Source organism: Sceloporus occidentalis, unplaced genomic scaffold (assembly GCF_023333645.1).
Source record: "Sceloporus occidentalis isolate IW3139 unplaced genomic scaffold, rSceOcc1.0.p SCAF_35, whole genome shotgun sequence".
Lineage (NCBI taxonomy): Eukaryota > Metazoa > Chordata > Lepidosauria > Squamata > Phrynosomatidae > Sceloporus > Sceloporus occidentalis.
In genome coordinates this window covers 7895475-8039653 of record NW_028317015.1, presented here as the reverse complement: position 1 = coordinate 8039653, position 144179 = coordinate 7895475, and the positions used below count along the sequence as shown (strand labels likewise).

Below are 144179 nucleotides of genomic sequence, written 5' to 3'. Positions count from 1 at the left end.
CAGGAAAGGGGAACAATGCCTAAACTGACATATGGCAAAATTGCTCCATAACTTAAGGTACCAAAAACCCCAGTGACTGATGGGCTTCATTGTTATGTTATCTAGCACCTGTAATATACTGTTGCCCATTGTACTGCATAAGACAGGGGCGTAACTAGACGCCTCAGGGCCCGGGTGCGAGAATCTGTTAAGGGCCCCACCACCCCCCCCACCCCCTCACCCCCCCCAAAAAACATGATTTTTACCCAACAATTTTTTTTCAACAAATTCAATTTACATATTGAATCATATCTGTAAAAAAATCAAAGAAAAAGGGGCGCATGTACAAAGGGCATAATCCAGGGGTGTCCAAGTTTTTTCTGCAGTGGGCCACTTCATCAGAATTGTATACGTGCGCGGGCCGCACTCATTTTTCACTGTGACAAAAAATATGGCCTTTAATAAAATATGCAGATTAAAATAAAGTAAAATGACACAAAACCTTTACTCTTCCTCTCACTGATTTCTGGGCCTTGAAAGTTTTGCAAATACAAATTCAGGATTCCCTAGATTTATTCTAGGGATGAACTAAAATGAAAATTCTGGACCAAAACATTCAGGGTTCACTTAGCCAAAACCGAAAATGACCCCCACCTTTAAAAATAATAAAAACTCACATGTTTAATAAAAGTAGGTAACACACAATTGGACAAAATTAGCAATATGACTTGGCATGATAGGGGTGTGATTGCTTTTTTAAAAAAAAAAAGATTTCGGGCGGCCCCTTGGCTTGGGCCCCCCTGCCGCTGGGGCCCGGTCGCAGTCGCGACCCCTGCGACCCCGGTAGTTCCGCCACTGGCATAAGATGATGGCACTCTATAAAACAATAAAACATTCCCAATGATGATTAAAAGTGTTCTTGATAAGCAGGTATAAACAAAGTGTCTGCACTGAATTAGCCACCTAACGGCACTGGTGGTGCAAGGAAGCTACTCGTGACCGGCAAAGGAGGTTTTTGCTGCCACAAAAAGTGGGGCAGCAACCTGGGACAGCATCTGAAAATCGTGCGGTTCCACAAAAGCAGTGGCTATTGGAATATATGTATTAAAAATAGTCCCAGACATAGGTCTGATCCAGGGCAGTGCTCCCACCCACCTCACGGCATCAACCTAAATCATAACCTAGCACCCACCTCAGAAGAATGCACATTGCCAGATATAGCATTCTATGGAGGATGTGCCGGTTCTGTCCATGGTTTTGCTCTCCACTGAGCTACCACCCTAGGCCCACACCAGTAAATGCCACTATCCACAACAGCCACCACTGTAATGACAGGTAACATAAAAAAAATACAATTTGCAGTAACCTTGAGCTGTCTCTTGTAGAGAACAGCAACAAACGGGGAATTTGGAAAGGGGACACAGAAAATAGGAACTTTTGTAAAGAAATTACTGTATTGTCGTGTGTTTGGAAGAAAATGTGAATGGTTTTATTTCAGTCAAGAAAGAACATAAAAGAAAGCATCTTTAAATCAGCAGCGGTGATCACTTTAGTTGAGATTTATGCATTTAAAGGGATCACACTCAATATCATTAAAATACATATAATGGTTGGAGTGTCTCTCTTAAAACTTCTTTATGTGAGTATTGCGCATGCATAGTAAATGCTTTACGCCGGCATTTAGACTAACAAACTACTCGCTGTTGTATTTTTGGAAAGCCTGTGCTGGATTCAGCAGGGAATTATGCTCCATCCCTGCAAAGTCCAAAAATGTATAAAGAAATATGTAAAAAAGTTCTGTATTTATGTATTTAACACTTTTCTATTATGTTTCATGTGTTAGAGGTACAAAGCATCCCATGATGCTCAGCTAGAAAATAACTGTGCCTTCAGCTTCAGTGAGCATGACAGGCATTGTAGTTCCCCCAGCAGGAGAACAGCTATTTATTTCTGCTCTAGTACTACATTTATCTACATCATTAAATAAAAAAATCAGTATATATAATCTAAAATTCCCTAAGATTAACATGCATGGTACAAGGGCATAACAGAAACACACTGCATCCCCTGTGGTTTTAGGGGACCCCAATTGGTACCATCTGTTTACTTGAGCTATAATACAATTGTACACATGAGCGTAGGAACCGGGGAATCATGAGGGGGGACTGATAATGAAGAAATCACCCCCAGGGGATCAGCAGCTGCAGCCTGCTCCCCCAATCTAAACATTGTACGGCACACAGGAGGAGGAGAGAGAGAGGGGTGCCGAGTGGTCGCTCATGAAAGAGTTTTCAGCAAATGCTCGGTGCTCCTCTGTCTCCTCCGCTCCCTGTCGCCACCCGCCTCAGCTCTGCCCTGAATGTGGTGGTGGGAGCACAAGGTGTCTGTCTCGGTGCCGGCACTTCACGCTGAGCTCCGGAATATGACGTCATTTTCCGGCGTTCAGCAATGAAGCCGCGCGTAGTTCGACAGAGCAACGAGACGGAGGACTCACGCTCCCACCACTGGACTTCAGCACGGTAAGTGAACTACAAAGGGGGGGGGGTGAGTAGATCTGGTCACCTTACCTTAAAATGCCTATTGGTTTTCCATATTTCTGTTCGTACAGAACATATGCTGACTAACTGCATAATAGAAACAAAAAAATTTAAAATACATGTTTTCCTGTTCATTTTATATAAAATACTGTTTTACCATTCCAATAATATGTATTTTTTCTTTAAAAATACATTTTTCTATAAAATAGCACCAAACTTTAAGGGTGCGGCCTATAATCGGGCCAATACTGTATATTTTCTGGTTTCTTTGATGTTTGCTAGGCTTTACAGCATTAATAGCTAAAGTAGACACTATAGATTGTACGAGACTAACACAACTAAGTATGTAAGTTACTCCGCTGCGCTAGGGAACCATAAAGGTGCTATCAGCCACCTGTCATCATTCCTAGGAAGACATATAACCCATATCTGTTTATTCATACTGGTCATTTAAATTTATTACTGTTTGACTACCTTCTGTTCTTCGTGTCCTAATCAGGTAGATAAGAGAACTGATGTGGGAAACAGAAATGAAACTCATTTCCACTTTATGGTGGATTTGTCGGTTTCCCAAATCCTACAATTTACTATCCAGTATACTTAAAGAGGAACTGTCACATCTGAGATAAAACAGGGCCAAATCGAACATTTTGCACCATATATCATTGGTGTTACAGTTTTCTTTTAATATTTCACTTCTACATTTTTCTGATTTGTATACCTCCTAATCTGCTTCCAACCCAGGGAGTGTCATGCAAATGTACGTTTATCTTTTATGATACCTTGGCACAGATGGGCTGGCATAATTAAAGGTGGCATTCCACATCCATAGTTCTGCATCATGTAGAGCAGGGATGGGGAACCTTTTTTCTGCCAAGGGCAATTTGGATATTTGTAACATAATTTGGGGGCCATACAAAATTATCAACACATTGTATATTTATCCCACAGACAGCCCTCCCTTTAGTATTGATTTATGTGATGCCCCCAGCCGTCCCACTTGTGAATTAATGCTCCATTGCCCCTCACACCCTTGTGTATTGCCCCCACACCCTTGTGTATTGCCCCAGCCAGCTCCACATTGCCCCAGCCCCCCTTTTAGTATTGATTTATGTGATCCTCCAGCCAGCACCCCCTTGTGAATTAATGCCCCCACACCCTGTGTATTGTGTATTTATACCACCCAGCCAGCCCTCCCCTTAGTATAAACCAATCCCATTCCCGGGATCAAAAAATACCCTTATTATAACCCCACCCTAAAACATGACTTTTATTAATATGTTTATTAAAAGGTATAACCAAAAAAAGATTTTTTTAAAACACTAGTGTCACCAGTCCTAGACGTGGCCCTAACCTTAAAGACATGCTTGTACATAGTCATTTTATGATTGATAAAAAAGAGAAAGGAATGTGGTTGAAATCCCAACTGGTTGGTTCACATTCATGTGGGAACTGTAGCTTTTGCAAATATCTACCTACTGTAAAAACATTTCGGAATCCCGTGGATGGCAGGAATTATGAAGTCAGACAATTCATAAATTGTAAAAGTAAGGGAATTGTATATGCTGCTAAATGTAGCTGTGATAAATTGTACATAGGGAAAACCATCCAGGAGTTCCGTAGACGTATATCCCAACATCTGAGCACAATTAGGAGGAAAGAAGAAACATCTTTGGCCCGTCATGTTAATTTTTTCCATGGTGGAGATCTAGAGTCTCTGAGGTTTTGGGGTATCTCTCAACTTAAACTTGGTCCACGAAAAGGGAATCTGGATCGATTACTATTAAAAGAGGAAGCCAAGTGGATCTATAGACTCAAAAGTTTGAGTCCTCTAGGTTTAAATGAAGGTTTCTCCTTCTCAGCCTATTTGTAGATTCTAAATAATAGGACTCTGATTTGTAATATTGATTATCTGATAATGATTTACTTACTTTATATGGAGGTATGACCATATTATGGAGACTTACATTGTGATAGGGATATCTGGGAAGGGAATTATTCAATTGTGATGCGTATAACTATGTATGGTAAATATTCCAAAATGATGTAAATTTGCACTGGTGTTTTTTGGATGTGGTGCCTTGATGGTTTTTGGTGTCCTTGGTGGTATTTGAACCCTGGACCCCAGTGCTGCAGGGAAACAGTATAGGCCACTGAGCCACTGTGCTGCCCAGCTATTTGCATTGGTGAACCGGGTGTAATGTGAATAATAAGACTTACAATGGATAGGAGATCTAGTAATAGGAGTGGTTCTGAGTGGAAAGGAACATCAATGATTGGTGAGAATAACTGTCAGTCAATTTCTTTGACTGCTCACCTTTGGGAATTGGAGAGAACCACTGCCCATCATGTATATGGAATTCTATTGGACTATGTGGGTGATGTCATGCTTAGTCACCTTTAAAGAAATTGGCTGGATCTGGCAACACATCTAATACATCGGTAACCATTGGATATCATTGTTCCCTCCCCGAATCCGTGATGTCACTAACAAAGGAGATATAAGGCCAAACAGTCTCCATTTTGGAAGCCATTAGCCCAGACCTCTGATGAAATTCTGAGGAGCGAAACATGTCAGGGGGGCTACTTGTCTGAGTTTTTAATTAGCCTCTGTCACTGGTCATAATTGAATTATTTCTGTTGTTAGGACTGCAGCCATCAACAGTATGTATGACCTAATATTAGTTTTGCACAGCTTGTTACAGTGACGTATACCTTTTATGGTAGGACTGGTGACACTGGTGTTTTTAAAAATCTTTTTTTGGTTATACCTTTTAATAAACATATTAATAAAAGTCATGTTTTAGGGTGGGTTTATAATAAGGGTATTTTTTGATCCCGAGAACGGGATTGGTTTATTTGTAGTTGTAACTTACCCTTGTCCCCGCTGTGGCATTATTTTGGAATTGTGCCCTTAGTATCATGTCACCCAGACTGGAACCATAAGATTTGCCACCTTTGCCTCCAAACAGCCTCTGTGTGGCATTTTTGCCTCAAACAACCTGCCTGTGCCATGCTTTCCCACCCACACATATCCATTCATTCACAAGTATTAATTCACTCTTTCACAAATATTAATTCCCTCATTCAGATACTCATCCATTAACTCATTCACAGATACCAAACAGTATGAAGAATCAACAGACCAGGGAAGAGAAGGGCAGATCCAGAGCTTTAGCTTCTACCCAAGGTAAAACCTTTTTTTCTGTTTTTGAGGCATGCATATTAAAATACTCAGAGTACAATAATATCCATTCTTCTTCAGTGTGGGGGCATCAGGGACAATGTCATTTATGGAATTTCAGTCTTGGAGACACTTTTGGCTTCAGCCATTCTCTCATTCACTCCACATCCACTCATACTCCTAGGTCATTTAAGACTGTCTCTCCACATATACTGGACCTACTCCTTGTGTGACATTCCCTGCCTCTTAACAGCAAACCTCACCTCTAGAAAGGGAAGAGCTTTGAGTAGCCTACCCTGGTAAGTTCATGGGAATTTCAATAACTCTATCTCTGCATTACAACCAGCGGTGTCCCTCTGAACCATCTTTTCTCCATCTTCTGCTTTGACTACTTTGTCCTTTACTGCCTATTAGATTATTATCAGACCAGATGTTGTAGATGAACAACTATTAAAAAAAATTCTTCCCAGCATTAAAATTTCTTTACATAAAAATTTGACTTACTAATTTACCGTTGCCAATGAGGTAAATTTAGATTTGCTAATGTCTCTATGCATGTTAACAAGGGTAACTTCTCTAGTAGCTTTTTAGTGTAAATGAATATGAAAAATTGCATGAAGGTCAGTCTTAAAGTAAGGGCTTTGTGAGATGTGGACATGGATGACACAAATGCAATGCTAAAGAGCAACACAAGATGGCACTATCACTTTTTTGACAAAAAGTTGAAATTTCGTCAAGATACGCTAATGTGGCAAAGCTGTTCTGGGCTGCTGTTGATTCAAGGAAAGAAACCACAATTGCTCCCATATGAAAAAGTATATCAATCACATAGCCTGTGTCTAATATGAGTATTAGTTCTTCTGATTAACAATATGGCTGAGCTAGACCAGGCAGTGGTATAGTTTAATGGTAATACTGAAGCACATTCATTTGTCTCTTCACATTGTGGTAGATATGACCAGTGATCAGGCCTACAAGAGAAGGTTGGGAACCTTGCTGTGAAAAGTCGGCCTCTACAAGTATTATTACTTGACCACTCGTACACTTTGGTACTAATTTTCTCATGCATATGGTGTGAAGTTAACGAAATTAGTTACAACTCTTAAGTGTTGTTTTATAACCTGATCCCGATAACAACATGGATGCTTCCACTATAGATTTCTAAACCTACAGCATAGATGTGTATATTTGATGTGTGCCAAGCACGAGTACCGCAATGTGTACTTTTTTATTTCCTGCAGGAGGATAAATAGCAAGTATGACAGGTTAGGCCTGCTAAAATCATGTATTAACTTTAGTTGGACATAAGCATACCTGGGAACACGCCTCCGGTTCAAGACCCGAATCCTCCAGGTTGTGGGAGCGGGGTTTTGACACGCCCCGCTTCCCGCTAATTTTTCCTTTAAATGGAGGTGTTTCCCGCTGACATCAGCGGGACCGCCTACCGACATCAGCGGGACCGCCTACCGACATCAGCGGGACCGCCTACCGACATCAGCGGGACCGCCTACCGACATCAGCGGGACCGCCTACCGACATCAGCGGGACCGCCTGCTGACGTCATTGGCAGTCCTGGCCGCGTCCTGCAAGGGAAGGCTCCGGCAAGCCGGAGCTCAGAAGTTCCCAGGTATGGACATAAGCCATGCTATGATGTACCAATCTGGACTTTAACTTGGATTAAAGGAGTTATCCATCCTCATTTCTTTGTTAAATGCACGCTGGAGTCCATTTTGCTAACACGACTTGCATTTTACTTCATGCTCCTTGCACAGCTTTAGTCAAAATTCCTTTCAAGTAAATGGGAGCAGCAGCAGCCACATGTTTGTTATCTGAACAAAGACATTTAGTTACCATGCTTTACTGACTTCAACGAAGTGTTACTGGGCATGAGTGATAAGTGCACATACAATGCTTCCTGGTTTTATTAAAAGTAGCCAAAGGAGGCCTTTAATAATTAAGCAATTTGCATGGAAATGCATTCGTAACGAACAGATGCAATTACACAATATTACATATGTAGAAAACCCACCTTACTTGTAGACCACTGGAAGAAGACACAGGTAGATCATTATTACCCGTCTCCTTGCCTTCACCACCACCACCTGTTGCCTCTCATTGAGGTCGTTCATCATATACATCAGCACAGGAAAATAATGTGCCAGGTCTGTCATATCAGCTCACACAAGGTAAAATAGACACCTATTAACCCAAGTATTTTCAAAACAATTATACAAACAGGGAGATTTTATAAATCAAAATAAAATAACTAAATGGTGATGGGCTTGCTGATATGGATGTTAGGGGATGTTTGATCATTACTTTCTCTTTAAGTTATGGTGGTTTCACCAACTTATTTCTTATATGTCATTTTATTTTAACTTTAGTTCTTAATCTCAGACCTTAAATTATGGTCATCATAAACATACACAAATGCATAGCTGATAATAGACTATTGAAATGCCCAAATTCATGTCAGGACATGCCTTAAAGACCCCATCACCTCTTCTGACCTCTTTTCTTCCTTAATTAATACCATCATTTGCACTTCCTGGAGTATCTCACCTCTTATCTCCTCCATGAATTGTATTTACTCCTGACAACACTTAACATATCCAAGCATCGCGTCTCCTTACTTTTAAAGTAATAGTTTCCCACCTTGAAATATTTTACACTATGCGTGACAAATGTAACTGATTTCCAGGAATGGTAGTAATAGTAATTTTAATTGTTTGTTCAAATACCCTGCTTTCCTGGCTTTTTAAGCCATAGCTTTGTTTTCAATATATATTAATACACCATTTGCATCACATTTTGTGTGTGATTATAAAGAATTTTAATAATAGACACCATTGGGTTGAGTTGGCCCATGAAATACATTTGGTGAATATGACCTTCATCTCAGGATTATTCTTCAGCCAACACAGACCTTAGTAAATACATCTCAAAATATTCCACAATATCAAAAACGAACCTCCCTTTCTGGTAAACATTTGGCTCTGATCAAGGGGAGTCTCACTTTATTTAAATGTTCTTATTCAAGTCAGGACATGTCTACAAGTCCTTCTCAGTTACATCTTGCATAGGCATTTGGAGTAATTAGCACCATTGTTGACTTGTTGTGTAATTCTGCTTGCCCGACACAAATCACACACATTTATTTTTACTGATTTTGAAGGTTTTTCACATGGAGTAGAATTATTATTTATTAATTTACATAGTGCCATCATATTTTTGAGGGTTGTACAATGGATTAACAGGACGTAACAAATACTCCATCACAATACTTTGCATTTACAGAAGCAAAGTATTAAGAAGTTTATTAAACAGAAGTTATAGAGGAGTCACATTGTATTACATAGGACTGCGTTGGGTCTGCTTTGGACATTATGGAATGAAATTCCCCTTTCCAGTGGTCCTTGGGTGAGAAATGCATATTTTACGTATAGGGTTTACAGTTGATGTAAATGTGTGTTATCAGACTGCCTCTTAGAGCTGCCTTCAATGGAATAAAAGGGGAACTTGAGCCCAAGAATAAGTTGGAGATAATATTACTTCTAAGATATGTACGGCGGCATAAAACATTTCAATGTGAATAATTTTGACATTTAGTTACTGTGTAATTTACAGCAGATAATCAACTGATCGATTGATTATCTGAGTGGATTATTATGGTGTCCTTAGGGCAATACAGTCCTTCTAATGTAGTGTTTGTTAGTACAATTAGATGGTATTTCTGATTTATTTTATTGTATATCCTTTATACAAATAAACAATTTGACTCCAAAAGGCAACTGAATTACTTAATCAGCGGCTGCTGTCAGTTTCTTAGCAGGCAACTCCGCCGGGTCATCTGTGGATGCGCCCGCAACCCTGCTGGTCTACTTATGCCCAATGCTGTTTGCAACCCTGCTACTACTAATCCATCCCAATGCCGTGCTTGCCTGCCGAACAGTTAAAAGTGACTTCAAAGACAAGCAGACAGGACCATGTGTCTCTGTAGTGTTTCACAATGAAACACTTCCCCTAACATTGCACGCCAATCTGGCACTGTTATAAAATTTAAGAGACTTCTAGAAAGGATTAGGTAGGAACGTCCTCTGTCCCTGCGCTGGGGCAAGTCCCTAATGTAATTGAAAACACCATTACAATGTACACCATAGAACCTATCATAGTGAGTCCCCTCCATTGGTCTCCACACTTTCCGGTGTGTGTGTGTGTGTGACAGTATCAAGGCACCACTCGACAACGAAACTATGTTCGGCAAGTTTGGTTCTGGCCTCCTTAAGATTGTCGAAAATGTGGACCTGGTTCTTGGCCTGGATCTTCAGTTTAGCCAGAAAAGCCTAGTCCCAAGTCGTGTAACATCTTGTAGATTGGCGAAAACTCCCTATTTGCGACTTGTTGCTTGGGAGTAGTCTTGGAAGGGAAGTGTGTTACGCTTATCATATTTCAGCTCTCCCTTGGCACTATATACGGCCAGAATCCTTATTTTTTATTGAAGAAATTGAGAACGTTCAAGATTACTGGTCTGGGTCGGATGGCCTGAACTTTCTGGTAGGAGGCCAGTCTATGCGCCCTTTCGATTAGTAAAGATTTAACGTTAGCCAATCTAAAACATAAAGCCTCCTGAAGCCATTCGTGCAACATCTTGAGCAGTTGGTGTGGTTTAACATTCTCTAGCGTGTTAAGGATTTTTAGATTGCTGCGTCAAGTTTCTGTTTTCTAGATAATCTTTTCTAATAATAATTGTGTAGTGGAGGAATAATGTGTTGTTTCTGTTTGTACCTATGCAACAGCTTCTGCCAGATCTGTGTCTGCTTTCTAGAACAGTCATTTTTGAGGTGTTAGAAGTGATTTGGTCGAAAGCAGTAACCAACTAGGATTTGTTTCAGAAAGCTTAGCCTAAAATAGGGGCCACAGGACTTTAACTGTTTCTTGGGCTGGGTCAGCCGCATGAAGGATTAGACATCTGGAGGTGTTCAGGGCCAGCTGCCGACTGTGAGGAGATGTCCAGAGAGGACAGGTTGTGAATGTTGTTGGTGGTTCCTTTTTTTGAGAGTGGTTCATATATCCATGTTGGATAATTTGACTAAATTCATACAGGGCAAAATTTCAGGTTAGACCGAGTCTGCGATCAGTTATTGTAAAAGGGGTATCTGCTGTTCAGCTAACAAAAATAAGCTGTCCTACAGTCTATAGATGGCAGTGTTGATTGAATGGATCCAGAGCTCCCCAGAAAGAAAAATTCACTGGCCATCCCAACCAGGGGAAGTACAAGGAGAATTGATGATAAACTATCGTGAAGCCCTGGACAATGATTTCTGGCGCTATTGGTAAAAGATTCTTTAATAGGCCATTTGTAGGGGGAGGAAAATGTTTGAACAACATTGTGGCCACAGATGAGTTGCAGGAAAGTCGGCCGGCTGCTGTCCCATCGATGTTGTCTGTAAACAAACCCCCAGCACTTGGGGCAAGTAACCTTTCCAAAACAAAACTCACAGAAGGTCACCTGTGGGTGGGTACTAAGGTAGGCCAAAACGCAAAGTCCGATGCGTATCTATCACAAATTCAATGATTCGCTCAATCGAGTAGTCCACCATAGGTGCATACACTGGGTGGGCTGATAACCCACTGCTTGACCCATACAGCCGGAGACCAGATTCCCAATTTTTTCCGTAGTAAGGCTGTATGGGTCTCCCGCCTACGCGTTGTCTGTTTTTAGATAGTAAGTAGTGAAAAGGACTGCGCAAGGGCTTCAGCACAACATTGCCCCAGGTGCGAGCAACACTGCAGTATGAGCCGCAGTTAAAGTTGACCGGTATCGCTGTGATGTCGTCTCACAGCCCGCATTGTGATATTTTGACAAGCGGGTTGGTCGACTTGTTCTGTGGTATAATGTTCAATATCAAGAACTTAATGTGTTAACCCTTCATCAGAAGATGTCATATAGCTGATTAACATCATCCCTTCATGCATGTTTATGATGCACACATGCTAGTTAATCATTATTTAGTTAACCAGTTCCTACCACCTGTCTATCCTAAAATGTATGCAAAGCCATCCACATGTCCTACAGTTAACCCATTCACTCCCACTCACTCCCTGGGAAGAAAACATGTTGTAAGAAGTACTAGTGAGCAGACTGCACGCTGCCTTGCCCAGGTCCCAGATGTCGGTGAGGCTCCTGAGTACAGGGAGGGCTGGGAGTGGCAGTCCTGTTCCCACCCTACTGATGACAGGAGAGGAGGAGCTGCTCCTTGTTCAGGAGCAGAGAGGGCTGGTGAGCGCTGAGTGAGGAGGGACAGCTAGGGATCTGATGAGGGATTCACACCCCGGCATATCCCCTCTCTTTATGGAATGTTGCTGGTAACTCTCTTCCTGCTGTGTTCTGTACAGAAAGGTGAGTTCAACCCCTTCCCAGGACCTCTAGGACAGTGTGACCATTCAGTCTGTGAATGCCTATGCCGTGCGTGAGGGATCACCTTAGTGCATGGGTTACCATTCAGCTTAAACTCGTGAACCCCTCTAACCTTTCAGATTGCTTGTATTGTGAGTGGCCGTTAAGCAAAGCCTACCCCTGAGTGTGTAAGGGAGTAAGAAGTGTGAGTGTCAGTGCGGATCTCTGCTGGTGGCCACACAGCGATCCCCCGTAATACCTGCGTGGGGCACCGGTGACTGCCTCCTGTGCCCACACTTTGCCGTGTGCCCCACGCACTGTCCCGTGTACATGGTCAGCACCCACTCTCCCGTCACAGATATCGGTTCTTTATTGTTTAACTTAACCGCGGATCTTCATTTAATATGCCATTTAATGAGCCCCACAGTACTTTATTAAACATGGTGTTATCCAAATGTAAATGTATGGATGCGAGACATATATATGTACTTGGCATATTTACACATATATATTGGCATTCATACACTTCAAATAACCACAGATTGACGAATTCACGAATGCACAATGAATGCTAATAGGAGCGAACCGTGTTTATTGGAGTGGATGCGAAACGAATGGCACGCAGCGCACAGACCCGAATAACCGCCCGCGATCTGCTACAACCTCAGGGTCAGCTCACGACCCGGGTGCTGCGGTGTACAGGACACGTTTACTGGCCCCTGAATGAGCTTTATTTCATAGAAACGCAGAGGAGGGGTATAGGGGTGCTCATTAACCCCTTATGATAGGGTGCATATTAACCCATTATGATGGGGTGCACATTAACCCCTTATGATGGGGTGCACATATTCTTCATGATTCACTAATGATAAGCCACTCTCTGTGGTTTAAGTGCTGGATGTTGTGAGCTACCCCTGTGTGTATTTGGAGAAAGGGGGGATAACGATGGTACAGAATTAGTAATATAAATTTATATTCAGCTTTAAGTATGTGACTATTGGGGACATCACTATAAGGTGGTACATAGAGGACCCCACAAGTATGGAGAAAGTCGAACGTCATCAGTGTGTGAGGGGGGGTTTGTATGTAGATGGCCGTGGTGAATGCAGTTGAGAGAGTATACAAGGCATCTTTTATTAAAAATAAAAATATGACATCTAGAATTTCTATAGATAGATCTATTAGAACACCTTTATTTGATTTGGCAAAGATTGTACAAGAAATATTTTGGATATACGGTAAGCCACCCAGCCATCATTATGGTATGGTACACCTAACCAAAGTTTAAAGCAAAATAAAAATAAACAAGGGATATCGTGGTATCCGCAATGAGTGATCCAGTATCTTTGTGCATTTATCCAGCCAACATCTGCTAATAGAGGCTGGGGTAAAATAACCAGCCTGTGTGTTATATTCAGTTAGGGAATCCATTAACACGCCTTTTAAAAATACAGCAGGATTAACGACGACCCACATCAGACGCCATGAGAGTGGGTTTAGTGGGTTACGCTCAGCTTTGAGACCTGTTTTTATGAGACCTGCTGACGTGTCTCTCTAAAGAGGGGCACCCTAAATCTGATTTATACAGACTTAAACTAATTCAAAACCCGGCAGAACTTCTGCGTCCCACTCAACTTCGCAGCGCTTTCTGCTCATGCTAACATTACTTTGCGGAGTAAAACATCCGCAGCATGCGTAAGATCCATTTTATGATGTGCAGAGCAATGATGCGCAGAGCCGCCTGTCTGTAATATTGCAGAGCAATTTCAAGCAATGTGATATGCTCCAATAACATGCTGATCATTCGCTGCATAAAGATGCACCCTTGTAATGTGTATAGCTGTTTGTGCCATGTACAGAACAAATCACCATGTAAATATAATGTCAAATATTTTAAGGACACCGTGGTACTAAGACTGTATAGTTTTATGTGGTTGGGATCAACTCCCCAGTAACATGTCTGGAGAACAGGGAAATGTTCAATGCAGCATGGAGTCCCTTTTTAGTTCATGGATCGGTGGTTGCTGAGCGAGTTTTCTCTGCAATTGGCATTACAGGGCAGCGGATGCAATGGCGTACGTAGCTGTATGTCCCTCCATATCATAGAGCCATAGTGACAATCTTTTTCCTTCTGAACCAGAGGACACCAAGGACAGGTCCATGAATTCTTGTCCCACTTTAGCAGCATTCCCTTAATGGTAGAGGAATATATCTAGAACAGGTTATTTCTGAGCAGTGCTGCTCTTTACTTTTCTGGATCTGTGGTAGTGGATGCTGATCGTTGTATTTTGTAGAGATGTAGTTGTGGAGTAATGTCTTTCTGTCTTTGGTGGAACAGCAATGGCAGATTCAGTGTCTTCCACATCTTCGCTTACAGTCCTATTCTTACCTGTGTTGTCTTCTGACTTTTCTCCTCTTCATTCTGCATTGCCTGCTGTTTTCACACTTCACTCACCTTCATTCTCTCCGTTACATTCTCTCACTCTCTCTTTTCTTTTTCCTATACCGTCTGTCATCTGCTTCGCTTTCAGCCTGGTATGTTACCTGCTTCCTTTGTTTTCCTTTCCTGTGTATGTTAAGGCCCTTGTTAGTTTGTTGCCAGGAGTGAGATACAAACAGCAGGTGACCCAAAAGAGAAGGGGCATTGTATCTAACCCGAGACAAGCCTGGACTTGCTCGAAAACCTCTGCTGGCATGGAGGAGGGGAACTAGGCGCTGTAAAGGTTGATCTATACCATTTACTTGCCTTCCGTTGATCCATACATGCAGTACATGGAACCGGCCTTTATGTCTCCATAACATATTAAGTATAATATCAGAATCTTATTAATACTGGATAGATGTTCATGTTCCTTTCATAATATCTGTCCTTAACAGAGGATTTAGAGGTAACCATGTCCCAAGTATTAATATTCCATTTGCAATAATGGCTCATTCCCATTTTAAAAGAGTTTATCCTTTTGAGTCCGAATTTCCTAAATTCAGTTTCCTATTATCATCATTATTTCTATATGCAAAAAATGTATATCATTTTCATCTTGTATGTAAATTTGATGGAGGGGGGATCCCTCTAGGGTTCGTCGTTTTAGAGCTTACAATCATATCCTCACCCTAGACATCTGGCGCATGATTTAAAAATATCATTACTGCAGTATACATCAAAGAAAACATGAAAGGCGTATTCACATCCTGCATGATTTAAATAAATGTTTCTATGCATACTATATATATACATGGTATTCCAGATTTTAAATGTACCCAGACCCGTGTTATTTTGTATAGGTTGTTGTGGAGAATTTGCTCTATCCTCACAATGTGTGAATTTGTAAAATAGAAAATCTGTAAAGAGCTTCTTTTTGTGCTGACTTTATCGCCATACGGATTTGTTTTTACATAAATGGTAAAGAATTCATATGTTGGTTAATTCTGTGTTCCAGTTCTGTTTTGTTGTATCACGTACATGCTTGTGTGATTATATATAGTGCACAGAAATGGCGTGCTCTGTGCCACGAAATTTCGCAATCTGTTTTTGGAATTGATATTTTTAGCTAACTAGCATTGTCCAAGGTTACAATGAGCCATTACTGGTGCCACAAAATAATTTATGCATAATAACTAACATGATCTCCATGTATCTGTGTTGTGTATATGTAAATTACTAACATGATCTCCATTATCAGTCTACATGAGAAAGAGAAAAAATGCGGCTCGCAGAAATGGGGCATTGAAGCCGCACCCAGTTGTATTTTTCCCCAAATTATCAGGAGACAGACATTCTTCCGTGTGTTTTTTGGGGCATGCCATTATTCCAGACTTCATTTCAGTTTGTAGGGCTATATATTTACATAATGGGTATTTTTAATACTGTTTTCTTAACCCATTGAGTGCAAGGGGGCTGAGTAACTCATTGCGCTTTTTCATCCCCGACACATATTGGTATATATATATATATATATATATAATTGCATACCTATATTGCAGCAGTGGACAGCTCCTTATTAATAAATAGGTGCAAATGAATGAATGCGTGTGTGCATTTTGTTGTGGGTTTTGCTATTTCACATAGAAGCCGTGGGAATTGTTTCAAAATAATTTAAGGTCTGAAACTTAACGTATATAGGCTATAGGCTGTATAATGGCTATAGAACTAGATATTTTCCGAAATGCCCCCACAAACCCTAACCCCATAAATGGGAAGAGCGTTTGCCTAGTGCGTTTCATTCTCATTTTAAACAGTCGCCTTCCTGGCTCCTTAACCTTGCCCTCTGGGATGTACACTGTGGTCCCCATTAATCAGAAGGTCATCCCACAGGAGCTCTCATAGATTCTTCATCTGTTCAAGGCTACTGACCCACCGCTCGGAACACAATTTATTGTCTGTTAATTAGCCCAATTAACCTCATCCTTTACCTTTTCGCTACCAATTCTTCCACATTTCTGTGTGCTCGGAATAAAAGATACGGTTCCAGGCATTCAAAAGTCAGTCCTGTATTATTTTTTCTTTGTTTTTTATTAGACGTGTTGTGACCGAGCTCTATACAGCTGCTAATTATGTACCTACAACTCATTAACCCTTCCAAGCCCTGAAAGGATGGGGGAAGGGTAGAATGGGGGCATTTGTCTTAATTTGCTTTGCATCGCATTTTATCATAAGAAGCCATCACAGACTTAGGAGATGCTCACGTCTGATCACATACAGATGTACTGAGGCGTGCAAGAATATCCCCTGCTCTTTCGAAAGAAAGACACATTTTAATGGAAATAATCTTCTCTTTCCTTCTGATTAAAAGATGCCGATTTCACATTTTCAATTCCATCCAAAATGATACAATTTAAATCTTCTAGCCTGCTAACTCAGAAGCGTTGCTATGAAGTTGCACACACTCAGTCTTCCATCGCAGGCTTGTCGTTATTTGGAATTTTATAATGTATTCTTTCTGTAGACTTGCAAATTACATGCTTAGAGCCGGAGAATTTCCATTTAATAGACTGAGAAGCCATTACAGGAAAAGAGAAAGAATAGCGTTGGCACTACTGCCCACCCCCACCCGTCTGATGAGGAAAGGGTTAAGCTGCCCATGGTTTTTGACCATCAAAACCATTCTAAACAGAGTTTCGTTAATGAACGTAGAATTGCATTTTTTTTTGTAGTCCCATTGCAGATTGAATTGGGATTTTTCAGGGTTCTCGCCCCTCGATTCCTCTGGAAGGGGAAGAGTTAAGCAGACAGCGAGCTAGCTCAGAGATGCAGGGGATGGCTCTTTTGCACTTCATTTGTTTATGTTAATGTTTGCGACAGAAATAAGATGCAGGCGGGAGGGGGGTGGATATTCGGGGTGGGGGACGCGGATGTGAGCCTACTGAAGTGTTGGCTTTATCTCTTATGTCTGCGCAGAGATTGCAAGAATATGATTTACTTTTATAAGGAATGATACCGTGAGGGGCCTTTAATTGTTAATAATTCTTCTGTGGGTTACTATATATACCCAATGCATAGTTAATTCCATTGGGAACATACAGTATATATATATATATATATATATATATATATATACATGGACCGAACAATTCTCAAATTCAGAAATGTAGAAGGCTCTGAATGATTTACACCCACATTTGTACACAATATATATGTGTGTGTGTGTGTGGCAGGGGTAAAACAAGAGCGAATGTCCAGGGTCTGAAATGTGCCTAGACCCTGAAAATGCCCCCCTTTGAAGGTAGCATAAGGGCCTACCTCTCGGGAAAGAGAGAATATAGAGAGTAGGGACTGAGGGGAGCAGAGCGAACGGGGGAAAAAAGAGCTAACAAAATGCCCTGAAGGCCTTTACACACGTGTGTATATATATATATACACATACATATATATATATATACACACACATATATTATATATATACACACACACACATATATATATATATGTATATAAACACACACATATATACACACACACACACACACACACATATATATATATATATATACACACACATATATTATATATATACACACACACACATATATATATATATATAAACACACACATATATATACACACACACACATATATATATATATATATATACACACACATATATATATATAAACACACACATATATATATATATACACACACATATATCTATATACACACACATATATATCTATATACATACACACATATATGTATATACACACACATATATCTATATATATACACGCATATATATATATCTATATCTATATATATATATATATATATATATATATATATATATATATATACACACACACACACACACACACACACACACCAATATGTTTTGGCTTTAAATGGTTGATAAGTAGACCCCAGTCCAGCTATATATTGCGAATGGATAGATATTTAGGGTAAAGATATAAAAGATGATAGGATAATTCTGGAGGGTGCAATGTGATATGAGTTACAGGGCTCTTCTGGGAGCTCCGGTATTGTGATGGTCTCTGGGTGACTCCGGAGGCTGCCATTTCAGCTCATATAGTAATCCTGGAGGCTTCAGTATTACACTTGGCATTAATCGAACCCCATCGTTTAGTCAGCGATCACAAAGGCCAGCTCCATACTCACCTCAGGCGTAAAAATAAATACACAATGTAATAGCTCAACGTTATATAATGCTTCAGTTTCGTCATATTCTATTATTTGCTCTATTCTTACACATACAATACATACACCTTTTTTCTGAAGACACCTACCCTTCTTTTCCTGATATCACTCTGGGGACCACTGGTGGTCAGTGGGCCAGCACCCTTTGTGCCACATTTTAGGCAGGTTTCACCTTCCTCTTGCCGCCACTAATTCCTTTCATATATACATCCTGTTTGTTTTATTCTTGATGTTTTTACATTCCATGTTTATGTTTTAGAAAAGATCTCTAACTTTCTGAATTGCTAGCGTTTATAGTTTGGGGCATAAATCTTTGTCACAGGGTTTAGAGATTCATATAATTACACTCACCAATAAATTGCCAATGCTGCTTCAGACACTACTGCACCAAAATAGGGTTACTTTTCCCCACAAATATTACACTAATTTAAATAAACACCAGGTGTAGGTGATAATACCCTTAACGTGCTCCAAAATGACCCCGTCTCATCCCTCTTTTAGTTGTTTACAGTATTATTAGCACTTAGATGTTCATGTCTTAAGGGTTTTGTATTGCATTAACCCCTTCAATCCCCTATAGACGTACCGGGACGTCCAAAAAACGCACATCCCTGCCGCTGCACGGGAGAGAAGGCTGTCGTTTGACAGCCTGGACTCCCCCCTGGCAGCAGAAGCCGGCATCGCCCCAAATGAAACATAGGTCTACTAAAGCAAAATGTGAAAATTTCACGTTTGGAATCTATAACGCGCATGGTCCCGTTTGTGCCCTGTAATGTCCTGAAAACCACAAAAAAACTAGGCATGTGGGGTATTTCCGTAATCAGGAGAGGTGGCTGAACAATTTAGGATTTCTCTGCCGTAACGCACAACCTGTATCTTTCTCTCCTTGAAAAAACAATATATAGTTTATATGGGTATACTATTCACAGGAAAAGAGAATCATCGCTGAACCGACATAGCGCAAAAATTGCAAAATTGCTCCGGGCTTTGAGGTACCAAAAACCCCTGGGATTGAAGGGGTTAATACGCATTAAAAATACATATTTGTACCTATTTCCATCAACAAAATGTATCCTTTCTCTTGGAGGTGTAGATGTTACATATTATTGCACACATATATATTCCGAGATTCTCTAGAGATGCATAAAAGCAAAATAAATAATGCAGAAAAATAGTTTTCTACAAACATGTGACATTATATCATAATAGTCGTGTAGTCTCTGACCAGAGTAATCTTTAAGTTATAGATTGGTGGGGTGTCATTCATATACAAAGAAACATAGAAAGTGGCGGCAGAGAAGAAGCATTCTGCCCAACCTCTGAATACTTAGTCCCTGGGCTGATCCTATATCTAGCTTAGTCTTATGCCTATCCCATGCATGCTTAAGCACCTTCACTGTATTAACATCTACCACTTCTGCTAGAGAGCTATTCCATGCATCCACTACCCTTTCAGTAAAGTCATATTTCCTGATGTTACTTTTAAACCTTTGCCCTTCTAGCTGAAGTCTATGTCCATTTGTTGTGGTAGTATTTCTCCTTTTGTATAAACTCTCTTCCTTTACCTTGTTGATTCCCTTTAAGTATTTAAATGCTTCTATCATATCCCCCCTGTCACATCTTTCTTCCAGGCTAGATATGTTAAGATCCTTACCTGTCCTGGTAAGGTTTATCCTGTAAACCATAAACCATTTTAGTAGCCCTTCTCTGAACTTTCTCCAACATTTCTATATCCTTCTGGAGATCCGGTCTCCAGTACTGTACACAATACTCCAAGTGAGGTCTGACCAGTGATCTGTACAACGGGATGAGCTCGTCCCTCTTTCTACTGTTAATACCTCTCGCTATATAACCAAGCATTCTGCTAGCATTACCTGCTGCTCTACTGCATTGTCTGCCTACCTTTAAATCCTCAGAAATAATTACCCCTAAATCCTCGCACGTTGAGGTTAGTACAGTACCAAATATTCTATACTCTGCCCTTGGGTTTCTATGCCCCAGATGCATTACTTTGCATCAGGGGCGTACCTAGAGTATTTGGCACCTGGGGCGGATCCTGTATGTGGCACCCCCCACACACACACACTTTAAAACTGCATAGCTTCTACCGTTGTATACCGGCGTAGACACTGAAGGTGGTACAGCATAACACTTACTGTTATTATTATATACTGCGGCAGACATTGACGGTGGTACAGCATAACACTTATCACTATATACTGAGGCAGAAATTGACGGTGGTACAGCATAACACCTATCACTATATACTGAGGCAGACATTGACGGTTGTACAGCATAACACCTACCACTATATACTGAGGCAGACAATGACGGTGGTACAACATAACACCTATCACTATATACGGAGGCACACATTGACGGTGGTACAGCGTAATCCCTATCACTATACATTGAGCCAGACATTGACAATAGTGCAGCATAACTCCTATCACTATATACTAAGACAAACATTGATGTGGCGTAGGCCTACCACTTCATTAGTAGTAGGGATGCACCGAAACGAATTCTGAAACCGAAAATGAGGCATTTACCTGGCCGAAACCGAATATGACCCCCCACACACCATAAAAAAAAAATCTAACACTTGTATTTAAAGTAACACACCAAAATAGGACAAAACATTTAAATAACAATATTAATATATATATATATGATTGTTAACAGCAATCACATTCCTATCATGCCCAGGCATACCCAGATTCCAGGCAGACTTGGCATGATAGGAGTATGATTGCCCTATCTACCCCTTCTCACTCCCTTTTGTCCTACCTACCCCTTCTCACTCCCTTCTCTCTATCTACCCCCTATCCCCCCGTCTCACTCCCTTCTCCCTATCTACCCCCTATCCCCCCGTCTCACTCCCTTCTCCCTATCTACCCCCTCCTAACTATCTACCCTCTTCCCCTTTGAAGTTCACTTACCTTTCAGGAGTCCTGCGGTGGGGGTGCAAGGCCTCTGTCTCCCAGCTCTGCCACTGTATGGAACAGTATAGAGTGATGGGAGTTATGATATACTAAAGCATAATTATATAATGAAAAATACATTGGAAATGGTACAGCATAACACCCATCACTCTCACACATTTACCAATCCACACACATACCAATCCATACACATACACCAATCCAGACATATACCAATCCAGACATATACCAATCCAGACATACCAATCCAGACAAACCAATCCACACATACCAATCCACACATACCAATCCACACATATACTAATCCACACATATACTAATCCACACATACACTAATCCACACATACACCAATCCACACATACACCAATCCACACATACACCAATCCACACATATACCAATCCACACACATACCAATCCACACACATACATCAATCCACACACATACATCAATCCACACATACCAATCCACACATACTAATCCACACATACCAATCCACACATATACCAATCCACTCTCACTCACTGAATGCTTTCCTACCTTTCCTCTTTTTTCCTTACAGCTTCTTTTCCTCCTCTTCGCTCCTCTTCTTCAGTTCTCCTGTCTTCTTCCGGTTCAGTGGGCGCGGCTTCAGTCACTCAAGGGAGCCGGAGGTCTGTTAAAGACCTCCGATATCGTTCCCTTGCGATCTGCGCGGCAACAGCTGCTGTGCGCCGGGATTTGTTGTCAGATCCCGGCGCACAGCAGCTGTTGCCGCGCGGATCGCAAGGGAGCGATATCGGAGGTCTTTAACAGACCTCCGGCTCCCTTGAGTGATTTTAAGCCGGGTTCAAGGGTTGTTAAAGACCTCCGATACCGCTCCCTTGCGAGCCTGCTCCTCCAGCGGCGGACATTACTGTCCGTCTCTGGAGGGGTGCCGGGTCCCGGCAAGTTGGCACCCCCCTGATGAGCGGCACCCGGTGCGGACCGTCCCCTCCCCCTAGGTACGGTACTGCTTTGCATTTATCCACATTAAATGCCAGTTGCCACAGCTCCGACCTTTTCTCCAGTTTAAATTTGGCTTCTCACTCCAGGAACATCGATCATGTGGCAAATGTTTGTGTCATCAGCGAACAGACATACCTTTCCATCAAGACCATCTGCAATATCACTAATAAAAATATTAAAGAGAACGGGTCCAAGTACAGATCCCTGAGGTACCCCACTGGTAACAAAACATCGCTCCCAATACTCCATTCACTATAACCCTCTGTCTGTCACTCAGCCGCTGCCTGATCCATTTAACAATATTGGAATATTGGAACCACAGTGGTTTCTTTAATTTTTTGCTCTTACTGACCAGCCTAATACAATTTTCCGTTACCCTCAATAATTCAACTTTTAAATAATCCCATTTTTCCTGGACTCCATTTAAATGGCCCCAGTCTGATGGTGACTTATTCTCATTTTCTAAAATCTGAAACTTTTGTTTTTGTGTAATATGACTCAGTCGCAGTTCGTATATTAAACCACGCAGACTGATGATCCATTGGCTAACTCAATCTGAGTTAGCGCCTCAACTGATTGTTTGAAAGATAATCCCAGTCGGGAGTTTAGAAGATCTGCACTCCGGGCACAACCAGCTAATTTAATCTTCCTGATGTGAACTGGAAAACCAAAGTCACCCATGATTATAATTTAGCCCTTCACTGTCATTTTAGCTATTTCCCCGATTAGTAGATTATCTAGTTCTTCTACTTGTCCTGGGGGTCTATAAATCACACCTACGCGAGCTACTTTACTTTTGCCAAATTGTAATGCAACCCTAACCGACTCTATGTTCTCCTCGCCAACTTGTGTTAAGTTAGATTTTATGTTGTTTTTCACATATAGGGCCACCCCTTGCTCTTTCTTGCCCTTTCTGTCATTTCTATATAAGGAGTACCCCGGTATTGATATGTCCCAGTCATTTTTCCCATTATCCCATGTCTCAGCCACTATATCCACATTCTCAGTTGCCACCACTGTTACAAGTTCGTGGATCTTATTCCCTAAACTGCGAGCATTTGTAGACATGACCTTTTGCTTGTCATTTAACACACACCCTGCAAGCACCTTCTTTCTTTGTTTTGGAGGCAACATATATGCTTCTCCCTATTATCAGTACAAACCAATATATAAAGACATACTGACTTACTAAGGACCTTTAAGAATAAGAAAGCGTATGGGAGGGAATCTTTAGCCCATATTGAGATATATTTATACATTTATTCAATATATTGCAGCTTTTTGTGACTATTGATAGGTATGTAAGGTATTTAGAAGATACGAGATAATGGAGGGTATTTACCCAGTTTACATTTTGAACACTTTCTGTTGTTTGTTTACATAGACACAGTTATTTGCATACAATGGTTTCTGCTACTCCTAAGTGTTGCCTATTTTCATTTTTTTTCTTTCCTTTTGTATTTTGTCTTCATCTGTGTGCAATCTATAACAGTCCTGGGTAAAGTACAAAAGTTATTCCAGTTTCCTGATCTATATGAAGAATGATTTTGACGCCAATCCTGTAACATGCTTATGTGTATGTATAATTTAAAAAAATGCTTTTACCAAATAATCTGGAATGTGATCTATAGATTCCTGGAAATAGGATGAATATATAGGAAATATAACTGTAGTGAACATCTTCATCATCATCATCATTATTTTTCATTTTCCTCTTCTATCATTATAAAGGAGGCTTGAAAATGGTGGATCTTGGCTGACTTGTATCTGCTTCATAATCCCTCCATTAACATAACTTGATAAAGCAACTGTTAGACGTCCCCGTGTACAGTTGTAGATCTCATTTTACAGAATTAAAATAAATAATTTATAGTACCTGGCGATTCTGGTTTTCATTAGTTGGTCCTTGGCAGCATACTCTGGTTACAAGCTTTTAGACGTGCGAGCGAGGACCTAATGTATGTGTTTGTCTTAGTCTGTAGATTCTCATTTTGTCATACCCTTTGAATGTATGGACTGTAAGAAGCGCTGCGTAAATTGTTGGCGTTATAGAATTAAAGATAACAAGTTCTTACAGAGTTTAACTGAATGCAACAGCTCTCGTCTGTCTCTGGATCCCCTACGCGTTGTGCATTTTTTTTCTAGGAGCTCAGAATGTTTGCCGTGTAAATGTACAATACGCTGTACGGAAACATCATAAAATGTTTGTTTATTCAATTCTCCAGATAAAATATATTGTTCTTCTTAATTCCTTAATTTCATAAATTAGTTAAAACGATAGTCTTAATACAGCTCCGTCGTTAGCCAGAGACGTATCTTGGCTTGCCGCTGTCCTAGGCCAGACTCAGGGCAGCTCCACCTCTTACCTCATTGGTCGCAGTCTACCATGCTGAGCGATAGGATATGATGTCATATCCTGGCACAATGTGACCCATGGAGTAAGGTCAACATGGAGGCCGTGCTGATTAGACACATTACTCCATAACGTATTTGGGCCGGTGACCTGGGAGATCTCTGGTCTCCCCAGCTAGTACAAGGATAAGCGGCGCACCGGGGGACCTGAATGCCTAATAGGGCAACCAGGCACCCGGTTATGCAGTAGAAAACTGGAAGTTCCTCTGTTGCCCAAGGCCTAGTCGGCCTAGTCGAGAAAGTGCCTCTGGTATTAGCCACACTTTTGACTCCCTTGAAACAAGTGTCCCTTTTTACAAAACCTGTTTTTTTATGGAGTCCCACCAAGTTTAACTTTTGCTGGTAAGTTCTCCTTCAAGAACCTAGATATTTATAGTAAACAAGAAATTTGGCCTTTCTAGGCTCCTCATTTTTCATCAACCTTTTTATAAATCCTTAAATCTTATTGCTCCTTGGCCTTTGTATGTTCAGGATAGCATTCTCCTCATCACACATGCTTGGGGTCTCTCAATTACCTTAACTACTTTCACTTATCCGCCACCCTCTTAGTAAAATCATTATTTGTTACACTTTATATAAACCGCCATATCTTTTCTAGTGGTTTTTTTTTGTGTAAGAATTATACTTTCCAAGTTGTTATTGCATATTTTTTTCATGTACTACTTTAATGAATAGTTTGCTTTGCAGCTTATCTGTAACTTTCTGATAGTTTCAACTAATTCCCATGATCTATCCCCTTCTCTATGGTTTGGCAAAAAAACTGGTGAGAATATATCCTAAATATTTGTAAACAAACAATATATATATAATAATATAAATTAATAATAAATAATATATATATATATATATATAGCATTTTAATGTGTAGACAAACAAAAGTTGTAATACACTTATTAACATTGGAAAGAATTGTTACAAAGATTTCAGTATTCAATACTTTCTCCAAATAGATGTAATCATTTCCTTTTTCCTTTCTTGGATTAAAATACCTTAGACATTTGACACTAGTGCACAGAGAACCCATTTGCTATAACGGTTGCTCCATGGTTTTCAAGTGAAACAGATTCTTTTTGACATAGAGTACAGTAAATGCAATTTGCTATGTTTAATATGTTTAATCACAGCTTGCTTTTGTAGGTCCGCTCACCTTTGCTGCTAGTTCGGCAGCAGATCTGGTGCTTTAATGGGCTGCAGTGGGCAAGGTACAAGCAGCCAGCGGACGAACGTACATAATTTAAACTGCCAGGGCAGCATTTTTACCCCAGTCCAGCCGTGGTCTCAGCTTCTTGGTTTCACCATACATTATGAAGACCCAACTCAAGTGAGCTTCTGTTGCAGGAAACGCTTGGTTGGTCCTTTATATCAGCGGTCCCCAACCGGTTTTGTGGAAGACAATTTTTCCACGGACCGGGAGCGGGGTGTTTTGGGTTTGATTCAAGTGCATTACATTTATTGTGCATTTTACTTCTACTATTATTATTATTAATATATTTATTATCTATTATTATTATTAATATATTCACTATTATTTATAATACTCCACAGCACTCCATACTTGGCTGTGTTTAAATATAAAACGTGTAAGGTAAAGTAAAGCTGCTCCTTCTCTGGCTGCCTGTCCTTCCGTGTGAGCCCACCCCGTTACCGGTCCGCGGCCCAGTGGTTGGGGACCCCTGCTTTATATTATATGACGAATATAATATATGATATATATTTTGTCACACCAACCCTATTGAATTATGCTGGGCCAGCTGGAGAAACTTGCCTGTGGTAGCCCTTCATAATGATTAACGTCTCTCTTCATGACCCCCCCCATATTGTACAGTAGTTTATTTGGATGTTCTGCCTGACAGAATACCACCTGAATTGTTTTGATAGTGGACACAGCTCGAGCACACTGTCATTTATGTTACATAGTAACCACACTCTAGTAATCAGCCGCCTACAGAAAGGCATGGCACTGTACATTGGATATGTGTGTCTGTTCAGATGTTCAGACTGACGTGGCTGTGTAGGGCATACAGTGAGGTGTTAATGTATGGCACAGTGCAGAGGCAATAGCACGCTGTCAGTGAGCTCCTGCAAATGGGGTAATTACTGTCAGCCTAATGAGAGGGGAGGGGGTCGGATTATAAACCCCCCCATTTCTATTATCGGTTTCACTTCCTTCAGTCTCTTGTTTCCTCAACAACGTCCCGTCAGCTGTAATAACGGCAACACAGGGTGGCTGATCCTGGAAGTATAAGAGGGGCTGTAACTTTCTCAAAGCCTAGATTACAAGCCTTTGAACCAAGCCGCAGGAGCTCTTCTGATCCTGTGTTAAATTTATAAATCCCTGGCACAGTTATTTAGTGATAGCGAGTATCCCTTTGTCATTAATATATAATTACTCTCCTGTGTAATGTCAGTCTGTGGTTAATCTGTATTTGCCCCTGTGTTTCGGACATAGCTGTCCCGTTCTGGCATGTGTACCCCAGCTCCCCCTTTATTACTGCATGGCTGCCGGGTCTCTGTTTTTTTACCCCTTTATCCCTTTTTCCTGAGTCGCAGTGATTCCCTGCCAGAGGACAGCTGAAATCCTGGGTTCTATTCTCGATCTGACAGCAGGTGGCTTGTTCCCAGATGTCCCCGGTGATTTAAAAATATTAGTCTTAGTTTGATGTTTTTTCTTTTTAATCTGTGTGATTGGGGCCTGATTTTATATGAAAAGGCAGCATTAGGATCTATCTAGCCCTGTTATATTTTCAAAGAAGATTATGCGGTTTTAAGGTCATGTGTTTGCCCCCACCATACAGTCTATACCTCAGCCCCCTCCCTTGCTCCCATTATTAAAAAAAAAAATCTATCCCCTCTATTGCCTGCACAATCCTCTGTTATAATCCAAGGGATTTATGTTCATATCTGTCCCTATTTCAATTTCAAATGCAGAGTTATTCCGATGAAGCCATAAATACCCTAACATCATAGAGCGTCCCCATTCACTTATATTTAAAAAAAAATCTGCCATGTTGTCTTCACCTTTTTATGTTTCCAGCCTCCATCCATTTCTGCATTATTCTGTTATCTTTAATACTCATATTGTTATTCTTCATACCCAATACCATGCGTTCTTCCATTAAGTAAGAGTACATTGAAATAAGGTATATATATAATATATATTTTTTGGAATGCATCATTTAAAACGCTCCAACCAGATTAGGTGCCAACTGTGAGAGTTAGTATTTGATCACAGGGATTTAAGGTTAAATACTAACTTTATTTCTAAGGTTGGTTTAGAAACCTTATGTTTCAGTCATCCCAATTGTCTTGTCAATACCTGGAAATAACACATTAATTATATGGTTATATTATGGACAGATGTGGCGCAGCCACCATGGCATCCAGTGGGATGTTCCATTTGTAGAAATGTAATTGCACTGTATACACAACGTTTCTGGTCCTGTTGCCCCCCCTTAGTGCTTTTGCAGGGCTGCGGGGAATTCTGGCCCTGCTTGGTTGCTGCGTTGAGCATATGTGTCTTTGTCTTACTGGCCTGTATCCTTACCTGCTCCTTTTATCTTCCATATGCCCCTGACCCGCTGTCTGGCACCCAGCTTGCAGGGGGGTCCATGGTGTAATTAGCCTGACCTGACCCTGCCTCCGGCTTTAAACAGTCTGTTATCCCTTATTTCAGTAAAATATATTTCATAAGCCCTTCTCTGTCTTCGCCCTCGTTGCCTCTGCAGGTTACAGTTTAAACAGGAGCTTGTCTTGCAGATAATGTTTGTTGGAATTGGCCCTTTATATTGTTGACATGAAATGTGTCGGCCCATTACAAATTGCCTTCACGCTCATAGTTGAGCTGACAACTCTATGATAAAAAGTACCAAAGGTTGACTATACCTGTAGTTACCTGAATTTACCTCCCAGGAGCATTTATGGACAATGTGTACGTCAAGCTTGCATTAAAATGATCAGTGCCCCGCAGAATGTGTCTGAGAATCCCTCATTTGAGGAAGTGTCTGTTCACCCTACCGGTTTCTGCCAAATGTGTTTTAACGTATGGTCAGAGTGTGGTTTCCTTTGTGTAAAGTACTGTGCACATCGTAGTATGTCTTGGCAGAATGCTTTGTAAATGTACGGTGGCCCTGTAATAAAAGCTATGTGCTGCATGGAAACAGATGTGTAAATCCTGGTCTGTTTCGGAGATGTTCCGGTTGCCCTTCTTGTGGCATTCTCAGTTGCAGAGGTGACGCTACCATAGCTGTTTTGGGGGCCCATTGGTCCATGGGCTCCCTCAAAAGAGGCATAGTAACATTGCCACTCTGTCCCCAGATATGCCTTATACACCCCTATATTCCACTTGGCCCCCAGCTTGCCACTCTGCCCCCAGATATGCCTTATAGCCCCCTATATGCCACTCTGCCCCCCAAAAATGCCTTATACTCCCTATTTGCCACTCTGCCCCTGTGATATGCCACTCTGCTCCCCCCCAGACAATGCATCCCCAGACTTGTCCCCCATGCTTCAGACTCCTTGGTGTCTAGTGGGGGCAGCTGGTGAACGTCCATATGATGCCCGGTACTTCCACTGGGGGTTCTATGCTGGAGCACCGGAAGGTCATGTCATGCCGGCGCTCAGTCATAGAAGCCACGTGTGTAGTTGCCAACAGTCATTTATACTGCATTGACAGGCAGCCGGTTCATGATGGCAGTTATCAGGACTATCGCAGGAAATTTGAGACGTGTATGATGGTAAAACCTGTTGGAGCTGCACTAATTATTTCTCACCACATATGATTTAACGGTGCTGGACGGTTCTTTTCTATTATTGCCAGCTGCCCTGCATGATGTATATTTCATAGCCTTTCCAGGTTAATCTAGAAGTCACCGTAATGGATTGGTCCTGTTGGATTTTGTGGGCTCTAGTGAGAACCAAATGCGCATTACATAAAGATTGCTTTTCGTTTCAACAGACATTCAAGGTTTTATGTTGGATGATACAATGATGACAATGTTCTGCTAAAACGAGGACACGGGAATTCTAGATCCAGTAGTGCGCGCACTTAATCGTGCTGCGTACCTAAGAGAGGCGCGCTGTATGCCAATACACCACTTAAACAGTGCTTTCTCTATGTTACACATCTCTTTGTATAGGTATGGCAGATAATGGCTATGAAGCCTAGCTCCCCATATTAGGAGATAATAGAATGCTCCACGTTTACAATAGGGTAGCACTTGGTACATTCCAGTGGCGGTTTACTGCATTGCCTTATCCTCAGGGTAGTAATTAACCCTGTTCTGTCCAACCACAGGCTACACTTGGTTTGTACTTTTAGCACAATGTGTGCAGACATATTTCTGATTGGATTCTGTATGTAGATAACCTCAATTAATGCAGATCACGGCTAACGATATGCAAAAGACACGCATGAATATTCAGAGGATACACAGGGTGTCCGCAAACCTCCGGGGAGACGGTTTTCCTAGTCGTTATTTAGATTGTAGGTTTCCCAGCTTAAAGGGTGCAGGCTGTCCGATACGGCCGGTAGATCCAATTATTTGCATTGTGATGGTTTATTTTAAGAGTAATATTTTGCTAGATCTGGCATGTGTAGTGGAAATGAGCCCAGCGGCCCAGCAGAACATAGCCCCAGCTTTGTGCATGAAGGTCTTGCCTCAAAAAAACCCCCAAAAAACACAGAGCATCTTATCTGCTTTGCAAACAAAAAAAAGCAGCTTTGTCATCTAAAGAGCTTGCAATCTATTAAGAAACTTCCCCGGTTTTGTACACGTGGGTGTTTGCCACCAATAATTCACCAATTATTATCAACCAATAATTGATCTGCATGCCAACTGTCCCATTGCAAACAATGTACACAAACAGGGTGTATCCTCAGGTCTGGTGTGCGGCAGCTTCCAACTGGTTCCTTATTAGTTAATGGTGAGGATCGGGCTCATTATATGATAGCAAAGCTGTAAAATGGGAATCTGTATGATTAACTCCTTAGGTGACCTGCACTTATAGTAGCTGCAGAATGCATTATAGAGCATTATAGATGCTTCATCAAGGAGTGCTTTGTTCTAACTTTGTATTATTCCCCCCCCCCTTTGATAAATATTTACTTAGTTTTGGAGATTGTGTGTTGGAATATTTTTAAGTGCAGGGCTGTCTTTCCAAGGTATTTTTTATTATGTGTGACAATGGCGTATCAGCATCCGTTGCTTTCTTTCCTGTTGCGATTTGTCTTTTACACATACCTCCCAAGTGTCCCTCTTTTAAAAGGACACTCTCTGTCTTTGGGAGCTTACGATTGTGATGGGTTTAGGCATATTCATATTCCAGGAGCCTTACTTTATGATTTACTACTCGTGTCACCAGGTCACATGCAAAATCTTGGTAAAGCCTTGGTGTCCGCTTGAATCATTATGCAAAGCGCAGCATTACGTCCTTTATGGATGTTTTTACGCAAATCTGTGGAAAACTCAATGGTTGCTGCTGATGTAACGCATTCCTTGTTCAAATGAAGTGTTCCCTAATTCTCTAACCAGCTGACACTGTGTGAAATAAATCAAATATACCCCAAAATAGAGATTCTCAGGATTAAAGTTTACACTTCCCATTTTTTCCGTTAGTGAGGATGGGCTACTTACACATAATACAAGTACACAAGTACATAGTACTTGCATAGTTTGTACTTATATTTACATAAATATTAGTTGTATTTTATTTCTAGTTGGTTTATTTTGTATTTAGAGGCATACATTTTATCATTATTATTGTTATTGTTTTATAATATATATATATATATATATATATATATACATACTGCGCCATCATATTCCACAGTGCTCTACAATAGGTGAACCGGACATAACAAGTAGTATATAACATAACAGTTTTGACAGGTAAGGAGGGCTCTGCTCCAACCAGCTTACAATTCTATTAGCAAATATAGGCAATCCTGTGTGGAAGTATTGGGGTGAAAACATTGTCTTTGTTGTGGGGCACACATTATGCACCCTGCAATATGTGGGACGTATAAACGGCCAAACTTTTTACACACTGCAGGGCTGCACTTTAGCCATGTTGGCCAGCGATCGATATGTAGACACTTGTGTCTCCTCGAAACCATGGCTGATGTGGTCACCATAGGATATCGCTGTGTAAAAGATAAAATGGTAGAATAGGTCTGTCTATCTGGAGGCCTCAGTAACTTCTATATGTCCTCTCCAACACTAATATATATATATATATATATATATATATATATATATATATAATATGTTTTTATAGAATCCAGCCCCCCATCATACAATCCCTAAACATACACAGCCCACCTCATGAAGACACAACACAAAAAACGTGTCCCACCTCTACTGTTTTATTAGAAATGTGGTAATTTGATTGCTCTTATTGACCTTATGTAACTTTGTATCGTTTGCAGCTTGCTCCGAGGATGCCGGCACCAGTCTATACTTTGTGAACACTTCCTTGCTGCAGATCACTTTTTCCAGTACTGTGGGGGTGTTCATCCCCTGCCCTGCTGCTGGATCCCCCAGTGCTGCACTCCGATGGTACCTAGGGACTGGAGATGACATTTATGACGTGCCTCACATTAGGCACGTCCACGCCAACGGCACCCTTCAACTGTACCCCTTCTCCCCCTCCGCTTTCAATAGCTTTATACATGACAATGACTATTTCTGTACAGCCGAGAACTCCGCTGGGAAAATACGGAGTCCAAACATCCGCGTCAAAGCAGGTAAGGGGATTGTGAGGATTGGGGCCGGTGTTGATGGGCTGTTGCATAAATGAAATATGAATATAGTCATGGACTCTAGTCTTAGCAGTTATATATTCTGAGCAATATCACAAATATAGAGCGGGGGGTTACTGGTCAGTGTCAGTGCTGTCTGAGGGTCTATTCACTAAAGCGAGAGTTGTCGGGAGAGTTTTATTTTAATTCTTTCACTATACATTATGAAGGGGTGAACCCAGTCGGTCTCTGTCTTTATCTTGCCTGGCTGTGGATAATGTACAGATAAGATTCTGTGAGATTTCTTCAAAGCCTCCCAACCACTCATCCTATTAGGGCAGATCAGGCGTTCTTACTAAAGGATCCTGCCATTGTTGGCCCTTCTTAATGAATAGTGACGTGAGAGAGTTTTAAACATGGTGGTGGCTTTGTGATGGTCTGGGGCTGCTTTGCTGATTCAGGACCTGGCTGAACTGTCATAATTGATGGAACCATGAAGTCTACTCTCTACCAGAACAGCCTGGAGGAGAATCTCTGGAGGAGAATGTCTGGCCATCAGTTTGTGACGTAAAGCTCAAACGCAGTTGGGTTATGGAGCCGCACAATGGTCCGAAGCCCACAAGCAAGTCCACCTCTGAATGGCTCAAAATTAACAAAATGAAGGTTTTGGAGTGACCTAATCAAAGTCTGTACTTGAATCTGATTGACATGCTGTGGCGCGACCTTAAAAAGGCAGTTCATGCGCGCAAACCCTCTAATGTGCCAAGAAATTCCTTCTCTGCAATGTAAGACCTGTTATTGTAAATGTTTGATTGCAGTTATCAGGTTTAGGGGGGGCAATTACTTTTTCTACATGGATGATATAGGTTTTGATTAACTCTTTTCCTTCAATAAGCTGCATTTTGTGTTCACTCACATTGTCTTCTATTAAAATTAGTTGCATCTCCTAAAACATAGAATAGAAGAAATCGGCAAAGGGGCAAATACTTTTTCACAGCACTGTACCCCGAGAAAAACAGTGGAAGCTATTTCTCCAGAAATGGATCTATGCGCTCACATGTCCAAATACTTTATTTAACAAACAAGCAGCATGATAACTAAAATCAAATCACTGTTTTGGACCACATCATATATATATATATATTGTCATGATTCATCATTCATATTGGTTTAAATGTTAGTACATTCTCTAATTGGCCCTTCGGCCCCTCTTGAGTGCATAGTTCCCCCACTATTTTTATGTTTATGACGTACCTGCTTCCCTGGCCCCTTTTTTTCTTTCTCCAAAAAGCAGAGGCAGATGTTTGATGCCACATGATTGATGGCTCATCTTCAGCCCCTCAAATTCTTTTAATCCATCACTGCAATTATTCTTACCTTAGTCCTCCCCGCTATTACCCCATTGCTTGGATTAAAACATTGATCAGTGAAATGACAACTTTAAATTGGTAGAACTGGATACCTTCCAGCGTTAATGTGTGTGCGTGCATTTTATCTTCAAAAACCATTCTGCCAGCGAAATCATTGGTGTCAGCCATTATAACGTAACGTGTCAGATAACTATTCTGCGTTCTCCAATTAAATTAGTTGGACAATAAAATAAAACCTATACGTGTTTTTTGTTACAACAGGGTCAGCATGAAGTAACCTTGAGTCCTTTGGGATCTTTTATGCACAACAGTATCCATCTATGCGTGGAACACTGTAGTAAAATATATCTGTAAAAAGTGACCCTTTCAATTTGTGACAGTCGATATAAATCCACTTCTGGTAGGAAATATATAAAATATATTTAAAGCTCACGTTCTGTCTTCATTATACAGAATGCTTAATTAAGAGCAATTTTGTTTACTCCTAACACATACTGAAGCTTTTTAGAACACAAGCCAGAACAGTCTGTGTCATTTCTACAGGTAGACCCTAAAAAATCTAAAGTGTCCAGAATTTGAGTTGATTAAAGGATTTGTTGTTGGTAGAGACAGGAATTACAGAGGTCGGTTGGCATTATGATTCAAACATGATATTTAGCTACACAATCTTAAAGTCTCCATCGTAGGTGGAACGCCAGTTCTAAGCATAACATTTTCATCTGCACGGTTTAATGTTTAGGAAGGCTTGTTTACTGTGACTATTGTAATTCGTTCTGCCGATCAGTTCTTCTACTAAGTTTCCATGCCGATAGGCGACAGAAGTGGGTAAATACATTGGGGATTATGTATAATGGCCAGATCTGGTACTAGTGATCAATGCGGAGCAATCAGCAGAAGCAATGCTTTGGTCCTTGGTAACAGAAGCATTATTACTGGCAGTAATAACTTAAAAAACAAAGGGGAATAGTGAATAGGTACATATACTTATAAAATTAATATAGCATTAAAGAAAAATTATATTTAATTTTATGCCCTTAATCTGTGATTAAAAAACATTTGGTGGGAGATCCACTTACTTGCATTAATTCAAAACAAGAGCAAAAACAAAAGCAAAAAATGCTTGCCTTCAAGAGGGCAGACTGTTTCTTATCATATATCATTGATATAGTTGTATAATTACTAATTTTGATATCACACCTTGCTAAAATACAGCAATACCAAACGTGAGGCTGTATATGTAGCATGATCTAGACCAGACCTGGGCAAAGCACGGCCCGCGGGCCACATCCGGCCCGCTGAATAGCTCGGACCGGCCCGCAAAGAGTGTCCTGGTGACTCACCAATGAGTCCGGTGTCCCCCCCCGCCCCGGTCACTTACCTTAAACTCCTGTGTTGGAAGCGTTTGTCTCGGGTGCCGGCGCTTTACGCTGGGCGCCGGCATATGACGTCAGACGCCGGCGATCAGCAGTGAAGCGCCGGCACCCGAGACAAACGCCTCACGCTTCCAACACAGGAGTTTAAGGTAAGTGACCGGGGCGGGGGGGGAGATCCTGAGAAGGGGGGGTTAGGGAGTTAGAGGGGAGATACTGAGAAGGGGGGTTAGGGAGGGAGGTCTTACTGTGTGTGTGTGTCTTACTGTGTTTGTGTGTGTGTGTCTTACTGTGTGTGTGTGTATCTTACTGTGTCTGTGTGTGTCTCACTGTGTCTGTGTGTGTCTTACTGTGTCTGTGTGTGTCTCACTGTGTCTGTGTGTGTCTCACTGTGTCTGTGTGTGTCTCACTGTGTCTGTGTGTGTCTCACTGTGTCTGTGTGTGTCTCACTGTGTCTGTGTGTGTCTTACTGTGTCTGTGTGTGTCTCACTGTGTCTGTGTGTGTCTTACTGTGTCTGTGTGTGTCTCACTGTGTCTGTGTGTGTCTTACTGTGTCTGTGTGTGTCTTACTGTGTCTGTGTGTGTCTCACTGTGACTGTGTGTGTCTTACTGTGTCTGTGTGTGTCTCACTGTGTCTGTGTGTGTCTTACTGCGTGTGTCTTACTGTGTTCATAGCTTATTCAGTTATTGTAATAAATATTTTAGCCCATTTTTTAGCTCAAAATATTTTTTCCTTTTTTTTCTCCTCTAAAATCTAGGTGCGTCTTATCAGCAGGTGCGTCTTATAGAGCGAAAAATACGGTATGCACTCCAAAGCCTTGTTCATTTTGTTCACTTCTGTGCTGTGCTAATAGTTATTCAGGCCTTACTTATTCAAGCACCTCTACCAATGACGTAGGCTTGAATAACTTTATTAAACAGCACATAAGTTAACAAAATGGACAAGGCTTCGGAGTTTGTAGTTTGTAGAGGTCTGGCCCTCTAAAACCATTCCAATTTCTCATGTGGCCCCATGGGAAAATTAATTGCCCACCCCTGATCTAGACCCTCTACCGAAACTACTTAAATTGTGAGAACCCACCAGTTCCCACATACTGAGGTTTCCCGTGCAACTTTTTGGGGCTTTTTTTAAAAAAACTTTACAGTTCCTTTTGTTGATAGATAAACATTTCAGTAATACTTATATGGTATGATATGAAGGTTTCTATGAGGAACTGATCCTGTAAGTATTTCCCCTAATAACCAATCCTCCCTGATGATATAACTAAACGTTTGAGGTGGCACTTTTCAGTCCACCGCCAGAGGTCAATTATCTTGGTTTTGTTTAAGAGAAATTAAGATTTAATTGGTATCATCCCTGTCCCGGTTTAAGAAGACAGGGGGTGAGCAAGTCGAGCCTGTTCAAACTTCTGTCTAAAACTATATATGCTGTAGCAAAAAACCGTGGACACCCTTTTTTTAGTTTTGTATTACCCTGGGCAAAAGGGTATTGGTGATATTGGCCACTGTGCTATTCGCATGATCTTTTAGTGTACTAATGCACGTTATGAAAGGATAATATGCCTGCTGCTTTCAGCCTCTCATTTTATCATCAATGTAATGGTAGTTTACATTTAATATTAAAGTTTATTATGCTATAATCACTCTTTAAAGGGACAATATAATGACCCACACAGTCCCACCAATGAAGAATGCATATTTAATTAAGTAACTAGTTTAAAATGCATTCCTTGCTTCCCAACTGAAACGCTGAGTCTGTTTCCCTCTGCTGGGAATTTGCAGATTTGGACAGGGATATGTATTGTGTGCTAGCACCATGGACAGCTCTACTCCGGGAGCCTGCCCGGTCATCCTCCGGTGTGAAGTAACTTCATAATGTGATCCTGGTATTATTAACTCTATGGCCCTGTAAGCACAGTCTCTTTCTGTGCAATAGAGCTGAGTCTAAGTGAATATAACAAGAAGGTAATGGCAGTCATGATAACAAAAGTGAAGCCAAATCTCTCATAATACAAGTTGGGGACTTGTTTATCAGATGCAGTATTCAAAAAAATCTGTGGATTAATCCTTTCCTGATTGCTAAGAATATTGGACCGGTGCATTTTTTTACTCTCTGGTTGCAAACTGCTACATACATTTGTTAAACATTTACCATTCACACCTAGCGTTTGAGACTTATTTTGTGAATGAATCCTTTCCTGGCTCCTAAAACTTAAGTCTGTTCATTGATTATCTGTAGTAGTGGCCATCCCTAACCTCCTCTGTTTGCATCTAGATTTCTTCATCAAAGCTAGTAGATAACGCTACAGAAGCCTTCCACCAACACATATACACCTGTGTTGTACCTATTTTCTCTAATTCCCTACCCCATCAGACACTCCACTACCTGTTCTTTACTACTTTAAGCGCTCACTAAAATGCCACCTCTGCTACCCTCCTAATACTCTTGCCTCGTATTCTGAGAGAAGCCATCCTTTCTTTCCACCTTCAGGATCTCCACATCACAGACGTCTTCACATACTTGCTACATACAGTAAAACATCCTCACCTTCCTATCTCCACCTTTAAGAGATTGTAAGCTTGGCAAGCAGGGCCGTTTTCTTTTTCTGTACAGAAATAATTTAATGTGTTTTTTTATTATTCAGTTTGTAAACATTACATTTTGACTTAGTTGTCATGGTGCTCCGGAACATCGGGGCATATTAGGTCAACCAGGTCTTGGATACGTTTACTACATTCACAGTAAATTCGGGTTAAGTCAAGTACAACCCATATTCTGTTCAAATGTAATTTAATATGTATGAATTTAATATGTAGAGCTGTTCTCTTCCCCTGACTTAAGTTCCTTTTGCCTCTCAGTTTTCAGGGAGCCGTACACAGTGCGGGTGGAGGATCAGAGTGCCATGCGCGGCAGCGCGGCTGTCTTCAAGTGCCTCACTCCCCCTGCCGTGCAGGAGTATGTCAGTGTGGTGTCCTGGGAAAAGGACACCGTATCGCTCACATCAGGTACGTCTTTCAATTCTGACCACAGGTTACCTGCATCAAGCTCGATTTCCAGTCTGGTCTTTATTTCCAAGTATGTAAAAATGTAGCCGGATAATAATTTTCCCGAGGTGTGCACTAGTTTGACCCAGCTCAGGAGATGGAAATGACACATAAAACATCTTGGTTCTGATATGCTGGGTTCATTACTTCACATTCCTGTAGACCCTTATTTTCAGAGGATTCGTCTCTAAAGGTGAAATGTTGGTCCTGAGGTGATCTTCTGTATGTGTTTGGGTATATATATATATATATATATATATATAATTAAAATTTTCCATGCTGATACGGCTGGAACTGTTCTTTAGTTTAAACCCAGGATTCATAATTGAAATTGTGCTGTGTCCACATGAGCAACTACAATGGGTGACAACCATCAGTAGTTGTAGATGCCACCTCCAACCATTCATCTGGAGAGAGGGGTGAAACGGCCATAGCATTTAGTAGGTCTTTGACAATCCATCCTCCAAAAACAAATCGAAATCCACTGCCAGAAAGGGGGACCCGTTAAGTCCGTTCCACACCTAGATCACATACCAGACTGGGTTCCAGACCACCTCGCCCAGCCTTAATCCTACACCTCAGAAAGCTTGTACTGTCTACCCCCAGTTCAAAAGGTTCTAAAGTGAGAAGTCTTTACATTAACTCTCTGTTTAAAGGATATTCTCATTCAAATTCCCTGTATAATGGGCTGAATAACGTCTACTTGATATGCAGTATAATAAATGTGTTGGATTCATACCGTACCTATTTGATGATAATCCATCAGATAAAATGTGTGCTACAATCCACAACCACCAAATACTTTGTGAATTTGCAGCAGCTCTTTGGGGTTCCTGTTCTCTTTGTGGTCCAGACACTACAAAGCGATCAGGTATAGTGCATTTTTGAAAGAATTTTGAGATTCATTTTTTTGCCATTTATATGTCCTCCAAAATAATATGGCAGAAGACATGTCTATGTAGGCTTATCATGTGGCTTAATGACTCGCCAGTGCATGGGCAGTGGAAATAAATTGCCATCCCCAGGAAGCTCGGAGAACAGGGCAAACCTCTAACCAGCAACCAGCAATGACAATATATGCTTGTAAGCGGTATAGACAAAATTCATAGAATTTTCAACTATTTATTATTGCCATTGTAAATACAATATTTTTCTTTTGTGTCCTAGAAAAATGCAATAAGAAGTGTATAACAGAAATATAGCATTAACTGTTATGCATATTATCCTAAATTCTACATTTACCCGTATCTCTCTGGCTCACTCTCTCTGTCTCTTTAATTATTTCCCTTGTTTTCTCTCTTTCCTTTTCCTTTTTTTCTTTTCTCTCTATCTCCTCTCTTTCTGGTCCCTGTAATCTTTCAGACACTCAGATGGGACACATCCCCTTCACAATATACAGGTGCACGGCTAATTATAAGGCTATTACAGACTAATACTATTACCAGTAATGCTAACGACAAGGCTATAATTAGAGCAGCAGCCGTGCAGGTGAGAAGAGATCTCATGACGTTACGTCATGATCTCCAAAATAAGCTAGTGGGGGTAGGGATCAGCACTATATATATATCAGCACTATATATATATATATATATATATATATATATATATATACTTAAGCCAGTGGGGGTAGGGATCAGCACTATATATGTATAAATATAGAATGTATACATATTGTAGCCTCATCCTGTAATGGGGAAGAGTGGAATAATTCTGGTAGGAAATTGTTCCCAATAAAATCAGTGGGATCACTTTCCATGCATGCGTGTGGGGGGGATCTGAATGGATCCCCCCATATGCAGCGTTCCCAAAGCCAGCCCTGGAGATGGCCGGTGGCAAATCGATCACGTGCAAGGTGATATGTTCAGACGGACACGACGATTACCTGGGGTTGGGGAAAGTGACAAATGGATTTTGCATGATTCAGAAGAATCCCCAATAAGTTTGGAAGGGGCACTAGGACATTGTAACCCCGCAGCTGTCATATGCATTAAACTGCATTTTTTTTATTCGGGTTCCATGCAAGTTACTTTGTGATCACATATATTTTTCTATCTTTGTGTTATATCACTCTGCTTGATATTGTGGCTGTTTGTTGGCAGATTACTGTTTATTACACAGCTCTGCATGCTGTCATGCTTCATGGTATGTCTGTCATTATGTTGTTATACTGATGTCTGTATTATAGCCCTCTGCTTCTTCTGTGATCTGCCTACATGTCATTACAGACCTTTTATTTGTTATGGTATCTTAGTTATTGTCTTGATTACTAAAGTGCTTTGAGTTTGACTCATATGTGCATGCGACATGCCAGGAAATAACGGGTTACTGTTTCAAATGAAAAATGATCATCCACTCATATTCCATGAAGACTAACAACTTAAGTTCCCTTTGTGTCCTGCCTGTTGATACCCAGTGACCCTATCTCTCTTCCATAATTTAATTTTGGGGTGGGAGAGATATTGGGGTAGAGATTTGGGGGGGGGGGAGTGTCAAGCGCTCAGCGTTTTCCCCCCCGTGAGGCCTGGCGTGATTCTTATCTCATCACCATGGAAACGAGAAGAGAAGGTGCGAGATGTTTTCATTTTCTGTGTTAATTCAGATATTCAGATGAAGTTGTGAGCGGTGGAGGGGGGGGAGGAGAGATCGAGGGGGAAGAGAGGTGGAAGAAAAGGAGAGGGAACAGAGGAATATAGGAGGGCACAGTGTGTTGGAGCGGAAGGTATAGAAGAAGGGGTGGGGGGTGAAAAATGGTAAAAAAAAAAAAAGATAATACGGGAGAGAAAAGGAAAGAATTCCTTTAGTGGCGGTAGAGGGAGAGTAGGGAGAAAAAAAATCTAAACATTACATAGTGCATAGTGCTGGGTGAGTAATATCTGCCAACATATACTCATTAACTATGGGCTTGTCCCCTGTGTATGGAAACCTTGTACAGGATGCTCGGATGCGTCTATACTTTATAAAAAGGGGGTTCTGTGAGTGCATTGGGGTCCTAAATTACGCTATAGACTGTATTCTCCCTTTGGAGGACCTTATACCATACCATATAAGTTTTTTTGGGTTGCTTATACATGGTGTATGGCCCTCCATGTTATACCCCAAATCTGGCTGTCATTCCTGATTCCACATCCATGTTTATGTTTTGATTCTGTGTATCTGTATTCTTTTTGTCGTTACATGTATATTTCTACATATCTTAGATCAGCCGGTGTTCTTGTATGCTTATTAAATGGCGGTTGTTAATTGATTTGTACAGTGAGACTATTAACTCCGTCAGTGCCAGAGACAATATGGTTCTAGCGTCTTTTACTGTGGAAAGCTCTCCCCTCTTTCCCAAGCTAACGTCCCGTCCCCCCCTCTTCCTCCCTCTTCTCTAATGAATATTTCAGTTCGGAAGTCAGGTTTTTTTTCTCTCTCTCTCTGTTTTATTATGTAAATGATTTGGCCTCCTTATCAGCTTCGACTCCTCTGTGCGCAGGCTGTGTACATGAGATCAGCAACAGCTTTCAGGAATACATGGTATTTAGGTACACGCTGAGTCGATGATACATGGTGTGTATGTGTGTGTACATGTACAATGCACACGCATAGTGATAGTATTGGTGCAATTCATTCAGCAGCAGTTTAACTAGTGTATGTGAGTTCCCTTGTTTAAAGCGAATGTATCCGCACACACTTTGGTTTAAATTTATCAGTGCTTGTAATGTGGGTGCATTTTATTGGTGACCCCCCCCACCCGCCAGCGATTGCTGCTGTACCATTCTCCATCCTAATGAACCTGTATGAAAGCACCCATTTGCTAAACACTAATATGTCACTACATCGTCCCTCTTGCTGTTGTGTGTATTACGCTCTAACACTTTATTTAGAAGACAATGCAATACTCAAGAACGGCAGCAGCCTTGAAGAAAATATCTTTCAGCGAGAATTTGTTTTAAATGTTACAGTATTATGTATGATGTCATTTTTGCACTGAATACAAACCATTGATATGAGTATCAGAATATGTCACCACAGCCCATGATAAGAACATAGGTAAGTCTTGCGTGTTTATGGAAGTAAAGCAGCTGTCGGTCGCTAGTAATTATATTGTATATTTTACTCTGCTACCTGCTGATTTTATTTGCATAGTGAACTTTATAACCTCTGCTTCAGTCTCAGTCTTTGGTTGTGTTTTAGCGGTACAGGAAGGTATACTTTTCGTGTGTTTATCTACATACTGTACAAATGAGATATGCACAATGTCCATATACATGCCATTGGTATATATGGATGAATGTGTTCTTTTCTATAAAGGTATATCATTTTTTATCATTGGTTATTAGGAATAAGCAGGGCTGCCTCGATTCAGATTGGGGAGTCAATCAAACCACGTGTCCCAGTAATAAAGCAGCTCAAAAGCCTTATCCATTCTTGTCTTTAACACATTTACAGAAAAAGAATGTATAGAAAAGCCATCAAGCAGATGACACCTGCAGACATCCGGGTGACTGCTGTATAGATCTATAAATCACACCATCCCAGTGAGATATTGCCCCCCTTGCCCTGTTGCCAGCACTCTCCTGCCCCTCGGGATATGAGTATATCCTGACAGTTATTGTCATCATACATTTCTTCTTTTCGTGGCTCGTACAACCATTGCCTGCAAACTGCGGTGAAGAGCCCAATAGCGGGTAGTGTTTGCATAGATTGGTAGGAAAGACACTGCCTTTCAACCACATCCTTTGCCAGGCTCTTCCTAAAGAGAACCGGCTTCTCACGATGTATACGTCCTTGAACAAAACCAAAGCATAAAGCGGTTAGGATTGGGATATAATGTGATTGTGTATTAGTAAAAATGTGTTAGTTCTGGGAGTACATCACGCAGTACGCCTCAGAGGCAAGAATCTGATGTTTAGGATACAACACATTTTCTTTTTCTCCTGGAATAACTCTGTTGTTTTTGTGAATATGTGAAATTAAGTCATACTCTAGAATATTTACCTATATTGGTTGGTGGCGTGCACTTTGTGTTTATCATACTGATTATCTACGCACACATACTGTCAGTGGTATTGATTTTATTGATTTTCGTACACTGACTGTAAGTGATAAAGAGAATCTTTTTACCACCTCCGGTGTATAATAATACCTTGAATTGGCAGACATCCTGTAAAGGAGTAGTGCATATCCCTGTCTGCCACAAACTATGTACACATACACACACATACCTACTCCAAGCAAAGGCTATCTGCGGGTTACGCCTCGGGATGACTTAACTCTTAAAGGGACACTCCAGCCATCATATAACCACTTTAATGCATGCAAGGTCCCTTTAAATTTATGGGGAGATTCTGCATTTGCCCCTTCAGCTCTTCCCATGCAGGAGGGTTCAGCCAGTCAGCTTGAGTTGTGGCTCATGGAGGGTCTACTGAGGGGAGGAACCAGACAATCTTAAATTTTAGGATTTAACTGTGAATCTGGTCGGTGCAAATTTTTTTAAATCAAACCGTCTGGCTTGATTTCGAGTTTTCACAAGAGAAAAAAAGCAGAAATAAATATCAAAACAAGAAAAATGTTGTAAAAGATTAAATGATTTATCATCTGAACTCAGTTAAGTCAGGCCCATCCGGTGAAGGAGTAAGTTACTAAGAGTAACATCTGAAAATATGTAGTGTGCATTTTTGTTGAAAAATATAAGAAGCACAATTGAATTATCCTTGGACAGATCCCAACATTCCCCACAGTTGTAGCTGAATCGTATTCCTAATGTTTTTCTCTTTTTTTTCAATATCTCCTCATTATGTTGTACGCTTCACTGACCTACACCACCTAAGGGTGTTAGGCCTGAGCCAGCAAACAGCTGTATGCTCTGCATTGTTTCTATGAAGGAAAAAAGGAGAATTTTACCTCCTCTGATTTGAAAACCACCCTAAGTTAATATAGAATTTTCTTTTATTTTAAGTTTTCTAAAAACAAATTTAGGGTTAGACCCCACCATACTAACTGCACAACATTAAACAGGGCAGGATTTAGAAATTGCAACAGGGGCTCGAAAAGTGGTGTTAAACCCCTGCTCCCCCTAGCCACTTCTCCAATGCCACCAAATATCTGTCAAGTGATTGATCCACTTTAACCTTTTGGCGTCATAATATATGTGGTTGGTCAGGTGGACCAACAAGGCCAATTGATATCTTATATGCATATCCGGAGCCTACCCTCACTGGAATTGGCCAGGACTGCCCGCTGATGTCAGTGGGCGGTCCCAATGAGGTTGAGGACATTCCCGACAACATCAGTGGGCGGTTCCACTGACATCACAGGAAACACCCGCATTTAAAGTGGAAATAGGCGGGGAGTGGGGCATGTCAAGACTCGTTCCTTCAATTCATCTAAAAGGGCTATACTGGTGGGATTACCTTTTTTTCCCTGCCTTAAATTTCTATGAAAAAGTATTTGCCCCATTCTTGATTTTCTGCATTTCTTCATATTTTTAACAATTAATATTTTTTCATAGGTAAGAGCAGGAACGCCTTTTTAAGTTGATGCTTATGTCATTTTAGTAAAGCCATGTATGCAATACCTATTGTCTTGTGTGAAAATGTAATTGCCTTAGATTTCCCAGAGTTACCCAGAGAATAACTCCTAAAAACAATAAGCCTTTTGTGTGGCAAGAAATGAGTGTTCGTATGTATTAGTGTATTTTTATTTCTACATGGTCAAAGAAATCTGTGGCTTGTTCCTGATTCGTTACCCACTTTAATCCACCTACACTTAGTAAAAAAGCTGAATTTGAATTTTTTTAAATGGGTTTATGTAATTATCCAGAATCTTTTTCTTTTCCTTAGTTTAGAGGAAAACAGTTTTCATTGTGATGTGCCATCTATGGCCTTCATGGACCGGAATCAAGCTGAATTTATGGCTGTTATGGGTTGAGGTGTGAGGTTTCCTGGGTTTGTGTGAAATTCTGTTTGAGATGAGTGATGGGGTTCTCATACTCTTGGCAGTATGTGTCATTTTATGCCTTATCGTTCCAGCATAGAGTCCCCAACTGTTGGCACAAATTTTTGTGTCCAGCCACCATTCAAAAGCCGACCTCAAAGCCAAGTTCTGCAGATGAAGGGTTTAGGGGACATATCTCACTTTATGAATATGACCTCAACTGTTGGCGGGAGGACGTCCTGAATTCTGGGACACAAATCCCTGCTGATTCAATAAGTCGGTGGGTAAATTTTTGTTTCGTGGAGAAGAAAAAAAACTGTTCCAGACCCCTGAAGCAAGGAACAATGAGTTTACATCTAATCTGCAATAAATAATTCAGCTTGAAGCCCGGTGAGGTGTTGGAAATCAGCATCTCTCCTCCTTTGTCCCTTGGCATCATTCAGTAATCACTGCACAGATTTCATTAGGTTTCCTTAAAATATGGTTCTTGGTTCTTCTGAGAATGCAAAAGATTTGAATGGCAGTAGGAGAAAAACAGCCTACTGACTGTAAATCAACACATCGTGGCCCATCTCTTGATTGCAATCTTTTGTATAGAGCTTTACACAATCTGTCTTCCATTTTGTATTCACTATGTTGTATGGAACTACGGAGAATAGTTTTGCTTTGCACCTCCCAGAATAGGTTGCTACTTCCAGCAAATCCCTTCGATGGAAACCCATTTCATGTTCCAAATGTTCTGCCATGAAGTGTAAGACCAGAACACAGAGGAGCAGGGACTGGTTATAGAGGAGACCCATTGTATAGTCGCTAAAAGGGCAAGTGGGCATAGCGTATATCAAGGGCACACAATAAGCGTAATTAAATGAGGAACTACCTAAACTGGTATGCAATTAAACCAATTGGCATTATAATCCAGTCGTACGTCTTCCACAATGGTGTATTTCCATGACTATTCCTAAGAATATGATTACAAAAATGGTTGCTCGCCCTGATTTATTTCCCTATCCTTGGCTTTCTATACCATGGCTCTTTGAGCATCTCACCACATGCACTTGCAACACTTGTCGCTCATCCACCACCACCCCCCCCCCATCTCTCTCCCCCCTCTATCTCTCTCCCCAGTATCCCAGGACATAGCAGCCAGTGTATTCTGGTACTTGGGATGATGAATGATGTCTAAAGCCTCTGTGTGCAGGAGATAAAACTCAGGCTGTTTGTTTTCAGAGAGCAAAATAAACGTTCCCAGTTGTAAAGGGAGAACACAGACTCATCTGTAACTTATAGTCTCATTAACAACTGCATCTCCGACACTAAATTTGCAGCTCGAGTTATGGGGTAAGTATCAGTCTTGCATTGAACGGGAGGGTATATGAATTCTATTTCAAGCCAATTCCGTTATATCAAGGTAAACAGTGACACCTTTTCTTAAAGGCTTACATGTGCTAATACGATTCCTTTAACCCATGCCAATCAATAAGCTGTAATTGTTAATATAACCGTTCACAAATATGGGAATTCTCAATGTGATGTGATAAAGTATCTGTTTATTAGAAGAGGTGGGGTACTGTATATTTTGGGGTCTGTAGCTGGAGGGATGGTGGTTTGTGGCACTCTGCCAGCCTCAAAACCTTGGCACACGTTAGCCAGGCTCTTCTGTGCGCATCCAGCATATCTCCTGCCAATCAGCACCCCCCTTGCTCAGCTGCGCTAGGCTCCAAGACAGCGTGTGTCGGATGCCAGATGGGAGGGTTGGGCATGGAGGCTGGTGGCAGGTATACCCGCCTGTGTCACCGTGACAACCAGCCTGGCACTCCCATTGAGGACTGCTGCAATAGCAAACGGGGAATCTGCAAACAAAATGGTGAATAATAGATATCAATAATTGTAACGCACGTTAATGAATTGAATAGTGCCGTGTGCTATAATTTCTTACATTCCCTTATAACGCTTCCTTACGTTCCCTATTATTCCCTTATATTGGATCCCTAGATTGTTACTGCCAGCAACGACTACATTGTTCGGTATCATTGGGTAATCGGGTCTGTAATTTGATTCATACAGGCTGTCTGTAAAATTCCAGAGAGCTTCATGAAAGAGAACCAAACCACCTGCTATTCCAGTGTGATCACCGCGGCCTCGTACACCACGAGCCTGTAACTCCACTGGTTGCTTGATGTGTATGTGTCCGCTGGGAGAAGGCATGCGTGTGGGGCAGGCTCTCCTTACTCTCCATGCACAGCTGTGCCTATTTGCATAAATCATAATCTGTCTGTAATGTGATGAATGGAGGTGGGAGAGCGGTGTGCGGCGTACAGAGGGATGGGAGACCAGAGGAAATGCGGATCAGGGGGAAATGGATAAATCGGGGAGCTGGAAATCCAAGAAGAGTGGTAGAGGCAGCTCTGATAGTTAAACATGGAATCGACTTCATGGGAAAAGTGATTTATTATAGTTTGCTAGGGGCATATTAGGAGAAGAACCATAGAAACAGGATTTGGAGTCAGATAAGAACCCTTTTCACCGCCTCGTCTGTTCATTTTTTGCCTGCTGTAAGAGCTTAAACTATTGTTTTTTGTTTTTGTTTTTGGCATTGTCTTAAGTTCAGAAAAACCTTATGCCTTTTCTCAAACCCAGCATGTTGCAGTTCAATAATTGACCTAGCTAATAGCATTTATACATTAAATAAACAGATTAATATAGAAACAGCTATATAAAGTCCCTGTTCTCCTAACTTGTGTGAACATTCATCCCAATTAAAGGTGCTGTTCCACCCACGCTGCTGAATTTAACACGGTAACTAAATGCAACGTTAGAAACAACATTCCCAGTGCTGTTGAATATCCTAACCCATTCTCAGAAATAATCCTTTAATCAAGTACAATTTTGTCCCCTTCATAAATTTTGTTGGGTGTACTCGTCGTGTGACATCAAAGCGGACACTGATTGTTGCCATATTTTACCATCAGCGGTACGATAAAATGACATCTCTTAGCACATCAGATTGATGCCGAGTTCACTGCTTATAGGGATTTTTCTTTGTTGATGAGCTTGTTGACCGAAGGATTCAGATATTTGGTATTTGAATTTGGTTCAGTCAACCAGTTGTTGTATTGGAAATTGAGCTTAGGTTCCTTTTTTAGATTAAAATCTGCCATATTTGAGTTTACAAAGTCATCTTTTGTGTAGGGTTTGGTTCCAAATGTGCAGACCTTGGAGCTGTATGTTAGTGGACCAGACCATGTTTGGGATTTAATTTGTTTCATCGCATTTTGTGGACTAAGCAGCATGAAGGATCAGCTTGGTTTTTCCTTGGTGGGAAGCACTGTGGGGAATTGGACCTCAGTCTATAGTGGGTTGTGTCTAGTGGCAGATGTTTCACATAGAAATACACTTTGGAGCAAAGGGAGATACAATATTTTGTCCTTCCGTAGAGGAACAGCCATGGCAAATGATGTGTTTTAGAGTTACGGTTCCTTTAAAATCAAAAGGCTAGCAGCTAGATGTGTATTTGATTGGCTTGTCTGATAAAACTTTAGCTTTTACTGCAGGAATTGTATATCAATGTTTATTGTTTTAACTGAGCATTTATTTATTCTCATTGCCCCTTCCTGTTTGCTTATTTTTCCTGTGGGGTATCCAGATCTCCCCTACATATTAGGGGTGATATATTCCCACCTATTATTATTATTATTATTATGCATTTCATCCTCTTGGTTACTAAAGCAGTTTTCCATGTAACTTAAGATGCTTTCTTCTTCATCTCCCTTCCAATCTTTAACCCTCTCCTATATTTTATTGAAATCATATCCCCTCCTCCTGCTTTTCATTCTCCAGCTATGGTTAACCCATTTCGCTCTTTCCCAGTCCCTCCTCCCTATCATCATTGTTCCACATTACTTTTCCTCCTCTCCTCCTTTCTAAGTTCTCGTCTCATCCCTCCTGCCCCACTCCGTATTTTCCCCCCAAGCGCAGTCTCCATTAGACAGGGGGTTGGATTCATCTCTCGCTCACTACATTAATATTCACGCTGCGTTGTGGGTAAATAATTAATATAATTTGTTGCTAGAACAGCTGGCCCTGGTGGAGAGAAATTTGCATCTCTTACCATCTCTTTGTGTGGAATTTCTACTCGCTTATAGTCGCGTTGGACGAAGGAGGTTTTGTAGGCTATCGTCCAAGCAAAGTATTTTGTGTACAATTGAGGTCTATTTGTTTTTTTTTAGGTCATCTACATTATTTACCATAGGTACCAACTGATTAAATGTGTTATTAAACAGTCCTGGATTTTGTCTCTAGACCATATTGAAAAGTGCATCTGTAGGTGTGGATGCTATGGAATAGTGTAGGTTTCTATGATTGGAGACACTGTATCATGTTAGCGGATTGTATATGTATTGGAATTTGGGTTAAATCTATATGGCACAGGCAAAGGCTGTATTGTAACGCAGACATTTGTGGAGAGAGACTATAGAGTTGCAAGGATTTGGGGGCAGAAGATGGGGGTACATACAGAAAAATTTTGTATTGTGATATGTATACAGAATACTACAGCAAATGTTTGCCCATATATGGAATAATGCAGGACTGTGTGTATATCCTGGCAGCTGCATTCTGGGGTATATGAAGAATTGGACAGGATTTGTATTCTGTATACTGGCATGCTTCTGCATTTTGGGTAAGTATATATAGGATATATAAATATATATTGGTACCGGGAATCACCCACACAGAAGGTGTGCAGCTACAGCTCAGTATATTTTGTATGGGTTTTTTTAACAATGCATATGAAAGTTTTGGGGGCTTTATTGCCCCTTTAATAAAGTGACTGTCCTATTAAAACAAGAGCACTTGGTCACTATACTTTATTGACCCGTGTTTTGTCTGGTAAGGAGGCACTGTGTTAAATGCAGGTTAAAGCCATGCTTTATAGTAAGATGGTATGTTTACTGATCGAGATGAGCTATAACTCTGCTATTAAGGGCTCAATTGTATTTTCTGAAAGGATTTATATAGACGCTATATAAGGTTTTGGGAATTAAATCACAGGACGTTTTTACAGGCAGATGGAGTTGTAAAAAGGCGGCCGTCGGCATATTTTATATAACCCTATAGATCACATTTCTAATATTTCCCTTCTGTCATATTTTATATTCTTGTATAAATTAAACAGCCGTATTGCAGGTTTTGTAATTATACTAGTTATGGCCAATACCATTTATGTCATTTATAGAATTAGACTTCGAGTAAGAAAACATCTTCAGCAGAAATATTGTCCAAAATATAATATATATATATATATATATATATATATATATAAATGTAAGTATTTGCATTAAAATAAATCATAAAATATTCTATATTGACCCTTCAGCCTGAACTGGGCTTATTACTGTAACCAGTATAAAGAATGCACTGGGATTATGCTTACGTACACCAGGTGCCTATGTAGACGCACATTAAGCACTAACACGGTGCCAGTGAAGGCATTTGCAACACTTTACCTATATATTTAAATAAACAGCCTGCACCTGTCACCTCCCTTTGTATAAAGCACATTACACTGGAATGCTTTGAATAAATTCTCTTTGCTTCCCCTGGATTGTTAAACTCTTAAAGGGACACTCTGGCCATCAAATGCACTTTAAGGCATGTGATAACTACGGAGGGATTCTGCAGGATCGCTCCACATTCATTCACCTCCATATTCATTCTCCTCCATATTCATTTGTCCCATCCCCAGCTACTTTTTCCTTGTTGCATGCGTCCACGTGGTATATTTGCTGCCATTCATCTCAAGCGCATGTCCAAAAATTGTTCTGTTTATTTTAAGGGGATTGCCCTTCTGCCCCTTTTTGAGTTTTGGCTGTAGGCAGTCAATTGATGCACAAAAATGGAGATGAGTTGGAGGGGACATGGAGCTTGCAGCTTTTTCCCCTACTATTTGAAGAATGTATATTAAAGTAAATGCTTCCTGGCCGTCCCAGTTTCCGGTCACCATTTTTTGGGGATTGTACTGCTGTCCCGGAAAGCTGCCTGACTTTTGCCAGTAGTGGGCATCATAGGTGGTTGGGTAGATCTTCTGATCTCCCATGACCAGCCCAGGGATCCTGGTGCTCAAGCTATATAGGTAGTTTAATTTATTTAGCTGTGACGCGGACAGTTTCCCTTTTGACTGTGTTGATTGTGCTCAACATTTGCGAGTGCGCTACAAATTAATCTGACATAATATAAAATCATTTACATGCATTGCTGATTCTGTGATGACGGAGATACCACAGATGTACCTGGGGAATCTTTGCCAAACTGGTTAATAACTAACTTTTGCTGGTGTAAGTGACAGAGTTACTGTGCCCAAGGGGGAGGTAACTTTATCTAATTATCCCTGTACCTCTAATATCTGTGAATAACGAAATCTCCAATCCTCCTCAGGTTAATTGTGCTTTGTGCTCCTGTAAAACCTTCATTAAATCGTTAGCAAACTTACCATAATTATTATTAATACATGAGGGGAGCTCGGTCCCACTGACATCGTTACGCAGTGTGTTAGTGTCTGCATTGCGTGAGTAATGGCACAAGAAGCAGGAAGTAAGTGTGCGAGGGCCGTGCATGCACAGTAGAGGGTTCTGTGCAGACCACAGTATTAGACGAGATTTGCGAGGCCGCAAAGATGATCTGTACGAGTAGAGGCTGCTCGATAAATACATTAAAACCTAGTGGCTCTGTTACATGCTCCAGAATATGTTTTGGATTTGAATACACTTTTTTTAAATCATTATATAGGAATTACATATATATATATATAAGTCCAAAATTAACAATTGCACTCCAAATGCCAAGTTTATGCCCGGTGCCAAATAGCTGTAGCAGTAAATAATATAAAGTCCAAAAATAGTTACCGGCACTCCAGGGACTTTCCAAATAACCACACAAACAACTTCGGTTTTCAAGTCAACGTTTCAGACATGTCCTGATGAAAGTCTGAAATAAACAAGACTGAAACGTTGACTTGAAAACCGAAGTTGTTTGTGTGGTTATTTGGAAAGTCCCTGGAGTGCCAGTAACTATTTTTGGACTTTATATATATATATATATATATATATATATATACACACACACACACTATATGGACAAAAGTATTGGGACATCAGTCCATTACACCATCAGTGACTTTTAAGATTTTGGAGTGTTTCCACAAGATTTTGGAGTGTTTTTGTAGAATGCTTTACCCATTCATCCTGTAGAGCATTTATGAGGTCAGGCATTAATGTTGGATAAGAAGGCCAGTCAAATTCTTCTACACCAAACTCATCCAACCATGTCTTTATTGACCTTGATTTGTACACCACGTTATGGACAAAGGTATTGGGACACACCTTTATTATTGAAATCAGGGTTTGGGCTTAGCCATAGCAAGACATTTTGGACAATGCTTTGGTCCCAACTTTGTGGGAACAGTTTGGAGAAGGCCCTTTTCTATTTCAGCATGACTGTACCCAGGGCCGGCCCAAGACCAAATGCCGCCTGGGGCAAAGTTTAAAATGCCCCCCCCCATTATCTACGCTTCCTCTCCCTGCCGCCCCCCATTATCTACCCCCCCCCCCGCCGTACTTACCTTTCAGCAGTCCCGCGGTGAGTCTCCCTGCTCGGTCTCGGTGTCGGCTTGTAATGCTGAGCCCCGGAAATGACGTCATCTTCCGGCGCTCAACATTACAAGCCGGCCCTGAGACCGAGCTAGAGGCCTCGCAGAGGCCTCTCTTCTCGGCTTTAAAAAAAAAAAAAAAAAGGGCTTGGGCGGAAAAGTGCCGCCTGGAGCAGTTGCCCCACTCGGGCCTGCCCTGACTGTACCCCAGTACAGTCCATAAATACATGGTTTGATGAGTTTGGTGTTGAAGAACTTGACTAGCCTGCAGAGAGCCCTGACCTCAAAAATGAACTGTCCAACATCAGTGTCTGACCTCACAAATGCGCTACTGGATGAATGGGTAAAAATTCCCACAGAAACTCTCCAAACTCTTGTGGAAAGCCTCCCCAGAAGAGTGGAAGTTGTTCAAATGGGGGGGGGGATTATGTGGATCTCTTCTTTTTTTGGTCCAGCGTGTTAACAGTTGATAATACTTGATTATTTTATGTTTCCGTATGTGTTCATTGCGTGTGTGCTGTTTAAAATGTATTTATGGATTTTTGTGTGTGTACTGGACAAATATGAACTGCATATGTAGCGTAATGTTTGCAAATAAAATGTTCTGTGTGTGCGCACTAATAGTATGTGGGCCGTGGGCTGCAGGGTCTCACATCAAATGTGCGTTCTCTATGGGTCTGACAGGGAACATGTGTGTTCGGGGGGTGTCCTGAGGCTGCATCCTTCATGGATCACGGGAATTGCTCCAGTTCCCCTGCGTGTTAACTCTGCATCTGTCTGCTAAGCAAGGCTGTTTTCCTGAGCACCTCCTTATCTGTTGGTATTAATGTGGATCAGACGAACACAAAAAGATGGGCACAGTGCTGAGACTGTTATCAGTTTAGCACGCACAGCCTCCAAATGAATCTTGGGGGTCTGCTTCATCTGCACACCCTCCAAAATGTACAGAGATTTCAACCTTCACTGGTATATAATAGGGCATAGGGATATGCTGAACATACTATCGGTGCTTAGATAATAAACAGCAGAAAAAAGATACTGGTCCCTTTTAATGTTGCTTTTTCCCTCTATTTAGTCTTTAGAATAGCTTTATGCACATATCAGGCTTCATTGAGTTCCTTTACTGTATGTGTATGAAAAACTCTTCTGCAAGCTCACCGTTAGAGTGCCGACCTCGGGGAGCTTCTCCTGTGAGTAGAGCTTATTTTACCATTGTAATGCAACGTAAAGATCTGCATCATGCTGTCTCAGGCCTTGCAGGTGATGCTTATTGTGGCAGGCCCATCGTAATGCGTAGTAAAATATATGTAAATTGAAGCTGTAGCTCTTCTGCTGACTCATGGCTTAGAGCAGGGGTGTCCAAGTTTTTTCTGCAGTGGGCCACTTCATCAGAATTGTATACGTGCGAGGGCCGCACTCATTTTTCACTGAGAGAAAATATGGCCTTTAATAAAATATGCAGATTAAAATAAAGTAAATGACACAAAACCTTTACTTTTCTCTCACTGATTTCTGGGCCTACAAATTCAGGATTCTGGAGTAAAAACAAAATAGTTCTATTTATTTTAGGGATGCACTAAAATGAAAATTCTGGACCAAAACCAAAAATTCAGGGTTCACTTAGCCGAAACTGAAAATTACCCCCACACACACTTTTAATAAAAGTAAGTTACACACCAAAATTGTACAAAAAAAAATCAACAATATGACTTGGCATGATAGGAGTGTGATTGCTAACAGCAAACACACTCTTTTTATACCCAGGCAACCAGTGAATGCTGTAACCTAGGCATGATGAGACTGTGATTGCTGTTAGCAATCACACTCCTATCATCCCAAGTCATCCAATACATGCTGGTACAGGGTGGCTGTGAGTGCAGACCCCATACTGCTGGCAGCCTCAATACACAAGGGGGGCAGCTAGCCAGGTTTCAGCATGTACTGGCTGACTTGGCATGATAGGAGTGTGATTGCTAACAGCAATCATAGTCCCATCATGCCTAGGTTCCAGCACTTACACATCCATGCTATCACACACACACAAATTCATTCATTCACAGATTCATTCCCTCAATCAGACATACTCATTCACACAACCTACCCCATCCCCTTACCTGCTCTACAGCTCTCGATGCCGCTCACAGACTTCAGCAGGGGGCGCGGCCTCCCTCGTTCTCCCCACAGAGGAGGCAGGACTGGAGCAGAGAATGGACCCTCCCACAAGTAAGCAGCAGGGCTCTTATTAGCCTGGCTGCCGATCTCACGCGGGCCGCACATCGAGGTTCCGCGGGCCGCATGTTGGACGCCCCTGCCTTAGAGTCAAACCTTCAGAGTTCCAAGATACCCATCTAAACCATGTTTCCCTTTGGGCCTATTTGCATAGATACCATATTGAACTATGCATTACGCAGGGCTAGATCAGTTGTTCTGGAGAAGAAGTTCACTGGCATTGGACCTTCATAATGCACAGTGAGATTAAATTGTAACTCAACCGTGAACCGTGTTTAGTGGTTTTAGTTTTCCTATAAAACATCCTTCGAAGAAACGTTTACATCTGAAAGCTTGTTTTCTGAAGGCTCTTTTGTTGTATTATTTTCCTGATTGTTTTTTTTGCTTCAAATGATCATATGAAGGACATGTTCCTATTAATTAGTAATACCATAGCACTATCCCAATAATTATTCTGTCCCAGAAAGTGTATGATTAATAACCCTTTAGGCTGTCAGATGCCGACTGGACAGGGTATGTGTCTGGGGAGAACTTAACCAAACCCTCTGCTCTCTTATAATTAAACTGAAGTTAGAGAGGCTGGGTCAGCAGTTCTAATTAATCACCTTACTGTAATGTGTGCTCCTGTCGCCTCGCTTTTGAAGAGAAGACGAGGGCAGAAATGCGACTTTGCCTCGGGAAATGAAAGCATTCTGTTAGAATTGTCAGATCTTGTGGAAGTGGGTGTAAAGTGTGTCATTTTGTCATACGGTGTGACACTTATATGAGTTCGAGTCGGCAGACCTATAACCAGCTGCCAACATATCTATAGCAGCTTCCTCACTGTGGGTGCTATGAATTAAACACATGCCCCCTTTCTCAATTTAAGAGATCAATCGCCACATTGTACCAAATATCGACCAGCCCAGAATAAGAAAACCCCTGTTTAGGGCTTGAATCGGGGGGGGGGGGGGTTAGTAGTCGATTTTTTTCCCATGGAGTTCATAGATATATTTTTTTTCATTAAAAAATGAGAATTCTGTCTCATTTGACTCCTCCACCTCTACTGGAACCTCTACAGGAAGCGTTAGGATGCGGCCCTCTTGCACATACTCAGTAGCGCTCTCATTGTAGATACTGAATAAATGGCTAAACACATACATGCTACAAAAATCTAAGTGTTCAGATAGAATACAAGCGACCGGCTGCTACTACTCTATTCATTTCAATGGTAGCTCATTATGGGAGTTCTGCTGAGCAGGTGCAAAGTGCATACTGTAGTAAACTTTCAGTAGAGGCAGCTTAGGAGTTAAATAAGACAAAATAACAATAACTAAAGAATTCCTGCATGCAGATAAATTGATCCAAGCATGCATTTAGCATGAAAAAGTACTCCAGTGGAGTTAACCTGGCACTTACAAAAGTCCATGCTTGAGCCAACGTGGCATAAAGTCAGCGCGTTGGGACAATATAGACACGTTCTCTTCCAGGTTGATTCATAACATTTCCAGTTGACTGGAACTTCTTAACCCCTTAATGACAAAGCCCGTACATGTACGGGGCCAAAATGCATTGCTTTCAATGGGTTTAGGGACCGCCCATTGTGCTTAAGGGGTTCATTATTGCCCTGATGGTGGGAATGGACATCTTCAATGTTTTTGCTATTTCCTTATAGCCGCTTCCCATTTTGTTAAGCTCAACAACCGCATATCACAGCTATATTCCTAGGTGTTACCCATTGTGATGGATGACTAAGGGAATTTGGCCTATGTGTTACCTAATATTTTTACCCTTGTGATACAGGAAGTCATGGTTGAACAATTTCCTGTTCCTAGTCACCCAGGTGTACTAAAATTGTAAAATATCAATGGGAATATACTTTAAATATATTTTTTACTCATTTGAATTCATAGAGGTGCCAATAATTGCAGCATACGTACCGTATTTGCTCGATTATAAGACGAGGTTTTTTCCAGAGCAAATGCTCTGAAAAATACCCCTCGTCTTATAATCAGGGTCGTCTTATAATCAGACCTCTAATAGGTCTGATTATGAGACTAAGATCCAGATCCCCCGCAGCGATGCAGAGGACCTGGATCCTCCTGTGTTAACCCCCCCCCAACTTACCGGTGCTTCTGAGTCCCCGGTGCTTAGTCCGGGCTGCGTGTAGAGCTCTACACGATACAATCGCGTAGAGCTCTACACGCTTCCCGGACTAAGCACTGGGGACCCAGATGCAGGGGACCTGGATCCTCCTGTGTTAACCCCCGACCCAACTTACCGGTGCATCTGAGTCCCCGGTGCTTAGTCCGGGCTGCGTGTAGAGCTCTACGCGATATAGTCGCGTAGAGCTCTACACGATACAATCGCGTAGAGCTCTACACGCTGCCCGGACTAAGCACTGGGGACTCAGAAGCACCGGTAAGTTGGAGGGGGGGGGCATAACACAGGAGGATGCAGGGGACCTGCATCCTCCTGTGTTATTCCCCCTCCAACTTACCGGTGCTTCTGAGTCCCCGGTGCTTAGAGCTCTACGCGATTCGCGTGGAGCTCTACATGCTGCCCGGACTAAGCACCTGGGGCTCAGATGCAGGGGACCTGGACCCTCCTGTGTTATGCGCCCCCCCCAACTCAGAAGCACCGGTAAGTTTGGAGGAGGGAGGGGGAGTGTTAAATGGGGGGTGTAAGGCATTTCTGGAGGCAGAGTGCTCTGTGAAATGCCTTTTAACCCCTTTAATGCCACTCTGCCTCCTGAAATGCCTTAAACCTCCCTATATGCCACTCTTCCCCATAATATGCCTTTTAACCCTCTAAGTGCCAGAGTGGCATATAGGGTTAAAAGGCATATCATGGGGCACAGTGGCATATAGGGTTAAAAGGCATATTATGGGGCACTGTGGCATTTAGAGGGTTAAAAGGCATATCATGGGGCACAGTGGCATATAGGGGATATAAGGCACTTCTGGGGCAGATGTGCATAACTGGGGGGCAGGTTGGAAAATAGAAGGAAATAAAACCAAAATATTTTTCTCAAGCATAGCTTTTATTAAAAAAAGTGTTTAAATGAATTAACATTTACTGGTAAAACTTTTTTCCTATAGGGTCGTCTTATATTCAGGCTTTTTCTTTTTTTTCCTAAATTAATATTAAGATTTGGGGGGTCGTCTTATAATCAGGGTCGTCTTATAATCGAGCAAATACGGTATATTTATTTTTGCATTCAGTGCTCCTGTTACAACATGAAATGGTGTTATCGGGATCGTTGTCTATATTGGAAAGGTTGTGTCTATGTATAAATCGTTTTTTTGCAACCTCTCTAGCTAAATAGACTGTTGTCTGCAACGCTACTCTCTCTGGGGGGGGGGGGGGATTGCATATGTATTACTCCTGAGGCATAAAGAAGGAAAATGAAGTGATTTTTTTATTTTATTTTTGCTAAAAATGTTTGTGCTCCAAGTGTTATTAATTATACATCCAGTACTAATGTTCAGTAAGAGAATTTGTGTCTTTACCAAACTGGACAAAGTGTGATAACGCTGAACTAAAATGTGGCAAATCGCAGTGATAGGACATAGCAGCTCTAATGCTTCACATACAGACACTGATTGTCAAAGTAGGTTTGAGGTTTCCTGATTTTCAGCAGATGTCATCCTTTTCTCCTATCAAGATGCCACTTGACGAAAGTGAATTTTTTTCTGTGGGTTTCTGTTTTTCCAGCGGCCGATGATGACTTTTTACCTTTAAATTTGCAAATCCACCCTTAATGTATATAAAGATTATTTACATAATGTATGCAATAAATGATATAACCTGTGATATAGTGTAAGAGAAGTCATTTTAACCAGGGATTTACCTTTTTAACAGTGTTCTCAGTTCTCACATCCTTAGAGTTCACTACATTAAACGCGCACATGTAATAGTGTTTTGTATATTAAAATAAGCTTTAGCAACCCAAGTTTCATGTATAGCATGGGAAGACCTCTTGTTCCTTGTATCTACATGCATTTTTCTTTTCTTTTTTACATTTCAACATTTTTATGAAACTAAGATATAAACTACATTTAATTCTATAGCACGAGTACATCACTCACTGAAAAGTTGCCATACCTGGGAACAACATAAACATAATTGATTATTATTATTGCTAATAACTTAAAACTATTGTATATTAACAATCCTTAACATAGACATTTGTATTATTATTGTTTGTTTATATAGCGCCAATATATATATATATATATATATATATATATATATATATTTATTTACTCACAGAGTCCATTGCACACCATTCCAAATGTTCCAAGCCCGGTGCTAGTAACCAGCAGTTTCCATGTAAAACACTTTCAAAAAGATGGTCAGCACTCCAGGTCTTTAAATAGACAATTTCATTTTATTCAAAGTCAAGTCGACGTTTCAGTCATTACTGACTTTCATCAGGACATGTATATATATATATAGCGCTTTGGTACAGATGATAAGAAGTGAAGTTCCAGACATAATTAGACAAACATAATTATGAAACGAGGGGGAGGTTGTCAAGTGGTAAATTGCAAAGTTAAGTCACATCATGTGATGAACTAAACCTATAGGCAATATTGGCCTGGGGTGGATGGGTTAAAGGGTAGGGTGGGAGGGCATTATACAGTCCGAGTTGAGTTGCTGGAGGAAGGTGTGTCTGGATTGATGTCTGTATGCTCTGTCTTTATCCGAGTAACTTGATAAAGTCTATTTAACCTATTTAGAGTTATGTTCATGTCTATTTCCCAAAACTTTAAAATACCAAAAAATAGGTGTTACACATTGTTCCAGAGTTGTGCCTTGCAGTTGAACCAGCACGCAAAAATTGTCTTTGCAGTCAAAGGAAAGGACAAGAGGTGGCGTGGAGGGATGTCACACTTACTTCCACCTACTCCCCAAGTTTGTTCCATAACAGATTAAACCTAAAGCCCTTGCCATCCTGTTGACCACATCCTGTTGTCTGTATGGCACTCTTGCCAAGTCTACAGTTTACCTTCTTACTGCAAAGTCTGAACATTTCTGCTGGACCTGTTGTTTTGTGTAGTCAGCCATCGAGATGAAACTGTTGGTATGCTTGTGGAACCTTGGCCACCTAGAACACCCAGCACTTCTCGTGAATTCAGAAGGGAAGCAGTGCTAGAACAAAGAGGACATAATGAGAGGTCCAATACGAAGTAATAAGGGCAAGTTACTTTTCATTACAGAAAACACACTCAATGGATATATTCCACAATTCATCTGTTACTCTCGGTTTGGAAACTTAATCAGGAGGAATTGATATTATGCATCTTACAAGGTTGGTATGTTGTAGGCTACATAAGGAAGGTAGCACAAAACCAACTGTATAATATGCTCATAGATCTGAGTTGTTTTCAAGACATGCAGCCTTTAACCCCTTAAGGACCGGGCTCATTTTTCGTTTTGTACCCTGTGGGACCGAGGCTGTTTTGACACTTTTGTGGTGCTTGTGTTCAGCTGTAATTTTCTCCTCACCCATTTAGTGTACCCACATAAGTTATATATTGTTTTTTTCAGGACAAGATGGGCTTTCTTCAGATACCATTATTTTGATCGTATCATCTTATTTACTATAAAAAAAAATAAAAAAACATGGTGAAAAATTGAAAAAAAACCACATTTTATGACTTTTATTTGAAAAATCTTTTACTCACCTAAAAAAGCAAGTAAAAAAACTAGCTAAATAGATTCTACTACTTGTCCTGAGTTTAGAAATACCCAATGTTTTTATGTTTTTTTGCTGTTTTTTGTAAGTTATAGGGCAATAAGTACAAGCAGCGTTTTATGATTTCCAAATCTTTTTTAACAAATCTGGTCAGTCTGCCTCCATCTCCTCTTTGGAACATCTTTGAAGCCGGTTAACTCAATTTAACCCATTCAAACCATATATTTTTGAAAACAAGACACCCCAGGGTATTCCAAATGCTGTTATTTTAACCCTTTCCATGCACCAATTATACAACTACACTTTGTCAAACTTTGTAATAGTAATTTTTTTTATTTTTTTTTCCACACAAATTGTACTTTAGTTATAGATATACAGGTGCTGGTATATGTCACTGTCAAACAACACCCCAATATGTGTTCAGCAACATCTCCTGAGTACAGCGATACCCCACATGCATGGGTTTGTCAGATTGTTTGGCTGGTAAAAGGCTACTTTTGGGGCATGCGTAATTCAGGTGGTCATTTGGTCATTGTGCCTCCCTCTCCTCTTTGGAATATCTTTGAAGCCGGTTAACTCAATTTAGCCCATTCAAACCATATATTTTTGAAAACAAGACACCCCAGGGTATTCCAAATGCTGTTATTTTAACCCTTTCCATGCACCAATTATACAACTACACTTTGTCAAACTTTGTAATAGTAATTTTTTTTATTTTTTTTTCACACAAATTGTACTTTAGTTATAGATATACAGGTCCTGGTATATGCCACTGTCAAACAACACGCCAATGTGTGTTCAGGAACATCTCCTGAGTGCAGTGATACCCGACATGCATGGGTTTGTCGGGTTGTTTCAGATTTAAAATGCCACATTTGGGAAGTGCGCTTTTTTTCGCCATTTTGGTCAGTCTGTACCTATGCCCTATCTTTGAGCTAGGCCACTCCAATTTACCCCATCAGCCATTTTTTTTATATATTAGACACCCCTTGGGTATTTGAAGTGCTTTTATTTTAACTCTTTGTTGAGATTTTTGAGAAATTTTAGCACTTGCTCAAAATAATAAACTTTATTTTTTAATTTTATTTTATTTTTTTAATACTTTTTTTATATTTTTTTTTACACATTTTGCTGGTACTGGATGGTTCATCTAGTGACATCACTGCATAATTATTTTTAAATGTTAGCACATTTTTGTAAAAAAATTTTTTCCATTTTTTATTTATTTTTATTTTTTTTGAATATTTTACTAATCACATAGTGATTAGAAAGCTGGGCTCCATTGACTTGCATGGTTGAATGCAGTACCTGTATTCAACCAGCAAGTGGAGCCAGTTCTCTAGAGGGTCTGGAGACCCTCTAGCGAACTTTTTCGTCTTTATTGTTTTATTTCCCGGGCCGCCGCCATCTTGCTTGATGGCGAAGATCACCGGCAGCGGCGGCTGTGACCGCTCTCCGGAGCGGTCACAGCCCACCCAGAGGTAAGTGTTTGGTGTCGCTGGATGCCTCCTGATCGAGGCATTCCAGCGACACCATTTAAGTTTAGGAGGCGATCGTTGATCGCCTCCTAAACGCTTTTAAAACGGGCGTCCGCCGCCATACAATGTATGGCGGCTGTTGACGCCCCGGGAAGGGGCCAGACATGGCCCCCGATGCCGATCTCGGCCTTGCTGAATGCCTCGACATCGAGGCATTGCAGCAAGGCCATTTAAGCGAAGAAAGTGATCCTTTATCACTTTCCAAGCTTATTTAATTTTTTGACGGTTCAGGACCGTCAAAGGTCATTTAGTGACCTTCTTGTTATGACGGTCCTGAACCGGCAAAGGTCGCGAAGGGGTTAAAGCAGCTTTAGATTTCTTTTGTTATAATCTAGAGCAGACATGGCTGGCAGGCAAGGCAGCTGCTGGGCTGCTGCAATGCAAACTGTGCTCAGAACGACATAGCTGTGTGCCTCAACTTCACACAGTGGTACAGCCTGGGTCAGAAATACCATTAGGTACTTTATAGGAACAGTAACATTCATTTTAATGTACCGTATTTTCCGGCATGTAAGACGACTGGGCGAATAAGACGACCCCAACTTTTCCAGTTAAAATATAGAGTTTGGGCTATACTCGCCGTATAAGACTACCCCTCTACCCAGTATACAACAACCAGCCAATCACGGCAAGTGATGTACCTTACCGGTGATTGGCTGGTTGTTGAATACAAAGCCTGCTTGATTGGGTGGGTCAGCTCTCCCTAACATATGCCTGTCCACACACACATGTATAGACATACACTGCCCTCACACACCCCTTTCTTTACACACATATACACGTACACACTAGATTACAAACACACACATACATATACACTGCCCATACACACACACATATATATATCTACACATACTAACATACTCCTGTCCATACATACACATTTATACACTGCCCTCACCACACACCCCTGCCTTTGCGCACACACACACACACACACATATATATATATATATATATATATATATATATATATATATACACACACCAGCTTACAAACACACAAATACCTACACTGATTTTACACACACCTGACCATACACATACATTGACCTTAACACACACACATAGACACATACACTGCACTTACACCCCTTTCTCCCCATCTCTTACCTTTCTCATCTTCTATCTTCCATCCAGTTGTGGGAGCGTGAGGTCTTTCATTTCAGACCTCTGCTTTACTGCTCCCTCATCACTACGCGCCGGCAATTGATGCCGAGCGCCGGGACATGACGTCATCCCCGCGCTCGGCATCATTAGCCGGCGCAAAGTGATTAGGGAGCACGGAAGCCGAGGTCTGAATTGCCAGACCTCGAACTCCCTAATGTTGGGCTAGTTAGAGGGAGGTCGTGATCTCCCCAACCAGCCCTGCTCATCGGGCGCCTGCTGATCAGGGCTAGTTGGGGAGATCACGATCTTGCACCTACCTCAGTGCGGCCCTGAAGACCGGCCCAGGGGAGGCGGCTTCTCCGCTCGCCCCTCCCCTAGAGATACGCTACAGTTTTAGGGGTTTTGCGGAGAATCGTGATTCTCCGGCTCGGTAAGTTTCAGCACCTGGCGTATGAGATGACCCCCGACTTTTGAGAAGATTGTCATGGGTTAAAAAGTCATCTTATATGCCGGAAAATACGGTAATACATTTTGAGGCCTCCCTACCCTTTCCAAAACCAAAGCATTGTGTTTCTGGGCCATAACCCTTCTGCATTGTTCGTGAATCAACAGGCTCTTGAGTGAGACTCAGGAAAAGTTAAACCGTTGGGGCATTTCCAGGTACATGCATACACACACAATAATGCTACACTGCTTGGAATCAACATAAGGCAATTTTATGCACAAATGTTTAAACTAACCACATTGCACTCTACACTGTACTATGCCGATAGAATGACGGATCACATTTCTGCACTAATTGGATTTATTCACTAAAGGGAGAGTTGCAAGAGACCTGTGCCTTTAATGCTCTCACGTCAATGTTCATTATGAAGGACCAATAACCGCAAGTTTTCCGAACACTAAGGACTGAACCGGCTCTGTAAAATGTTTAATGTGACAAGGCTTCGAAGAAATCTGCGGGGCCACTCAGGCTCATCCTGCAGCAGAAATTCACTAGGGTTGGCTCATGATGTATATGAAGTCAAGGAGCTGAAGCAACTTTCATGTCAATTCTCTCTTTAGTTAATACGCCTCAAATAACTGCCCACATATCCTTTGCCAGACCTTTGTCTGACCTCTGATATCAATTCCTATCATTTCCAAGCTTTGGAATTTGTTGAGATGTTTAAGTGTTGCAGTCCAACAGTAAATAAGCCTGAGTTTTGGAGGTGGCACAGTATGCACAGGTATGGATCATAAGACCTTAAACATGCAGACTAACTGAATGGTCTGTGCTACACGATCAGATTCAGTAGCAGGACCAGAAAGACTGGCCACATTAAATGTGCCACAGCAGTACAGCTGCACAATCATTATGCCACTCGCTATCTACAAAGCCACTGGGGTGGCCTTTGTACATGGCACATCCTAAGGCATCGCTCTTTGAAGCCAGACTGACTTTAAAACTGTGTTGCCTTTGTGTTTGCTGCCCTTAATATCTCTATGTGAAGCGTGAAATGGAGGAGGCATTGTGCTGTGTAATAAAACTGGCGGGTTTAGGAAGGACGTGCAGGCAGAATACTGTGTGTATCTCCTCTAAGGAGATTTGGACATAACCACCTAAATGTAACAGCCGGCTAAATCCAAGATATAGAAGAATCTAAAAATGCCAATAGAAGCATCATAGTCAAAAGCCACTCCAAATGCCCAGTGTCCCTTATCAAAGATGGTTTACACTCCTATACTAAACATAACTTTTGTAGACAAGACCATTGTCTTAAAAGTTGCACTCTAAATGTTAATTTCTAGCAAGCAGTGAGCTTTTCCGTCAAAGAAGGCTATGATGGTCCTACATAATGCCTGGTTAAATACATGGGATGGGCCATTAAATCTCCTTGTAAAAATTGCCTATGGAAAGCCACCTTAGACATTCTTGTGGGACAGGCCTGGTGGGTTAATATTTTTATTGAAGCTGTCTCTCTCAGAGGAGTGACTACAGGTGCGATCTCATGAAACCTGTCTTTGACAGTGGGGTTCATTCACTGAAGAAGGGTTTGCTAGGAGAGAGTTATGGTTTGAGCTTCTTCATTTCATGCATTATGTTATGTCTGCATTAAAGCTGTGTGATGCATTGTTCAGTCTGAGGCGATTTTCAAGAAATTGCACTTATTTAACAATGCGTTGTATAGTGCAGACCATTTATTATTATTATTATCTATTATTTATATAGCGCCAACAATTTACACAGAGCTTAATACAATACATATATTCAAGGGGTCTGACAAGACGAGAATTGACAGACTAAGACAAACCGATACATTAGGTGGAGAGAGTCCGGCTCGCAAGCTTACAATCTTGAGGGAATGGGGTGACAAACATAAGGCACAGAGAAAAGGTGAGAGGTAGTGTGGTGGTTGTATCAATGACAGGAAAGTTCTAGCAGCTAAGATGGTGCGGCTTCTCTGAAGAAGTGGGTTTTGAGATGTTTCTTGAATGTTGGGAGGGAGGGTGAATGCTGAAGGTTTGTTGGAAGTAGATTACACAGGGAGGGAGATAGGGCTTGGTATATGCTGGAAGGTGCAGTGAGGTGAGATGCAGAAAAGCTCACTAGGGTTGGCCCCTCCTAATGTCTCCTTCAAAGTTCCATTGAGTGAATAAAAGTCATTGGGGTCTATTCACTAAGAGACAATTGTCAGGAGAGTTATGGGTTGAACTACTTGACTTCATTATATATATACAGTGTCTCCCAAAAGTGAGCATACCCCTCACTTTTTGTAAATATTTTATTATATCTTTTCATGTGACAACACTGAAGAAATGACCCTCTGCTACAATGTAAAGTAGTGAGTGTATAGCCTGTATAACAGTGTATATTTGCAGTCCCCTCAAAATGTCCAAATTGGACCCAAAGTGTCAATATTTTGTGTGGCCACCATTATTTTCCAGCACTGCCTTAACCCTCTTGGGCATGGAGTTCACCAGAGCTTCACAGGTTGCCACTGGAGTCCTCTTCCACTCCTTCATGACGACATTACGGAGCTGGTGGATGTTAGAGACCTTGTGCTCCCCCACCTTCTGTTTGAGGATGCCCCACAGATTCTTAATAGGGTTTAGGTCTGGAGACGTGCTTGGCCAGTCCATCACCTTTACCCTCAGCTTCTTTAGCAAGGCAGTGGTCGTCTTGGAGGTGAGTTTGGGGTCGTTATTTTGGAATACTGCCCTGCGGCCCAGTCTCTGAAGGGAGGGGATCATGCTCTGCTTCAGTATGTCACAGTACATGTTGGCATTCATGGTTCCCTCAATTAACTGTAGCTCCCCAGTGCCTGCAGCACTCATGCAGGCCCAGATCATGACACTCCCGCCTTGACTGTAGGCAAGACACACTTGTCTTTGTACTCCTCACCTGGTTGCCGCCACACACGCTTGACACCATCTGAGCCAAATAAGTTTATCTTGGTCTCATCGGACCACAGGACATGGTTCCAGTAATCCATGTCCTTAGTGTGCTTGTCTTCAGCAAACTGTTTGCAGGCTTTCTTGTGCATCATATTTAGAAGAGGCTTTCTTCTGGGACGACAGCAATGCTGACCAATTTGATGCAGTGTGCAGCGTATGGTCTGAGCACTGACAGGCTGACCCCCCCACCCCTTCAACCTCTGCAGCAATGCTGGCAGCACTCATACGTCTATTTCCCAAAGACATCCTCTGGATATGACGCTGAGAACGTGCACTCAACTTCTTTGGTTGACCATGGTGAGGTTCCACTCAGAACAGGCCTATCTTGTGAAACCGCTGTATGGTCTTGCCCACCGTACTGCAGCTCAGTTTCAGGGTCTTGGCAATCTTCTTATAGCGTAGGCCATCTTTATGTAGAGCTTCCAGTGACCAGTATTATAGAGAGTGAGAGCGATAACACCAAATTTAACACATCCGCTCCCCATTCACATCTGAGACCTTGTAACACTAACGAGTCACATGACACTGGGGAGGGAAAATGGCTAATTGGGCCCAATTTGGACATTTCCAGTCAGGGTTGTACTCACTTTTGTTGCCAAGGTTTAGACATTAATGGCTGTGTGTTGAGTTATTTTGAGGGGACAGCAAATTGACACTGTTATACAGGCTGTACACTCACTACTTTACATTGTAGCAGAGTGTCATTTCTTCAGTGTTGTCACATGAAAAGATATAATAAAATATTTACACACATAATGAAGGTCCCATTAAGCTTTTCTTCACGTGTTGAATTATGCAGTGATAGCTAAGCCATCCTTGTTGCCATTGTTACCTTGATAGTGGTAATGAATAGTGAAGCTAGCGAAGAGAGTTGAAACTACAACTCTCCTACAATCTCTCCTGACGACTCTCTCTCCAATGAATAAACTCTATTGTGTTTCTCACGTCAGCATCTCATTCCATAATTATGATAAAATACTGCCTAGCAGATCACACATCCAATTTACATTTTTTAGATCTCTGGGAATCTGAATTACAAACTGAACTTCTAGTGAAGACAAATACTGATTGTTGTGTAAGGGACAGCAATTTATGGCGCAAAATGCTAAATTCTATTATGAAGGCCCAACCCTAGTCGGTTTCTCCTGCCAAAAGAGCTTGGATGGTCCTGCATAAGATACAGTTAAATCAAGTTATCGCATTGGTTTAACTATGAATTATAGAGGGTGCGCTGGAAAAAAGTTTTACCAGTAAATGTTAATTCATCTAAACTATTTTTTTTAAAATAAAAGCTATGATTGAGAAAAATATTTTGCTTTTATTTCCTTCTATTTTCCAACCTGCCCCCCAGTTATGCATATCTGCCCCAGAAATGCCTTATACCCCCTATATGCCACTGTGCCCCATGATATGCCTTTTAACCCTCTAAATGCCACTGTGCCCCATGATATGCCTTTTAACCCTATATGCCACTGTGCCCCATGATATGCCTTTTGACCCCCTATGTGCCACTCTGCCTCCAGAAATGCCTTATACCCCTATATGCCACTCTGGCATTTAGAGAGTTAAAAGGCATATTATGGGGAAGATTGGCATATAGGGAGGTTTAAGGCATTCAGGAGGCAGAGTGGCGTATAGAGGGTTAAAAAGGCATATCTGGAGGCAGAGTGGCATTAAGGGGGTTAAAAGGCATTTCACAGAGCACTCTGCCTCCAGAAATGCCTTATGCCCCCCATTTAACACTCCCCCGCCCCGCCCCCCCAAAACTTACCGGTGCTTCTGACTTCCCTGTCATGTAGCCGGGGCAGCGTGTAGATCCCACGCACCGGTGCGGGGAACTCTGATCTCTGACAGCCGGGGAAGGTCTGCGCGATGGACGCAGACAACCCCCGCTGCTAGCCACGCCTCCTTCCTGCTGCAGCGGAAGTTGTACACACACTGCCCCAGCTACACACCGGGGACTCAGAAGTACCGGTAAGTGGGGCGGCGGGGGGACAGGAGGATCCAGGTCCCCTGCAGCTGCGGGGGATCTGGATCTTAGTCGTCTCATAGTCAGACCTATTTTCAGAGCATTTGCTCGTCTTATAATCGAGCAAATATGGTATAGAACCTCGTCTTATAATCGAGCAAATACGGTATATATATGAGAGAGATCAATTTCCACTAGTTTTCAAGGGAGAGAAATGTTCCAAAATCAATGAAAATACATATCGTGTGCTGAAATTATTATAACAGGCTATCGAAGTGACAAAGGCCGCATGGCACGTATAATAAAAGACATGCCATGTTGTAAAATAACAGTATATAACAGTATTGCTTTTTCATGTGATTTGGAAATCTCTCAGAATCGTGTTGTGTTGTCTTACAGAACCCAGTTCTCTGTCACTATAGACACTTTAATAAATGGGTTCTATGGAATAAAATAAGAATTAGAGTCTTTTTTAACAGCAGTCTCCTGACCTCCAGATAAACATAGTCCTGCGTGACACTTAAATTAAAATTTGAAGGACAAAATGCTCTGTAAAACAACACTGATTTTATAGACCATAAAGAATGATTTAGTTTTGGGGGGGTTGCAAGAGCCATACAATTAATATTGACTATATGATATAATATATGATTTGCGCCAATTTATCCAGGATATATTACCTTAACCCTGTGACTGCCAAAAACATTATCAATGGGTACCGAAACTCTGCCTGCAAAAGCAGATGGGCTTGGATGCAGATTCTTTGTGACTTTGGTTCATAAACATATTTCTCCTTTCTCTAACATTCCTTCATCGTGTGTTTGGTTAGGTCCGTGGTATGATTTATGGGTACCCGAAGGACGTAAGGGGGGCAGTTGAATAGGCTCCATCTGTGGTTAGTTTTATTGAGAATACTGGTTGTGTTGTCACTGAGCAGAAAAGAGATAAGTGGCCCCACTACAAAGGAAACAACAAACATATAGTATACAAAAAGAAAGTTTTGAGATTTTGGGTGGGGACTTAAAGATGATGACTCAAAAATGTCACATTGTGAGACTTTCTTTTCACACAAGTACCTAATATTCCTGAGTGAGACATTGGTTGGAAGTACATGGATTATGGGCATTATGTACTTTTGTTGTACAGTACATGCTTCTTTCAAGAACATTATTACTAACCAAGAAAACATTTTGAGACAGCCTGGGCAGCGTTACAATTCACAGTATTTCCAATGTGTGCAGAGCTTTTCAGATTCAAACAGATGGAATCTGGATGGATTATGAAATAACATACAAAATGCATTTTCAATGATTTTCAAATAAGCATTTTCTCAAAACTTAATGTAATCAACATTGAAACATCTACCGAATTTTCCTCCTCCTGTTTAAATGCGCGTTATGCACAGATATTTTGTATGTGGGGAGCAGTTAACAAAACGGTTTGTTGGGTCCCTCAGTCTATATTATTTCATTGAAAAAAATGCGCCTGGCAGTTTCCTTATGACGGCCTTACTGCTAGGAACAAACCCTTACAGCATACTTACACCTTTACCCCTGAAGGATGGGCTTTGGATTCATACAATGGAGATGGTGCAGAGAACATTAAGTGCTCGTGTGGCTGCTACTCTATGGCCATATTGTGGTGTATAGCTGTATGTTGACGACATACAAATATATGCTAAGAGGTTTCATTTCCAATTTATAAAAAAAAAACATATACTAGCAAACCATAGTAGTAAATAAAATGCGTGCTTTTCTGTTGTATCTGGTACACCTTTGTCATGGTTGCATAAAAGTTTCACTTTGTGACATCCAATAGCAAACACTTGCGTCTATACACTCATCAATGTTGGCTTCTTTGACAAAAAACACATTGTTGAGGATGAGCTATTTCCAGTAATGACATGTCTCTTTTTTCCAGGCTTTTACTATTTTTATTCAGACATTAGTTCCCCGTTGTTTATAGTAGCTTCTGACGAATGTCTCAGAAGGACTGTATGTAATATGGCATGGACAATCATTGGTGTATGCTGCTACTGATAAGAGAATAGTCCAATATAAATTGTCTCATTTAGATTGTATCTTTCATTACACCCATGAGGAGACAAAAGCAAGCAACCTGTGGTTTTGCAGCACAGTAAAAGTCTGCCTGCCGGTTTATCAGAAAACAAGATTTAACTTGACGCTCGCTCTGCCTTTACGACATTGGCTGAAATTAAATCATACTGTAAACCCGTACCGCCTGTTTGTAAAATTGAGGACCCTCTTATTTATTTTCTACACATCTTGAAATTCCACATTTCCTAATAATGAGGTAAGGCAGTGCGAGTTCCTTTGTGTGTGTCTCCCTTGTATTCTCCAAACTGTGACACACCATCTGAGCAAACATGGAGCCATGGGTTAGGCTTTTTCCAATATCTTGCTGTATGCACTTGGGCTGGCATGGACTGGCAAGGAGGCAATAGACCCTTGGGTGCAACAAACTATATTTTGTGTCTTACCTGAAATACGGACACTGGATTTGGTGAAAAGTGTGAAAAGAAACAGTTGGATAATCTGTGTAATTTCCTCAATATTCTAAAAAGTTTCATTTTAAGTACATAGTGAGCAATAAGCAAGTTTTCAGTTTTTTTGTCTGACCTGCGCAGAGGCTGGATTATTCCTGCTCCCCTCTTGCCTTGTATGGTAGTCTAAATGCCATGGACAACGTTACGTAGCCTATTTATCCCTGTTTTATGATTTCACAGAAATATCTTTTAATTATGTTTAGAACTAGCTGCATATGTTCCACTCATCAGATACTGACAATAATTTTACTGAGTTTGGTATTCTTTATCAGTCTAAATAAATGTCTACTACATGTGTGTCTTTGTTTGTTGGATCGTATGAGACACTTCGTCTAGTTTTGTAAACCTAACGGGTAATCTTGGATGCCATTCTTCACAGATGTTTTTGATTGACCATCATTTATATTTTATCAGCCAACACAATTGGTAGCAACAAGGGAGCCATGAGCCTTCTTCAGTGGCAGGACCGTAAATGGCAGAATCTCCAGAATGTAGTAGAAGTTTAGTTGGCAAGTTTAAGGTCTGACCATATAGTATTCAAGTTTTTCCAGCTCCGGTTATCAGTTAACCCTTTATCCCCTTGCATGAACAGATCTGGTAGCCAGTCAGCTGTGATTGTTTGTGGAGTTCCTGTAAGTGTGCAATGTTGGTGGAACTTTAGGGCAAACCTTGACAAAGTCTGGGTTTTTGTAAGCAGACATGGGCGCAAGCAAGAAGTAGGTTTAATAACATGTTGATTTGATGCCATCTAATGCAAGCATGTTTGTGTCTTTATGATTCCAGTTACTGGATGTTGGCTGCAGCATTTCATATGCGTTTTTTCATTAAATTAATGGTGGTCTCCATGGTGATTTTAATTTATTAAATCTCTTCATATCAATATGGAGTATATTAAAATTGTATGTAACCAGCCTCTTACTGTTGTGTTATTCCAGCTAGCAGAGATGGCGTTAAGCATCTGTGTTGACCCCATGTTTTCATTCCATAATGTCCATTCCAAAGTTATCTTGATAACCTGGGTATAAAACGTGTATGGTTCTGCTCTGATGTCTGGACAGGATATGGGACAGGAAATTTTGTCTGTGTACCTTACATTTCCTTAACAGAGCCCTCTGCTCTCCCCTTCCATGGCTTCCCTATCTTTTCTCCTCCTTTGTCTCTCTATTGGCACACTCAACTCTCGTTTCTCTTACAGTCTTGTCACTATTGTCCCTGCCTTATCTTATCCCTACTCGCTCTACACCCTGCTAGTGTCTGGCTCCTTACCCTATTATGCCTGTGTTGTGCATTTACATTACATATGTTGCCCCTACATTTCTCACCACTTACAATCTTGGCCTGGATGAGTCTATGGCACCTGGAGTCTTTACCTCCTTAATATAACTTTCTAGGAGTGTGTCTGGATGGGTGTTTTTCATGCCACCTCCAGACCAGCTCTTGTCTTTGTGTTTTACTGATTCTTTTATTCTTTAATGACATCACTCCTGTCTAGTTCCCCTATCTTACTGTACTTTGGTTTCATAAAACGTTCAATATTTCCTGGAATATATACTTACACATGTTTAAGGGATCAAACTTTATAACTGTATGTTCCAGACAATACTCAAATTCCGTTTTTTTATACTTGAAATTACAGAAAACATTGCATCCTTCCTGTAACCCCAGTTTTCTTTATGCTCTCTTCTTCTGTCACTGATTCTTACACATTTTCTGTGTTATGTTTCTTCATTCTTAGTAATTTTTCCTTTATTCTAATCCTTTCTTGTAATGGTCCTTTACATTTTCTCTGATGTCTCTCCGGTCAAGAACTTTATACAGGTCTCTTCATGATAACAATTCCCCTCTTGCGTTATATATCTCCACCTTTTCCTGTTTAGGTTGTCTCTTTTGCTATTTCCTTTTTTGTTTTCATCTGGACTACTGCTTTTAACTCCCTCCTACCCTGCCCTTTCAGGTCTCACCCCTCCTCATAATTCTTCTTGGCTCATTTGGGTGCTTTAAGGACAGTTCCTGGGAGATTGTAAATCTCTAATAAGATTATCTACCCCTCCCCACTCTGGACCACCTGCTCTGGTAGGGGCTTCAGCAGAAGCTACACAGCTGCATTCAGAAGGTCATCGCTGTAGGGTACTATGCCTCACCCTATAAAGATCTCAACTACCAGACTTCCCTGCTGGATATACATCTCTGTACATCAATTATGAGTGCTTTTGACCCAGATCACAGTGTTAGGGGTATCTAATGCTCTAAACCCACCACAAATTCCAAAAGCAGTTGCCTTGCGAGATCTAGAGTGACAAAAAAAGCCAGAGAACACAGAAAGGTGTCCCATATCACTTGATTCCAATAGCAGGCTTATCATTAGGTAGCACACATATGTATCTATATACATATTATAAACATATATAGCCCCTGGATTACTAGTCTCTGGGAGGCAGATGTATCGTGTAGTGATAATACATGTGGCTCTCTCTCCTGCAGGCTGCCTGTCAGAACAGGTTTTTATCTAGTTGGAAGGGGTGGCAGTTCTGTCAGATGCAGGGAGACGTCCCTCTGTCTCATGTCCGTCTCAATGGCCCATCACATGTTTGACGTGGATCTGAATGTACAGGAACACGCACACTAAATCATACTCATTGTGCAAGGCAAACTGCTATTGCCATTGTTTGTAACATAGTAACATAGTTCATAAGGTTGAAAAAAGACCAAAGTCCATCAAGTTCAACCTATATACATATTGTGTCCCTACTGTGTTGATCCAGAGGAAGGCAAAAAACCCTTATGAAGCAGATGCCAATTGCCCCATACCAGGGGGAAAATTCCTTCCCGACTCCAAATATGGCAATCAGAATAAATCCCTGGATCAACGTTCTGTCCCTATTAATCTAATATCCATAACTTGTAATATTATTGCTTTCAAGAAACACGTCCAGGCTCCTTTTGAACTCTTTTATTGAGTTTACCATCACCACTTCCTCTGGCAGAGAGTTCCATAATCTCACCGCTCTTACTGTAAAGAACCCCCGTCTGTGCTGGTGTAGAAACCTTCTTTCCTCCAGCCGTAGAGGATGTCCCCTTGTTATAGATACAGTCCTGGGTATAAATAGGTCCTGGGAGTGATCTCTGTACTGTCCCCTTATATATTTATACATAGTTATTAAGTCCCCCCTAAGCCGTCTTTTTTCCAAACTAAATAACCCCAATTCTGATAATCTTTCTGGGTACTGTAGTCCTCCCATTCCCCTTATTACTCTGGTTGCCCGTCTTTGAACCCTCTCCAGCTCCACTATATCTTTCTTGTACACTGGTGCCCAGTACTGTACACAGTATTCCATGTGTGGTCTGACTAGTGACTTGTACAGGGGTAGAATTATTTCCTTGTCGTGGGCATCTATGCCCCTTTTGATGCACCCCATGATTTTATTTGCCTTAGCAGCAGCTGCCTGACACTGGTCGCTACAGGTAAATTTACTGTTAACTAAAACTCCTAAGTCCTTTTCCATGTCAGTCGTCCCCAGTGTTTTCCCATTTAATACATATTCCCAGCCTGGATTTTTCTTCCCCATGTGCATAACCTTACATTTATCTGTGTTGAACCTCATCTGCCACATCCCAGCCCAAGCCTCCAACCTATGCAGATCCATTTGTAATCGTGCGCTGTCCTCTATTGTGTTAACCACGTTACAGAGCTTAGTATCGTCTGCAAAGATTGATACTTTACTATGCAATCCCTCTACAAGGTCATTAATAAATATATTAAAAAGAATAGGACCCAAAACTGACCCCTGTGGTACCCCACTAGCAACAGTCACCCACTCAGAGTATGTACCATTAATAACCACCCTCTGTTTCCTATCACTGAGCCAGTTACTTACCCACATACACACATTCTCCCCCAGCCCAAGCATTCTCATTTTATGTACGAGCCTTTTATGTGGCACCGTATCAAATGCTTTGGAAAAATCAAGATATACGACATCCAGCGATTCACCCCGATCCAGTCTTGAGCTCACCTCCTCATAAAAGCTGATCAGGTTAGATTGACAGGACCGATCCCTTGTAAACCCATGCTGATATGGAGTCATACACTTATTTTCATTGAGATACTCCAAAATAGCATCTCTTAGGAAACCCTCAAACAGTTTACACACAACAGAAGTTAAACTAACAGGCCTATAATTCCCCGGGTCACTTTTTGTCCCCTTTTTGAATATTGGCACAACATTTGCTATGCGCCAGTCCTGGGGAACAGACCCTGTCACTATAGAGTCCTTGAATATTAGAAATAGGGGTCTGTCTATTACATTACTTAACTCCCTTAGAACGCGGGGGTGAATGCCATCTGGACCTGGTGATTTGTCTATTTTGATTTTTTTTAGGCGGCACTGCACTTCTTCCTGGGTTAGACAGGCGACATGTACTGGGGCATTTATCTCATCCTGCTGTATATTACCTGGCATTTCATTTTCCTCTGTGAATACAGCAGAGAAGAATATATTTAATAGATTAGCTTTTTCCTGATCCCCGTCTATAACTTCTCCCTCATTACTTTTTAAGGGGCCAACGCTTTCATTGTTAACCTTTTTACTATTTATATAGTTAAAGAACATTTTGGGGTTTGTTTTACTCTCTTTGGCAATGAGTCTTTCTGTCTCCAATTTTGCTGCTTTTATCTGATTTTTACATATTTTATTTTTTTCCCGATAGCTTTTTAGTGCTTCCTCACTGCCTTCCTGTTTTAGTAGCTTAAATGCCTTTTTTTTGCCATTTATTGCCCCCTTTACATTTTTATTTATCCACATTGGTTTTCTCTTGTTCCTGACTCTTTTATTCCCATACGGTATGTACCTTTCACAGTGAGAATTTAAGATATTCTTAAAAATCTCCCATTGAGCGTCTGTACTCTTGTTTTTGAGGACATTTTCCCAATTTACAGTGTTAAGGGCTTCTCTTAGTTGATCAAACTTTGCCCTCCTAAAGTGCATAGTTCTTGTGGCTCCTCTAAGAGTTCCCTTATTGAAGGACAAGTTATAATGCATCATATTGTGATCACTATTTCCTAGATGTCCCCTGACCTGCACATTAGTTACTCTGTCAGGTCTGTTGGTTAATATTAAGTCCAGTAGGGCGCCCCCTCTGGTCGGGTCCTGTACCATTTGGGACAGATAATTATCCTTACTTATAGTCAGAAACCGGTTTCCTTTATGAGATTCACAGGTCTCGGTTTCCCAGTTTATGTCGGGATAGTTAAAGTCCCCCATAATAACCACCTCATTGTGATTAGCTGCCTTGTTTATTTGCTTTAATAATTGATCTTCTGCTGCTTCCATTATATTTGGTGGCTTATAGCAAACCCCGATCAGTATTTTATTATTTTTCTTTCCATATATTTCTACCCATAATGACTCCACATTATCATTTCCCTCACATATATTCTCCCGCAGTGTGGCCTTTAGGCTGGACTTTACATAAAGGCAAACTCCTCCCCCTTTTCGTTTTTTCCGATCCTTCCTGAATAGACTATACCCCTGTATGTTAACCGCCCAGTCATAGCTATCATCCAACCATGTCTCTGTTATACCCACTATGTCATAATTTTCTTCAGACATTATTAACTCCAGTTTGTCAGTTTTATTGGTCAGACTTCTGGCATTAGTAAGCATACAATTTAGAGGTGTATGGTTTTTTTCCCTATGAAGCCTATCCCTATTAACTATTCTAACCCCTCCCTCTGCTCCACCCCCAGGTACATTTATAAGCCCCAGCTCTCTATCTACACTATCTTCCCCTTCTATATTGTAGTTTCCCTCCCCCCCTTTCCCTAGTTTAAACACTCCTCCACCCTTCTGACCATCTTCTCCCCAAGCACAGCTGCACCCTCCCCATTGAGGTGCAGCCCGTCCCTACCGTAGAGCCTGTATCCGACAGAGAAGTCGGCCCAGTTCTCCATGAACCCAAACCCCTCCTTCCTACACCAGCTTCTGAGCCACTTGTTTAGCTCCCTAATCTCCCGCTGCCTCTCTGGTGTGGCACGTGGTACAGGTAATATTTCAGAAAATACTACCTTGGAGGTCCTTGCCTTAAGCTTGCTACCTAAGTCCCTGAAATCATTTTTAAGGACACTCCGCCTCCCTCTCACTTTGTCATTGGTGCCAATGTGCACCATGACTGCTGGGTCTTCTCCAGCCCCTCCCAGTAATCTGTCAACCCGATCCGCGATGTGCCGAACTCGAGCGCCAGGCAGACAACACACTGTTCGGCGATCCCGGTCTTTGTGACAGATCGCCCTGTCTGTCCCCCTAATAATTGAGTCCCCCACTACCAGCACCTGTCTGGCCTGCCCTGCGCTCCTCCTTCCCTCCTTACTGGAGCAGACACCCCTCTGGTGGTCAGAGGCAGTGACTTGCTGCAGTACTGCTAACTCTGAACTAACATCCCCCTCATCTGCCAACCGGGCAAACTTGTTGGGGTGTGCTAGATCAGGACTAGCCTCCCTGGCGCTTTTCCCCCTACCCCGCCTTCTAACTGTAACCCAGCTAGCTGCCTGACTGTCCTGTACCTCCATCCCACTATCCTCCCCCACCTCTACCTGCGAGAGAGCTTGCTCAGTGAGCAGCAGACTCCTCTCCAAGTTGTCAATAGATCTCAGTGTTGCCAGTTGCTCCTCTAGACTCAGGATTTGTGCTTCCAAATGAGCAACCCGCACACATCTCGCACAGCAATATGCACCCTCGAAGCGCTGCTCAAGGATTGCATACATTGAGCAAGATGTACACCTGACCGCATTGTCAAACATGGAGGACATCTTGGCAATGGGGATAGCTCCAATAACTGGCAAAAACAGACAGTAAGGCGCAAAATATATATAAATATATTATATGCAATCACAAGGATTTATACTTTACCCTCCTTCTTGCTTTTTAACTCCTTCTTTGCTTGTAACTCCTCACTTAGAGATGTCACTTAGGAGATTCACCCCAGCTCAGGATTCGCTTGTGTGTCCAAGCTAAATGCAACTGCAAAAGCCAAGCAGAACTCACAGAGAAGTGTTTTGTATATTATTACGCCTTCAATTTGTTTGATTTCATTCTCCCATCTCCCCTTTCCCATTTATTTTTGCACACACTTTATCTTTGCACTTTCTCTCACCTCTTGAAAGAATGTTCCTTTCTTTGTACTCATTTCTCCTCCTTGTCTTTAGTTTGTCCATATTTTGTCATGCACAGTTATCTCCATCAAACGTAACTTATCTCCATCTCACTTTCTCCTGTGTTCTCCACCTCTTGTGTTGTGTCTCCCCTTTACCCTTTCTCAATCATCTTTCCATTTGCCATGCCAGTGCAATGTCATTTGTCTTGCTGTCTTCATTCCATCTTTCGTCACATCACTTCTGTCCAGTATGGGAATCTGTTTTGCTAGTCCCTAAACACAGGATCTCACTAGATATAGTCCTCCTCAAGGAAGCAAACCAAGCCAAGTGACCGCATAACAAGGTGGCTCAAAATGTAGGACTGACACCTTGATCAATATATACCGTCCGGTCCTCTCCTAAACGTATTCCCAAAAGAAAATACAATGAAAGCCAAAAAACAAGCTTGTAAAGGATCCAGTCAAAGCCTAAATGTTGCCTAAAGCCCCAAATGTCCTTTATGGCAATGTGGGGAGACTAAAAAAGTCCAAGGAATTTTGGTAATGGGTGCTTCTTCAAATCAGTTTAGCCCAGGATGCATTTACCCCTGCACCCCCACCCAATCCTGTTCCCAGCAGATTACCCCACGAGAGTGGTCTGCAAAGCATTACGCATACTGTTATTTGGGGAGCGGATGGGTTATAGCACTGTTTAGTAGACGCACGTATGTATTTTAAATCTGCGTTTAAGACAAAGGGAGGAGGCTGCTACATAGAATAACGTTGAAGACATTTTAAAGGTTTCTGATGCACACGGACAAAAAAGAGATCTTTGAGAATGTAATGTGCATCTCAGAGGTGTCTGCGTGATCTCTATACACTTGCAGCACAAGTAGCGTTTGTGTCTGAGTACCGTTATTTGGAAGGACATCTCCAGCTTTCTCCACGCTGAATGTTCCGTGCATTATAAGACAGAGGATATTCAGTGATTCCCAGAACAATCCGTGTATTATGCCTTTTCCGATCCCTTCATCCTCTCTGTACATATTCAGACATTTCCATGCTCTATAATCCTCTCCTCACCCGAGAGCAGGTGGGGGCACAAGAGGAGTGCGTGCCAGAGGGTGGTGGGGGTTTTGTTAAACAGGATTAACTGAGAGAGTGTTAGAAAGACCACACAGTGCGGGATTTTAGATGTACGCATGGCTAATGCCCCTTACTGTCTTCTAGTGGCAGAGATACTGTCACCCTACACACAAAGCTTTTTGCAACTATTGGCTAAACCCAGTTTAATTATTGCTTATCATTAGTGCAATAGTACTATGATCATGATTATTCTTGGAAAGTAATAAAATATCATGCTTTTCTGATATCTGGAACTAGTAGCTTCTGCTACACCAGCAGTTAAGGTGTTATGATTTGCCCTGTCCTACACAGAAGGGCAACAGGTGTGCCTGAGTTGGCAACACCAGTATAGACCATTAAACCAGAATAATCAGACTGATATAAGGTCTGTGGGGCTCTGGATTATTCTTGCTATATATAATGGCCTGGCTCAGCCTTGCTTTACTTACAGTATGAATGATATATAATATATAAATACTGAATATGCCAAAGTTATCCAGGTACAGAAACATACACGATACATCATTGAACAACTAATACTCAAACTCAGTACAGCTTTCTTCAGTTATATCACAAGTATGTGAACTTTTATTTATACAGAATTAAAATATGGTACGGAAAAAACAAAGGTTTATCACATTTCTTTACATTGGAATAGTACATTACCGTCCTTACCCTTTGTGAGTTTACCTTAATTTAAGACAATGCCATTCTTGCTGTTGACTATATTGAATAATAAAAGCAATAATGGAATATTTGGCTGCTCATGTATATGAAATGTACCATCCTTTAAAAGTAGTTTATGAGCTCAAGTGGCTGTTTTAGAAAAGTAACCGTCAAATTGAAATTTGTCAATAAATCAATAGCTAGTGATTTTTTTTTTTTGCCTTCATTGTTTTTCCGATTATTTGGTTTCAACGTCTTTTACCCGAGGGAAACATATCTATGGCAGAATGTACATATTAATTTCCTGTCTCTATGCAATCAACTTCAAAGGCAGTGCAATTTAAGGTGAGAAACAACATAATGAGGGAACAGTCTTACAAATAAGGTAGCTGTCTTTATGGTATGCAGTACATCAGGGGTCGACAAATTTGGTTTGGTTTCTATGAGCTAGTCAAAAAAGTTAAGAGCCAGCTTTTTTTCTTCCTTGATCATGTTTTCTTCCTGGCGTCCAGGTTTTGTCAAGCCTTGACATACATTTCCACATTCTAACACCATACTGTAACACGCACATGCCAACCTTCTATGCTCATGTACATACATGTTAACACATACACACACTCTAACACCATATGCTTACATATACACTCATGGTATCAATGCCATACTGTAACATTAACAAGCTAGCACTCTAATACAAATCCGCGTGATGACGTCAGCGCACTCCATTATGAAGAACCCGGAAGCGTGCAGACGATGATGGCTATAAAGAAGATGGTGAAGAAGTGCAGTGCACATCTGGTAGAAGCCCACCTAGGGCGAAACGCGTTGCGAAAGTACACTGAATCTCATGAGATTTTATTTTATATTATTACTTTTTAACTTTCTTGTTTTTTATATTGCCTAAAATAAATGTTATTTATATTTTTCATTTTATTTTGTGGCATTACTGAAAGATATATCAACTTCACAGAGAGGAGTTTTTTTAACCCTTATCTTATACTGTTCCTGTTGTGCATTGAAGCTTTTTACACTACAAAGAAGATATCCGCCTAATTTTTCTCTGAAGTGCCTACTGAGTCCTTGATTACATGTGAGTGCATTTGATGTATATTTAAAATCAATGTTCCATACAATACTTTACTATTTTGTGCTTTCTTTGTCTCTCCTGCTTCTTGCAAGCATTTGTTAGAGATCTCAAAGGTCTCCTTTACATAACGAAGATCCTCTGAAGTGCCTACCTTTTTTGGTTATATGTGAGTGCAATTGATGCATATTAACAACCACAAGAATAGAGTACTACACTATTCTATATGTCATTTCTTCAGTGTTGTCACATGAAAATATATAATAAAATATTTTCAAAAAATCTCACTTATGTGAGATACCGTAGATGATTTGACAATTATAGACGCTGACAGCAGCATTTTTAGCACATATGGTTCTTAGGAACCTTGTTTTTCTCCAACTTTAATTGTAGCGTCAACGCCAATAGTTAAACACTAAATGTTATTTGAAGCTTCATACTGTGTGATAGGTTTAGTTAGCAGGTCCATCAGCCTGCCGGATTTGTCATGTTTTTGCACGGAATTACACAATGGGTACATTGAAATACTGCGTAAAGAGTGTTGCAGAGCGCTCTGCAGTGCCAATGTCAGCTACTGGTCATGAGCCTCAATCCGTCCTGCTTGGCAGCCCCTGGTTTGAGCATTTGTGTCTGAACAGATGGCATCCTGTGAGCATGGTCATCATCTAGTGCTAGAGAAGGTGGAAAGAGACAGCAGGGAGAGGGAGCTCTTTAGGGAGAATGAAGGGCAGTGGGGAGGAGAAGCAAACAATAAGGAGGTGCATTATGTCTCCCCACGATATTTGCCGCAGAGGGAGTTGCCTGGGCATGAAAGTGGTAGTGCCTACTGTTTGAATGTGTCCGGATAGATCTGATGTAACCTAGGTATCACTTTACCCACTGTATTATTAACAAGCTGCTGACAGGTGGCCGTACCTGTGAACACAACCCCCCCCCCCCAAATTGTACTGTGACAATGATATCCTGCTTCTATGCAGTCCCTCCTCTATAATTTATATCCAAACCGGAGTCCTTTTCATTTATTCAGAAACCTGGCAAACCAATAAGAAATGCAGATATAAACAGCAACTGGGAAATCTAAGGCAATCTAGCCTAAAAAGATATAAAGGTATAAATAATGTATATTTTTATTTGTTAATACTGAACAGATGTACTTAGTTCTTCCAGTTTTCAGTATAATAAAAAGAGAGGTACAATAAGTGCGTTCATACAATAAGGACAGTCTACAGGCAGTTTGATCAGGGTACAGAAGTGTGAATACATTAGGGAAGGAGGGCCCTGCCCCGTAGAGCTTACAGTCTATGTAATAATAACCATGAATACATAACTGGTGAATTAGCTGCTTTTCTCATGTTGACTGTATATTTTATAATGTGTATAAAACAGGTACCTATGCACATGGCTACAGATAAATGTGTATTAGTACAACATAAAGTTACAGAATGTATTGTATCATTTGTTACTTTTTGTCCACATTTATCCTGTTTCTATGCAATGCCCCTCACTTTTACTGTTCAACTAGTTTTAAGGGATTTCGGGAATCATCCTTTTATGTAAATTAGCACATAAATACATGCATTTTATACCGTACCAAACGAGAAAAATTAAAATCGCAAGTCTGAACATGGCTGATCCCATGTAGAATCATATATGCCAGGGGCGTCCAAGTTTTTTCTGCAGTGGGCCACTTCATCAGAATTGTATACGTGCGCGGGCCGCACTCATTTTTCACTGTGAGAAAATATGGCCTTTAATAAGATATGCAGATTAAAATAAATTAAATGACGCAAAACCTTTACTTTTCCTCTCACCGATTTCTGGGCCTAGAAAGTTTTGTGACTACAAATTCAGGATTCTGGATAAGTAAAAATAAAATAGTTCTATTTATTTTAGGGATGCACTAAAATGAAAATTCTGGACCAAAACCGAAAATTCAGGGTTCACTTAGCCGAAACTGAAAATGACCCCCCACACACTTTTAATAAAAGTAAGTTACGCACCAAAATTGTACAAAAAAATTATATATAATGATTGTTAACAGCAATCTCAGGCATACCCAGATTCCAGCGTGTACTGGTTGGCTGGGCATTGTATTTTTGGTCCAATTTTAGTGTGTAACCACACTTTTATTAAAAGTAACACCAGAATTGGACAAAAAAAAATCAACAATATGACTTGGCATGATAGGAGTCTGATTGCTAACAGCAAACACACTCTTTTTATACCCAGGCAACCAGTAAATGCTGGAACCTAGGCATGATGGGACTGTGATTGCTGTTAGCAGATTGCTGTTAGCAATCACACTCCTATCATCCCAAGTCAGCCAGTACATGCTGGTACAGGGTGGCTGTAAGTGCGGACCCCATACTGCTGGCAGCATCAATACACAAGGGGGCAGCTAGCCAGGTTTCAGCATATACTGGCTGACTTGGCATGATAGGAGTGGGATTGTTAACAGCAATCACAGTCCCATCATGCCTAGGTTCCAGCACTTACACATCCATGCTATCACACACACACATAAATTCATTAATTCACAGATTAATTCCCTCAATCAGGCATACTCATTCAAACACACTCCCCCACCCCCTTACCTGCACTACAGCTCTCTCAATGCCGATCACAGACTTCAGCAGGGGGCGCGGCCTCCCTCGTTCTCCCCACAGAGGAAGCAGGACTGGAGCAGAGAATAGCCCCTCCCACAAGTAAGCAGCAGGGCTCTTGTGATCCTGGCTGCCGATCTCATGTGGGCGGCACCTCGAGGTCCCGCGGGCCGCTTGTTTGACGCCCCTGATATATGCCAAAGACTGCGTGCCCTAAATCCCATGGTGGGATATGTTCACTTTGGTTTGGAAGTGTTGGCTTAGATGTGTGCCTGCTTTCCGAGCTTCCCAACCTTTATGATAAATGTGCAAGGCTTAAAGGACCTCCAAGCGGGAAGACTATTACTTAAACTTAAGGTTACTTTCTTAACCTTTCTTGCACACAAGTATTGGGATGATTAAACCAACAAGGACATAAGACATTGCATTCTAAATACATAGACATAAATATGTAGTTTGGTCTTTTGCAGCTTTGAAGATTTTCCGTGGGAGTCTTTGCCCATTCATCCAGTAGAGCATCTGAGAGGTCAGGCACTGATGTTGGATGAGAAGGCCTGGGCCACAATCTCTGTTCCAGTTCATCCCAAATGATTTTGATGGGGTTGAGGTCGGGCTCTGTGCGGCCGGTCAAGTTCTTCCACACCAAACTCATCCAACCATGTCTTTATGGACCTTGCTTTGTGCACTGGGACACAGTCATGCTGGAATAGAATAGGGTCTTCCCCAAACTGGTGCCACAAAGTCCATAGCACTGTCCAAAATGTCTTGGTATGCTGAAGCATTAAGATTTCCCTTCACTGTGACTTTACGTGGTCCTCCTCCACTTACATTTGACGGTGGAACATCTAGCAGGGATGGAATTTCACAAACTGACTTATTGCCAAGGTGTCATCCTATCGCTGTACCACGCGTGAATGCAGCCCATTTTTTCCACGAATGTTTCTAAGTGCTTGCTCTTATACACCTGTGGCAATGGGCCTGCATTCAATAATTAAGAGGTGTGTCGCAATACTTTTGCCCATATAATGTTTAAACCTTCAAAGGTTAATTTAATTACTTCCCTTACCACTACAGACTGGGCGAGGGGCATTTATAAGCCTTCCCTTGTTTAACAGGGAATCTGATTTTTTTATTTTTCTTTACAAACATTGGAAAGGCTTTTAGGGATGTGAAGGAGTAGACTCCAAAACATAATGATGTTCAAGGCAATGTCTACAGTACATACATCAAATGTTATGTTTAGCTTTCTATCCACAGTATGTTTGCTCATGATTTAATATCACTGTTTATGATTGGGCTGAGTAAGTATGGGGCCGTCTTCTGCAGTAAAGTCTGAGATGGTTTAATCTTTTGATAGCCTTTGTACGCTTATTGTGAAGTCTGTATGCATGTAGTGTATGTTTTGTGTATGTTTGTCTGTTTTAGTCACTTAAAATATACAACAAACTGTTCATTAAAATGTTAAATAATGGTTATTCCTTATGGCGATGTGCTTGTGTCACCTCGATCAAAAGGTGGACTAGCGGTCCCAGACCTAGGGTAATACTATTATGCTATCTTCCTGGGTAGGATTGTTTAGTGGTACAAAGCTAAAGGGGTAAGGCTCGGGTAGCCATAGTGCATTCTTTATTAGACATACTTTGTAGCTCCACACCCTGGCTCACTAAGCACAATAGGCCAGAGATATGCTCAACGCTCCCAACTATTAAACCTACGTGAGCACACTGGAACAAGATATCAAAAACCTTCCAATTCTCTCACTCACCTTCCCTAATTATATCAATTACCCAAAATAAAAGCTTTCTCTCAGGAGAGAACCCTACCACCTTCTTGGGGTACTAACAGAAAATGAGACTGTCCTCCTGCTGCATCATGTAGTCAACGACAGAGTGCTTAGCCCTATGACCTCCTTCCCCCATTTAGATCAAACATCATTCGTTGCAAAGCTGAGGCATTATCTACTTACCCGTTACGTGACTTCCTTAAAAGACCACCGCACTTTGTGCCAAAAATCTGCCAAAATATCCTCACTGTGCCATCTCAAAGGGAAACCATACTTCTCCACATATGGGAGAAAGACCTCAATATCATCCTCACATCTGAACAACAAAACATTTGATGCAGAAATGCTCCATCGGTACCAAGTTCCAAGAGATGGCTTCAAGCTATTAATGAAATGATATAAAGTCTCATCAAAGACATATAATATATATATTATATGACGCTATAGGGGGCGCTATAGATTGTAGAATATCCAGAGAATGTAAGCTGCAGTAAAATCAGGGCTCTGTGAGAGGGAGAGCTATGTGTGCTCCACTGATGGGAGAGTGTGTGCGTAAGTGTGTGGTGTTATAATGTGAGTGTGGACGTGTGTTACTGTACAGCAGTAGAGTTTTCATATGTTAAGGGATGATTTTCGCGTCTGTGTGTTAAAGGATGGCCTTTGTTGTGTTAGCATATGGTGCGGGTGTATGAGTGTCAGCTTATGTGTTACCACTAGAGTTAGTGGTGCAAGGGAGGTAGTATGTATATACTTGCACATATATGGTGTTAAAGTGAGTTTGCATGTTAGTATGCACGTGTGTTTTACTTGCAGGGGACACGGGCACCGAAGAAATATTACACTACTAGCCCCAGGCTCACCCCTGCTACCCATCTTACTTTAGCTGTTCTGTCTGTGCCTTCCCACTGTTTCACCAGCTGCCCCTCACTCATGATCTTCTCTTCTGTGTTTCTCCTTATAAACAAATTATTATCAGAGTCTCGGGTCCCATTTCAGAAATCCATTGTCCACTTTGATTATTGTGGTGGCCGGGCGATCATGTAGTGTCTGTTAATTGGATCCCATCTTGTGAAATGGGGGGGGGGTAATGTAGATTGGGGCTTCAGATCTGGTTCAGGTGGGAACCTCCCTACCTGGTGTCACTCAATTAAACCCCAATCCTTGCTATAAACATGAATATCCTTATTAAGTTGCAAGCGCTTTGGCTGGTTGCTTTGACATCACTCAATGAACGCATTTGCATGACATGTTCAGTATAGATGTGTAATAGCGTTACACAGCCAGGATCTTCATTATCCGTTTACATGAATTGTACATCTTTGTACTTTGCATGTGTGTTATCTTCCTGCATCATATTACATGGCGGCTTGAAGCTGCATTATTATAGACCTAAAGACTCGTCAGTTTGTAAATGATTAGAGAAGGTCGGTATACACATGGTGGTAACATTGGCTTACTTGTATTCATAAACCGTGTCATTTTACAGTTCACTATTTGGCATCGTATTATTGAGTGTTGCGTACAAGGCTTGGGTGTTAATCTTTAGGTCGTGTGTTATACCAGTTATTGATCATATCGTGGTGGTGATCAATCACACTCCCTTACCCCTCCTCCCACACATGGAAAGCTTTGTTTGGCTAATAAATACCCCTCTGAGGGAGATGTGTTAAGCTCCTCTAGCTAAGGACAGTGTGGTAAAAAGGGGGCTAGAAAGGATTAAGGCTGATTTGACAAATTAGGTACTTCATGTTATAGCCACGTGACCTAAAGAACATCATTAGCTTCTACTATGTGCCAAGACCTCATGTGTTTTACTTGATTTGTTCTGCTGTATTAAATGTATTGAAGGGTAATGGAGTTCTCCGAGTACCATGAGCAACACAGATGCAATTTCTCTCACGCACGCACACCTTTATGTTCTTATTGTGTGTATACATAGGTTTACAGATATACCATCTGCATTAAACAATTTACACTATGCATTGATCTAAAGAAACCACTGTGTGTAAGTGGCATAGAAAGTCGCGTTGGGCTCTTAACATTGATGGCTCAGTTTCTAAACAAATCTCCATTATTCCCTTTTTTTCCCACTGTTCATGTACTATATATGCTGCAGTTGAACCATGATCATACATAGAATTTGACGGCAAATAAGATTTATTCCGCCCATCTAGCCTGCCTGGTTTTTTTTTTCAACTCAAACCATAAAAGCCCTGGGTCTCGTCTTAAATTCAGGACAGGTCTAGCCCGCGCATGTTTTAAATTCCCTTAATGTATTATCCTCACCAATTCTGGGAGGCTGTACCATGTATCCCCACCACTCTTAGTAATGTAAAGTTTTCTTTAAATTAGATCTAAGCCTCTGGTCATCCAATTTTAGATTGTAAGCTCTTGTTCTAACACTCTTCCCGCCCCCTGTATGTTAAATCTTAGATGTATTGTTATGTTAATATGCTTTTTACTGTGTTTTTAACACTGTGCGGATTAGAGTAGTGAAGCCGATGCACTGGGTAGCTGTCCGTGGTACTGAAACGCCTATCTTTTAACGCTGGCTGCCATTTCTATCCTGCCGTTCTGTTTTCCCCTGTCCTCTTTTTCTCACGTCTGTTAAGCTGTATGTTTGTGAATTAGTTTGAAACCCCTTCATTTTTTTTGAGACCCCCCCATTCCTTCTTTCCTCTCCCATCCTCTTCCCCCTGTCCTCATTTTTCTTTCCTTCTGCTAGCGCTCTCTTCTTCCATCGTACGCCCACCTCCCTCCTGTTTTTGCATCCAGAACCATTTGCCTATAGCAGTATTTAGTTATTTGCGATAAATCCCTAGACAAGATGACAGGGTTATGTCCTTATTTGCAAACGTGCAGCTTATAATTACACCTTCACTCTGTCACTTCCCTGCGTGCCGCGTTACGCCGACAGACACCAAGGTGCAGGCAGCAACCCGTACCGCACGGATAGAAGACAGGGTGAAAAGACACCCAACAAAAAGCCACATTAAAACACACCGCTTAGACAGGGATACATAATACAGGCGCCCCAGGGCCAACTTTCTTTACAGCTGGGCAAAAAGACGGGACTACCTCTGGCACAACCAGTTTTGGATGGTTATAGTGTATTGGCTGGACATGGATTGCAAGCTCTTTAGAATAGATGAACAGCTATAAAACAACGTGCAGAAGTTTGGGGGAAGGAGGCACTGGGTGTCCAGGGTTCCTGAAGCGTTGCTGGTGGCCCTGACATTGCACACAGAAAAGGCATAAATATACATCAGCCCGTGAAACCGTTGAGTGTCTTATTGCCTCTGTAAGTAAACGCACAAACGTAATCTTATATAACTTATTCTGCTTCTATCTCTGGAGTATCTCCAGACCTCGGTATCTTGTGGAGGCCTTCTTGTTTCTCCCAGCATCCTCTTCTGCAACTCATTTGAACAGTCTTGCTTTTAAACAGTAATAATAATTATGCCCCCCGGACAGACTGCCAGGAATCACTAACGAGCTTGCACACTGCATGAATTGAAATGAAGTAGGAGGTGGGTTAAAGACGGAGAAACGAGGGGTGGAAGAGACAGGCAGCGGTGGTTATACCCCGCACGAGACCCTACTGGAAGAGATCTGCAGCACCCCACACGTGTTTGTGGGGTTAGGTGCTATTTTTATGGTCAGTGGCCTTTTCTTTTTTTGTGACAGCATTCTGTGTATCTGAGGAGCAATCTTTTTAGCGCGCACTTTGTACAAAGCCTTCGTCATGACGTTAGATAAATCCTTTTTATCTCTCACCAACTATGCATTATGAAAGGCCGTACCCTAATCTGTTTCTCCAACGTTGTCCCTCAAACATTTCGCTGCTAATAACGGAGGGCTACATGCGTTAAATATTTGAGGTTCTTTATGATGTACATTGAAGCTGGTGTTTGATCTCGCCACGGTTTATCATGGTTTGGGGAATAAAGCCCACTGTGCAGAGTAATAGTGTGGAGCCTGCGTCTGGCTAGCTTGTGGTAACCTGTCTTTGGATGTTACCCTTTTTAAGCCATCTGGAATTTACACCGACACCTACAAACGATGAAGGCTTTGCCTTGTCCACACCTGTCTCTCTGTTATCATCTTTCATAATATACACTCTCCCTTCCATTCTACTTTTCTTCATGCTCTTATATCTCCTATATTATCTGGGATTTTTACTGTGGGGGTTATTTACTAAATGGGGAGAATAGTGAATAAACCCCTATGTATAATGGAGGTCCACCCCTACAAAGTTCTTCCCGTAGGAAGGGCTGGGCTGGTTTTGCATGGTGCGCACTTAATTCTGTAAAATGATTTAAGATTATTTAGATACTGCCACCTCCAACCTCAATATTACAACATGCCTCTCGTTTTTAGTTCCCTGCGCCGTTCTTCTGTTCTGCTCCCTTTCTTTTAACACTCCATATTCTCTTTGATTGCCTTCTCATTTAATATCATCTTTGTTCTGCTTCTATCATGTCTTCTCATCCTTATTATTCCCATTCCCTCGTTTTCTTCAACCCCCTCTTCCCTGGCCTGCTTTTCCAGTTGGCTAATCTGGATTCTAATTTTCAGGCAGATATATGGGGCTTCCAATCCCCTCCCTTCTCATATTTTGTATCCTTGCCAGTACTATCTTTATTTTGTACACAATGCCCCCTGTCCTCTGATCTCTCTCTCCTCCTTTCTCAAACTGTGGATCTCCTCTTACGGTGTCCCTCCTCTCTATCTCTTTATCTATCCCCCCCTTTCTATCGCCCTCTCATCCTATTGGTGAATCTTCTCTGGGAGCTGCTCATTTTGCAGAGGATGTAAATATGTCTATAAACCGTTAACTGCTTCACTGCTGACATAATTCAACAATTCACAGTCTAGAGCAGAGAAAAGCCATCAGTTCCTAATGTAGATTTTATTACAGTAACTAAATTCTACATTATTAATACATTCATCCCCTATATGTTTATTGCCGTTCTCTCATATCTTCACACAGCTTCTGCAAATGTCTGTCTTATTTTCACTTTTATCTTTTCACAACTTCTGCCTCCGGTTATTGCATTATGCACTTTTTGTCCCATACATTCTCTCCTCTTGCTGTGGCTAATGGGAGCGGCAGTCCATCATACACGAAGGGCCAACTTGCTTGCCCCAACACTAGTTTTCTTCACTTTCCATATTTATTCTCTATCCAAATGTCTGATTCTGCTTTTTCCTCCCTCCCGTTCTACTGAAATCCTAATTGTTCTGATCAGATAGTAGCTGCTTGATAGGATTAGCAGCCTTCCTCCCTGCTCGGTAATACCTTGCCCTCCCATGCTGTCGTTGTCTGGTATTAGCCAGTGTTCTCTCTCTCTGCCTTCTTTGGAAGACTAATTAATTTATACCCTTAGCAGCTGATCTAACGAACAGGCTGCAGCTGCTTGGCAGAGAATGTTTCTCAGGGAGATGGGCACATGGTACCAGAGCTGCAAGATCCACTGGTGGTGCCATTCTTTGCGTTGCTGGCAGGATGCTGCTGCATCTGCACTGGTTGAATAGGATGGCGCAATGAGTTAAATCCTGCCCCAGCCATTTTCCTGTCCTTAATTTGTGGCTGTTCTTTCCCGTCTCACACTTAACTCCCCCTCACCTGCTGTACACACATCTCCTTATCGCCGCCCTCTAATTACGTCCACCCTTTGTCTACATCAAACTTTACATCCTTCTTGTTCACTATCTCTAACACACTTTCCTTCCCTGTGCACTCTCCACATGTGCCACCCATCTCGCTCTTGCCTCTTGTGGTTACTTCTGTACCTCCTTTCCTCTTCTAGTCTCTCCTTACTCTCTCCTCGTTTGCTTGTCTTCCTTCCTCCTACACACTCTGCCTTTTTTCTCTCTCCCACATCCCTCCACCCCTCTCTTCTCTCAGAAAATCCATTTAAATGCAATTCTATTCATAAGGCCCCTCTCATGCATGTCTAATGAATTTCAGGGCGAATGCTCTTGCAGTGCGGCCGAGCAGGGACCCAATCTGCAGAGTGTGTACAAGTCATTTGGTGCAAACCCTGGGTGTCTTCCCACTCTGATTACAGCTTAATTAGAAATAAAACCTTGTAGCTAGAGAAGAGATGTTGGCGCCATATTCCTTTAACTCTTAAATGGGATATTGTAGGCATCACACTGAATATACTGTCAAACTGTTCCTTTGTATAGCATCCAAGCATCAATCGACTATGCAAGGTGTGGTTATTTAGTCATTCCCACCCTACCTTGTCAATGACAATTGAGCTGGAAGCTGCACTTTTGGGCTTCAGTAGAGCCCAGGAATAGGCAAAGTGTCTGTACAAGGACACCAGCTTCTGGGAACATCACAGACCCCAGTAAATGCCAACCATGAGCAAAGCTGGTGCCTACCCCTGGTAGAGCCACGATGTGGACATAAACTGAACTCTGTTTGGACAGCGGCCAAAGAAAGTCTTTGGAACTTCTGTGGCTTAATCCCAACAATCACGTGCTAGCGGGGTTGTTGCCGTTCTATGGTCTGATTATGAGATTGATAACATTGCAGTTCTTGAGCACTGGGGCTGACCTAACAGTAGGACAAATGGTTGCCATTTTAAGCACTGAATTCTGTGTTTTAGAATGTGCCCACCCTAAATTAAATGCCTATAAATACAAGGGCCAGACTGCTTTAAACTGTACAGATTATTGGAGGTATTATTTTGGGGATAAATGCTGGTGACAGTTTAGAAGTAACTGTAGAAAAATGTGGTCATACACATACGTCCAAGAATCTTCTAAAAATAATAGTAAAACCCCTGGGTACAGATACAGTTAACTCAAATAATTTTGAAGTGGTCAGGTATTTCTGATTTCCTACACCACAGGTTTGTAAAAATGTCATATTACAGTAAAAAAAAAACAACCCAACAACAAATCTTAGTCGTGCTTTTAGTTTGGTCAGTTAAATATTTGTTGTGCATTTAAGTGATTTGGGAAAAACTACACATGTTAAGTTTAAAACAAAGGACCTTTCATACTAAACAGATTAAAAAGCCCCTAGCTAGCTGCTATGTAGAAGATGAGGGCCCTTACACTTGCCATTTGGAGTGAAAAATGTAGTCCCCCAAATTATTTTGTTATTCCTGTAGTGGAGTCCATTTTGCATCAACCCAAGCATTTTACTACATACAAATTGGTCTGTTCGGATATCTGCACATGCACAATAGTGCGTGGTGGCAAGTGGCTTGTAATCACATGTATGTAAGCCAAACTCTGTGATTGGATTCCATTACTTACAGCGGATATGTAAGAAGCATACTTAAGAATGCTTACTGTTTTCAGAATCGGCAAGCAGGTGGGCAAGAAAAATTTGTCTATCTCAAGAATGCATGAAGTAAGAAGCATTGGAGTCCATGCTAAATGTAGTCAGAAATGCTTTGTACATTAAAATGTGCGGCTCTAGTCGGTAAACACGTGAGGCATGCTGTGGCCACTAACATTTGACTACGACATTGGGCAATCCAGGGAAATAAATAAATGCAATGGTATATGCAGATCTGTACTAGACTTGGGGTTACCAACCTCGAATGATGATAGCAGTTGTAGCCCTTAATTGTAGGTGCACCAGAGATGAAGCAGTATTGTCATACCTCTGTAAATGTGTATTTTCTACATACGGTATATACATTTAGAATAATTATGCAATTGATCCTCTAATGTATGTGCCATGTGAAGGCTACTGTGATTGCTCAAGTTATACCACTTTCCTCCAATAATTGCCTAAAAAACATATACACTATACTCATTTTGTAGGCAGACCTGAAAAATCTACCAACAAAGTTACATTATGTCATTTTTTGTCAGGAGCACTTTATCATTAGCCAATGGCTAATGATTTTCTAATTGAATTAGAAGACGTATAGGTGAAATTTAAAATCTTCTAATCTAATATTGTTCTAATTGAATTAGAAAATGTATAGGTGAAATTTAAAATCTTCTCCTCTAATGATTTTTCTAATTCTCCCCTATTTCTGTGTTGGTTTTTGTTATGCCGGATCCAGTGTACATTTCCTAGTGCATTCGCTAGCACAGTGTGCAAATACAAAATGTTATACTTAGCTGCAGTGGACCATGTTGGCCACACAAATGTAATGGATGCATTCAAATTTATAATTCATTTAGAAATGGCAGTTTACTGTTAACAGAAATTCTACATATCTGAATCAAAAATCTGTGATTTCCGTAATTTATATATGGAAAAATATTTTTTCACAATTGTTACATATTTCACTCTTCCTTAAACACTTGCCCTTTTTTGTCTTCTGACTCGTCTATTCCCTTTTCTCAACACACTTCTCATTCATTCAGTCTCGCTTCTTCAGGTTTTTTTTCTTCCCAGTGCTCCTTTGATTGCCCCCCCCCTCTCCCTTCCCTGCGGCATACCCTGGCTGAATAGTGCTTTGGGACTCCCCAATTCAGTTTGACAAATGTCGATCGATCCAGATTGGCCGCCAGGGCTCCATCCGGCGCACATTAATCTGAACGTAGGGGTGGCCCCCGCCTCTTCCCCCCTGCTCACTTCATTCTTCATCAAAGTAATGAGCTGGTGTCCACCCTTCTGCTTCTCCGCTGCCCTCTCCTCACACTTTATTTTAACTGCCGGTGATCGATCAGCAGCGTGTGTTTGTTTATATATGGATTAGCTGCTACAATGATATCACTTATACACCTGTGCGAATGCGTTTATACACTAGCGCTTGTGTCTTCTAATGGGGAAACCAATACCAGTGTACACAAATCACAGACCTTTCTATAAACGCCTGTATCTATTAACTTCTCATCTGTATCTCTTTATATGAAATAAATACTTTAAAAAAATCCAAAAACAACACAAAAAAAGAAAAGTGACCCTAGAGTAATTACATAAAAACATAGGATGGATTGGCAGATAAAGAACCTTTCAGCTTATCTAGTCTTCTGTAAATACTGAAACCTTAAATAGTCCTTGATCTTGTCTAATAGTCGGAAATCCAAATGCCGAAGCCATGCACGTTTAAATTGAATCATTGTATTAACCTCTACCACTTCTACTGAGAGGATGTTCCACGTATCTAACACTATCTTAGGAAAGGAAAAAGAAAACAGGCTCACCCATGAGCCAGGTAACGTGGTTCACAGAAACCAGTAGATATGTGATGCCTGTAATGCAATAAAAAATACAAGACAATAAAACAATTCTTAAGTTAAAATGTTACAAGAAAGGTATAGTTGGTCCTTCTTAATGCATATTTAATACAGGGAGATTATTCGACTCTTAACTCCTCATCTACAGCTCACTACTTAGTGAATAGAACCCACTAATGTCTTCCAGTTTTCCAAGCCAAATCTTGAGTGGTCTTGCTGTAGCCCTTTAGTATTAATATTATTTGGCTGTTAATTTCTGGACCTTGCAATAGTAACAACAATTAAAAACTTCTAAATGATTACAAAATAAATTCATATTTATTTTAATATTAACCCCTTAAGGACAGAGCTGTTTTATAATTTTTTGTACCCTTTGTTTTAACATTTCTGCTTTGCTCGTGCTTAGTTGTAATTTTCTTCTTTCTCATTTCCTAAACCCACATAACTTATATATTGGGTTTTTTTTTCATGACAAGAAGGGCTTTCTTTAGGTACCATTCTTTGATCATATCATCTAATTTACTATAAAAATAAATTATAAATATGATGATTTAAAAAAAAAAAAAAGGTAGATATGTGAAAATACGGCTCACGCCCCTTGAATTGAATTGAATTGATTCCAGCATTCAGTCAGTGCAGTCATATGAGTATTCGTAGCATGGCGGCTGGGCTTTGTCAGGGAATGTGAGGGCTAGGTGGGGACGCCCTTATGTTTGTGCCTAGCGGGGCCCTTAGTGTAAATCCAGGCCTGGATATATAACACTAGTTTTCGCCCCACACGGGAAAATGTCTGCCATATTGTGCAGGAGGATGCAGTTGGCACGGAACTAGCGCGTCCCAGGAAGCTGTGTAGGTGACAGTTCTGGCAGTCGTCGTGCTGTCGTTGGCACTGAGTGCGAATAGATTATAATCACGTTAATGAGAGATTCAATACCATATCTCTCCTCTTTCCTGCCACCATCCCCCGTAAATGATGTGTAACCCGTATAACCCTCTCTTTCTAATACTTTTCATCTCTTACAGAGGGACGGTTTGTCACCTCCCCAACCGGTGCTTTGTATATCCTGGATGTACAGAAAGAGGATGCCCTCTCCACATATCGGTGTATTACCCGGCATCGCTACAGCGGGGAGACGAGACAGAGCAATGGAGCACGGCTCCTTGTATCAGGTGTGTTCACTAACTGCATGTACTAAAACACATATACATGCATTGCATTACATTGATATAACTCTTACAGCAGTGGACAGTGACAATATTTAGCACATTAACACATACGGGTACATTAGGAGAAGAGGGCCCTGCGTGTGTGAGCGAGTTTACATGCGTGTGTTTGTCAATTATCCTTTAGTCTGAGACTTGTGAAGCAATGACTAAATGAATAATAAATAGCTGCATGCTTTATATGTTTTTGTCCTACAGATCCTGCAGAATCTGTTCCCGTTCTTCTTGATGGGTTTCAGTCCCAAGAGGTCCTGGTGGGGGACATGGTAGAACTGCCATGTATTGCCTCGGGATACCCAAACTTAGCAAGTCGTTGGATTAAAGATGGGCGCCCAGTCCCCTCTGACAGTCGCTGGAGCAAGCGTAACACAGGTCTAAGTATGACTGACCTTCGCCTGGAGGACAGCGGCACCTATATTTGTGAGATCACCAACAGCTTTGGCTCCGCAGAGGTCACGGGTACATTAACAGTTATAGGTAAGAGAGGTCGGCTACTTTAAAAAATGAGTGTGTGTGTTCCTTATTATTACACATGTCCAAACATTAAAGTGTCTGCCACTCTTGTGTATGCTTGTCTGTGTGCCCTTTAGGCTTCATTACTTTTCTCGTGTTTGTGTCATTGTGCTTATGAATACATACGTGTTTATGTTGTGTATGCGTTTGCATGACCGAGAAGGTGAAAGATAGTTTAACATGGCACTTGTCGAGGTGACAGTACGTATGTCCCTCTAGTCTGCATCAAGCCTCCCCGTGTCTCTACAGGGCTTGTCATTGTGCCACTATATGACCAGTCCTGACAACACAATACTGAAAACCAAGGCAAGTGTGAGATTGTGCAGTGGCATTTACACTGAGCCTGGCGGGAGTCGCACTCACGAGGAGGAGGGACTGTCTTATTCAGGGAGACAACCCAGTATGTGTTAATGGGAGCAGATAAAGGTGTAGTGGGGAAGGGTGCCATAGTGCTATGTGTGATTTTAAATGGCTAATACACTGAGTAATTTAACCGTAGTCATAATGAATTGTTTGTACTTATAAGTATTTGATTGTATTTCTTTTATAATAATTTGTACTGCGTTTGCTGTATACACATATGCTTGTATAAATACTGTTTGTGCTCCATACCTGGGAATTGTAGTGTAATTATCCAAACACAATTGGCATTACAAATGTAAATCACATAATATTTGGAAATCAGAAGTAGAATTTTAGGTAAGCATGACAAAAACTCAAAATGTGCAATTTGAGCCATGCACAGAAACTAAATTGAGTCATGAAATGATTTGTAAGTCACTCTTTTTCCTTCCATTTCTAGAACCGCTCCGTGTGACCCTTACTCCTAAGACGCTAAAGACAGGGATTGGTAGTACTGTCATCTTATCCTGCACTCTTAGTGGATCACCAGGTTACACTGTGCGCTGGTACCGGAACACAGAGCTTATTGAGCCGGATGAATTTGTTTCTATACGAGGAACAGATAATGAAACACTTGTTATCAACAGCGCTCAGAAGAGCCACTCAGGGGCATACCAGTGCTTTGGAACACGGAAGACACAAACTGCTCAGGACTTTGCCATTGTGGTCCTAGAAGGTGTGTAGATGACACCATGACACTGCCCATCAATACTGCTAAATATGTAGGGCCTGTCATGCAGTAGTATGGAGGTTTGCCTACAAATAGTTATGAAGGATATCATTTCTGGAGAACAGGCTTTTCCATAATACTGTTTGTTGTCTCCCCCCCCCCCCCCGTACTCTTAATGGAGCCTTTTATTTGAGATTTTAGCATCTTCTTAACGGTTGGCTTGGTAACTTAATGTTAGGCCAGTGTTTGGGTAGGCTAAGTATGTTACAGGTATTAAAGTACGGTCTACTTTCATCCATGTAGATGGTACGCCCCGCATCCTCTCCTCATTCAGTGAGAAAGTGATGAACCCAGGTGAGCCATTTTCCCTTATGTGCTCTGCCAAAGGGGCCCCACCCCCAACGATCAGCTGGAGTTTAGACGAAGAGCCAATCCAGCGGGATCCAGGGCACCGTACAAATCAATACACTGCCTCAGATGGAACCACCATCAGTTACATGAATGTGAGCAGTCCACAGATCCTCGATGGTGGGGTGTACCGCTGTTCTGCACGCAACTCTGTGGGGAGTGCAGAGTACCAAGCTCGAATAAACGTAAGAGGTGCCTGTCCTACTTCTACATATCAGAATAGGGTCTGTACGGCCTCTTTGGGTGGGAAACCTGGGCATCCCCTGTCTGCCCCTCTGTCTTTTATCTCTTTAGCCTTCTCTCTTTGTGTCATCTCATCTTTTCAACCATTCATTCAAGTGTTTTGTGTCGTAATTCTTCTTTTTGTAGTGCTCTCTGTCTTCATCCTCTCCATTCCTTGGTAGTGCTTTGAGGCATGTTACATGCTAAATGGCGCAGTCAGGAAACATTTCATTGGCAGGACAGTGTACCTGATACCCACTTACAACCTATATATATAGCATACAGGCCTCTGATGACTACATTATTATTTGCAGCTATTCATTATTAATCATTTTTCGATTAACCCATTAAAAAGTAGCAATGAATGGAGTCGCAAGTCAACCATTTAAACACAAATGATTTGTTAAGCCTTCCACTTGTAGGAATGCTATCCATTGAGTTACCACCCTGTTAATGGTCTATTCCTGAACATTTGTCTAGAGGCTGACATCTTTCAGCATATTGTCATATTTTAACATGTTCCCCTCAATTTCACTTCCTATCCTTTCCCTAATACTTTGACATGAGCCTTCTCCATAACTTCTCCCCTCTTTATGAATTGTGTTCCATTTGCTCCTAGGAGGTGTCTTTGAGTAATGATTGTTGCGTGAGAACGTCTTGGAAGTTTTGCTTCTTATGTTATGGCCATTGATGGTCTTGTCTCCCCTAGCTAAGGGTTTCCCCCTTATTTGTGTCCACCTAATGTACTTTCACCCGCACTTTAGGCCCTCCAAGTATTTAACCAATGAAGAACTCCTAAATATTCGGCCCTGAATTATTTGTCCCTTTTGTCTCATTTCTAAAAATACCCAGTATGCAACAATTTGGTTTGTATCACAGCTATGTCCTGTATAGCTATGCTATGTATGCTCTTATTGGCATAACAAGGCACTGTTCTAATGGTCAAGTGCTTTTATTAGCTTTATGATAACCAAAAGAAAGTAGAAACCCCGTGTATTAGTAGAATTGAGTAGAATGTCTGTTATTTATGCACCACTGCTCATTATTCTCCATCTCGTTTAATTTTTTGCCCATGGCTGCTAGTTGTTTTTTATGTTGTGCCCCCACAGTAATTGTATCTTGTAACGTTCTCCTTTCTCTCCTTTCATATTGAATTCCTGTTTCCTCTTCGGATACTTCATCTTACCATTCTGTGTTTCCATATTTGCAACTAAGTGTGTGCTTAGAGTCTAAAACAAAACTATATGAGCTTTTGAATAACCATATCTGCAACAGCTTTACATGTAAAGCAGAGTTGTAAGCATAAGCCTGTATATTACTGATCAACACAATGTAAATAGTAAATTTTTGGGTCAATAGAAGATGATGTGTGGCTAAAATAGCTTATCATCCTTTTACAAAAGTGACTGTGCCCTTACTGTGTATATAATGCAGAAGGTTACTCATACAGCTAAGATATCATTTCCATCTTTATCTCAACTGCAAAGAGGTAGGCAGTTTATTTCTACAATTCTAGACATTTGTACAGTCATCTTTGTATTTCACAGATTAGGGCAAAATAAAAAAGACTTTGGCCTTTTATTCCTCCACGAACTCATCCATGCTGTTTAGTGACACCTTCAGGGTAGCTTTGGAAACCCTAAATGGTGTTATGTAGTTGGGGCAGTTAAGAGAAATAGGACACAGAAATATGGGATAAATTTGGAACTCAGAAATTTGTCCTCCTTTACCGTAAACAAAAAACAGAAATGAAACCCTCTTGTGGGAGCAGCTTCTGTCCCTGTCCCAGTGTAAAGTCATCAACTAGATAGGGTGATACCACCATATGCATGTCTACTGCTTCAGAAGAACGACACTCGTTGTTTGCAACAAAACAGGAAGGATCCTTCTAACTCAATAGAAAGGGAATGGATATCACATAATTAGTGGTCAACTTCCTAGCCATTTACCATATTTGTTTCTGAATGTACTCAGTCCTGGAGCACTATTAGCCATATAGATTGTATGAAGAACATCTCTCGGTTTCATCACAGTGAGAACATACTATGTTACTAGTTCATGGCTCAGGTTCTCGGAAGATCTCAAACACTTTTCACCTTATGTTTTTCCAGTAGCCGGCTGCTAACCCTATGGAGTCCATGCTTATTGGCCACTTATTTGCCTAACATCATAAAGTGAAGGCCAGAAATCATGAAAGTGTAATGCCCATGCTCCATAGGTTGCACAGTGTACACAGATATTAGTCTGATAGACATCAGACTAGCACGCTGGAAGCATAAAAAATAGAAGCCAAAGTGACATTGGCTAGTGTTGGACTGACTGGGGAAACTTAACAAAAACTATTTCCCAGGCCTCTCCTGGATCCAATCACTTGTGATAGCTTTCACATGCTTCTCTAATTAAAATGTAATTGGTGCAGTTCATCATGGAAAGCTAGATATGGAGCAGTCACCTTAGCAGCCAGTGAAATATTTCTGCTGACTGCTCCTCATTGACACTTTTCCCCGGAAATGTTCTAAATAAAAATGGCGGGCTGTGTCTTTGTTTCACTGCAGTAATGCATGTTTTCTGCTTGGGAATAATCCCTCTCGGTCACTACTCTTCCATGGCCTCAGCATTATCCTCAAGATATTTCCTGGACCACTTCAAAAATCCACCATTTCTCGTGTCTCATAGCAGATGCATATAGCACCCTGCCATGAAAGTCTTTAGAGATATAACACTTACTCCATTAACTAAAACTTCACCCCCCACAGAAAAATACAAAGGCGAGGAACAAGTGAAATATACAGAGATGTGTTTATGGGTTTAGTGAATGGCATGAAATCTACCCATAACGGAACTTCATTCTCCTTTTTCACACTGGACTGCACTTGTCAAAAGGCCAAATCTGAAAATGTCAGTTTTCATGTGCGTGTGGTTTAGTGAAACATCCATCAGGGAAGGATTAAAACATTCACATTTTACAAATACGTGACATCCACCAGTCAGCTGTGTATTCTTCCTCTACGGTCCGATTTATCCAGGAGGGAGATACCCAGGTCAAACTTCAATGTTCTTTAAGCATACCTTCCTGGTATCTGAGTGTTCTTTAACCCTTTTAATTTTAATGGGTGCAGGAAAGGTTAAACAGTTGATGTTAACACATTTTTTGTTTAATTACAAAGTAACCAGTGAATTTGGTTGATTGCTTTTCCCGAGTCATACACCAACCAAAGCGGGCATCATCTGTACGAAATGACTCCAAGCATGTGGAAGGAATTCACCTTTCCTCTGAGCAATCACTCCACGTTTCTCAGGTCTTTTGTGGTCATGATGACATTTGATTGCTGGCTCCCTATTTGCGAATTCATGCATACTTGCTAAAAATATTGCATGAAATGTAATAAAATCAACATATAACTGACAAGCGGAATTTGATAAAAAAAATACCCTGCTGCTTTTGCTATTAATTAGGCAAATATCTTCTGTTATTGCACATGGATTCCTATAGAAATCAACATATAGAGCTATACAGGCACACCTTTTAGAAAGTACTGTTATTCTTCTGTAGGAGAATCATCCTTTGAGACACATGCATTAACCTTTTCATTTGGCACTTATCCAGGGATCAACTCAAACAGGTTTATTAACGACAAAAAACTCAATGTTTTAATGACCCATCTCCCATACAATAGAAGCATCCTTGTATTTATTCTTCTGAAAATGAGCCATAACAAGTATATCGTCATTAAAATTATAACTCTCAAACCCAACTTTTGCCTCTTGACACGTGAATTTATTAAGGATTAGTGGCACACAATGCGTAGATGCGCTGGCCACCACTTGTAGGAATGCTGTCCATTGAGTTACCTCCCTGTTAATGGTCTATTCCTGAACATTTGTCTAGAGCCTGACATCTTTCAGCATCTTGTCATATTTTACCAGTTTTCCCTCAATTTCACTTCCTCTCCTTTCCCTAATACTTTGACATGAGCCGTCTTCATAACTTCTACCCTCTTTAAGAATTGTGTTCCATCTGCTCCTAGGAGGTGTCTTTGAGTAATGATTGTTGCGTGAGAACGTCTTGGGAGTTTTGCTTCTTATGTTATGGCCATTGATGGTTTTGGGGTGCCCCCTTATTTGTGTCCACCTAATGTACTTCCACTGTCATCCGCGCTTTAGGCCCTCCCAGTATTCGACCAATGAAGAACTTGACAGCGGTGGCTGGGCGTGACAGCTTCATTCATTGTCGTGTCATTGGATACCCCTACTATTTTATCAGCTGGTACAAGGACTCTCTGCTACTGCCGGATAACCACAGGCAGGTTGTGTTTGAGAACGGGACCTTGATGTTGAGTGATGTACAGAAAGGGATGGACGAGGGTGAATATCTATGCAGCGTGCTCATACAGCCTCAGCTCTCTATCAGCCAGAGTGTTCACATCACGGTAAAAGGTGAGAGGTGATTCCAAAATAGACCTGTACTAAAATCCCATACTTTATTTTTAAGAAATGTTTGCTGGCATTAAAATGCCCTTTCTTTTGCAGAACAAGGACGTTTTTCCCACATATTTTATTGAATAAATATTGAACAGAACTGGGTATTGTGAATGCCTTTAGGGCCACTGTATTGCCTAACAGAAGGTTTCATACTGGTCCTTTAGTCTTATAAAATATTCTTCTTGTTTATGCTAAGATTATTTAGATTCTTACATACAGTCATCGAGCCTTACTTGAACCAAGTTAAGATCTTAGGTTTAGTAAATAGGCCCTATGGTCATCGAACACCAAATTTAGCATCAACAGACAAAAGTCTTCTTTGTTACAACAAAGCTGTCATTTAGTGGTTATGTGTGATTAAAAATCCTTAGTGGCCTAATTCATGCAATATTAAAAGCACATTTACTGACATTTGTCCTGAGAAATCCAGTTGTTCCCTTCTTCATTTAGCTTTACAATGCAATCAGAAATAAAGATGTCAATCTGCTGAATTACAACCTTCAAAATATCAGTAATGAAAAGTATTTTCCCCAGTAAAAGGTCCTTCAAGGGTATTGAACGATTATAACCTGCTTAAAATATATTTTCTTGTTAATCTAACATTGTGTTTAAGGAGGGGGGGGGCAATGAGGGGTCTGTATAAAAAATGTATATATAAAATTATTACCATAGCAACCAATGGGCTGTTACTGATGATTGGACCATTCCATTGTCTAGCTATGGGGATAAGACCACTTGCTAAACTTTGCTCCAGAATCACTTCTTATATGTAAGTCTTCATGTCCGATGTCATGTTGCAGCCTTCATTTTCTGCTTCCCATCTTATTGCATAATTCATGCAACAGGTATGGAGTGCTTTTAAACAGAATTAACGTATTCAAGCGAGACTGCTTCCATATTAATGAGTTGTTCGAACCACAGTTACATGAATCATGAGGATATCCCATTGGTGCGGTACAGACACTAAAGGACCATGAGTTTTAAATTTTTACACTTCTGTGCTCTACGCGTTAAATCCCATCTTGTCGTACTTTCACACATAGCATGATTCTTGTGTAATTACACCAACTTATGGTGTGTTCATTTATCATGCATGCACACACACTTATTCATATAACTATAGTGCATACGCGCACCAATAAACACCCTTACTATTAATAATTCTTACACACACATCATCCAGAGGTCACGTTAAATATACACACGTTTCGATATACAGATGTATTTATCTCTATTTGTCTACACCGGTATACGCAGACCCCTTTATTTCTCTATTTGCAAGCCCATAGATTGATGTGCGCAGTGTACAGGGATTAGCCTGTATGCACACGCGCTTATTTCTGTACAGATGAATGCACCTGTACACATGTATGTTTGTCAAGCTGTTTTCTGCTCTTTATCTTCCTAACACAAGCTGCTTGTAACAATGTAGTTTAGTGTTATCACCGAGTGTTTGCTGCCCGTCCGCTACAGTGTTTTCCCTGCCACAGAATGCCCACCCCGGCCCCCCCTCACCTCTGATCTGTTTCGCTGACAAGCCCCAGCATAGGGACCCGTCGTGTAAACACGGCGTATTAATGCCCTGCCCTTTACTCACATCCCTGGTTAGTTTTCCTGAGTGTTTGTTGGCTTTTAAAAAAATAATGCGTCCGTCGCGATTTCCCTGATCTGCTAGAGACTTAAAAGCTTCTCCCGCGCATCAATTATTCAGGAGCACCCGGGGAGAGATACGTCCTAATGAATAGAGCTTTGTGTGAGAGCCGGGCTGAGATTGTGCACGGTTCCCTCTGTCTACTGTTGCAGTCGTACTCTACTAATTCTGCACTTATGGACTCCCAAGTACCTGTTTTTACCAGCGTGCCTGGTTCTATGTACCCCAGTTTGCCTGCACGCAACAAGTGCCAGGGTGCCACATCCTATGTATGCCAGTTTGCCTGCACGCAGCAAGTGCCAGGGTGCCACATCCTATGTAACATAGTAACATAGTTCATAAGGTTGAAAAAAGACCAAAGTCCATCAAGTTCAACCTATATACATATTGTGTCCCTACTGTGTTGATCCAGAGGAAGGCAAAAAAAACCCTTAAGAAGCAGATGCCAATTGCCCCATACCAGGGGGAAAATTCCTTCCCGACTCCAAATATGGCAATCAGAATAAATCCCTGGATCAACGTTCTGTCCCTATTAATCTGCCTATTTGTATCACGCAGCAAGTGCCAGGGTGCCACATCCTATGTATGCCAGTTTGCCTGCACGTAACAAGTGCCAGGGTGCCACATCCTATGTACACCCTTCGTCTTGTGTATTTCCGTGCATTTTATCCTGGCCCGTGCACAATCTTTCTTACTGCACACCTTTTGCATATTTGTAGAGTTGAACTTATTTGTTTTTGCTTCACTTTTGTGTAATTACTGTTAAGCTGCTCTCGAGTACTGTGTATAGTTTTCCATATTCCAGCGACCAGCAATGATTGCACTTATTTATTAAAATAAGTGCAAAAACATGTTAAAAACCATGACTCCCAAATATCCTTACGTTCTTTTGATTTGCTGTCCGCTTGTTATGATCATTTTAGGTGAATTCCCTTATTAAACTTTTTGGTACATTTTTAACCGGTGGGCTACATTTCAGGACATACCTCTCAGGCAGCAGTAACTTCTACAAGCCTTGTTGCAGACACCAATGACCTTGTACAGGCGTGTTGCCCATCCCTGCTCCTAACCTGTCCATAGTGGCCCTGCCCAAGTGCCCCCCATGTTAACTGAATCCCAGTTTTCAATAAAGATTCAAATCTCTTCTGTTGATTTGGGCATTTTTGAAAGGAGACCCTGTGGCAGCTACTAATACTGACCATGAAGGTGTGACAAATGCCGGAGGCGCATCAGAGTGCCGTAGCGGCATGTAGCCCCCCTGATGACATGGTTGCCATTCATCCTTGCTCTCAGAGGCAGAAAAAAGCCTTTCCCTTTAACCCTGTCCTCCGCGCAGTACACTGTGCTGTTGACTGAGGTTAGTAGTTTAACTTCTGTCTCTATTATGTCTTAATTGTGCTATTAGTGCTTCCTCAGACAGGAAATATGGATTATCTTCATTCTGAATTTAGGCAAATGTCAGCTCTGTTTCCGGCAGGAGTTCTTCTCGTTCTTCTGACACGTGAAGACAAAACCCAGCTTGCTTATGACCTCTTAGGTTTTTAAGTGTTGATTTATGAATAATAGAGGGCTGTGAAAAAGTATTTGCCCCTTCCCGATTTGTTATATTTTTTATTTATTTGTCAGATTTAAATATTTCAGTTCATCCAACAAATTTTAATATAAGACAAAGATGAGTGAACACAAAATGCAGCTTTTTCAATGATTAGTTCATTAATTGAAGGTAAAGAGTTAATCAAAACCTATATCACCCATGTAGAAAAAGTAAATGCGCCCCAAAGATGCCAAAATAGAAGAATTCAGGAAGGGGGCAAATACTTTTTCGCAGCACTGTATATTTTTGATGCGGAATGTATGTATATAGTATGCGGGAGATGGGCTGAAATGCATTGGGTACATTAAACACCCTGGTATCTCTCCCCATAGTTCCACCCTTGATCCAGCCGTTTGAATTCCCCCCGGCCTCTATCGGACAGCTCTTGTACATCCCGTGTGTGGTGTCCTCAGGAGACATGCCCATACGCATTACATGGCGCAAAGACGGACAGGTGATTGTGTCTGGCTCAGGAATCACCATTGAGACCAAGGAGTTCATGAGCTCCCTCCAGATATCCAGCGTGTCTCTCAAGCACAACGGCAACTACACCTGTATAGCAAGCAATGACGCTGCCACGGTGAGCCGAGAGAGGCAACTGATAGTCAGAGGTGAGAGAGCGCGCGAGGAAATAAACCGGGACTGCGGGAATGGGGTGGGAGCGTTCCCTTTCAAAAAAGGACTTTGTCTTTCTTAACTACAACGAGAATACTTGGCAGCTCGGTACGCTAAATGGTCCAGCTTCTCGTGGATACAGATTCAAATATATTTGTATTAGAAACCCAGCAAATGGGTATGGAGGAAGCCATCTTCATTCCCAGTTCTTAGCGTCTGCAGGATTATGCCTCCCCATTAAGTTACCTTTGGGCTTTTGTTAATTTGCCCGCACAGAAGAATGCTGTCTTGACATAATTTGAAGGTTATATTTCAATGTAATTAAGAAAAAAAGTGAATATCAGAAATGGTGTACTTGTGAAAACCCTGAAAAATTGGTTGCATTGATATGGAAGGCGATAATCTGGGCCATTTTGGAACGTCACCAGCCATTTACATTTCAAACTGCTATTGCCGAGGCACAGATTTATAGAGACTTCTCATCTCAAACTAACCAAAAGAGATAACACTTTTGTAAAGCACGTGTGTTTCATTTCCTAGAACCGGCCCTATTCCTTTTAATTGCAAGATAAAAGTTGCGATGGTAATGAGAAGTTATTAGAAAGAGACTTTGAGTCGACTGTAAGAATAAAAGGATTATGTAAACATTTTTGGCGAATGATGGTTGGCGGTGAAAAGGTTAAATGTTAATCTATTTTTGAAAGCATGCTCCAGAGCTGTCTGCTTTAAAGGGTTAATAAATCTTGAGGGTTTTACGAGTTTTTAATGGACTGCGTTAATGTAAACATGAATATATAATAAACTTGTGATTCAGGGCGCCTGTTGATGTAATCATGAATATATAATGAGCCAAGCCACACGCAGCTATTTATTGGTCTGACTGGTTGGGATATATACGTGCGTATAATATATTTAGATGGCTGGATGGCACTATATATAACTTCGGACACCGCGTTGATGCGGTAAATAGTAAGAGACGGTATGACAAGCGCAAAAGGGTATTCCAATCATGGTTAGGTGAACCCGCAGAGCCTTCCCAGCCCGGTGAGGTGAACCCCGCAGAGCCTTCCCAGCCCGGTGAGGTGAACCCCGCAGAGCCTTCCCAGCCTGGTTAGGTGAACCCGCAGAGCCTTCCCAGCCTGGTTAGGTGAACCCGCAGACCCTTCCAATCCTGGTTAGGTGGACCCCGCAGAGCTTTCCAATCCTGGTTAGGTGGACCCCGCAGAGCCTTCCAATCCTGGTTAGGTGGACCCCGCAGAGCCTTCCAATCCTGGTTAGGTGAACCCCGCAGAGCCTTCCCAGCCTGGTTAGGCGGACCGCTTAGAGCATTCCGAGCCCTGGGAGGTGAACCCGCAGAGCCTCCTGAGCCTGGTGAGATGCTCTCAGGACCCTATTATTGATGCTGTAAGCTCGGCAGGCCCCATTGGGTGAAGGGAATGTTCTGTAGGATCTTTGGCAGCGCGCTCTGCAGGAGCCTCTCGGATGATTTCCTCTGCAGGATCTTGTTCAAGTTAGATCTGTTAGCAAAGATCCATCATTTAAGATTGTTTCTGTATATAGCTAAATAAAGGAAAGTGCCGTGGACAGATGGAACGCTCGCTGTTCACGGAACATGTTCTAGGCAGTGAACACTTAGCAGGAATAAAATACATTATAGGTGCTGTGTAATTGTAACACGACAGAACTGCTGTAAGCTAAACACTCGCTCCTCTCCCTGTTACAGTGCCCCCCAGATTTGTGGTCCAGCCAAACAACCAGGATGGAATATACGGCAAGGCTGGGGTGCTTAACTGCTCTGTGGACGGTTACCCTCCCCCAAAAGTGGTGTGGAAGCATGCTAAAGGTAAGCATTGCATGTTTACTTTGACCGTCCTCTCCATTACACAACACGGTATAGGTGGGTGCTATTTTAAAGTGATCGACACCATTCACGTTTCTTGGTGTATTCGCAGGCAGTGGGAACCCTCAGCAGTATCACCCGGTTCCTCTCACTGGGAGAATCCAGATTTTGCCCAACAGCTCCCTGCTCATCCGGCACGTTCTGGAGGAAGACATTGGTTATTACCTGTGCCAAGCCAGCAACGGCGTGGGTACCGATATCAGCAAATCCATGTTCCTCACTGTCAAGAGTAAGTAATATCATCTCCAAACACATGTATCATCCGACGGTGACAGAGGACAGTCCCGCTGGACAAACTTGACCTGTCGGTATTGACAGGCGTAATGGATTAAGTGCGCCAGACAGAGAGACGGGTTTAATGATTTAACCGTTAAAGTGCCAGAGAAGTATCAAATCCATTGCTCCCGCATAAAGCCAACTGGCACCCTAATAATCATTTTCGTTTTTCAACCCCTCTTTTTATTTGTATTTTTGGGACATTCCTTGAAAACTTTCACTGTGGAGAGGAATTGGCTTTTTATATATGTGTATATATATATATATATATATATATATATACCCTTCCCCTTTTCCTGATTTTGCTTCTCTCCTCCGTTCTCTCTCACCCTTCTATAATTTCTCTCTCTTCTTTGAAATTTACATCCCTCCTCACTCTGCACCCTCTTTCTCTCCCCCTCCTCGTTCTCCCCTCTCCCTGGCCGTACTACAAATTGAAATGATGTGGAGCGTGTCTCTCTGCCACTTCACTGGAGACGGCTTTACAAGCGCAGCGAGCGATAGCTCCGCAGCCTGCGGCCTCCGTCTGCTTCTGCGGCAGGACCTGAGCCTGTAATACCACCGAGGGGGGGGGGTCAGTGGCCCCAGGTTAAGAGAACTCCGTTCCTTGTTTTACAAAGCCAAGTGTTTACATGTGCAAAGCTACATGTGTGGCCACGCTGAGTAGTGTGTAAATCTGTGCAAATCTTTGCTTTTCAATTGTATTCAGATAAACATAAATAATTCAATCTCGAACACACCCCAGAAAAAAAAATTGTGACATGTTTAGGTTGTAAACAATCATAAGCCAAAAGCATTTTGACTCCGCACAGTGGATCTTCATCAGGGCTCATACATGTGACCTGTTTATATTTATATTCATGGGCCCTGATGAAGCATCGGTGCATGTTTGCCAATATGAAGGCTCGCTGTTTTTGCCTCATGTGCATGGTTTATATATCTTCGTATTACCGCTAGTTATAGTTCACAGAGGTAGAGATCTCCATTATTTGTAAATACCGCCTGTTACTATTTTTTTGTATTTTGGTGTGTGTGTGTGAGAGAGTGTGTGTGTGTATGTATGAGTGTTTTTTTCTAGCGCCTCAAAAGTCATTAATAACTTTTATTCCTCAGTCCCAGCAATGATCACATCTCACCCCAACACAACCATTGCAATCAAAGGTCAGACAAAGGGGCTGAATTGCACAGCACGAGGGGAGCGCCCCATCATCATCCGCTGGGAGAAAGGGGACACGGTGATAGATCCAGACAGGAACCTGCGCTACCTAATAGCCACTAAAGACAGTGGGGACGAGGTTATCTCCACCCTGACGGTGAGCTGGAAAAGCTGTTGAGCTCCTTCTATCTTACATATGTAGACATGGTGCATTTCGAGCGTGTATTAGACATTCAAAATTAGCTTTTCTTTCATATTAGGGAATGTTGGTACAAATAACTGTTTGCTGTAGTCAGCTTGAAAACAAAGCTGATCTGAAAAGCAAGGGGTCGCTCTTCCATGTACAACCACTGAGATGCTTCCTTGATAAGCCTTCGTTGTCCGCATAAAACAACTTTTAAAGGTCCAACAATAATTAACCCCTTAAGGACAATGGGCGGTCCCTAAACCCATTGAAAACGATGCATTTTGAGCCCGTACATATACGGGCTTTGTCATTAAGGGGTTAAAAAAACTTTCCATCAGTACAAATTGATAAAAAAAAGGCCCAGGACCAAAGAGGAGCCACTGATTGCCTCCTTCTGCCCTGTATGAAGTAAAAGTGGAGAGAGTAATGACCAAACCTCTAGTCTGTTTTTTCCTGATGTAAGGACTCTTTGGCCTCTTCTTAGATTCTAGATCCATATGCCTATCCCGTTAGTGTTTAAATTATCTTACGCCATTAGCCTCTATCACTTCTTCTGGGAGGCTGTTCTACTTATCTACCACTCTGTCAGTAAGGTACAACTTCCTCATATTGCATCAATGCCTCTTACCTTCTAGCTTTAGATGTCCTATATGACCTGAGAGCAGTCAGGTTGCTCTCTGGCATTTTCAGCTCTGCTCAACTGCAGTTTGGTTGCCATCTGTTTCCGCTGAATTTCCTCTGACCGTTTTAGTGAGTAAAGCCATTCAGGTTTGTGTTATGCCTAAAAGTGCTTTAGACTCATATATAAATATATATGATCTATACCAAGTGAGCATTCAGTGAAGTGTTTAAAAGGAAACATGCTTTTGCTTTGGTCTACTTGAGTCAAGGATTAGTGGTAATCTCGGTATTGATTGTGCTGTTTTGGGGGTCTCAGTTCGCAGACAAGGTTTAAGTTTAGACGGCTAGCCTGTCAGCTAATGCGTACAGCCATTGTTGTATTAGACGGCTTAACATACCCCCTGCTGTATGTCATTGGGGTATAGAGTTCTGTGATCGTATAATCGCACTTATACTGTAGACCACTTCCCCTGGGTGACCTGTATAAGCAGTGAATGAGTGTACGAATGAGTTTTAATCAATTGAACTGTTACTATTGGGAGAATTTGTTTCCAATAAAGCGATTTTAATTGAAACGTTTACCGTGTATCCTTCAGCTTAAGCCAGCAGAACGAGGGGATTCAGTGTTTTTTTCCTGCCACGCAATAAATTCGTATGGAGAGGACAGGGGGCTTATCCAGCTCACAGTGCAAGGTACACTTATTGATACTGAGACACACACACAATGTTTTCGAGACACTTGTCGTTACATTTTACCCTTCTGTACCGACAGAGCCTCCAGACCCTCCTGAATTGGAGATTCGGGAAGTCAAAGCTCGTAGTATGAACCTGCGCTGGACACAAAGATTTGACGGAAACAGCATTATTACTGCCTTTGATATTGAGTATAAGAATAAATCGGGTAAGAATTCAGGCGTATTGGCTTTCTGTTTGGCATTAATATGAAGCTTGTGACAACATTTCCTGACTATTCTTTAAAGAGAAAATATTTATTGTTAGAGGAGAAATCAGGACTGTCATGACATGACAGAGAAAGGTGTTCTTCTGTATAGGACATGGACATCCATCTTATTACATCCTTTTTACTGCAGCAACTACATCCTTGTATAGAACCTCTTGTATAGAAGCCTTTTGCCCTCTGTATGAAAGCTGCAAATGTTATAAAATTATTATATAGAAGTGTTTTGAAGATTCCACTGATTTGGACAACAAATTGACATATTTATCGGGGGGAATCTAAAAAGTTTTGCTTTTTTTCTACATCAGCTTTGTTTTATTGGCCGTTTCTGCTTAGGCATCATAATGTAGCTTTTCAACTAAACACATTTTCTCCTTTATAGACACCTGGGAATTTAAGCAATCCACCCGCAACATATCCCCCATCATAAACCAGGCCAACATAGTGGATCTGCATCCGGCGTCCGTGTACAGCATACGCATGTATTCCTTCAACAAGATTGGTCGCAGCGAGCCAAGCAAGGAGCTCACAATCAGCACAGAGGAAGCAGGTGAGTGTACTAGCCATTGGGGTAAACTGCATGGTATTGAGTGCCGGACCCCCCTACCAAGCTGCTCAAGAGCAAAGTAGTGGTGGGCATTATTCAACACACTGCAATTGTGACCAACGTTCATCTAAGGCAGCGGTTCTCAACCTGTGGGTCCAACCTTTCACAGGGGTCGCCTAAGACCATAGGAAAACACATATTTCACAATATATAATTACATAATTTTATGGTTGGGGGTCACCAAAACATGAGGAACTGTATTAAAGGGTCACGGAATTAGGAAGGTTGAGAACCACTCATCTAAGGCATAGAAAATCTAATCCTAGTTACATTGTTAGCTTAACCAAAGATGATCTAAAAGGATACCTGTGTTTTCTCAACAGCAGCATTTACCTAATTCACCTAACCAATGGGGACTGCAGCTTACTGCGTAATTAATGTGCATGGAGCCAGTTAGTGAAGGTGAAATGCACTTTAATATAGTCTGCCTTGGTAACACAGTGTATATAAAAAGTCTACACACCCCTGTTAAAATGCCAGGTTCTTGTGATGTTAAAGAATGAGACAAAGATAAATCATGTCAGAACTTTTTCCACCTTTAATGTGACCTATAACGTGAACAATTCAGTTGGAAAACAAGCTGAAATCTTTGAGGGGGGAAAAAACCTCACAATAACCTGGTTGCATAAGTGTGCACACCCTTAAACTAACACTTTGTTGAAGCACCTTTTGATTTTATTACTGCAATCAGTCTTTTTGGGTAGGAGTCTATTAGCATGGTACATCTTGATGCAGCAATATATGCCCACTCTTCTTTGCAAAAGCGCTCCAAATCTGTCAGATTCGAGGACATCTCCTGTGCACAGCCCTCTTCAGATCACCCCACAGATGTTCAATTGGATTCAGGATTCAGCGCTGTGGAATCGGCCGGCGCTTCATAAATAATGTAATGTAATGTCTGGGCTCTGGATGGGTCATTCCAAAACGTCCGGTGAAGCCATGCTTTTGTGGATTTGGATGAGTGCTTTGGGTCGTTGTCGTGCTGAAAGGTGAACTTCCTCTTCATCTTCCTAAAGGACGTCTGAAGGTTTTGTGCCAAAATTGCCTGGTATTTGGAACTGTTCATAATTCCCTCCACCCTGACTAAGGCCCCGGTTCCAGCTGAAGAAAAACAGCCCCAAAGCATGGTGCTGCCACCACCATGCTTCACTGTGGGTATGGTGTTCTTTGGGTGATGTGCAGTGTTGTTTTTGCACCAAACGTACCTTTTGGAATTATGGCCAAAAAGTTCAACCTTGGTTTCATCAGACCATAACACATCTTCCCACGTGCTTTGGGGGGGCTTGATGCTTGTTTTTTCAAACTTCAGCCGGGCTTGGATGTTTTTCTTTGTAAGAAAAGGCTTCCGTCTTGCCACCCAACCCCATAGCCCATTCACATGAAGAATACGGGAGATTGTTGTCACATGTAGCACACAGCCAGTACTTGCCAGACATCCCTGCAGTTCCTTTAATGTTGCAGTAGGCCTCTTGTAAACCTCCATGGCCAGTTTTCTTCTCAACTTTTCATCAATTTTGGAGGGACGTCCAGTTCTTGGTAATCTCTCTGTTGTGCCATATTGTCTCCGCTTGATGATGATCTTCACTTCCATGGTATGGAAATGCTTTGGAAATTCTTTTGTACCCTTCTTCTAACTGATATCTTTCAACAATGAGAGCTTTTGCCCTGAGATGCAACTAAGCAAATGTCAGGTAAATCCTACTAGAACAGCTGAACTGTATTTGTGATTAATCAGAGCCACTTAAAATGATGGCGGGTGTGTAATGACTTTTATTTAACATGAGTTTTAATGTGATTGGTTAATTCTGAATACAGCCACAGCCCCAGTTATAAGAGGGTGTGCACACTTATGCAACCAGGTTATTGTGAGTTTTTATTTTACCCCCCCCTCTCAAAGATTTCAGCTTGTTTTGCAATTGAATTGTTTGTGTTATAGGTCATATTAAAGGTAGAAAAAGTTCTGACATGATTTATCTTTGTCTCATTCTTAACATCACAAGAACCTGGCATTTTAACAGGGGTGTGTAGACTTTTTATATCCACTGTATACCAATTTTGGCTAGGTGGTTGCAGTTAGAGAGTTAAAATGCTATTTGGGGTTCTTATAAAATGCACCTTCTGGCCTAGGGGCACTGGCACACATATTTACACACTCACACTTTCACCAACTTACACACAAATACTTGCAATAACTCACACTAACACACACTCTTACACTCACATGCTTATGCTTACAAAACCTCTTAAACTAGCACACTCTCATACTTACACATATCCAGTCATGCTAAAACATGAGTACACAAACACGCTCACTCTACTTACATACACATTCACTACCAGCTTCCCTAACTCTGTTGCTCTCTCCCTGCTCGCATGCACTGCAGGGTCACATAACATTGTGTCACGTAACCCTGTTGGGTTTCAACCTCCACATGTTGGCCTGCCAAAGGTCTGAATGACAACTGGCCCTAAAAGGAGTGATATTGATGGTTTACTGTGTCTTCCAGCTCCTGATGGACCACCTATGGATGTTACCTTGCAGCCGCTCACATCACAAAGTATCCAAGTAACATGGAAGGTAAGGAGATTGTGTAGCCTCTTCTCCACTATCATCTCTGTCTCCTTCAGTGGTCGAAGTTCTGTATACTCTACCACTTTTGCTTTTTTATAGAATGTAGGGCTGAAACAACGAATCGATAAAATCGATAATAATCGATAACGGAAATCGTTGTCGACGATTTCCGTTATCGATTAATCGAGTGATCGATTCGTTGCTGGAGCACTCGGCTCCTTTTACTTACCTCCGCGAGCGTTCCCCGCTTCCGCTGCACTCTCCGCCTTCTTTTAGTTGCGTGTGGCTCCGTTCGCACAGAGCGGTTTGCTCTGTGCGAGTGGCTCCATTCGCACAGAGCGGTTCGCTCTGTGCGAGTGGCTCCATTCGCACAGAGCGATTCGCGGGGGTGGGGTTTCAGGGGATGCAGGGCAGAGTGGGGGTGGGGGGGCAGGCCAGGGTAGGAGACTGAGTGCAGGGCAGAGTGGGGGTGGGGATGCAGGGCAGGGTGTGAGTGTGGGGGCAGGGCAGGAGACTGGGTGCAGGGCAGAGTGGGGGTGGGGGTGCAGGGCAGAGTTGGAGACTGGGTGCAGGGCAGAGTTGGAGACTGGGTGCAGGGCAGAGTGGGTGCAGGGTGTGAGTGTGGGGGCAGGGCAGAATGTGGGGGCAGGGCTGGGTGCAGGGCAGAGTTGGAGACTGGGTGCAGGGGCACAGTGCAAAGTGCTGGGTGCAAAGTGCCAGGGTGCAAAGTTCTGGGTGCAAAGTGCCAGGGCTGGGTGCAAAGTGCTGGGTGCACAGTGCCAGGGCTGGGGCAAAGTGCTGAGTGCTGGGTGCAAAGTGCCAGGTGCAAAGTGCTGGGTGCAAAGTGCCAGGGCTGGGTGCAAAGTGCCAGGGTGCAAAGTTCTGGGTGCAAAGTGCCAGGGCTGGGTGCAAAGTGCTGGGTGCACAGTGCCAGGGCTGGGGCAAAGTGCTGAGTGCTGGGTGCAAAGTGCCAGGTGCAAAGTGCTGGGTGCAAAGTGCCAGGGCTGGGTGCAAAGTTCTGGGTGCAAAGTGCCAGGGCTGGGTGCAAAGTTCTGGGTGCAAAGTGCCAGGGCTGGGGCAAAGTGCTGGGTGCAAAGTGCCAGGGCTGGGTGCAAAGTGCTGGGTGCAAAGTGCCAGGGGTGGGGCAAAGTGCTGGGTGCAAAGTGCCAGGGCTGGGGCAAAGTTTCTTGAACAGTAATAGTCCACCTCTTTTCAGAATGTTTGGGGTTATTTTGTTTCATAAATATTGTGTTTGGGTTTTTGTACTTTGAACATATTGTTTTTTTATTACATCATAACAAAATAAAAATGTTAATGTAAATTTTAAGTTGTTTTTTAACATTCAGTTCATTAAATTTTAAATAAACAAAAAATTTGCATATTGTTTTTTTTATCCGATTAATCGATTAATCGAAAAAATAATCGGCCAACTAATCGATTATTAAAATAATCGTTAGTTGCAGCCCTAATAGAATGGTCATCTTGCTTTTATAAACTGATTTTTTTAATATAGTAATAGTCACCAATAAAAGCTTAACTTTTAATCATTAGCACACAATCATGTACTATGCTGCATTAACATGTTTAAAAGCACATTTATCTGTTTTGTTGTGTATTAAAATAGCTTTCTGTCCTTATTTCGCTAAATCTTCTCCATTTGTAAGAGATCCACCCAAATTAAAGTTACACAAAATATTGCTCCCTGTAACATGTTCAGCAATTAAACAAAAGGAAATTTGTTGTTGTTTTCCTCTAAAATAATAGACACCTTTTTCAGTTTCAATGACAACAACGTAGTGCTTGATTTTGTGTCATCTGACGAGTATTGTAATTAATAACGATTTTAAATGATTACAGAGCTATTTCTAGGAAAGCCTGCAATGTTGGGAAATATGAGACATCATTTTTTAATCTTCTGTTGTCTAGTTTAGGTTCACCTCTGTTACAAATTTACCCACAGATTGTTTCCCCATCCCTACGATCCACTACTCTGTATTCTTTACATTCTGCAAGACCTCTGCTTCTTTCACATCTTATAATATACTCGTTTACCCAAATCCTCTCCTCATTACAAGAACCAGCTTTCCAAACGTGTTCTACACACCTGCACCTCTTGTTCAGTCTCTCTTCTCTTTCTATAAGATGCTCATCTTGTTCAGTCTCTCTTCTCTTTCTATAAGTGCCTCTGGTCCTTTATCTTATGTATCTTCAAGATACTTAGTAAAGTGCACACATCTTATACGCAGTTATTTAAAAATGATGCTCTGAAATATATAACTCAGTACCATTTCACTAGAATTAGACTGATAGCGGCGTCACCTCAATTCACAAGGCATGTATGTTTTCTTAAATATACAGGGCCATACATACAATTCTTGCAGGTTATCATCAAATATTGTGTTATACATGTGCGTGTGCGTGTATATATATAAATATCTGTTTTCACCTTTCATCCATGCATTAATGGATATTTTTGATAATACCCCCATCTAGTGGACAGAGATCCATCACTTGTACAGAGACATTCACTACTTCACTACGATCTTTACTTTCTGTCTCCTGTTCATGACATGCAACTACCACCTACGGCTTGTCTGTAGACTACCCAGCCTATCCCTGATCACCGAAATATGGTGCCTGATAGCCCTCGTTTGGACATTTGTAATGTACTCCTTCTCTGTAGTTGTAGTAGGGTGCTGTATGGGATACATGATATCGCTCAGATAATCAGCACAGAATTATCTGATCTTAACTCCACAGAGTTTATATATTTTCTAATGATCCATAGAGGATCCTGCACTTTTCCATTGAACCTCTAGACTACTAAAAAGCCTTTGATTTCCTATTTTCGCAGTGACCCATACAGCCGCCACAAATTGATACACATGGGGCCAACCCTGCTATATATGAACCAGGCATCTGTCCAGAGTGCTGAACTGGTTGGAACACAACCAAGTTCTCCCTCATGTTAGCAATGAACCCCATGCAGGAAATTATATTATACATGCAAAATACTTAATGTATATGTGGGTCTTGGGTAGAACTGTTGGAACTCAGATGCAGGGTTACCAGAGCAGGCAGGATCAGAGGCCAGGAACAAGCCAGGTCAAACTGGTCATCAGTCCACAACATCCAGGCCGAGGGACAAACTAGAAGCCAAATATGAGAAGCTAGGTCAGCCGGGAATCAGTCCAATCCAAGCACCAAAAACAAAGTATAATCCTAGAGCGCAAAACAATGCCAGGAACTGGGTCACGCTCCTGACGTGCCCCTAATTGCCAATTGTCCACAGGTAAAATGGAGCTAAGCCAGCATGATCAAAGTCAAGAAGAGATCGAGAACCAGGCAACCGTGTAGACTCCCGGTGGAGACATAGATTGGTGCAGGATCTTGCAAGCACGAGATCCCTGGTTCAAATATTGTGGCTTCTGACAGTGTGTATCTTTTCCGCAGGCGCCCCGAAAGGAGCTACAAAATGGAGTAATCCGCGGGTACCAAATCGGGTACCGTGAGAATGGGCCTGGCAGTAATGGGCAGTACAGTATTGTGGAGATGAAAGCCACAGGTGATGGAGAGGTGTACACCTTGGACAACATGAAAAAATTTGCACAGTATGGTGTAGTGGTCCAAGCGTTTAACCGAGCAGGAACTGGGCCATCTTCTACTGAAATAAATGCTACCACGCTAGAGGATGGTGAGTGCATGGAACAGAGCATACATATACTAGTAATTTTAATTTATAGAAGCCAATAGGTGTGCAGATTGAGCTCTATGTAGCAGATGTGAAATCATCAGCAATCCTTAGACCGCTATCTGGTGATCAATCCCCTGCAATGAAGTAAATATTCACTTATAGCTATTTGTGGTTGCCATGTGATGAACCAAATAAACAGATATATAGAACAACACAAAAGATAGATGCAGGCCAGGACTGGCCATCTGCCACACGGGGCAATTGCGTGCATATACCTGACCACACACTACATGAGCATAAAAGCAGTGTGCAGCTGCACATATCCAGCTGTTGGCTGCACAATTATGAGCTAGGACTTCCTTGTGATCCCTAGCTGGCCAAGAGTTCCATAGGTTTCCCGTAGACTCCATGTATGGGTGATATGATGTAAATTAAAAGTAGAATGTATTTAGCATATCTAGACTTACCAATTACAAACATATTTACATGCTTTATATGTGTGTATATATATATATATATATATAAAAGCATTTTGCATGGTTTTTAAGTTAATCAGTGCAACCCCCTGTGCTTGTTAAAGGTCAAATAATATATAGTCTATAATATGATCTCCTCTTCAATAACGAAGAGTGATCATATTGGATATTTGCAATGAAGATGCCACCAAGTATAGGTTAATGCAGAGGAAATGTTCCATAGTGGCCAAAAATTAATGTGGAACAATATAGTTTTGACGTCAACAAGAGTCTGTTGGTTTGTACAGTCCTGTTATATCATTATCATCTAAGTGACTAATACGTATTGATGCTTTTAAGCGATTGTAGGGCTTGTAGATCGTAGATCTATTTGTGTGACGGTTCACACTTCTAAGTTCCTGGCTATAGTTGTCTATACACATCAGCTGTTCAATGTTCTGCCTCTCCTCAAAAGCTAATAGTATTTTTTATTAACTTTGTTCCATCACTCTACGACTTAATAGTGCCAAGTCAGCCTCCAGAAAACGTTAGAGCTCTCTCCATCACTTCTGATGCGGCCGTCATCTCCTGGTCTGAGCCTCCTCGAAGCTCCCTCAATGGTGTCCTAAAGGGCTATCGAGTCATCTTCTGGTCACTATATCCAGATGGGGGTGAGTTCTTGGTGCAAGTACATATATGCTGTTTCAGTAATATTTTTTCCGTATCCACTTCTCTTTCTTACGCTCTGCACTCTACACAATGATTCATTATTTACATTTCTTTAACTTTGTTTTATTTCCTTCATTCCTATCTGCCTCCCACTCTAGAGTGGGGAGAAATGCAGAATATAACCACCCCACGAGAACGTGTGGAGCTCAAGTCTCTTGAAAAGTTCACCAATTACAGCGTGCAAGTGCTGGCTTACACCCAGGCAGGAGACGGAGTGCGTAGCAGTGTTCTCTACCTGCAGACCAAGGAGGACAGTAAGTAACTAAATAGAAAAAAAAAATGAAGATTTAATACATACATAAAAGAATGGCTTATGTTGTTGAATTTGTTCCATCAGTACTGAGTATTGTAACAGTGTTAATCACTATACTGCTTGATATTTGCACTGACCCCAACTTCTCCCTGTAGTTCCAGGGCCACCTGCTGGGATTAAAGCGGTTCCATCCTCATCTAGCAGTGTGGTGGTGTCCTGGTTGCCCCCTACCAAACCCAATGGCATCATCCGCAAATACACTATCTTCTGCTCTAGCCCAGGATCTGGACAGCCTGTAAGCACTGAGATACGGAGAACAGGTTGGGAGATGTGGGCAGGAGGCAGGGCAAGTATGAGTGAAGTCTTTAAGCCTATGGTATATATACCTTGTGGGATTTTCCATTATGGGCCATTGCTTCAGTATCTGTTTACTTTTGGGGTTAAAGAAAAGGTGATTGTTATGTTATACTGCTGGGAACCCTGAAACCTAGAATAGGCGTGGGTACCTGTGTCACAGAAAGCAGAGTGCAGACATATACCGGGTGCACTGCTAGCATAGACTCTTAATATTCTTGCTATCCATGAGTGAGAAAGTATCTATCGCTTTCCATCCTGTTTTCCACAGTGCCTCTTGTGGCTGTTTGTTTCTTTGTCTTGTCTCTCCATCAATTTTCTAGCAAATTCTACCTTTTTTCCTTTTTGCCTTTTCATTCAGTGATTTCTATAGCTTACCCTTAATTCTTCTTTTTTACAATTTTAATTCCCTATTCATCCAACCTCTTATATCATTCCCCTCCTCAATATTTATTCCAGTTTTAACTTTCCCTATTTGAATCATTTTATTGATCCCATTCTCCTCTAAGCATGTTGTGCTTATTTAAACTATTTCCATCCTAAACTCATATATATAATATATATATGCGTTTTCATTAGGAAGCCTGTTCCCCTGTGGGTTTGCTCACCTTAGCACAAACACTAAACTCACTTTTTCAAGTCCTTCTATCTCACTGCCCTCTGACCACCAGGATACCCATCTTCTACCTGTCCTATTTTTATGCATCCCGTCCTCTAGGGGTAGATTTCATCTGTTTAAGTGGAAATCTTTGAAGATTTTTGCTCTTTTGAAGTTTTTTCTCTTGGTCTCTAGATAGTGAGAGTTGGAGCTGCTGGGTAACGAGCAGCAGCTAATTAGAGTTAATTAGTTATGAGATGCTAATATATCTTGTAAAGCTATGATACATACATAAAAATATGAAACCACAAAATTACAATTCCTTTTCCCTTGCTTATCCTCGCTTTTTATTTTTTTATTTTATCTTGCGCCCTCCTTGTCGTTCCACCCCTTATCCTTCTCGGATTCTTTCACCCCTCAGGCCCCCAGTGAGTATGAGACCAGCCCGGAGTTTCTGCACTATCGTATAATGCACCTCCTCCGCGGACAGCAATACATGCTATGGGTGGCCGCAGTGACGTCTGCAGGACGCGGCAATGTCAGCGAGAAAGTGATGATCGAGCCTGCTGGGAAGGGTATAAACTATATTACTAGACAAGAGTTTGCCACCTTACCAGTTACATAAATACTAAAAAACACGCTATACCACTAAGTTATTCTGTTTACCTAAACAGACCGCCTAGTTTGATACAACTTCTATTGTTTTAACTATAGCTCCTGCAAAAATCATTTCATTTGGAGGGACAGTGAGCACCCCATGGATGAAAGATGTACGGTTGCCCTGTAGTTCAGTTGGAGAACCAGCGCCAGCCATCAAATGGACCAAAGACAGGTATTTTATATTCCTTGTCCACTGATGCAGAGAGAATATTAGCAGTAAAATAACATGAATACTTGGAATAGAACACAACCTGGGATATCTTAATCCGGTGGTACTATGGATCAGACAGGAGACTCCTATATATTAAACATACTCTTATATCAGTGCGGTACAAGTCTATACATTCCCAATGGAATACATAAATATATATGGTGTACATATGTCTTATGTTTTTTTCTTTGACAACTTACTGGAAAGGGTAGGTGATCTTTAACTGGTCAAACCAAAATAGATCATTTACTTTAAGATAAGGCCAGGGACTAAGGAAAGTATTCAGAGGTTGGGCAGACTAGATGGGCCAAATGGTTCTTATCTGCCATCACTTTCTATGTTTCTAAGATGGCTACAATTTAATTCACAGCCATTGTTACATGATGTGCAGGGTTTTATTGAAAAGAGGAAAACAAACTATGACCCCTGTGACTGTTATAATCATGTCTTTTTACTCTTAACAAACGTTGACCAGAGTCTCCCATTTTGTTCTTTTGAACTCTAGCGAGGATTCTGCTATCCCAGTAGCACTGGATGGGCACCGCCTTATCCACTCAAATGGTACACTCACCCTGCGTTCAGTCAAAGCAGAGGATTCTGGCTACTACACCTGCACGGCAACCAACACCTGGGGCTTTGATACTATTATTGTGAACCTCCTGGTGCAAGGTATGGGGAAGGTGGGCTCTCACCAAAGGAAGGAACATAGAGGGCAGATAAATAACATGCTCTGTTTAATTTATTTATGTCTATATTCCGCAGTTCCACCTGACCAGCCTCGTCTCACAGTTTCTAAAACCTCAGCATCTTCCATTACTCTAGCTTGGATCCCAGGGGACAATGGAGGGAGTTCCATACGAGGTATCTTCTTTTTCTCTCTACTTCAAAAAGTTATTTTAAAATGTCCAACCGCAATACTTTATTCTTCTCTTCCTGCCCTACGCACACATTTTAGACCCTTGTAATTTTCTTAGAATTTTTCTGTATTACCTACAGTTTCTATTTATTAATTATGTTTTCTTGCGGTACCCTGAAGGCTTTGTCCTCCAGTACTCTGTTGATAACAGTGAGGAATGGCGAGATGTATTTATCAGCTCCTCTGAGAGATCCTTTCGACTGGAGAATTTGCGCTGTGGCACGTGGTACAAAGTAAAATTAGCAGCCAAGAACAGCGTTGGGGCAGGAAGAATCAGTGAGATTATTGAAGCCAAGACCCATGGGAGAGGTAGGAAACAACTGTATCATGTCCTCTACTGCACGAGACAATTACTGTAACGCTGTTATCTCTCACTATGGTGGACGCACATTAGTTTAAATATGTCCCTTCCAAGCGTCCTAATCCTTCCTTTGCCTCCACAACCTGTGCAGTCAATCACACATATCATAGAATATGAACTTAACTGTATTAATTTACCACTGAAATTCATGGTACCCTTGCTGATGTTTTCAACCAGTTAAACACTGAGTAAGTATGAGATAAGACTGTTCTTTTTAATGCTTGGGGAAACTGAAAGAATCGGTTTGGAAAAAGGGAAAATCCTGACCACAGAGACCCAGGAGGTCTAAACTTGTAAAGGTTTTTTTTCTGTCCATTGTATAGAAGTGTGAGTGCACCTAGGGGTGTGCTAAGGCAGGTGTTTGATGTTAGTGTAAGTATGGTGTTAGATTGTCAGGGGTGAGCCTAGGGTTAGTGGTGCAAGGAAGAGTGTGACTGGGTGTTAGTGAGTTTGCATGTCAGTATGTGCATATGTTTGTTATGGGGAGGGGCACTGAAGAAATAGTGCACCCAGGGGTGTACCTAGAGTTTTTGGCAACTGGGACAGCCCCACACACACAAACTGCATATCTGCTATCATTATATACTGAGCCGGACATCACAGTGGAACAGCATAACTGCTATCACTATACACTGAGGGAGACATCGATGGTGGTACAGCATAACTGTTACCATTATATACTGAGGCAGACATTGATGGTGGTACAGGGTAACTGCTATCATTATATAATGACAGATGGTATATAGTGATAGGAGTTACCACCACGCACAGACTATGTGCGTAGACAACCTCTGCTGCCACCCAGCGCTTCCGCCGGGGCTTCTATGACTGAGCACCGGAAGGTCATGTGCTGTATCATGGAAGCCCCAGCTAAAGTGCTGGGCAGAAGCGGAGGTTGTCTGCGTGCATCGTGCAGACGTTCACTGGCTGCCAGAGAGGAGTATTCAGGTCCCCTGCAGCACTGTGGGGGTCTGGATCTTAGAGGTCTGACTAAAAGACTATTTGAGATCAGATTATAAAATGACCTCTGAAAAAACCTTGTCTTATATTCGAGCAAATACTGTACATATAGTGATTTTTTTATCTGCATAAATAAGTGTTCATAGTTCAGTATTTAGGGTAAATGCAGTGATAATGCCACCTGGATTATATTGTGGTTATATATTTTTCATATTTTTGTTTTTGTGTTGTTTACCATACGGCATATTCCATTTGGTTTCCCCCTCCTGTTCCCTTCTGCTCTATCTGCACCAGAAGTGACGACTAATTCCTTTTCTATGTACCGTATTTTCCTGCTTATAAAACGACTTTTTAACGACCCATGAAAATCTTCTCAAAAGTCGGGGGTCGTCTTATACGCCGGGTGCTGAAACTTACACGATTCCCCACGAAGCCCCTAAAACTGTAGCGTATCTCTAGGGGAGGGGCGAGCGGAGAAGCCGCCTCCCCTGGGCCGGTCTTCAGGGCCGCGCCGAGGTAGGTGCAAGATCGTGATCTCCCCAACTAGCCCTGATCAACTAGCCCATATTAGGGAGCTCGAGGTCTGGCACTTCAGACATCGGCTTCCGTGCTCCCTAATCACTATGCGCCAGCTATTGATGCCGAGCGTGGGGATAACGTCATCTCCCGGCGCTCGGCATCAATTGCCGGCACGTAGTGATGAGGGAGCAGTAAATCAGAGGTCTGAAATGACAGACCTCGCGCTTCTACAACTGGATGGAAGATAGAAGATGAGAAAGGTAAGAGATGGGGAGAAAGGGGTGTATGTGTATATATATGTGTATGTAAGGTCAGTGTATGTGTATGGTCAGGTGTGTGTAAGAGCAGTGTAGGTATTTGTGTGTTTGTAAGCTGGTGTGTGTATATGTATATATGTGTGTGTGTGTGTGTAAAGGCAGGGGTGTGTGGTGAGGGCAGTGTATAAATGTGTATGTATGAACAGGCGTATGTTAGTATGTGTAGATATATATATATGTGTGTGTGTGTGTAAGGGCAGTGTATGTATATGTCTGTGTAAGGGCAGTGTATGTGTATATGTGTGTTTGTAAGCTGGTGTGTACGTGTATATGTGTGTAAAGGAAGGGGTGTGTGAGGGCAGTGTATGTCTATACATGTGTGTGTGGACAGGCATATGTTAGGGAGAGCTGACCCACCCAATCCAAGCAGGCTTTGTATACAACAACCAGCCAATCACCGGTAAGGTACAGCGCTTGCCGTGATTGGCTGGTTGTTGTATACTGGGTAGAGGGGTAGTCTTATACGGCGAGTATAGCCCAAACTCTATATTTTAACTGGAAAAGTTGGGGGTCGTCTTATACGCCCAGTCGTCTTATACGCCGGAAAATACGGTTCATCAGTCAACGTTATTCTTGCTTCTTGTCACCCCTTCTTTTGCAGAGCCATCCTTTAACAAAGACCAGCACCTCTTCACCCACGTGAACTCCACGCACGCTCGTCTGAACCTTCATGGCTGGAATAGCGGCGGGTGTCCTATCACCTCCGTGATCTTGGAGTACAGGCCGCAGAACAGCTGGGCTTGGCAGAGTCTTCGTGCCAATGTGACAAGTGATGTTTTCCTGACTGATCTCCGGGAGGCCACCTGGTATGAACTGAAGATGAGAGCGTGCAACAGCGCAGGATGTGGGAATGAGACGTCACAGTTTGCCACACTGGACTACGATGGGAGTAAGAGATGCCACTATATACCATATCAATTAACATTCAAATCCATGCATATTGCACCAATCAGCCGTTTGTACGCACTTTAGCGCAGGGCTTGACAAATTTGTTGTGAATCTAGGCACCAGCTAAAAAAGTTAGGAGCCAGGATTTTTTTTTAAACTAACAGTTGGTCAGGAGTGATCTGATCATCATCATCAGCCCACTTACTAAACTCACAGCGATTGACCTGGAAGCACCCTGGACTTTTTTTTTTTTTTTTTTTTATATATATATATATATATATATATATATATATTTATTTATTTTTTTAACTCTTTCGATGCTGATGTTCCATTGGAGCACAGTATTGACTGATATTTAGTCCCCACAGGCTTGTGGGGACAAATGTTAACCCCTGCAATGCCACGAATGTGTTATACACAATTGTGGAATTGAAGGGGTTAACGCTGCACTGTCGCTCTCATTGAGCGATCAGGCAGCAGGGGGTCCCTGAAGCTGCCTCTGGCAGCTGGGAAGCAATTGCTGGTCTATAGACCAGACATTGCAGGGGGGAGTCTCTGATGACTGCTGTAGGCTTCCATGCCTATAGGAATCATCAAAGGGCTTGTGGGGGGGCTCGTTTTTTGCTGTTGCTGGTCTGCCTGCAAAGCCCCTTACAAAACGGGAATTAACCCCTAAATGCCGTGATCGCGGCATTGAAGGGGTTAACGCTGCCCTGTCGCTCTCATGGAGCGATCAGGCAGCAGGGGGGTGTTGTGTCAACACTGAACGCCCTTCCCTGAAGCTGCCTGTGGCACCTGAAAACGCTATTGCTGGTTTTCCTGCAATCGCGGTTTCAGCCTACAGGATCACTCCGTGGGAGTGATCTCAGACTCGGGGGCGGGCTCTGAGTGGCTGTGCTGTCTGTGTCAGACTCCTGGGCAGGCAGCAGCATTTTTTTGTGGATGTAAGAGGCTGACAAACTCCTAGGCGCCAGGACAAAATTCTGAGTCGCCATGGCGACCTGGCGCCTGAGATTTGTCGAGCCCTGCTTTAGCGTATGGTAAATTCTAATCAGAATTTGATGTCCATGCTGTAGTTTTCCCAGTTAGGATTGGTGTTTTTGGTGACAGGTTTTGTTGCATGCTTGAAAAAGAATGAGATAAAAAATGAAAAATTGGACATAAAATTGATCCTTAAACTATATTTTTGGCAACAAACACAATCATTGCTTTACCAAATTATATTAAAGGTATTTGTAGCATCTGTTGATTTAGATTTTCTATTTCAATTTATTTTTGTCTTTCACTCCTCATTTGCTTTTTCATTACCTCGCAATACAGGTACTATCCCTCCCATTAAATCCGCCCAGGGTGAGGGGGATGATGTGAAGAAGCTGTTCTCTATTGCCTGTCCAGTTATTCTGGTCACACTAGGGGTCGCCTTGCTGTTTATTATCCGTAAGAAGAGAAAAGAGAAGAGACTAAAGAGGCTGCGAGGTGAGAAGAGGCTCATGGATGTCTCCCTCTATCTTAAATAAAATTCAACAGCAGTAGAAAAGCTAAAGACAAATGGGTTTCAAGATCAAAAATAAAGGGTTTACTTCAGGAAGATCATACCAAACTTTTTTGTTTGGATGACTAAAGTAATAGATCGAGTTGGTGCAGTAGACTTTGCGTATCTGGATTTCAGTAAGGCTTTTGACTCTGTCCCACATAGACTTATCAATAAACTGCAATCTCTGAGTTTAGATCCCAATATTGTTGAATCAGGCAGCGGCTGAGTGACAGACAGAGGGTTATAGTGAATGGAGTATATTGGGAGCGATGTTTTGTTACCAGTGTGGTACTTGGACCCGTTCTCTTTAATATTTTTATTAGTGATATTGCAGAAGGTTTTGATCGAAAGGTATGTCTGTTCGCTGATGACACAAACATTTGCAACAAGGTTGATGTTCCTGGAGTGAGAAGCCAAATGGCAAATGATTTGTGTAAACTGGAGAAATGGTCGGAGCTGTGGCAACTGGCATTTAATGTGGATAAACCCAAGGACAGCGTATAGAATATTTGGTACTGTCCTAACCTCAACGTGCGAGGAAAGGGATTTAGGGGTTATTATTTCTGAGGATTTAAAGGTAGGCAGACAATGCAATGAGTAGCAGGTAATGCTAGCAGAATGCTTGGTTGTATAGCGAGAGGTATTAGCAGTAGATAGAGGGAAGTGCTCATCCCGTTGTACAGAGCACTGGTGAGACCTCACTTGGAGTATTGTGTACAGTACTGGAGACCGGATCTCCAGAAGGATATAGAAAAGTTCAGAGAAGAGCTACTAAAATGGTCCATGGATTACAAGATAAAACTTACCAGGACAGGTTAAAGGATTTTGATAGCCTGGAAGAAAGACGTGACAGGGGGGATATGATAGAAGCATTTAAATATTTAAAGGGAATCAACACGATAAAGGAAGAGAGTTTATTTAAAAGGAGGAATACTACCACAACAAGAGAACAGCAACAGTTACTGAGAGGGTAGTGGATGTATGGAATAGTCTTCCAGTAGAAGTGGTAATGATTATTACAGTGAAGGCGTTTAAGCAAGCATGGGATCGGCATAAGGCTAAGCTAGATATATGATCAGCCCAGGGACTAAGGAAAGTATTCAGAGGTTGGGCAGACTGGATGGGCCAAATGGTTCTTATCTGCCATCTCTTTCTATGTTTCTGTATGGTTCTTAACAATACAGACACTGTTCTAGTCTGGCGTTATTGTGTGGCGTTCAAGCGGTCCACATTAATGTTTTGTTCTCTTATTTACAGATGCAAAAAGTCTGGCAGAAATGCTTATCAGGTGAGACCACGTTGATAAAGACTCGTATATGTTGTTTTTTTTCTTAACCATTGTAACTCAGTCATGCTTTATGATGAGATCTGTGCTAATTATAGCATGGTCGAGGCTAATACGGGGTCTGTTCGGAATATACCAGGACCTTTAAAGGCCAATGTTGAGAGTGATAAAGGAAGGCTCTACTTTATTTTTTCTTCTCAATTATATGTCTTTAATTTATTAAAGCCTCAGGTGTCCATATTGTATAACAGAAGAGAACACCGCAGTTGCAAACACTTTTTTGTACAGAAGGAGGTTGCGCGAATGCCAGAATCATATCATACTCCTATCTATAATAAACAGAATTGGTGCACCATCATTACATCACAGTGGAATAATTTTAAGTCACACATAATAACAAACTAGTCAGTATTTATGTGGCAAATCTAAAATATGTATCGCCAAACCTCATTTATGCATTAAATTTAACAGAGTGCGGCGTTAGCATTTTATTGGCCACTGTTATTTACTTATGAACACTGTGACAATTCGCTTTGACGTGTCCTTTGGAAGAGTGCGGTATTTGGTGTATAAAATTGTAAGGTTTATTCTCTAAAGGGAGAGTTTGCATGAGAATGGTGGTTTCAACGCCCTCACTTCGCTATTCAATATGATGGGCCAATACAGACAACTTCTTCCAGCAAGAAGGCTGAGATTGCCCTGTATAATGTATAATCAAATAAGTATCCCCTGAGTGTTTTAACTATACACTATACTCGTCCTGCCCCAGAAGCACACGGTGGTTGGCTTTTCATAATGTATATTAAAGCGAAACACAACTCTGCCGCAAGCTTACCCGTCATAGTTATACCTTTTAGTGCGGCCCCTCTACACATGTAAAGATCTTTTCTAGAAGATGAGGATGCGCATGCTACTTCAAGATAAAAGGCCTGCACCTTTACTGCTGCTCTTATGCATTGTGCACTGCTGCGCTGCAAGGTGCTTTACACCAGCACAATAAAATGCTGCGATGTACGGCAGAAATACATAGCAAGGCGTGATCAGGTGCTTCACGGAGAACGGCACATCAGCATCAATGTTACTAGCCGGTGTCGGTGGGATTACTATCTCACATTAATCCAGGTTACACATGGATTCACACGCAGTGCTATGCATTACTGAGCTGGACAATACTTGGGAAATAACTCGGCTGCCACATGGTAAATTTTGGCAGCAAAACATTTATGGAGTTTTTCATGTAATCAATTACCGGACACAAGTGATGATTACTTGTAGGCCTGTGTCGAGTATTGTTACCTTTAATATATCCTTAACACTCTCACCATGCCTTTACTCTACTTCTCTCTCTTCTACCACTACAGTAAAAATAATCGCAGCTTTGACACCCCAGTGAAGGGGCCACCTGCTGGCCCCAGGCTACACATTGATATTCCCCGAGTCCAGCTTCTTATTGAGGACAAGGAAGGTGTCAAGCAATTGGGTAAGGAAAGCGTCCAATATGACACACAGATGGTTAATTCATGGAGGAAAATGGAGATGTAAAACCCTTATGTTTAGTGAAAAGCACTTGGATTTAGATAGTGGATGTGTCATTTCTGATGATTCCGGCAGACTACATCTACTCCTATTAGGGACAGACCTTCAGGACTGAGGGGGCTCAAGGGACAGCTGTTAAGGTAACCCCTGAGCTAAGCCTGAGCCCAGAGCCCAGACCTTTTTACAGGTGGCCCCATGTTTGTGATAATGTTTGATATTCACGTTTGTGTGTAATCAGTTACCATACTTTCTGACCTACAGGAGATGATAAAGCTACGTTACCTGTGACAGATGCGGAGTTCAGTCAAACAGTGAATCCTCAAAGCTTCTGCACTGGAGTGTCCCTACACCATCCTGCCTTGATCCAGAACACAGGGCCTCTCATTGATATGTCTGACATTCGCCCTGGAACAAGTATGTAATATAACCTTATCTGTATTAGTGAATCGGATCAGCTCCTCTCTGGCCGTCCTTATTTCTGTATTTCCTCTCCTTCTAGATCCAGTCTCTCGAAAAAGCGTGAAGTCAGCTCATAGCACCAGGAACAGGTATTCAAGTCAATGGACACTCACAAAGTGTCAGAGCTCCACCCCTGCACGAACTTTGACCTCTGACTGGAGGACCGTGGGGTCACAGCATGGCATCACTGTGACTGAGAGCGACAGCTACAGCGCCAGTCTTTCTCAGGATACAGGTCTGTGCCACCCCCATTCCGCCTTATTATTATTCATGCCGTATGGCTAATAAGGTAGAATTGTCCAGCATACGCCTCACACAGAATACTCATTATCTTTTATCTTACATTTTAAACCTGGGCATTTGTAAGGGATGTGTTAAGATTAACTGGAAATATGTATACATTTACTGGCCCTTAAACAGAAAATCTCATGGTGCTTCCTGCTCAAAAACCACAATCTTTTCCTCCTTCTGGGTGGTTAAGACTAATGTATTTTGTTTATTGCAATGCAGTTGGATAAGGAGTGTGTGTTACGCAACTGCATATTTGCTATGTGACAAACTATATATTATCTTCATCTCTATACCCTGCAGATAAGGGTCGGAACAGTATGGTATCCACAGAGAGTGCGTCCTCAACCTACGAAGAGTTGGCTCGTGCTTACGAACACGCCAAGCTAGAAGAGCAGCTACAACATGCCAAGTTTGAGATCACAGAGTGTTTTATATCGGACAGCTCATCAGATCAGATGACAACAGGAACCAATGAGAATGGAGATAGCATGACCTCCATGAGCACACCCTCTGAACCAGGGATCTGCCGCTTCACCGCATCTCCCCCTAAACCACAGGACAGTGATCCAACCAAGAACGTGGCTGTTCCCATTCCTCATAGAGCCAAAAGTATGTATCATTTACATTTGGGATTTTCTAAATCACATGTACGTAAGAGAACAGCCAGAGTAGGCACGTACATGGCTTTTACATATGTGTTACTATTTTTTAATTACTAGAAGGAACATTGAGTATTAATTCTAGTGGAACATTTCACTATAGATAAAGCAGGCGATTGGAGATTATTATTGATAGAACAAACAGGAGCAGAAAGAGGAGAGAGAACCTGTTGCAATCTTCTCTTACACTTATGATGGAAAAAACATATTAAAAGGTATTAACGTCTAACCTGTTCATGTGCAATAATGTTCTGTGTACGCTCATCCTAGTTTTCAAATTTGGTCCAACTAGGAGATAACACGATTATGTAAATACAATGCATGTCACATGAAAGTATGTTTTCAAGTAACATCTGACTGCGTTTTCTTTGTTTGGCTCAGGTGAATATTGCAATCTACCACTCTACATGAAATCAGATGCCCACTTTCGCAAACCAGAACCCCATGACTCTTGTCCTGTCGTGCCTCCCCGTGAGGCATCAATGCGCAACCTGACTCGAAGCTACCACTCCCGTCATCTTACCCTAGAGCCAGGTGCCAAACCACCTCCTGGCTTATCCCACTCGACCCCATCTGGTGTCAGCTTACCTCAGCGGACTCTACTCATGGGTGGAGCGCAAGCTTCTGCCCCTTCAGCTCCAGCAGCCACTGCGCCATCTGCCCCTGCTGACCCAACTGTATCAGCTGGACCTACTGAAAACCGCTTGCCTGCCCAGCACAGCAAAATGGGGGGATCCCGGGACTCTTTGCTGGAAATGAGCGCCTCTGGGGCTGCCCGAGCACAAAAACAAGGAGCTGGAGCCTACTCAAAATCTTACACGTTGGTCTGACACCCACCCTCGTAAAGCACCTCCACCCCCCCAATTCCCTCACAGACTGCTTCTCCCTCAGCAGTGTCTTGGCCGTATTTCTATATTTTGAAAAACATTATAAAAATTAAAAAAAAAACCACAAAGGACATATGGAGAATTCAAACAAAAACTTGGTGATAAAAGACGCATTTTTGTATGAAAAATAGCTATTTTCTTCTTCGGGATAAAAAACAAAAAATAAGAAAAGAAATCTGTTTTATCTGTGGAGCTTGAAAGAATGATAGTGTTGTGTAAAAGAGGCAGAACCGACTGTGGTGTGTATCTGTTGATGTGTGCTGATTACTGGTGAAAAGATTTAGAGTTTTGTCCATAAAGGATTATAATCAGGAGCCATGGTTAAAAGTTGGATCCACATCCCAGGTGCCACCTAGAAACCCTTTTACAGGTGCTCCTTCAGGTCTGTATTTAAAAAAATATCAAAGAGCCAGATGTAGAGCTATGTGGACATCATGACTTTTGTGCCTTGTTGAAAATCCACTATAGCCATGGCCATAGCCTATTTTCTTTAATTATTATTTAATTATTCCTTGTAAAGTCAATAGACCCCTAAGGATGTTGAGTATAATGTATGTTTGGTAATAACGGAGCGCATAAAGTGTGTTGTGTTGTAGCTGTATGGCTTGGGGTAAGGTACTGGAGGATGTCATTTATTGTAAATCCTGGCATCACGTGTAATATTGATGCCAGCGAGCCAATTTTTTTAAATTCGTTTTACCCCATTTTTTTTCTGAACTGTTAACAGCTCAAACTAATATCTATGCTGCCCAGTCCCCGGCGGCTGACCAAGGGAGCAGATGTCAAACTTGGCATCCCACTGAGCTGTATGAAATTAGAACAGAGACCCAGTTTTATCAACCCCCTTTCCTTCCACGTTATGACTTGGGACAGATATTTGTACCTCCTTATATACCTTCATTTTGCCCAATGCCCACGTGAGGTGACCCACAATTTGACTGAATGTATTTGGGATATAGGAGGAGAAGGTCAGTCAGATGGATCCCCCTGGCTGCCTAGACTCTGTTGGCACAAGTGAGAAAATTGTGTGGGACCTCCTCTTGCCCCTTTTTGAATAAAGGCTACCACCTCTGGGTAGACAACTAATATAGAGTTCATTTTTATATAATTTTGACACCCCTGCCTGTCACACAGTAAGAAAAAACAAAGGTTTCCCAAATAATTAGGTCACCAAAACATGCCACAAGTGCTTTGCGTGGTGATAAAATTCAGGCTCTAAAGTGCATATTATCCCCATGATAACCATACACGATGAACTAGTGTCAGTGTGAGGAGAGGCCGATGCATAGGTCTTAAACCCGCAGTGAATCATCAATTATAATAAATACATGGGGGTGTAGATTATTTCACTCAGCGTCTACAGCTGTACCTGGTAGTGTGTCAAACCAAAACATGGTATAAAAAGGTTGCCATCTACCTGACCCAGGTAGCCATGTTCATCATGTACGTGCTGTACAAGAAATGTGGAGCTTAAAAGACCTACAATTCATTGGCGTTCCTAAAATAATCCTGAGGAATATCCTCTGTGTGGAGTCCACTCCAAATGCGCAAGATGTAAATGTGCAGAGCAAAAATCTCCCACCTAACCCGTCCATTGTGCAGAGGGAGACTGGGGGGCTTGATCGCCCAAGAGGGGTATCTGTCACCCGGTTTTGTACCAGGGGGACTGCTGCGCCACTGGACCTACCTCCTTAGGCCTAGTGTGCCCCAAGGCCAGAATACCTCCCTGGCTTCAGGTATTGTCTATTAAAACACCAGTGAGGTGATAGACCTGCTGTCAAAAACTGCAGAGGATAATGTGATTAATGTGATTTGTGCCGGATACTCGAAGAAAGCATTTAAAGGTTTGCATTTATTTTGTCGATGTACAAACTACAGATTTTAACAGCAAGAAGACCAAGTTCCTCGTCTTAAGAAATGTGGGGTGGGGTTTTTTTTTTAATAGATTTTCAATGTATTTTATACTTTTGAAAATTGTATTCAATACTTTGCCTCTGTAGAATCCGGCAAACGTTACAGATAATGGTCCAACAGAGAAAACTGCAGCCAAGTGGCTAACCACCCTCTGAAAAGGCAGTGTGTAATTCCGGTGCCCCCGGGGTTCTTAGCTGCATTATACCCCTGCCTTCTGCAAGACTGGAAAGCAGGGTAAGATGCTTTCAATAAGCTCCATTGTCCATTCCAGTCCTAAGCAGACGATTTGTAATTACCGGTATTATTCGTTTTTGCACTTATTCTACCATATGTATGCGCTGCTGAAGCCTGTTATGACACTTAAGTGGACCCGAGAACGTTGGCCATGTTTTCCAGGACGCACAATGTCTTTGCAGTGCGTGAGATGTATAACCGAGTGATTGCCTTCCATGAATTTATAGAAGTCACGCACTGTAAGGCAGCTCTTCTAGTAAATACCTTTAACATATTCTGACATGCGGTATTTTTAAGCTTCTGTGGGTTTGCGGTGCACATTTTCAGACAGTTTGCTATCTTTTTTTGGGCTGTTACCAAAAAGGGGAGTTGTAGTAAGATGGGATATTGGTCCATTGAGGTGTCTACACTTAGACGATAAAGCAATGGGCAAAGCATCATTTATAATGCATGACTTGGCACTGTTATTCCAGGTCGCATAAAACAAGCTGGATAAAGTCTAACAGTTTATTAACATCCTGCAAACAGTGTTTTGTCTACGAGTATCTTTACATAGTATAGAATTTGTAATTACAGTACAATTACAACCCCTAAAATATATTTAACTATTCCGCCTTTTCTTAGGGTACGATCACAGTCCAGTATCACCAGTTCTAGCATATTTAAGCCCAATTCCACCACGATCATTATTATAAGTTACACGATTGATTGACTGCCTTTGGGAAAAGTATTTGGTTCATTAACCTGATTAATTTGGGTGAACGAGAGAATTATATCTACTGATCTAGAAAGGGAAAGAAGGCACACCTCTTCTAAACAGCTACTTGTGCTGTATGAAAATAAAGATTATGGATAACTATGATTAATCACAGAGGAGGAACTTGCTAGCGTTGGCTCTTCATCATATACAGTGAAGCCACAAGTCTCCCTTTACTGAATAAGCCTGTCGGCCGAGTCCTAGGCGGTGTATAGGTGTTTAATATATATCCGTTGCCCATAATTACCGGTATTAAGCACTGACGGTCCTGCTTACTTTTTGTCTGAGATCTGGCCATAGCCCTTAGAAGGATAGAGGAGAGGAAGTGTGAAAAAATAACTTAAATCCACAAAGTAACCTCTGTCTATAGGATAAAAGGATATAGACACTACCACCAGAGCCTCATCAAAATATGTCAAAAAAACAAGCTTAGAAATGAGCAAATAAAACATTGGAAAAGGTGTACGAAAAGCTTTACCAGAAAATAGGGTCTTTTAAACTTGTCCATCTCTACTGTTTAAGTATTTAAGACCCCTTAGCCCCATCCACTTCAGGTTGTGCCATTCCACATAGATGCAAATACAACACTGCATCACTAGTAACGATAAAATATTTTCCTCCATATCATAAACCTATTAAATGCGCAGATATTTTGGCTTTGCTCCAAGCTGCAACAATTATTTTTTGCTGACTGCTATGAACATATGGATGTTCATAATGCCTGCAATGCTCAATCACGAGCCAAAAGTATATTCAGTGAATTAAAGTTCCTTTGATCTGCCTTCAACCATGACACTTATCTTATTAATTTCTATCTCCAATTACATTTATAAAATACATTATTCTTATCCAGGAGCCATACTTTCTGCAAATCAATTGTTAAAAATGCAATGACAGTAATGTTAATTAATGGCTATATTTCTTTAGTGGCACTGTGAATGTTGCCCATGCAGTTTTATGGGACATGGGAGTAATAATAAATGTGTGCATATATTCCAAGATTCTTAAAATTTTATTGGTTTTGTTAAAAAAAAAAGATAAGTATGAAAAGATCTTAGAAGAAAATTAGGCATTCTATTGAAATTCAAACTAAACCATTTATTTCAGGGTAGCTAGATCCAGTCATTCGCACAGGTGTCCTTGGACTAGTGAGTTAGAGCCTTCTGGCCAAGTACATACACTATATGGTAAGGGTTTTAGGGTCAATGGACTAATGGGAGGTAGAAGCCTTTGGCCAGAGACACACACATATATAGTAAGGGTTAGGTGTCCTTGGGACTAGTAAGTGATAGGACCTTCCATGGCGAGCAGGTAGAAGAGCGCAGTTGGGTAGGTCAGATACCCGTCATTGTGAACTTGGTTGCCTTATCCTTGGTGGTGCTTATGTTGTTGATATTTGCGATAATGAGCCTGGATAGTTAAGGCTGCTCGTTCTGTCACGTCCTGGGCTGAAAGATCTGTTCTGGGGACCACTGTCCTTCTCGAGCCTGCAGAGAAAAAAGCCATCATACATTGCCATTCTACACACCCTCCAGTCCACCTATAAATAGCATGCATTTATACTATGCGCTGATGGGAGGATTAGTATAGATCTTGTACAAAGCTGATTAAAATGCAATCGTGTGGAACAGATGGATTTTCCATGCATGTGCTCCTGAAACTATATTATTTGATTCTTTGGAGACAGAATCACAGATGAACACAAATCACATTTAGTATAAAAGAATATTTCTATGCCATCAGCACTGATGTCATCTGATATTAAAACAGCTGGTGACAGAGCTGAGCTAGAAGAAATAGCTGTATGTGTGTATCTGCTTCTATACTTATCCTGTAACAAACATAAAAAACGTGAGATAAAACAACATTTCTATGAGTACACATTACGTTACAACATATGAGGGGAAGTTACACGTGTCTGTTCACCATAAAGAGTGTAAAGTATTATAAGCATTGAGTTTGCCATGTTTGCCTCATAGTATTACAGGGAAGTAAAGTCCATCTGTACAATCAGTATGTTAAGCTCTAAGTTTTGGCTACCGAATTGTAAATTAGGCAGTGTGTCTCCATTTCTGCCAGAAAGTTATTTTGCCCATGCGGAGTTCCTACAATATTCACAGTTATTTCTGGTTTTAAAAAGCATATTGCGTTATGTAATAGTAATACTAAGATCGGCTGAGCCTAACCCTTTTCTGGTCATCAAAAAATATGATGCAAATTACCGTTTTTATTATTATTGGTATCTGTGAGGTGGCCTTTTGACTCACGTTTCATTTCATTTACAGCACAGACGTGCACAAATCACCACAGAAACACTAGAAGCTTTCCAGGGCGCACATGGAATGTTTCCAAATCAAATAGCAATATGTACACGGTAATTAATTAGCACAATAGGTGAGGAATAAGCACGTACTGGCGGTGGGGTTTCTCAGTATACACAGGCTGCCTCTAGGGTGACCACATCGGCCATGTTTTCCAGGAAACATAATTTTTACATATTGCTGACCAGCCCAGATAAAATGCTGCCCTGCAGTATTGGGGGATATATAGACTCATGGAAGGGAACCAACTAGTCAGTTATACATCCCCATAATACAGGGCAGAGTGTTCTCTCTCTCTCTCTCTCTCTCTCTCTCTCTCTCTCTATAACACTCTCACTGGCAAACTTGCCCACAGGGCCCAAAAAGTTAATACTCCATGGTACTAGATGCAGCCCAAAGCCACACACCATCCCCTATACCCATAATGATTCCTTTTCATTATGTATTAAACAAAGAGCAAAGCTGGTATAAAATAAGACCTATCTAATGTGTATCACAAGCCATGATATAATGGAATCGGTTGGATTCAATAATTAGACAAACAAAGTATTGGGGAAAACACACAAACTTCACTGACAGCCATAGCAGACCCAATTAAGTGATCACGATGGGAAGTGCGAGTGTCATGAGATATATGGTTGGTATCCTAGGTTCATTTGGTCAACCACGTGATATCATACCTGGGAACTCTCCGAGTTTGACCCGGAGATTGCTGGGTGAGCTCTGCTTCTCCGGTTCTCCAGGTCAAGACCCAAATCCTGCGGGTCGCGGGAGCCGGAGCCCAGAAGATCCCAGGTATGTGTGATAGGCATACATAGCTCCATTCATAGACTAACAATCTAATACTGACCACACTTACCTCTGGCAGGATATGTCATGCAGCTGTACTGGCAACTTCCTCTTCTCTAATAAACAATTAGAGAAATAGGTTAAATAAGGAAACAAGATTTGACAATATTTACCAAGAGTGGAAGCCGTGAAGTTTTAGAAATGAAACAGGTAGAGATGATAGAAAGGGGATAAGATGGAGACGCACAAGATGAAAAGAGGGGATGAAAACAAATCCAGGATAGAGAGCTGTGTTTAGTATATTTGAGCAGCATGTGAATAGAGTGTAAGATTCTAGAGAAATGGAAAACACCAAGGACAGTACATATAAGAGTATAGTAGAAATGAACAAACGCAAATGGTGATTAAAAAAAGGTTGTTTAAAAGGATGATAAACTAGCATATTAAACTGTAATTATTGGACTTTATTATGAAAATGTACTTACATAGTAACATAGTAACATAGTTCATAAGGTTGAAAAAAGACCAAAGTCCATCAAGTTCAACCTATATACATATTGTGTCCCTACTGTGTTGATCCAGAGGAAGGCAAAAAAACCCTTATGAAGCAGATGCCAATTGCCCCATACCAGGGGGAAAATTCCTTCCCGACTCCAAATATGGCAATCAGAATAAATCCCTGGATCAACGTTCTGTCCCTATTAATCTAATATCCATAACTTGTAATATTATTGCTTTCAAGAAACACGTCCAGGCTCCTTTTGAACTCTTTTATTGAGTTTACCATCACCACTTCCTCTGGCAGAGAGTTCCATAATCTCACCGCTCTTACTGTAAAGAACCCCCGTCTGTGCTGGTGTAGAAACCTTCTTTCCTCCAACCGTAGAGGATGTCCCCTTGTTATAGATACAGTCCTGGGTATAAATAGGTCCTGGGAGTGATCTCTGTACTGTCCCCTTATATATTTATACATAGTTATTAAATCCCCCCTAAGCCGTCTTTTTTCCAAACTAAATAACCCTAATTCTGATAATCTTTCTGGGTACTGTAGTCCATCCCATTCCCCTTATTACTCTGGTTGCCCGTCTTTGAACCCTCTCCAGCTCCACTATATCTTTCTTGTACACTGGTGCCCAGTACTGTACACAGTATTCCATGTGTGGTCTGACTAGTGACTTGTACAGTGGTAGAATTATTTCCTTGTCGTGGGCATCTATGCCCCTTTTGATGCACCCCATGATTTTATTTGCCTTAGCAGCAGCTGCCTGACACTGGTCGCTACAGGTAAATTTACTGTTAACTAAAACTCCTAAGTCCTTTTCCATGTCAGTCGTCCCCAGTGTTTTCCCATTTAATACATATTCCCAGCCTGGATTTTTCTTCCCCATGTGCATAACCTTACATTTATCTGTGTTGAACCTCATCTGCCACATCCCAGCCCAAGCCTCCAACCTATGCAGATCCATTTGTAATCGTGCACTGTCCTCTATTGTGTTAACCACGTTACAGAGCTTAGTATTGTCTGCAAAGATTGATACTTTACTATACAATCCCTCTACAAGGTCATTAATAAATATATTAAAAAGAATAGGACCCAAAACTGACCCCTGTGGTACCCCACTAGCAACAGTAACCCACTCAGAGTATGTACCATTAATAACCACCCTCTGTTTCCTATCACTGAGCCAGTTACTTACCCACATACACACATTCTCCCCCAGCCCAAGCATTCTCATTTTATGTACCAGCCTTTTATGTGGCACCGTATCAAATGCTTTGGAAAAATCAAGATATACGACATCCAGCGATTCACCCCGATCCAGTCTTGAGCTCACCTCCTCATAAAAGCTGATCAGGTTAGTTTGACAGGACCGATCCCTTGTAAACCCATGCTGATATGGAGTCATACACTTATTTTCATTGAGATACTCCAAAATAGCCTCAAACAGTTTACACACAACAGAAGTTAAACTAACAGGCCTATAATTCCCCGGGTTACTTTTTGTCCCCTTTTTGAATATTGGCACAACATTTGCTATGCGCCAGTCCTGGGGAACAGACCCGGTCACTATAGAGTCCTTGAATATTAGAAATAGGGGTCTGTCTATTACATTACTTAACTCCCTTAGAACGCGGGGGTGAATGCCATCTGGACCTGGTGATTTGTCTATTTTGATTTTTTTTAGGCGGCACTGCACTTCTTCCTGGGTTAGACAGGCGACATGTACTGGGGCAGTTATCTCATCCTGCTGTATATTACCTGGCATTTCATTTTCCTCTGTGAATACAGCAGAGAAGAATATATTTAATAGATTAGCTTTTTCCTGATCCCCGTCTATAACTTCTCCCTCATTACTTTTTAAGGGGCCAACGCTTTCATTTTTAACCTTTTTACTATTTATATAGTTAAAGAACATTTTGGGGTTTGTCTTACTCTCTTTGGCAATGAGTCTTTCTGTCTCCACTTTTGCTGCTTTTATCTGATTTTTACATATTTTATTTTTTTCCCGATAGCTTTTTAGTGCTTCCTCACTGCCTTCCTGTTTTAGTAGCTTAAATGCCTTTTTTGCCATTTATTACCCCCTTTACATTTTTATTTATCCACATTGGTTTTCTCTTGTTCCTGACTCTTTTATTCCCATACGGTATGTACCTTTCACAGTGAGAATTTAAGATATCCTTAAAAATCTCCCATTGAGTGTCTGTACTCTTGTTTTTGAGGACATTTTCCCAATTTACAGTGTTAAGGGCTTCTCTTAGTTGATCAAACTTTGCCTTCCTAAAGTTCATGGTTCTTGTGGCTCCTCTAAGAGTTCCCTTATTGAAGGACAAGTTATAATGTATCATATTGTGATCACTATTTCCTAGATGCCCCCTGACCTGCACATTAGTTACTCTGTCAGGTCTGTTGGTTAATATTAAGTCCAGTAGGGCGCCCCCTCTGGTCGGGTCCTGTACCATTTGGGACAGATAATTATCCTTACTTATAGTCAGAAACCGGTTTCCTTTATGAGATTCACAGGTCTCTGTTTCCCAGTTTATGTCGGGATAGTTAAAGTCCCCCATAATAACCACCTCATTGTGATTAGCTGCCTTGTTTATTTGCTTTAATAATTGATCTTCTGCTGCTTCCATTATATTTGGTGGCTTATAGCAAACCCCGATCAGTATTTTATTATTTTTCTTTCCATATATTTCTACCCACATTATCATTTCCCTCACATATATTCTCCCGCAGTGTGGCCTTTAGGCTGGACTTAAAGGGTAAGAGTGTAATATAAAGGCATTACAATGTTACAGACGGATTAAAACAATCTGCATAACTGATGTCACAATAACATAGAAGTTTACGTTTGGTTAGGTAATAGGAATGAAGGGCCGGTTTTACCTCTTGATCCCTGCTAGCTCTTCTGTTCTGGGTCACGTACTGCACGTGCCACGGGAGCGGCTGGTATGACAGATACCGTACTTGCTCTTCTCTAAATAACGAGCTTCCCAACTGTGGAGACACAATGAGGCGTATTCACTAAGCCAGGAATATGAAGGGGAGTGGAACATTTCAACTCACACTACGGATTATTGAGGACCCATGGCCAGTTTCTCCTTTTAAGAAATCTTCACCAATTACAAGGGGTCATTTAGGGACTGCTTGCCAGAGATGCTTCCTAAGGTTGTGCACCAGCGAAGTACAGTAATGACCCAAAATCTTCTGTTCTTTCTCTACCTGTTTTCTTAGAGCTCAAAACTCTTACTAGTGTATAGACAAGTTCTACAGCTCCAAAATTCACAATATTGTGTATATAAACAACAAAAAACTGGTCTCTTGCTTGCCAACATTATTGTCTATTAATAGGAAACATCTTGTGAAAGCCTTGCCCCATAGCCAGGCCACTAACTGCACCACTAAAGGCAATTGGGGTTTATAATAATGGAAATGTTGCCGCATTCAGATGTATTGCCCTCAAGAAAAATAATTAACATAAAAGATTTCTACTAAACGCACAATTTTAATTGAATAAATACATACAAACCTGCCAAAATTATAATAAAAATGTATATTAAAGTGTCTATCAAAGATATCATTGACATACCCGGGAACTCCCCAGGGTAGGCTACCTGGGGTGCTCCCTCTTCTGGGTTTAAGTGGGAGGGGAATTGGGCGTGGCTAAACACGACTTCTCTGTCCCAAAGAAAAAAAAAAAAAGAAGAGCATGACCTGGAAACCCAGGAACACTTCACCTGGAGAGCTCCCAGTAATAATTATGTAAAAAATACCAATTCATATATTTTATTTAATAGAGTTTCCTTTAAAAAGAGCAATACAGCAGGGAGGCTAACCCCAAAGAGGGATAGAAAATATGTCTGGCGCGTTTCACGCTACACCTAGTGCTTAGTCAAAATCATTGAGCGTTTATATTTTTTATTCTCTGTCGCCGTAGAGACCTGCCTACTTCCTGTGTTTTGTTTTTTGATGATGATGGCGAGACTCTATGCTTGTACTATGCTTAGCGACGCTCCCCCAACCTTACATGGGGCAGGGAGGGGGAGAAATTCTAACCCTATATATGCAAAAAGCTAAATGCCTAAAAGAAAAAACAAAATAGGGAGTGGTGGAGCTGAACTATTCTATCTATCCAAGGAACATAGTTTGCCCTTAGTGGCCTGGCAATCAACTGTCATAGCTACACCCTATGGGGCAGACTTGGAGAGTTCCCATGTATAGATGTATCATGGATGGGACTCAACACCCCACAAATCCTCATATTATTCTTGCCAACAATTTCTTCAGTCTTTTACACAGTACATGGAGTACAGAAAAGTTTTACTGAGAAGGTGGTAGATGACTGCCATAACCTAGAGGGCGGCTGCACTTAAGTTATTTGGGGGGCGGCTGGCCTTAAAGTGCAAGGGACGCTTATTTGTTCCCAATCTAGACCTGTGAAGGAATTTAAGCAGATTAATAATAACTGTATGCCTATTCTGAGCATAAAACAAAACCAAAGACTCTTTATACATCGGGAAAAACGGGCAGACCAGACGGGCCGCAAGGTTCTTACCTGCTGTGAAATTGTCCGTTTCTTTGACAAACTCAAATCATCAGAGGCAAACCAATAAAAAAAGGCAAAGTAGGCCTTATTTACAACTGGGATCAACAAAGCATCAAGTGGTGTGTGCGCTTCTAAAATGTTCACCAGTCTCTAACTTATATCATGAATATATACCTACGTGCCCATTGGTATAATATAGGCCTTAAAGAACACAACCATTCCACTGTGT

At 41.5% G+C, this 144179-nt stretch overlaps 1 protein-coding gene across 1 annotated transcript; it reads left to right on the top strand.

Annotated features, from left to right (window-relative positions):
• The first annotated feature begins 32518 nt into the window (after positions 1 to 32518).
• LOC149298048 (cell adhesion molecule DSCAML1-like) lies at positions 32519 to 132830 on the top strand. Its single transcript, XM_089487839.1, has 32 exons — positions 32519 to 32834; positions 38428 to 38574; positions 96287 to 96433; positions 96686 to 96964; positions 97803 to 98078; positions 98376 to 98672; positions 102867 to 103139; positions 106762 to 107040; positions 108768 to 108887; positions 108997 to 109173; positions 110334 to 110533; positions 111781 to 111877; positions 111957 to 112085; positions 112525 to 112692; positions 115257 to 115327; positions 118775 to 119015; positions 119995 to 120141; positions 120298 to 120453; positions 120608 to 120747; positions 121826 to 121979; positions 122119 to 122236; positions 122781 to 122944; positions 123038 to 123136; positions 123312 to 123500; positions 125950 to 126237; positions 127557 to 127712; positions 129028 to 129058; positions 130417 to 130535; positions 130853 to 131005; positions 131091 to 131285; positions 131642 to 131950; positions 132382 to 132830. The coding sequence occupies exons 2-32, from the start codon at positions 38472 to 38474 to the stop codon at positions 132828 to 132830; spliced, it is 5724 nt and encodes a 1907-aa protein (XP_089343965.1). The 5' UTR covers positions 32519 to 32834; positions 38428 to 38471.
• Positions 132831 to 144179: the final 11349 nt, after the last annotated feature.

What these genes read in the sequence shown, in the direction of transcription:
- LOC149298048 (XM_089487839.1), top strand. Translation starts at nt 38,472, where the DNA reads ATGCGCGGCAGCGCGGCTGTCTTCAAGTGCCTCACTCCCCCTGCCGTG. An exon ending in GAGGCAACTGATAGTCAGAG is followed by an intron (nt 107,041 to 108,767) that starts GTGAGAGAGCGC and finishes TCCCTGTTACAG; the next exon opens with TGCCCCCCAGATTTGTGGTC. An exon ending in CAGTCTTTCTCAGGATACAG is followed by an intron (nt 131,286 to 131,641) that starts GTCTGTGCCACC and finishes TATACCCTGCAG; the next exon opens with ATAAGGGTCGGAACAGTATG.